This window comes from Spermophilus citellus (assembly GCF_964194105.1).
Source record: "Spermophilus citellus genome assembly, chromosome: X".
Lineage (NCBI taxonomy): Eukaryota > Metazoa > Chordata > Mammalia > Rodentia > Sciuridae > Spermophilus > Spermophilus citellus.
Window position 1 is genome coordinate 85,711,789 of NC_138190.1, and position 144,179 is coordinate 85,855,967.

At 37.8% G+C, this 144,179-nt stretch overlaps 6 protein-coding genes and 1 pseudogene across 9 annotated transcripts; 3 read left to right on the plus strand and 4 right to left on the minus strand.

Annotated features, from left to right (window-relative positions):
- Window positions 1-32,933: 32,933 nt before the first annotated feature.
- TCEAL7 (transcription elongation factor A like 7) lies at window positions 32,934-67,055 on the minus strand. Of its 2 annotated transcripts, none has more exons than XM_081278137.1 (3): window positions 67,034-67,055; window positions 33,950-34,023; window positions 32,934-33,597 (listed from the first exon to the last, which is right to left on the minus strand). In XM_081278137.1, exon 3 carries the CDS (start codon window positions 33,581-33,583, stop codon window positions 33,281-33,283), a length of 303 nt encoding a protein of 100 aa, XP_081134263.1. In that variant the 5' UTR covers window positions 33,584-33,597; window positions 33,950-34,023; window positions 67,034-67,055; the 3' UTR covers window positions 32,934-33,280. The 2 variants fall into 2 exon arrangements, with proteins under 2 accessions (XP_081134263.1, XP_081134262.1); XM_081278136.1 differs by lacking the exon at window positions 67,034-67,055 and adding an exon at window positions 34,653-34,778.
- Window positions 67,056-67,926: 871 nt separating this feature from the next.
- On the plus strand, window positions 67,927-69,513 carry LOC308639114 (protein BEX1). Its single transcript, XM_081277127.1, has 3 exons — window positions 67,927-68,079; window positions 68,416-68,505; window positions 68,877-69,513. The coding sequence occupies exon 3, from the start codon at window positions 68,882-68,884 to the stop codon at window positions 69,266-69,268; it is 387 nt and encodes a 128-aa protein (XP_081133253.1). The 5' UTR covers window positions 67,927-68,079; window positions 68,416-68,505; window positions 68,877-68,881; the 3' UTR covers window positions 69,269-69,513.
- Window positions 69,514-83,645: 14,132 nt separating this feature from the next.
- On the plus strand, window positions 83,646-85,025 carry TCEAL5 (transcription elongation factor A like 5; the record flags this gene model as incomplete). Its single annotated transcript, XM_081277122.1, has 2 exons — window positions 83,646-83,706; window positions 84,398-85,025. The coding sequence occupies exon 2, from the start codon at window positions 84,420-84,422 to the stop codon at window positions 85,023-85,025; it is 606 nt and encodes a 201-aa protein (XP_081133248.1). The 5' UTR covers window positions 83,646-83,706; window positions 84,398-84,419.
- A 10,861-nt stretch (window positions 85,026-95,886) lies between these two features.
- LOC308639108 (adiponectin receptor protein 1) lies at window positions 95,887-97,801 on the minus strand. The gene has a single exon (XM_081277121.1). It carries the CDS (start codon window positions 97,528-97,530, stop codon window positions 96,631-96,633), a length of 900 nt encoding a protein of 299 aa, XP_081133247.1. The 5' UTR covers window positions 97,531-97,801; the 3' UTR covers window positions 95,887-96,630.
- A 3,844-nt stretch (window positions 97,802-101,645) lies between these two features.
- Window positions 101,646-103,241, plus strand: TCEAL8 (transcription elongation factor A like 8). Of its 2 annotated transcripts, none has more exons than XM_081277130.1 (3): window positions 101,646-101,741; window positions 102,151-102,223; window positions 102,804-103,241. In XM_081277130.1, exon 3 carries the CDS (start codon window positions 102,847-102,849, stop codon window positions 103,195-103,197), a length of 351 nt encoding a protein of 116 aa, XP_081133256.1. In that variant the 5' UTR covers window positions 101,646-101,741; window positions 102,151-102,223; window positions 102,804-102,846; the 3' UTR covers window positions 103,198-103,241. The 2 variants fall into 2 exon arrangements, with proteins under 2 accessions (XP_081133256.1, XP_081133257.1); XM_081277131.1 differs by having other exon boundaries at window positions 101,673-101,752.
- Window positions 103,242-128,799: 25,558 nt separating this feature from the next.
- On the minus strand, window positions 128,800-130,713 carry BEX4 (brain expressed X-linked 4). Its single transcript, XM_081277129.1, has 3 exons — window positions 130,576-130,713; window positions 130,159-130,245; window positions 128,800-129,787 (listed from the first exon to the last, which is right to left on the minus strand). The coding sequence occupies exon 3, from the start codon at window positions 129,780-129,782 to the stop codon at window positions 129,420-129,422; it is 363 nt and encodes a 120-aa protein (XP_081133255.1). The 5' UTR covers window positions 129,783-129,787; window positions 130,159-130,245; window positions 130,576-130,713; the 3' UTR covers window positions 128,800-129,419.
- Window positions 130,714-140,884: 10,171 nt separating this feature from the next.
- On the minus strand, window positions 140,885-141,744 carry LOC308639109 (large ribosomal subunit protein eL8-like; annotated as a pseudogene). Its single transcript has one exon. The product of its transcript is annotated as a large ribosomal subunit protein eL8-like (transcript).
- Between the last annotated feature and the right edge of the window lie 2,435 nt (window positions 141,745-144,179).

The window sequence follows — 144,179 nt, forward strand, 5'->3', positions numbered from 1 at the left end:
GGGGATGCACTGTTCCATCCTCCTGTTCCCTCATTGTTGGGGTAGGTGGACAAATAATCCTTCCCCTTAAAACCCTTATGCTTTCTTGTAGGTTTTACCACCATCCTTTCTCCCACCAGTTTTTTTGGTAATGCCCCAATGCCCCATTCCCCTATTGGGAAGGGACATCTTAGCCAAATTCCATGCCTCCATCACATTCCATCCCATCCTTTCTTTTATCCTCACCCATGGAGAAGCAACCCACATGTCCACAGGCTCCCCTCCTTCTCTCCCTCCAGAAGTAAACCCTCAAGTTTGGGACACTTGCACCCCTTCTCTGGCTTACTGTGTCCCTGTCAGAATTCATCTTAAGGACACTCAGAATTTCCCTTGTCAACCTCAATACCCTCTTCCAACTAGCAGTCTTACACAAACTCCTAAGGGAACCAGTGTCTTCCTGCGCCATCTGTTACCTCTGGCCCAACACAACCAGGAACTGACGCAGTCTTACTTACTCGAAGTTTCTCGCCAACCCTCTCCTCCTTTTATTAATCATTAATCTCTCTCAAGCTTCTATCCCAACCTACAGATGGTGCTTCTACATCCGAGCAACATGGCAGAAGGATGGCACCACCCGCTCTCAGTTTATGGGTCAAGGCATTTGCCCTTCCACTGGCAGCAATCAGGCAGTCACCCTTAACATTACTGGATTGCTACCTCATCCCACCTGTATGCAGCAAAGCAATGCTTCATAACAGACCCAACTGAGGAATCCTGTAAGCACTGGCCTGACACCTATAGCGTGTTCCCTTATAATTCATGCAAGAAACGCTATGAGAATCAAGCATACACTAAATTACAACCTCAAAAGCCTCTTCTTGACACCAGACATCAATATACAAGTGGTCCCTCAAGTTCACATAACCATCCAGGAGCAAGAGAAGGAACTCCAATACCAACTGGATGCAGTTGCCCATCCTAAAGCTGACCCTTTCTCATGGATGGCCCTAATACATCAGGGCCTTCAGCTTCTCAATTTACCCAAAGTTAATAACATTTCAGACTGTTTCCTCTGCACAAGTTTGGATCCTACTCTGTTAACTACAATTCCCATTGAGGAAGTACTTCTTTTTTGTAACTCATCAGGAAATTTCCCTTGCTGCTACACTGCCTCTGGTTCAGCACCCTGTGACCAGATCATTCAAATTTCTTCCCCAACCTTTGCTCCGCCAGGGTTCTTTTTCTGGTGCAATGGTACCTAACAAAAATCTAACTTTCAACATGCCCTTTGCTTTTTGTGTTCCTTCCACTTTGCTTCCTCAATTAACTCTGTACAGTGAGGCTGAATTAATATGGCTTGTTACTACCTCCCTTTCCAGGACAAGAAGGGCTGTCTTTCTATCCTTTAAAGCTCCACATCTCATGCCTAAGGGTTCCTTCCCCCTTCCCAAGGAGGACCTTCCTCAACCCAAGAAACCCTCACAACAACATGCCTCACTCTAGTTCCACCCTTCTCTTTGCCACCCTCCTGGTATCCACTTCCCTCACACCTACTTCGTCTGTTTCATCAGACATCCCAGATTGCCCCAATAATGGGGATTTTCTTGTTTTGTGCCTTTCTACCATAAATTCCTGCAGAATCAAACAGGCAAAATATCTAATCAGACCTTTAACAAGCGTCTCCTCAGGGATTTCCAGCTACTTGCTACCTTGGAGGACACCTGTCCCTTATGTGAAGGCCTTACCAACAGCTGACAGAACTTCGCCATCATGGATATGGAGCTACAAAATGGAAACATGACTGCGGGGACTTCACTAGCCTGTCACCTAGAGTTTCTAGGCCCATTCGCTTTCGTGCCTCCTCCTGACCGCTGGTCTTTTCTCAGCCAGTCCCTCTCACTGGGCCTCCAGCCAGAAGCTAATGTGGTGTCTTTTCTTCCCTCTTCTTCTCCTTGCCTTCAGTATCTTTGGTGTTCTTAGGCTCATCATGTGGCGCACCTGGATCATGGAGTTTGTGGAGGCCCTCTGACAGGACAGCTGGCTGACTCCCCCCATTTGCAGAGACAAGGATTGGATGGAGACTGTCCATGACCTATGGCCTCAAGGAACATTCATCGATTTTGGCCCAAGGAAATTCACATCTTCAGCACCCCAGCCTTTACAGCTTACAAGCCAAGAGCACCAAATTCACCAAATTCACCACCACCATGATGAGTTTTGCCTTATATTTTGAAAACTGAAGTTTTCTCTGAAATTAATACTTTCCCACCTTGCTTTCTGTTTCTTTGCCTTCACTGGATGTAATTTTATTTCTCCAATTGTTTCACAACAGTATTGACAGTTTCTAATATATTGCATTCTGACCAAATCAATAAATTTTTATCAGCAGATATGTATCATTCATTTGGTTCAGAAAAATGGCAATTATGTATTTTAAGGTGAAAAAGCAATTTATAAAAAGTGTGCTCATTTTTCAGTTTGATTTTAAATCATGTATATTTATGTGTTATATGTATATATTCACAGAATCTTATAGTGTGTATACCAAAGTGCATCTGTTTGTATGGCAAAATAATAAATTTAAATTTTCTCTTTGGTACCTATATTTCCCAAATCAATTAGTTAAAATTAAATAAAAATAAATAAAAAAGTTATTTGTTAAAATTACTTACTTAACTAAAAATAAAATTAAAATCATAAAACAAAATAAAATAAAAAATTGTTAAAATTATTTCCCCACCTGGGCTGGGGATGTGGCTCAAGAGGTATCGCGCTCACCTGGCCCCGGTTCGATCCTCAGCACCACATACAAACAAAGATGTTGTGTCTGCTGATAACTAAAAAATAAATATTAAAAAATTCCCTCTCTCTCTCTCTCTCAAAAAAAAAATTATTTCCCCACCTGGTTAAAATAAATAAACACTTGATTCAAAGAAAAGGAATTTCAATTTAATTTTTAAATTTTCTTATTAAATAATTTAATCCTAGTATGTATTACCATGATATTACTTGAATGAGTCAAGTTGCTCTTGCCACCTGTGAAACGACAATACTATTATTCTCTATGCTGCTGAATGGATCAGATGAGGCACTGAATGTGTGAACTGTATTGGTTTTATTGGTTTAGATCGTATGTCAACTCCTCTGCACTTCAGAAATCCAGACTTCAGAAAACATGCCAGGAGGGTTGACTGATCTTTGACCTCTGCTCAGAAACAAGTTCAGGCAGCTGAGAAGTAGGTGTCACCCTCCCCTGGATACTATTGTCACTTTTCCTTTGTCTTTTTCCTTCTGCTGTTGATTTTTGCAGTCCTTAAGGTGACAAAGTTCTAATGATTTCTCTCAGATTACTGTTATGCTTATGAAGGTGAATGCCACACAATTGTGTAATTAATAATTTTAAAAAATATTTTTAGTTGTAGATGGACAAAATATCTTTATTTTATTTATTTATTTTTATGTGGTACTGAGGATCAACCAGTGCCTCACGCATGCTAGGCAAGTGTTCTACCACTGAGCCACAATCCCAGCCCCATATAATTGATATTTTTTAAAAATATTTTTATTAGTTATTGATGGACCTTTGCTTATTCATTTATATGTGGTGCTGAGAATCGAATTCCAGTACCTCACACATGCTAGGCAAGTACTCTACCACTGAGCCACTACCCCAGCCCATGTAACCGATATTTTATCAAAGGTGTTTATAAAACAAGTTTTTCTTATTTACATTTTAGATTCTCTGCTTTACAGAAGACCCAAACATAATTCTGTGTGAGTAGATGGTGCTGAGTCAAGATATGCATATGATACTTCATTAATAATGTAAATGATGAATAAAATAGTTACAAACTGAGAGCTAAAATTTGCCACCTTCTACATTAATCATAATAAACAGTATGTTCTGTGTGTGTGCACATGTGCATGTGTATTTATGTATATCTTCCAAGAAGAGATGCCAGATGGTGAAAACATTGGCTTTTCTCTATCTTGGAATACTACACAGTCCCTCATACAAAAAATAATGGGCATACCCACCAATTAGGGCAACATACATATCACAGAGTATATAAATTAAAAAAGATATTCACATTCTTAGATAAAAACTGATTAACACCCAAAACTTATCTTACCCTTACATGAAAGAGTTTAAAGTATTTTTTAAAATTAAAAATGTCCTTTAAAGTGTCCTTTAGATTCCAGTTAGAATGGCAATCATCAAAAATACAAATAATAATAAATTCTGTGGAGGATGTGGGGGAAAAGGTACACTGGTGGAACCAAAAATTGGGACAACCTCTTTGGAGAGACTAGGAAAGGAAACACCACATGACCCAGCTATCTCACTCCTTGGTATTTATCCCAAAGAACTAAAATCAGTATATTATAGTGATTCAGGCACTCCAATGTTTATAGTAGTACAGTTCACAATAGCCAATTATGGAACCAGCCCAGGTGCCTGTCAATAGATTGACAATGGATTGAGAAGATGTGGTTATATACACAATGGAGTTTCACTCAGCCATAAAGAATAAAATTGTGTCATTTTCAGGTAAATGGATAGAAATGGAGAACATCATGCTAAGTGAAATAACTCAGAAAGTCAAGGGTAAAATATTTTCTCTCATATGTGGAAGTTAGAGAAAAATAAGGGTGAAAGAAAGGTGGGGAATCCCATGAAAACAGAAGGAGGCTGGGATTGTGGCTCAGCGGTAGAGCACTCGCCTTGCCCGTGTGAGACCCTGGGTTCCATCCTCAGCACCACAAAAAGATAAATAAGTGAAATAAAGGTATTGTGTCCAACTACAACTAAAAAAAAAAATAAGTATTTAAGAAAAACAGAAGGGATATCAGTAAAGTAGAGGAAGGGGACAGAGTGGAAGGGAGGAGGGACAGGAAAAGGGAAGAACTGTGCAATGAAATTGACCAAATTATGCTACAAACATATATGCATATACCACAGTGAAGTTCTCCTTTATGTATATTTATAAAGCACCAATTTAAATAAGTAAATAAAATGAAGACCAGTAGAGCAGATGAAGGGGGGAAAAAGAGGCGGGAGGAGATAGGGGAATGAAGTACTGGAGACTGAAATGGAGTAAATTACATTCCATGTCTGTATGAATATATCAAAATGAACCCAATGTTATGTGCAACTATAATGCGCTAATGGGGAAAAAAAGAACAGAATGCAAATCTCTTCACTTCTTCAGGTGCAAAAGCATGCATTTCTAAGAAGCCTAATAGTGGCAGAATAACATGGAAATTAAAACATGAGTAAAATATATCATTGTCTTTCATACTTTATTTATTACACAGACTGTCTGCTTCAGAATCTTGTCTCTTTACTAACAATTCACACTTTGTCATCACTCCAAGATTCCATGGGTTATACATACTTCCAACTGAGCTCTATAACATACATTATTATGCTTCCCTGAGAGATTCTAATGCACACTAGAGAACCATTGGTAGTGCAGTGGAAACACCATTATATTGAGTACAAATATACCTTGAAAATGTCTGAAAGGAAATAGGACAAAAATGCCAGACAGCCTAGCAATGCTCATATCTCAGGATCTAAAATATCTTATTATATGTTAGGATTTATTTTTTAAAATCAGTATTGCTCACATTGGGATTCATCATACAATAGATGTGAGGGTTTTATGTGATTTATTTTTCTCAAAAAAGTGTTTGAGTACTCATGGAGTATGTAACAAAAGCTATAATCAAAAGAAAAGTAAGGTATAGCCAGGTGTGGTGATGCACTCCTGTTACTCCCAGCAACTTGGGAGTCTAAGGCAGGAGGATCATGAGTTTGAGGTCAGCCTTGACAATTTAGTGAAATCTCATCTCAAAATAAACATAAAAACCGCTGGAGGTGTAGCTCAGTAGTAGAGCACTCCTGGGTTCAATCCCTAGTGCCAAGGAAGGAAGGAAGGAAGGAAGGAAGGAAGGAGGAAGGAAGATGTATATATTTATATGAGTATGTGCATATGCAAACTGAAAAATAAGTAAAATAATTCACCACAGATAATATTTGGAAATAGATGTCATATTAAAGGTGGATTTTCTGTTCTTTTAATCTTCAATGCCAATGTAAAATATATTAGGGAATATTTTTCATCACACAAAAACATATTCATTTTTAAATAACTTGAAATAACTAAAATTTATTTTTATTTTTATTGCAACTATTTTTTATTACAAAATACATTCACTCTAGAAAAAAATTAAAATAAAGACAAGCAAAAATTAAAAATCACCTCTAATCCTGTTGCTTAGAGATAATCACTGGTTAGAAAAAAATCTATTCATTTTTGAAAATATGTATGTGTCAATTTGTTTTAAAGTTTTGTACAGTTTCAATCTGAATGCCTTTCTTAAATTCTGCATATATATCCCATCATACTAATTTGGAATATGCAGTATAATTGTAACAATAACCAACATACTTTCAGTGTGAACCATGTTCCAGAGTGTTCTGAGTGTGTTACAAGCATTAATGAAATTATTTCTCAAAAGAAACCTATGAAGGTGATACAATCAGTGACTCCATTTTACAAAGGAGGGAACTGAAGCACATAGAATTTACTAAAGTTACCTGATGTTGTACAACTAATAGCTTCAAAAGTGAATGTAAGCAAAATTTCTGTTTTCTAGAATCCATTCTCTCTGCCTCCCAATAAAGTAGATGATACATATATTAAATGATGATTGAGATAGCTAGAAACAAACATCTGTTTTCTTAAGCAAAATTTTAAAATTACATTTTTTCTGATATTTAATAATGTTAAATACCAATTCCACTCTTTCTTCTAAGGGTAACCATGTTTTCCCTCCCATTGAAAAAAATCTAGATAGAATGGAAATAATCAGTCAATTGTTAATGGGAACTGGGAACTAAATTAAAAAGCAAAGGAAAATTTCCTGATATGAAGGACTTGATTAGTCATCACAGTAATTCCAAGTTATGAGAATATGAACTTAAGAGGGATAAGAAACTATGAAAAAGCAGAAGATAGGGCACAGAGAAACAACATCCATTACAAAATTAAGAAGATAGATATTAATTGTACGAATGCATACAATAATGTTCTATGTCACTTCTTTCAGTGTTTTGACCCATACACATTTTCAAAAATGAATATATTTGTGTGTGTGTGGTGAAGAACATTCCCTAACTTGTTTCACAGTGTAATGATGGATTTATTTTTCTCCTCAAACAAAACTTTGATATTTATTAGAGAAACTTAAAAAGTAGAGTCAAGGGCCACCTTGTGACCAAAGCCAGCACTGCAGTTTGAACTGGAATAGAGAAACAGTTAATCGTGATTAATGGTGGAATTAATTTTGGATGTGTTGAGATGGGGCATCCAGGAGGAGAGTTCCAGTAAAGAACTAGATAAAATCAATAGGGCAAGAGAGAGATCTGGGATAGAGATGTGGAATTGGATGTACTCACCCAGGACTGTAGTAATAATTGTAGAATTAGATGAGATCAACCTAGGAGAACATAAAAACTGAGAAGAGAAGGGACTTTCAATATTTAAAGAAACAATATATCTCAATTTTTACAAATCCAGGCATTGCAACCAAATCCACACTCTTTTTCTAGATGTGTGACATTTCACCTATTTTTAAACATCATAAATCCCTTTTATAAACTAATGAAAAGTACAGACTTTCCTCAAACCATGCACACACCTTAAACGAATGGGTACATTCACTGACGCACTTATGGAAACACAATTTGGAACACAAATTTAGGCGGTCCAAAAGTTTCCTCTAATAAAAACTTGTGATCTAATTTAATCAGTAGGAATGTAGAATAGCTGAATCATATAAAAACAACTAGTAAAAGGCATAAATACAAATCTATTAATAATTAGAGTGAACATAAAAGGGATGTATACTACAAATCAGACTGGATAAAAATAATAAATCATATGCTGCTTACAAGAAGAGAGATGCTTAAGCATAAAGATTTAAAACTTTTGAAAGTCAAAATGTTCAATCAATGCCTGCCATAACTATAGGAAAACTGGTGTAGCTATGAAACAATCCAATAAGATAATCAAAAAGTTAGAAATAGGGCTGGGGTTGTGGCTCAAGCGGTAGCGCGCTCGCCTGGCATGCGTGTGGCCCAGGTTCGATCCTCAGCACCACATACAAACAAAGATGTTGTGTCTGCCGAAAACTAAAAAATCAATATTAAAAAAATTCTCTCTCTCTCTCTCTCTCTCTCTCTCTCTCTCTCTCTCTCTCTTTAAAAAAAAGTTAGAAATAGTATTAAAAACAGAGATATATTTTAATGTAAAATGGTCAATCTAAGGATTGAGGATCTAACCCAGTGGTAGAGTGTCTAGCATAAGTGAAATCCTGGGTTCAATTCACAACCTCCTCTAAAGGTAAGACTGGGAAGTATAGCTCAGTGATACAAAGCATTTGTGTAACTTGCTTGAGGTCCTGTGAACCCAAGCCCCCTCAAAAACCAAAAAAGAGTCACTCTAAGAGGAAAACATAAAAATAATTCTCTATGCTTTTTTAACATTGTGTATTAACCCATTTTCCATTGCTAAAACAAACTCCCAAGTCTGGGTACTTCATAAAGAAAAGAGGTTTATTTAGCCCACAGTTTTGGAGACTGAAAGTCCAAGAATGAGCGGCTCTATCTATTTCTCCTCTGGTGAGATTTTCATGGCAGTTGGTAACACAATAATGGATAGAGAAGAGATCACATGGTGAAAGAGGAAGCCAGAAAATTAAGGACAAAATTTGCCTTTTTATAAAAATCCACTCTCCTAGGAACTAACTGGAGTCCCATAATTATACTAATCCCTTTGAAGAACAGTGCACCCAATGACCTAACCACTTTCCTCAAGGGCCTATCTCTTCAAGATTCCATCACCTCTCATATAACCAAAATTGGAGAATAAGCCCTCATTATATAAAACCTTTAGAGACAAGCCATATACAAACCACATCACATTGTTTCACCAGATACAAAATTAAAAGTATCAGAAATAAAGGAAAACTAGAAAATTTAAAGTCATTGTGGAACCTATAAATATATTACCTTAAATAACTGAGAGAAGAATCAGAAAAACTTGGTAGAAATATTGAACATACAAGCAAAGACACTAACAAATTTGACCTAATTCAAACAATAGAACATTATAGCCCACAGACGAAGATCATAAATACTTTTCATGAGCAGATGGAACTTTAATGAAATTAATCTAATACCAGACATAAGTGAAATAATTTGGAATATGTTCTCTGATGACAAATGAAGACCAGAGTTAATAATAGATAATAAGCAAATCTCAAAGTGTTCACAAATTAAAAAATACATTTCTCAATAATCTGCAAAGAAGATATGGCAATATAATGTGTCATTATCTTTAAATGAATGACTATTAGAACATAACTCATGAAAACCTGTGGAAATGCAGCCATATCTCTGCTCAGTAAAAAATTGTATACCCTTAAATCCAAATATTAGAAAAGAAGAAAGCTATAGCCAGATGAAGTGGTACATGCCTGTAATCCCAGCAGATTGAAAGGCTGAGGCAGGAGGATTACAAGTTCAAAGGCAGCCTTAGAAACTTAGTGAGCTCAGTCCTAAGTAGTGAGACCCTATCTCAAAATTAAAAATTATATAAAAAAGGAACGGAGATGTGGTTTAGTGATTGGGTTCAATCCCTAGTACCAAAAGGAGGAGGAGGAGGAGAAGGAGGAGATGGAGACCAGACAACTATTAATATTTTAAGATTTCTTGAAAAGTTTGAAAAGTTTATATATATATATGATTCATTGTAGTGTATATATACTTAGACAAAGCATAATTTCATAGATAAAATAGATGTTTAAAAGTATTTATCTCCTAAGTATAATGGCTAGGCTTCCATAAGGACACTTATCAGTTTATTTTGTTATGTATATTGTTGAGAGCCACAGCCCAGTTAGAATGATGCCTGGCATTTGCCAGAGGGAATGGTGGTAAGGTGAAGCCAGCGAACCATTGAGATGATGATTTGCGTTAAGCTATATATAATTGCTGTGATGCTGGATTGATTGTATTGTATATTTGATCTTTACTGTGGGGCTATAGGGCGGCTCTTGCTGCCTCGCCTGCTACTTTGGAGTTCCCAGGAGTTCTTGCAGGGGTCCAGGGAGATTGGTGGTGGAGGGAGTGTGTTCCCGTGTGGTGTGTGAGAGTTGGGGAATAAAGAGTTGCTGTTTGAATCTACAAGGCTTTGTGGCGGCTCAGTTATTTGTGCCCAGCTAGACTGTGGCAGTATATGTATGAATATAGTTTAACTAATCTCACTAATATATGTAATTATAATGCACCAGTAAAAACAACTATTTTAAATATACTCAAAATGCTAAATATGGTCAAAGATCTACAGAAAATCAGAAAAACAATATGTAACCAATAAGAGAAAAATAAATTATAAAAAAGAAAACAAACAAAAATTCTGCAGTTGAAAATTACAGTAAATGAAATGAAAAATTCAGTAGAGCCAAGAGATGTTAATCTATATATCTAAGGAGCTCAATATACTCTAAGTAAGATAAATTAAAATAGATCTATATCATGCCATATTATATTCAAACTGTTGAAAGCCAAAGACAGAGACAATATTTTTTTCCAATTCTTTCTAAATATCAGAGACAATCTTGAAGGTAACAAATATCATGTTAAGTACAAAAGATCCTCAAAAAGATTATCAACCAATTTCTCATAAGAAACCATGGAGCCAAGAAGGCAATGCAATGACATACTTAAAGTAGTGAAGGAATAAAATCTGTAAACCAGTGTTCAGTGTCCAGTAAAGGAATCTTTTAAAAATAAGAGAGGGGCTGTGGGTATAGCTCAGTGGTAGAGCACCTGCCTCACACATGTGAGGCACTGGGTTTGATCCTCAGTACCACATTAGAAAAATGAATAAAATAAATAAAGATATTGTGTTCATCTTTAAAAAAAATGAGACATTAATCCATTCCCATATAAACAAAAAGTGAAAGTATTTGTTTTGGAGAGACCTCCTGGTAGAGGAGGTCTAATGCTAATTCTAATGGTAGCCATCAGGTTGAAATGAAAGGGTAAAGTTTCTAAGCTGCAAAGCCTGAGTTAAAATGTAAAGGACCAGGCATTGTAAAGCTGCTTCTAAGCTGCAAAGCCTGAGTTGAAATGTAAAGGACTAGGTATTGTAAAGTTTCTGAACTGCACACAGAACCTGAAATTCCTGAGGCAGTTAAGACAATGCCCCACTGACCATTTAGTTGATTAATAGCCTAGGACCCTGTGCAGCTTGGCACGTAGGCATTCAGGGCCCGAACCAATCAGTTTGAATGTAACCCCCTCCTTAGGAATGACCTATCACTCCAGCCCGACCTGTTCCAGCCAATGAATGTACTAATCAAGTCTAAGAATTGTTGTTTGATTTTCCCGCGGTGTATGGTGATTTGTTAAAGGAGACTGTGATATATGTAAAGTCCCCGCCCTCCCCAAAAAGTGTACTTAAGCACTGCTCAACCCCTGCTCTGGGCTCTGGGCTGCTCTCCCTTCTTGAGTGAGCACGGAGCCTCAGCGTGCTGGATCAATAAACCCCCCTTCTGCGGATTGAATGAGTCAGTCTCTTGGTGGTCTCTTCCTCCGACGTTCGCCGGACCCTTACAGAAATGAATGGACACCAGATAGTAACTCAAAGCCATATTAAGAAATGAAGATGTCTGATAAAATTAATTATATTGGCAAACATGAAATCCAATCTTACTATATTTTTGATTTGTAACTTCACTTTTCATTGCCTGCTTGATTTAAAAAAATGTGTAAAATAATTGTAAATCTATATCATTAGGCACAATTATAAAGGTATAATACATGCCAACAACAAAATAAAAGGCATAGACAGAGTTGTGTAGGAGCATAGATTCTGCATGATACTCAACTTATGTTGCAATCAATTCAAGCTAGATTGCTATAAATTTATGATGTTAATTATAATCTCCATGGTAACCAGTAAGGATATATCTAAACTTATACATGCTGTACGCGTGCACACACACACACACACACACACACACACAAAAGGAAATGAGTGGAGAATCAAAACATTTTACAACAAAAACAAAAATGAAGGAAGCAGAAAGAATGGCAATAATGTGGGAAATGAGGGTCAAGAAAGGTAGAAGACATACAGTAAATAAATGGTAGAACAAAGTCCATCCTTTTCAGTAACTAATTGAATGTAAACAGAGTAAACTCTGCAATCAAAAAGTAGGATGCATAAAAACCATGATCTGTGGGGCGGGGGTTATAGCTCTGGGGCAGAGCGCTTGCCTTGTACTTGTGAGGTACTGGGTTCAATCCTCAGCCCCACATAAAAAATAAATAAAACAAATAAAGATATTGTGTCCATCTTTAAAAAATCATGATCTGAGTACATGTTGTTGACAAGAAATTCACTTTAGATTCAAAGGCACTAAGAGGTTGAAAATGAAAGGCTGTAAAAGGTACTCTATTAGTAACTCAAACAGAACTATAGTGTCTATATTATTGTCAGTAAAATAGAGTTTAAGTTTAAAATGTTACAAGAGGCAAAGAAGGATATTTTATATTGATAAATGTCAATTCATCATTAATATATAACAATTACAAACATAGAACAATTATAAACATATGGAACAAACAACAGAGCCCCAACATCCAGGGAACAAAGAAGATAGATTTGAAGGAAGAATAATAGATGAACACTTTTTTAACATCCCACTTTGTATAAAGGACAGACCATCTAGACAGAAGATCAACAGCAATAAAGGACTTGAGCAGCACTGTAAATCAAATGTAGAAGACATATGCAGAATCCATCACATAACAACAGCAGTATACATATTTTTCTCAAGTGCACATGGAAATTTCTCATAGATCATAATTCAGCCCACAGAACAAATCTCAATAAATTTCAGAAGACTGAAGTCATACAATGTATCTTCTCTAACCACAATCAAATGTTTTAATATAAAGAAAAATATAAAGAATTTCTAGAAGTTGGGCAAGTGGCATAGAGAGAATTGTAAGTTTGAGACCAACTTGGGCAACCTAGTAAAACCCTGTATCAAAACAAAAAATGAAAAGTATTGGGGTTATATAGATCATACATGTTTTAGGAGTTTGTAGGATTAAACATGATTATAATGAGATAAACTTTTCCCAATTAAAATGTTATAATGAGGGGCTGGGTTGTAGCCCAGTGGTAGAATATTTGCCTAGTATGTGTGAGGTACTGCATTCAATTCTCACACTGCATATAAATAAATAAAACAAAAGTCCATCAAGAACAAAAAAATAAAAATAAAAAATGGTATAATGACTTGAGTCTCCTAAGGAGACACACACTAATGGCAAATAATAGAATGTCCAGGTATTCAACATTATAAATTATTTGCAAAATACAAATAAAAAGCACAGTGAGATACCAGTTCATATCCACTATTAAACTTAAAAACTTAGAAAATAACAAGTTTTGGTGAGGATGTAGAGAATTGAAATTTTGTACATTCCTAATGGGAAAGAAAAACATTGAAGTTGCTGTTGAAAAGCAACTTTTTAATCAACTGTCATGATTAAAAAATGAAAACAGGATTACCATATGATCCAACATTTTTACTCCTAGGCATATATGCAAAAGTATTGAAAACAGGAATTCAAACATATACTTGTGGGATTTTCTTTCTTCCCTTCCTCCCTCCAACTCACTCCTTCCCTCCCTCCCTTCCTTTCTTCCTTTCTTGTACCCGGGATGCTTAACTGCTGAGCAACATCCCCAGCCCTTTTTATTTTTGATTTTGAGACAGGTTCTCACTAAGTTTCTTAGGGCCTCAATAAGTTGCTATGCTTGGCCTCGAACTTGCAATCTTCTTGCCTCAGTTCCCTGAGTCACTGGTATTACAAGCGTGTGCCACCACGCCTGGCCAAACATATACTTGTACGTGAATGTTTCTTGCAGCATTATTCACAATAGTCAAAAGTGGAAATGACCCAAAAAGAAAATCATCATCCATAAAAAATAATGAGGTTCTGAAACATGGGACAACAACTGTGGACCTTCAAAAGATTATGGGTGCAGACACAAAAGGATAATATGGTATCATTTCACTTACATGAAATATCTAGAAGGGGCAAATTAATACAGACAGACAATGGATTGAATGCTATGAGAAAGTAGAGATGTATTGCTAATAGGAACATAATTTCCATTTGGGTTGATGAATCATTTTTGGAAGTAGTGGTGATTATTGCACAAAACAATGAAGGTAATTAATGACATTGATTTTTATACTTGAAAATGGCTTACATGAATTGCTTTATGTTCTATGTATTTGTTTTATCAAAAATTTAAAAATACAGGGTTGACAGAACTGAAAATCTGTTATTTCTATGTTGTTTCTCTCAATATTCAATCTGGTGATCAAAGCCTTCTTTATTTTCCTTTTGGGTCATTAGCTCACTGTTGGTTGCTCTATTTTATTTGTGCTCATTTTTAGTGAAAATTTGAGTAAGCAGTAGCTATCTATTTGAAATGAAGATAGTTAAATTGAGGAAAGAAAAATCAACAGTATTTATAAACAGTATCAATGAATGAACTAAATTTAAAATGAAGGGAAATCCATTTTAAATAACATCAAAAATAATTAAAATCTTTGAAATAAGTTGGGTGAATAAATTAAAACTTACTCTGAAAGTTATAAATTGTTTTAAAGAAATTTCAATATGTTGTATATCAAAATTCACCTGTTGCCAGATGTGATGGTACATGTCTGTCATCCCAGCAACTTGAGAACTTCAGGTAGGAGGACAATGTCTTTTACGTATGACAGCTAAAGCACAGCAGAAAATTCAAAAAATAGGTAAAGAGGACATCATCACAATTAAAAATGTTTATACTTCAAAAGATACAATCACAATATGAACAGACAATCCACAGAATGGGAGATACCTTTTATGAAAGCCAACCTCAACAACTTTGTGAGATCCTAAGCAACTTAATGAGATACTGTCTCAAAAAATAAAAAGGGTTGGGATGTAGCTTAGTGCTAGAACTCTTCTGGGTTTAATCCTCAGTACCACAAAAAATTCAGCTGCCATTTTGCATTAATTCATAACTTGATCCTAAAATTCATATAGAAATTCAAGAGACCCAAAATTACCAAAATAATCTTGAAAAAGAAGAACAAAGAAAGAGGATGCTCAGCTTTTTTATTTAAAAGCATACAACAAAGATGTAGTAATTAAGACAGTGTAATACTGGTATAAGGATGGACATAAAGATCAATGTAATATAATTGAAGGTCCAGAAATAAACTCATATGTATATGGCCAATTGATTTTTTTAGAGATTTTTGAGAGAGAGAGAGAGAGAGAGAGAGAGAGAGAGAGAGAGAGAGAGAGAGAGAGAAGAGAGAGAATTTTTTAATATTTATTTTTCATTTTTCAGTGGACACAACATCTTTATTTTATTTATGTGGTGCTGAGGATCGAACCCAGCGCCCTGCACATGCCAGGTGAGCTCGTTACCACTTGAGCCACATCCCAGCCCCCCAATTGATTTTTGATAAAGATGTCAAGACCACTTAGTGGGGAAAATAGCCTTTTCAACAAATTGTTCTTGGAAGGATATTCAAAATCATTCAGTTGACCCTTGCCTCGCAGTATATGAAAATTAGCTCAGAATACATCAAAGACCTAACTGTAAGCACTGAAACAATAAAACTGCATCTATAACACCTAGTTGAAAATATTGCTGTAACTCTTTGTGACATTGGAATAGGTAATGATTTGTTGTTCTTTTTTTCCCCCTGCAGTGCTGGGGATTGAGCCTAGGGCCTTGTGCATTCTAGGCAAGTGATATACCACATCCTCAGCCTGTCTTTTACGTATGACAGCTAAAGCACAGCAGAAAATTCAATAAATAGGTAAAGAGGACATCATCACAATTAAAAATGTTTATACTTCAAAAGATACAATCACAATATGAGCAGACAATCCACAGAATGGGAGATACCTTTTATGAAACATAGTTGATGGGGATTGGTATTTGGAATAGATAAAGAACCATTACAGCCTGGTGCGTTGGCACATGCCTGTAATCCCAGCTGCTCAAGAGGCTGAAGCAGGAGGATGGCAAGTTCAAAGCCAATCTCAGCAATTTAGCAAGGCCTTAAGCAACTCAGTGAGACCCTGTCTCTAAATAAAATACAAAGAATGACTAAGGATGTGAGTCAATGGTTAAGTGCCCCTGAGTTCAAACCTCATTACCAAAATATCGCAGACCAAACCAGATCAAAACAAACAAAAATTACTACATTACTACTCAATAATAAGAAGTGAAAAATCCCAATACTAAATTGGTAATTGATTTAAGTAGAAATTTCTCCAAAGAAGATATTCAAATGATCAACAAGTACATGAAAAATATTCAACAACATTCAATTTTAAAAAATGGTTAGCAATGATGGTGAAATGTGGTGGACATCATTATCCAAAATACATGTATGAAGACATGAATTGGTGTGAACATATTTTATATACAGAGATATGAAAAATTGTGTTATATGTGTAATAAGAATTGTGTTGCACTCTGCTGTCATGTATTTAAAAAGGAAAAGCAATTAAAAAAATATTCAACAACAGGGGCTGGGGATGTGGCTCAAGCGGTAGCGCGATCGCCTGGCACGCGTGCGGCCCGGGTTCGATCCTCGCACCACATACAAAGATGTTGTGTCCGCTGAAAACTGAAAAATAAATATTAAAAAAATTCTCTCTCTCTCTCTCTCTCTCTCTCTCTCTCTCTCTCTCTCTCTGTTTAAAAAAAAATTAAAAAAAAAATATTCAACAACATAGCCATCAGGGAAATGCAATTCAAAATCACATTAAAGCAACAACCTGTAGAATCAGAGAAAGTATTTGCAAATTACACATCAAACAGAGATTAATATCCATAATATATAAAGAACTCCACAAATTACAGTAGAAAAATAAGCAAATTAAAAATAGGCAATAGACCTAAATAGACATTTCTCAAAAGAAGACACACAAATAGCCAACAGATATATGAAAAAATGCTCAACATCACTAATCATCAGGGAAATGCAAATAAAAGCCACCATGTGGTATCACCACATATCTGTTAGCATGACTATTATAAAAAGATACTGTTAGAAAATGTTGGTAAGAATGTAGACAAAGGAAATTCTCATACATGGTGGGAATGTAAATTAATATGGTTATTATGGAAAATAGTATGGAGGTTCCTCAAAAAATTTAAAATAGAGCTAACATATGATCCAGCAATACCACTATACACACACACACACACACACACACACACACACACAAGAAATTAAATCTGTATGTTTGTATTGATGGGACTGAAGATTAGATTTAAAAAATCTAAAAATCAGTATAGAGATTCCTCAAAAGATTAGCAATGGAAGCACCACATGATCTAGCTATGTCACTCCCTAATATTTATCCAAAAGAACTAAAATCAGCATAGTATAGCAGTATGTTCATACCAGAGTTTATAGAATCACAATTCACAATAGTCAAGTTATGGAACAATCCTGGGTGCCTATCAACAGATGAAAATTGATAAAGAAAATTATATATATATATATATATATATATATATATATATATATATATATAATATATTATATATTATATTATATATATTATATATATTCTCCTCAGCCACAAATAAGAATGAAATTATGTCATTTGCTGGTAAATGAATGAAATTGGAGAACAGCATGCTAAGTGAGATAAATCAGACTCAGAAAGTCACTGACTGAATGTTTTCTCTCATGCAGAAGCTAGAGAAAAAAAAGTAATTAGGAAAGGGGATCTTTGGCCCACTTATTGATTGGGTTATTTGTTTTATTGTGTGTGTTAAGCTTTTTGAGTTCTTTCTTTATATATCCCAGAGATTAGTGTTGTATCTGATGTGCATGTGGTAAAAATTTGCTCCCATTCTGTAGGATCTCTATTCACCTCACTGATTGTTTCTTTTGCCGAGAAGAAGCTTTTCAGTTTGAATCCATCCCATTTATTGATTCTTGATTTTAATTTTTGTACTTTAGGAGTCTTATTAAGGAAGTAGGGGCCTAATCTGACATGATGAAGATTTGGGCCTACTTTTTCTTCTAATAGGCGCAGTGCCTCTGGTTTAATTCCTAGGTCCTTGATCCACTTTGATTTGAGTTTTGTGCATGGTGAGAGATAGGAGTTTAATTTCAGTTTGTTGCATATAGATTTCCAGTTTTCCCAGCACCATTTGTTGAAGAGGCTATCTTTTCTCTGATGTATGTTATTGGTGGCTTTGTCTAATGTAAGATAAATGTAATTATATGGGTTAGTCTCTGTGTCCTCTATTCTGTACCATTGGTCTCTAAGTCTATTTTGGTGCCAATACCATGACCCAGTTATCCCACTCCTTGGTCTGTACCCAAAGGACTTAAAAACAGCATATTACAGGGGCACAGCCACAGCACAATTCACAATAGCTAAACTGTGGAGCCAACCTAGATGCCTTTTAGTAGATGAATGGATAAAGAAAATGTGGTATATATACACAATGGAATATTGTTCATCATTAAAAGAGAATAAAATCATGGCATTTGCAGGTAAATGGATAGAGTTGGATAATACAATGCTAAGTGAAGTTAGCAAATTCCAAAAAACAAAATGCTGAATGTTTTCTCTGATTTAAGGATACTGATTCATAATGTGGTGGTGGGGGCGTGAGAGGATTAGATGAACTCTAGATAGGACAAAGGGGAGGGAGGGGAAAGGAGGGGGCAGGGGGTAGGAAAGATGGTGGAATGAGACGGACTTCATTACCTTAAGTACATGTATGAAGAAACGAATGATATGACTCTACTTTGTGTATAACCAGAGATATGAAAAATTGTGCTCTATATGTGTAATATGAATTATAATGCATTCTGTTGTCATATATAACAAGTTTTTAAATTTTATTATTATTTTTAAAATACATGACAATAGTGGAATGCATTATAATTCTTATTACACATATAGAGCACAATTTTTCATATCTCTGTATGTATATGTGTTGACACCCAATTCAAGTCTTCATACATGTACTTTGTATAATGATGACCATCACATTCCACCATCCTTGCTAATCCCCTGCCCCCTCCCTTTCCCTCCCACCCCTCTTTCCTATCTAGAATTAATCTAATCCTCCCATGCTCTCCCTCCCTACCCCACTATGAGTCACCACCCTTATATCAGAGAAAACATTCAGCATTTTTTTTTTCGGGATTGGCTAACTTCACTTAGCATTATCTTCTCCAACACCATTCATTTACCTGCAAATGCCATGATTTTCTTCTTTTTTATGTAACAAATTTTTTAAAAATTACTATATTTGAGGAAGTAAATGGTATAACAAAATGCAGAGAGAGAGAGAGAGAGAGAGAGAATCTTGCTGTGCATGATGGTGCACACCTCTAATCCCAGTGTTTTGGGAGTCTGAGGCAGGAGAATCATGAGTTCAAAGCCAGCCTCAGCAACTTAGTGAGGCCCTGAGCAACTTAGTGAGAACCTGTCTCCAAAAGATAGTTAAAAATGAGCTGAGGATGTGGCTCAGTGGTTAAAAGCCCCTGAGTTCAATCCCTAGTACCAAAAGAAAAAAAAGGTGTGTGTGGGGGTAGCGTATCTCAGAAAAATGGAAGAACAGTAGAGGAAGGAAGGAAATGGTGGGGAAGGAAAAGGGAAGGCATTGGGATTGAAATCAACCAAATTATGCTTTGTGCATGTACAAATATATCACAATGAATCCCACTTTTATGCATAATTATAATGGACCAATTATAAAAAACTCAATATACCAAAAGAGATATCTGCACTCCCATGGTTATTACAGTACTATTCATAATAGCCAAATATGGATTCAATGTAAATGACCATCCAATGAGTGGATAAAGAAAGTGGGTTCTTATACATGATGGAATCATATTGAAACATCAAAAATAATGAAGTTCTGTCATTTGCAACAACATGAATAGAACTGCAGGTCATTATCTTAAGTGAAATAAGCCAGGCACAGAAAGACAAGTACGACATAATCTCACTCATATTGGAATCTAAACAAGTTTGTTTCATAGAATTTAAGAGTAGAATAATGTTTACCAGAGGCTGGAGAGTGTAGGAGATTGGGGAGGGATGAGGATAAGATTGATCAATGGGTACTGATTTATAGTTAGTACAGATCAAAAAGTTGTAGTGTGCTATTGCACAGTAGCGTGGATGTAGATAATAATAATAATGTTGTATACAGTTCAAAAGAACGGTTTTATAAGTTTTCTCCACTAAGAAATGAGAGATGTTTGAGAATACAACTAAGTTTAACTTGATTCAAACATCATACAGCTATTGAAGCATTATATGGCACACCGTTAATAATGTATACATTTTTCTTGTTACACATCATTTAAAAATAACTTTAAAATAATGAATACAATAAAGTGTTATTGCTAAAGGCAATGTAGAAAGGTTCAGTCACTTTGGAAAACAGAATAGCAAATGTTTAAACAGAATTACTATATGATCCAGCAATTTTACTCCTCAGAATCTACCTAGGAGAACTGAAAACATATATCCATGCAAAATTTGTACACAAATGTCCATACAACATTACAACAGACAACAGGTGCAAATAATCCAAATGTACATCAACCAAAGAATGGATAAATAAAATGTGGATTAGCCATAAAATTGAATAATGACAATAAGGGGTTCAATATAGATATATGCAACATCATGGATGAACCTTGAAAATATTTTTCTAAGTGAAAGAAGTCAATTACAAAAGACCATATACATTCATGTGAAATTCCCAGAATAGGCAAATCTCTAAGAACAAACGTTTTTTTTTTAAAAAAAGTATATTCTTTTTTTTTGTAGATTCCATTTATTTATTTATTTTTATGTGGTGCTAAGGATTGAACCCAGGGCCTCGCACATGCAAGGCGAGAGCTCTACTGCTAAGCCACAACCCCAGCTCCAGAACAAACAGTTTTGTATGATATTTAATGGGTTTCTTCTTAGGATAATGAAAATGTTTCAAAATTGAGATGATGATACACAACTCTGTAATATACTAACGTGCTGAGAGCCACAGCCGAGTCGGAATGGTCCCTGGCATTTTGCCAGAAGTAATGGTTGAGAGGTGAGCCATTAAGATGATACTGGATTGATTCAATTGTATATTAGACCTTTACTGTCGGTAATAAGGTGGCTCTTGCTGCCTCGGGTGCCCGCTACTTTGGAGTTCCCGTAGAGTTTTTGTGGGGTTCCGAGAGTGAGTGTGCACGCAGCTCGGTGGAGGGAGTTCCGGTTGGTGTGGGGTGCCGGAGAGGAGCCGCGTGGGTGGCGTTCAGGAGAGTTCCCGAGGAGTGTGTGTGGAGTGCTGTTGGAGTTCAGGCAATAAAAGTTTCCTGTTTGAAGATACAAGTGCTTTGTGGCGGCTCGGTGATTTGTGCCCAGCCAGACTGCGGCCCTAAAGTCCATTGAATGTTATATCATTGGTGAATGAATTGTTTGTTGTTTGAATTATATCTCAATAAAACTGCTTAGTAGGAGTGAAAAAGTATTCTCTGGATCCAGATTGATTCCCTAGTGATTCTTTTAAATGTTTATAGACAAAATAATACTACATTCTCATGAACTTTTTCAGACACCAAAAACACTTCCAAACTTTTGTTAGGAAGTCCAAACTCCTGTCTTCTGGAGATAGGTGAGGGAGTGGATATTAAGTTAACTATCTATCATGCCTATAAGAGGAAGATTTCATTAAAACAACAACAACAACAACAACAACAACAATGCTGCATCATAACTCCATGGGACAAAGGCTCCTATACTCAGGACCTTCTAGACATCACCTTATGTGTCTCCTTCTCTGGATGCTTATTTGTATCCTTTATAATAAACTGGAAACATAAGTTGAGTGGTTTTCTGAGTTGTATAAGCCATTCCAGCAAATTATCAAAAATGGAAGAGGAGGATTTGTAGCCAAGTCAGAGAGAAGGATGTAATCTTGGGTCTGTGTGTTTGTGCATGGCATCTGAAGTGAGGGCAGTCTTGTAGTACTGAACCCTAAAACCTCTGGAATTGGATGCCAATTCTGGGTGGATAGTTTCAGAATTGGACTGAATGGAATTGTGGGATACTTAGTTGTTGTTGGACATTGTTGGCATCAGGAGGAATAACTCCTCTAGGTCTATTTTACAGGACTAAAAACATTTCATATTTCCTCAAATAATAAATGTCCTCAAAGCCTACACAGTGACATATGCCTATAATCCCATTAGCTTGGGAGACTGAGGCAGGAGGATCGCAAGTTCAAAGCCAGCCTCAGCAACTTAGACCCTAAGCAACTTAGTGAGACCCTATCTCAAAATAAAACATAAAAAGGGATGGGGATGTAGCTTAATGGTTAGGTGTCCCTTTGGTACCAGGGATGATACCAAAAACAAATTCCTCAATTATAAGATGCATTATTTAGTTTTAATAGTATTTTTCTACAATATAAGTCTAAACACCCATTGTAAAATATGTTCCAATTTCAGAAATACTAGGATATAGAAAATTGTCTTAGAACTCCTAAATATGGTTGATTATGTTCGTACTCTGAGTATAATGTTCAAATTACAACCATATCATGATTTATTTATCTGTAGTCTTTCTGTTTACTATGAAATTAATATTTTTGGCATACAATATCAGCAGGATAGACACACACATGCAATACAGTGTGTACTCCTTAATGGCTTTGATTTAATAATATTTGTTTGGATTTTTGCATAGACTTTCAGAAGAGAGATTTATCTATGATTTTCCTTTCTTATAATGCCCTTGTCAAAGGAAAGATAGTAGAATGAATCAGACGTTACTTTCCTATGTGTATATATGAACACACGACCAATATAACTCTACACCATGTACAACCAGAAGAATGGGAAGTTATACTCCATACATGTATGTTAAAATACATTCTAATGTCATGTATAACTAATAAGAACAATTAAAAAATAAAGTTAAAAAATGATGCCCTTGTCACATTTTGTTATTAAGGTTATGTAGGCAGAACACTTATCTACTCTTTCCATTCCTTCTCTTGTCTCCAGAACAAGAAAACTAATATATGAAATTTTGCATAGGACTACAAGTACTTCAACAGAGTTCAATTGTTCATTGTGGGAGAGCTATGTCACCAGTGTTTGCCAGTTACCAATTTCTCCTCATACCATCTCTGTCCAACACCCCAACACTCATTTTTGATTTTTGCAAATTGAAGATATACAAAATTGCACCTTCTCCCCCATGACATTTCCTTTCTTCATTTACAATATAGGAGACATAGTTTTTCTCAGGGCTAGTGGCCAGTGATACATCTTCTCTGACAATTTTCTTTTTTTATCATTTGCTCTTAAGGCACCTACCTTGTATGTCCACTTTTCTCAACAGTCATGGATACTTATTTTGCCTTTTTTGACATGTATTAAATTGATACTAAGCAGGATGTCAAGATAAGATGAGTGGAATTAAAAAGTAAGGATTTTCTTTTTAATATTTTTCTTTTTGGGTGGGGATGTGGCTCAGTGGTAGAATGTTTGCCTAATATGTGTGAGGCCTTGGGTTCAATTCCCAGCACTGCAAAAAAGAAAGAAAAAACTATTTTTCTTTTTATTTCATTTCTATTTTCCCTGTCATCTTTTCTTATTCTAATAATCAAAAGGGTGTTTTAGATGTTGATGGACCTTTATTTTATTCATTTATTTATATGCGGTGCTGAGAATCAAACCCAGTGCCTCATACACGCTAGGCAAGTGCTCCACCTTTGAGCCACAACCCCAGCCCCATCTAATAATCAAAAGTTTAATATATCTTTTTATCATTTGATGAATGAAAATATTCAAGTTAAGAAAAAATACATGTTTTCAAAAGAAAACTATTTGCTTAATTAGAATGACATTAAGACATTGCCTTGATTGTATTAACATGTACCAAATACAAAGTATGTTTGATTGACTACATATATAATAAGTTTTTCAGGTTGAAAAATAAATGCTTCTGATCTATAACATGTAGTTTACTCTCTTCCTCACCTATACCTCCAGTCCAATGGGCCACAGGTGACATCACTGGCTTGTGAGTGAAATTTGCCTTCCTAGGGTTAGGGGAAGTTCTGTACACTCTTTTCCTCAATCCCAGGCAAGCTTGTTTGCTATTCTTATTCCCAGTGCTCAAGTAGAAGCTTCTCTGACCCCAACTACTGTATTCTCTGGCTTACAGCACCTCTCAGCCAGGCATAGGTCAATGTTAAGGTAATTCTAACCTGCTGACCAGATTGATTAACCTAGATTATGTGTTCTCAGATGGAGAAATCTGTGGGTCACCTGAATTGCATCAAGTGCCCTGGGAGGGGGAAGGACATGTCTATTGAATAAAGTCCTTTGCTAATGTAAAATTTTGTATAATTTACATATTTGTTATTAAGTTGTAAGAGTTTTTAATATTCCGGAAACTAGATCCTTATCAGATTTATGATTTGTAATGTTCTCTCCTGTTCTGTAGGGTTGCCTTTTGACTTCCTAAATGATTTCTTTTGGTGTACAAAAGTTTTAAATTTGGATAAAGTCCAACTTATCTATTTTTTCATGTTATTTGTGGTTTTGGTGTCATTCCTAAGATTCTTTGCTAAATATAAGGTCATGAAGATTGACCCCTGTTTTATCCTAAAACTTTTATTGTTTTGACTCACTATGTTGGTGGATAGCACTGGGCAAAGTAGCTGTCTTTCTTATTCTTCACAGACGAGCTATATGCAGGAGAAGACCACCCCCCACAATTTGCCTAACTAGAGATTAAAGGGAACTCTATCAAATTTTTCCCTCCCCAGGGTAAAACAGATAGCTGTAGTTTTGCCTTGTTTCACTCTGTACTGAGCTGTGGAGTTGGGGGAAAATCAATGGTGTCTCCTAGCCCAAGTCACCATCTCCATTTGCCTCTACTCTAGGAAGCTAGATCAGACCTGTCAGATCTCTAGGCCTTGTAATATAATGCCATTTCTTTGGGCAAGCACACAGAGTTTTTCTTAAAAAATAAAAAAAAAAAAAAAATCCAAGACAATAAACTAACTTTAGGGGCTGGAGTTGTGGCTCAATGGTGGAGCACTTGCCTTGCCCTGGGTTTGATCCTGAGCACCACATACAAATAAATAAACAAAATAAAAGTATTGTGTCAAGTCTTTTCCTTCCTAAATGGAAGCTGAGAACTAGAATATTTCATCATCTAACTCTGTGCTGAGTGAAAGGATAAAAGAAACTAAAGTTAAAATGTAAAGGACCAGGTATTGTTAAGTTTCTAAGCTACACTAAAAGCCTGAAATTCCTGTAGCTGTTAAGACAATTCCCGGGACTGCCCATTAGATATGTGTAGGAATCCCCCCTGACCACTTAGTTGCTTAACAACTTGGACCCAGTGCAGCTCAGCACGTAGGCACCTCAGGGCCTAAACCAATCAGTTTGAATGTCCACCCCGCTTTAGGACTGACCTATCACCCCCACCTGACCTGTTCCCGCCAATGAATGTACTAATCATGTTTGAGAGTTGTTGTTCGATTTTCCAGCGCCTCATGATGATTTGCTCTGATGTATGCAAAGCCCCCGCCCTCCCCAAAAAGTGTACTTAAGCACTGCTTAACCCCTGCTCGGGGCTTTTGGCCGCTCTCCCTTCTTGAGTGAGCACGGAGCCCCAGCGCGCTGGATCTGCAATAAACCCCCTTTTGCTGTTGCATGAGTCGGTCTCTTGGTGGTCTCTTCGTGGTCTCTTCCTCCGTCGTTCGCCGGTCCCTTACACTGAGCAGGGGGAAAGATAAATGGTGACCCTAGTCAAAGCTATCACCTTTCTTCTCCTATAGGTAGCTAGACTGTGCTGAGCCAGTCAGAGATCGGAGGTAGACAAGACAGAAGCCAGGATCCCCTGGAAAAGTCAGTGTGATAGATGTATAAACCAGCTGCTTCCATCCCCTGAGAGGAGTTGGAAGCTAGGAAGTTTCCTCCTGATTATATGGCACTGTGCCAGGGGCAGGGCATCTGGGGAGAAGGTTTTCCAAATCTCCTGACCATCTTATGTGAGTCTGCTTTTGCATTTTCTTGGGGTGAAAGACAATTTCAATTAGTTTCTGATTTCTCACAAAGGAAATTTGTCTGTGAATTTTTGCTGTAGATGTGTTTGTGGGAGGAATGGAGGAGGTGGTGGTTCAGAGCTTCCTACTCTTCAATCTTGATAAAGTCTCTCTCTCTGTATTATTTATCTTTGCCCTGATTTCTATTATTTCCTTCCTTCTATTAGCTTTAGGTATAGCTCCCTCTTCTTTTTCTAGTTCCTTTAGGCATAAAGTTAGTTTATTTAAAAAAAAATTAGTTGTAATCAGACACAATACCTTTATTTTTTTTATTTATTTGTATGCGGTGCTGAGGATCAAACCCAGTGCAAGGCAAGTGCTCCACCATTGAGCCACAACTCCAGCCCGTAAAATTAGTTTATTGTCTTGGAAATTTTCTTATTTTTTAATATAAGTATTTAAACCTATAAATTTAAATATGTAAATTTATATATATATTACATATATAAACTACTTTTGATGCTTCCCATGAGTTTTGATGTTGTATTTTCATTTTCAGTCATATTAAAGTATTTTCTAAGTTCAATTGTAATTTCTTCTTTGACCCCTTGGTTTTTAAAGACTGTGGTGTTTAAGTCAGGAGTGATGGTGTATGCCTGCAATTCCAGAAACTTGGGAGGCTGAGCCAGGAGGATCACAAGTTTGAGGCCAGCCTCAACAACTTAGTGAGACCCTCAGCAACTTATCAAACCTGTCTCAAAATTAGAAAAAAAAAGGACTGGGGATGCAGATCAATAGTAAAGATTTCCTGAGTTCAATCACCAGTTCTCTCCTCCCCAAAATTGTGTTTGAATATTTACATATGTGAAATTTCCAGTTTTCAGTTTGTTGTTGGTTTCAAGATTCTTTCCATTGTGGTTGGAGAAAATACTTTGTATGATTTTATTTTTTTTAAATTTATTGAGGTTTGTTTTGAGAACTCAGCATGGTCTGTCCTAGATAATGCTCCATGTACACTTGAGAAGAATGTGTACTTTTCTATTGTTTGGTGGGATATTTTGTGAGTGTCTATTAGGACTAGCTGGCTTATATGATTGTTCAAGTCCTCCCTTTCCATATTGATTTTCTGTCTAGTTGTTACTTCCATTATTGAGTGTAGGCTATTGAAATTCCAAGTATTGTTATAGAACTGTCTATTTCCCCTTTCAATTTATCAGCTTTTGCTTCACATACTTTGGGTGTGTGTGTGTGTGTGTGTGTGTGTGTGTGTGTGTTTGCAATTATTATATCATTTTTTTAGTACTAGGAATTAAACTCAGGGACACTCAACCACCGAGCCACATCCCCAACCCATTTTCATTTTTTATTTTGACATAGGATCTCATTGGGTTTCTTCCAGCCTCGCTAAGTTTCTGAGGCTGGCTTCAAACCTGCATTCTTCCTGCCTCAGTTTTTTGACCTGCTGGAATCACAGACATGCACACCATGCCCAGCAACAATTGTAATATCATTTTGATAACTTGTAGTTTATAAGTGTATTGTAAAGGTAAAATTTCTAAGCTGATTCTAAGCTGCAAAAGTCTGAGTTAAAGTGTAAAAGACTAGGACATTGTAAAGCTTCTAGATTACAAGGCCTGGGCTAAAAGGTAAAAGTCTATTGTTACAATTCCTCTGCCATCCCCGGAACCTGTAATCTCTGTAAAGTTGTTAGGACAATGCGGGAACTGCCCAGTAAATATCTCCATTGATTCCCTGGTTGTTTAATACCTAAGGGCTCCAGGTAGCATGGCACGTAAGCATATAGGCCCCAGAACCAATCAGTTTAAATGTGTACCCCATTTAGAAGTGACCAATCACCCCTGCCCAAACTGTTCCCGCCAATGAATGGACTAATCATGTATCAGAATTGTTGTTCAATTTTCCCGCGCCTCATGATGATTTGTTCTGATGCATGCAAAGCCCACCGCCCTCTCCAAAAAGTGTACTTAAGCTCTGCTTGACCTCTGCTCTGGGCTCTGGGCTGCTCTCCCTTCTTGAGTGAGCACAGAGCCCCAGCACGCTGGAACGGATCCCTAATAAATCCCCCTTGCCATTGCATGGAGCTAGTCTCGTGTGGTCTCTTTCTCCGACGCTTCGCCGGACCCTTACAGTATAAATGTTCTTCTTTATCTCTAAAGAAGTTTTCAAGTAAAGTCCATCATAATTTTAATTTACTTGCATCTTTGTATTGTTATAGCTAAAGCTTTGTCCCAGGGTTTCATAAACTGACTTCCAGACCACTCACGTATAATCGAATCAAGTCTTTATTGAAGCACACTGGTGGCGGTGGCAGCTAACCAGAATATAAAGCTGTTCCCCTGATCAGCCCCGAACAATTGCAAGGGCACTCCTTATAAGCCTGAAAACCCGCAAAAGGGATGTTGGGCGGGGGTGGGGGTGGGGTCTAGCCAATGCAAGCAAGCCAGTTTACAGAAGCGGGACAGTACAGTCAAGCGGAGGGAAGCCTAACCAATCACAGTTAGCCCAAACACCCCAGTTACCCCAGTTACAGAAACAGAGCCCCTTTACCCTAGTTACAGAAACAATGCCCCATTAGGTAGTTCCGTGTTCTTAAAGGTTTCTTTAGCAAAAGGAAAAGAACATCTTGCCCCAGTCATGACTCTTCTATTTGGCATGGTTGTTTTACAGGATGAAGTCATAAAACAAAATGGAGTCACATTTGCTCCTACTATCACAGTATCTAAAGTCTGCCTTCTCTTCAAAGAAAATGGAAAATGAATCTGCTTTAGAGAGTGTAGAGGTGGTTCATGCCTTTTAAAAAATCTGTGCTGCCTATCTGCCTTTTATTTTGTTTTATTTTTTAAATATTGTTTTAGTTGTTGATAGACCTTTATTTTATTCATTTACTTATTTATACGTGGTGCTGAGAATCGAACCCAGTGCCTCATACATATCAGGCAAGTGCTCTACCACTGAGCCACAATCCCAGCCCCCTATCTGCCTTTTAATTGCTAAATTTAATTTAATTTTTTCTAGTTTAAGTATTTTATACTTTGGCATCTGGAGTCTTGTTGACCCCAGAGTGTCTGTTTCTCTCAGGGTTAGCTAAATTCCTAGAGATAGCAAACAACTCAGCTGTGAGTACCCCTTTCATTTGCAAACCAGTGTCACCAACCACCTCATTTTTCAGACTTTCATACTCAATCAGTCCTAGATAAGACAACTTCTACTCTTGAGCTATTAAAATTATTTGAAGTAGCCAGGCCTAAATCTGTTTACTCTGTCACAACTGTTCCTTCCAAGAAAAACCACAATAAACATTTTTACCCTTAGTTTCCTCTTTGTCCTTCTGCTTTACGATTGACCCTTGTGTTCCTCCATGTTGCCCCATATGGTATACTGTATATTCTATTCTTGTAATCTGTGATTAAAAGACCTTCTTGTTTCATGATAGTCATTTCTGTGTCTGTGTATCTTACTATACCTAATTAAAATAAACTCAGGGTATTTTTAAAACACTGATGAATTACATTTAATTAATCACTGATAGGGAAGAACTTACTTCTGCCATTTTGCTATTTGTTTTCTACATATTTATACCTTTTTGTTTCTCAATTCCCCCATTGCTGCCTTTATTGTGGTAATTTACTTACTATCCTGTGTAGTCTTTCAGTTCTGTCCTTTCTTCCCCCTTCCTTTCTTCCTTCCTTTCTTTCTTTGTATCAAGGATTGAACCCAGGGGTGTTTAACCACTGAGCCACATCTCCAGCCCTTTTTCATATTTTATTTAGAGACCAGGCCTCACTGAGTTGCTTAGGTCTCACTAAATTACTGAAGCTGACCTTGAACTCAAGATCTTCCTTCCACAGCCTCCCCAGCTGCTGGGATTACAGGCATGCATCACTATGCTTGGCCTGTTCTCATTTCTTTTTCCACATTGTTTTAGTTTATTTTTATTGGTTCCCATAAGGAATACAACTCATGTCTTCATTTTGTAACAATATTTTATTTCATTATAACAGTTTATTTTCAGTATAAGAACTCTATTATAGTTGGATTCCCCTTATGCTGTTATTTTCATAGTTAATATGTTAATACCAAGTGTGTATAAATAACAGCTTTATAATTATCATTTTTATGTATTTGTCTTTTAAGTCATGTAGGGGAAATAAAGAGGAGTTATAATCATATATGCAATATCACTTGCTTTTATAGTTACTTGTGAGACTATATTTTTGTTCTTTATTTCTTCACATGACTTTAAATAATATAATGTCTATCCCTTTATTTCAACTTAGAATTCTTCAAAGTCTTGTCAGAGTTCAGTAAGTACAGCTGGAAATTAATATTTCTATAGTACGAGTATGCCCTTATGTTATTCAACAAATCCCCTATTAACTTACATAAAGTAATTTCTTCATTTTTTTTCTTAAGAGCAATGCTACCTGCAATGAATATGCATGTACACATTCTTTCATTTCTATAGATTAGATTCCTGAAAGTAAGATCTCTTGGTCAAAAAGTATGTGCTCTGCTACATTTCTCAGTCTCCCTTGAATATATTTTGGGACCATAAAATGCAATATAAGACTTCTAAGACTTGCAAACAACTCTGAGTGATCCTTTTGCTCTCCTTGAAATAACCATGGAAACCATGTGTGCCATCTGGAGTATAAGACAAGGAGAGGAATACAGGCTTAGATACCTGGATAATCAGTGGTGCAGATCAATGCAAGAGAGCCAATAACCCTCCCTAGATAGGCAGATAATGCCTTACCACTTATAATTTATTTTTCTATTTACCTCCTAGTAAGCCTGATTTGGTAGATACTTTATTTCTTTTCCAGAATTTTCAAGTTATGATAACCACTTTTTTGGCTGGTAGGTGTCCCTAATTATGAATTTTAAGCCAGTAGTGACTTTGATAATCAGGAGATTCTCTCTCTGCTGAGCTCAGCTGAAACAGAGTCTATATTGAGGGTTTATAAGGCATGAGTGGATACATTAATTTCATCAGAACACCACAATGAAAATTCTGGCACCAAAGGCAAAGATTCTGAATCAGTCTATTTGTTAAGAGTGTCTGTTTCTGTAATTAGAAGTACAAGTTGCCTGGGCATGGTGGCATAGGCCTGTAATCCCAGTGGCTTGAGAGGCTAAGGCAGGAGGATCGTGAATTCAAAGCCAGCCTCAGCAATTTAGCAAGACCCTAAGCAACTTAGCAAGACCCTGTCTCAAAAACAATATATATAAAAAAAGGATGGGGATGTGGCTCAGTGGTTACGTGCTCCTGGGTTCAATACCTAGTATAAATAATAATATTAATAATAATGATGATGGTATAAAGACAAATAAAAAGTGGGCAGTAAAATTCTAACTAAATAAACATTTATTACATACCAACTACATGACCCTGGGTTTGATCCCCAGTACCAAAATGAAAACAAAACAAGACCAAAAAATCCTATATGTTAATGACAGCATTAATCAATGAAAAAATATGAACATGACATAGTCTTTAATTTGAAATGCAAAATGCAAAATGTTCAGTTGGGAAATAATGCTTAAATGCATAATTATATGCATATATATGTACTTTGTAAGGCTAAATATATATATTATTTTTAATATATATCAGTATATGTATTAGTCTTACAAAGAATTTTTACATGTTTCAAGAGGTGTTGAGGTAGAAAGCAGGGAACTATTACCTTAGATATGTTCCCTGCATCTCTTTATACAGTTTATACATTTCCCAAAATTGTCCTGAACTGGTAAGGCAGGCCTGCCAGCAGCCCTCAGGGGGAGATCATCTCACAAGATGAAAAAACCTTACTCCTTGGAAGTAAAAGCTGCAACTCAGATGACAGAATGACACCTTTCTCTCAAACTTATACCCCAAATGGATGCATCACATCAGACTCCTATGGATGTGAAGGATCCTGTGATTGACAACGGAAGTAGCTGTTTGGCTGAGGATTGTGCAAGCATTGACTGCAGCCCCAGCAACCCTAGAGCAGTCCCACTTAATGTAAGCATCACTATATAGCAGAGGTAGGCTTAAGACGACAGAGTTCAACACAGAGGACTCCTGGAAACTTAAGTGAGGTTTTGTCACTCAAGGCCTCAGTGCACCAGCAGTGGAGAGGGCCAGCAGAGAGCAAAGGACCCAGCAGGAGCAGCAGCCATGGACAATAGGCATAGTGGGACCCAGGAGAGTAGACAGGGGTGGGGCTCAGTCACTGAGGACTAGCATGAAGCCCCTGCGTTTGCCTACTGGACTTGTTTCTGAGCATAGGTTTAGTAAGGCCACCCTTCCTCAAATAATTGGGGTTCTGTATGCATAGGTGAAACAAGGTATCATCAAGCACAGCTCAGAGTTACCGGATCATTGCTTCCCCACAGCCCCCCTGTGAGGCAAATATTTTCCCCATGAAAAGACTGAGTCTTAAGCAACTGCATCTGTAATGATTGCCAGTTATGTTCCTCTGGCTGAGAAATCCAGAGGTAATTTGAAATTTACATTTATTAAATACTTCTGTTAAGAATTTTTTTTAGTGTTTCACTGCCCTCCAAAAGTTATTTTCTTTCATCTTTCTTTTTTGTGTATAGCACAAGTAACACACACACACACACACACACACACACACACACACTAATTTTTTTTTTTTTTTTAGAAAATGAGAAAATGTAGATAAGAAAAAAAGAAAATACAAATCACACAGATTCACTGTTTACCTTTGGTGTATAATAATTCAGACATTTTGCTTTGCATTTTGTCATATATAAATGTACATATAAGGTATATATATATATACATACATATATATTGCTCTGTAGTGTGTTTACAATATATGATGAGCATCTTCCCATTTAAATGAGTGAGCCCCCTTATTAAAGAGTGTGATGGGGTCAAAAGATGAGATGTTGATAAGAATCATGTAAATAAATCAACATCTGAGGGATTGGAGTAAAAATAAAAGCAAATGTTAAGCAAGAAAATGCAGATACAAGAAACCATTGGCAAAATTAATAACAGAAAGTAAATGATTTCAGGAGTAAGTGCTTTAAATGGGATATGGGCGGTCCCGAGAATGCCTGTGGTTAGAGTGCAGAGCCCTAAATTTTTTTCTCAGACCCCTTATCTCCTCCAAGCACCTTTCCATCTCATCTCCCTCTCTTGTCATTTCTTCATCCTTAAAATGCCTATAGTCTATGTCCTCTTTAAATTCTTCGAGAGACTGAAGCAGCCTCTGTCTAAAATTCCCTTCCGTTTGCTGGCGTTCAAATTCTCCGTAGGGACGTTCCTCCTCCCTCTTTGGCACGCTGCCCTGGGGCTTTCCTTCATTTTCTTTGCAGGGTTTTTGCATGATGTTGTTTCCAGCTTAAATACAGAGAGAAAAATGCAGAGACGATTGTTTCGTTACTTTTGCATCAGGATGATCAGTTTCCCTTTGGGCCAAGACACTAGCCTAATCTCCCACAACCGCCCCACAGGTCCAGTTTCCATAAGTTGTAAATGTCTCCGCTCTCTCCCCTCTCTCATCTCCTCCTCTTTCCCCTCCCTTCCCGGAACCCACCATTTCGCCAGCAGAAAAAGCTAATGGCCTCTCCCGTGGGCGGGAGAAAGGGAGCAGACCTGGAGGTGGGCTGTGAAGAGCACATTTTACCCAGCTTTTGCCATTTCCAATTTCTACCCACAGAAACGTCAGTCTAAGTGACTTCCTCACACTGACCTGTGCCGCAGATGCGGGGTAGTTTGCTGCTCTTTTTCTTGCCTGGAGGTGTCTGTGAACACAGACTTTTGGATCTGCAAACAAAAGGAAGGAGGGCGGGGAAGAGGGAATTATCTGCGATCAACCAGTCCCAGAGACTAGAGACACGCTAGCTTGATTCAGAATTCTCATCACCATCCTCGTTCCAAATTTTCTATCCTCTGGTTCCCTTCCAGTCCCCATCCCTCCCTCCAGGAATTCTGTGCTACCTCCGCCCCTCACTCTCAGGCCCAAGGCTCACCATCGCCCATCCCCCGCCCTGCCTCTCCACCGCAGGCCAGCCGTGAGTGAGGCAAAATGTTTTCAAATTTCCTCTAAATTTCTCTTGTCCCCAAATCAGAATTGCAATCTCTCTCCACCCACACTCTAGGCCTACCATTTTCTCCATTGGAGAAAGGGAGAAAGATAGAGAAAGCTTTCCAGGATAAGATAAATTGAGTTCCCCTCCTCCCCCACTAAACTATCACTAAATCTCTGCGTGTCTCTCAAGAGACTTCACCTATCCCCCGGTTCCCACTTCAAAATATGCAGTTATCTCCCATCCATTTGCAAGGATTTGGGAAAGGCAAGCCCGGGCATATTAATGTCGATAGATTCAGCTACTACCGTCCCAGGGGTCCCAGCGGTTGCTTCCCACCAATCTGCTGGGATGTAAGGAATTTACCTCTTTCTTCACTTGGCCACAAACACGCAAGTCTGCAGGCAGTAAGGAGCTGGTACCCAGAGGAGAAAGAAGCCCGGGAATATAAGGACTTGGGTTCATGTCAGCTTCTGATCACGTGAGGATTATGTCATCCTCCAACTCTGGCTCCCACCTCCCCCTCCCACCAACAGTGCTGCAGAAGTGAACTGGTCTTTCAACCTCCCACCCCCACCACACCAGGCCCTGTCACTCAATTTTGTCTTTGCTAATTTCAGAGGTCAAAAGTGGCCCCTTCTCCCGTGGTTGGAATTTGCCTTTCTCTGGTTACCAGGGAGGGGCTGCATCTTCCCATAGTTATTAACCATTGTTACTCTTTAGTGCTCCGTGTTGGGACAGAGAATTACTTATTTTTTCGAGGTCACAAGAAAAGTAGCAGTCTTTTCTTTACTCACCCTGTCCTCAGCCACTAATAACCACCACTTCCCTTGCAGTTCAATCATTGAAACCAAAGAGGAAGGATGGGGTGAGTTAGGATAAAAGATAATGATTAGGGTTGTGGAGTTTTTAAAACTATTGTTCTGATAATTTTCTATTATTTTTCAATTTTTCCATAAACAATACTATTTTCATAATCATAAATATGATAAAGATATGTATATTTGGAAAAAATTCAAGATAGGAAGATGAAAAGACCCAGGCACCTGTTTCTGCTACTGAAGTCATAATATAAATATAGACCCTTCAGGCAGAAACATCTTTGGAAGTTTAAAATGTACAGGGCAGCTGGAGTGGGCATGTGAAGTCCTTCTATTAAGTGAGTCATTGAGGCCACAATCCCAAAGTACCTTGTCTATAGATTTTAAGATCTCAAAAGCCAGTCATAAATATCTGTTAGTTTGATATCAATATTATGACCTCTATCTCCCAGTTGTACCATGCCCTTCTGTTTAGTAGTTAGAAAGAGATCCTATAGGAGCATTGTTTTCCAAATTATTAAGGAATGATTAGTTGTGATAGAAGCAAGATTCACTGATAATGTGGAAAATTTCAGAGTCCTCTGTGAACATCTTTTGTGCAGATAATTAGATCCAGTTACAAATGGCTGGAAGTATCCAGAAGCTGAAAATTTTCCTTTTGAATAAAAAGCATGGCAATGGACAGATCCTAGTTTGAATTAATTGTTTTACTTACATATTGTATGTAAAACTTGGATACTGATACTTCTTGCATTATCTCTAAAATACGGCTAATAATTTTAACTATTTCACAGAGCTGTCAGGACTAAATGACGTACTTCATATAAGACATTTAGTACAAGATTTATAAGTACCAACTACTTCAATAAATGACCAATGCCCATTAATTACCTCCTAGGGATCTGGGGAATGCTTCCATTTCCTACTCTGGCTTCAGTGTTTCTATTTAATGAAGGTGGCCATCAACTTATGGACTACTACAACAACATTTACTGGTCTCCTTGCCTTATGTCTTACCACCTTTCAACAAAATTATTCTAACACTTATGATCATATTACCATCCTTTGTTATTTTACTTCATTTTCCAACTGTCTTATAAGATAGGAGAATCTTTAGTTGATCTAGACATTTCACAAGTACCTTTCAGTTTATAAATAAAAGTATAGATATGAAAATACATGGGGATTGGGCTGAGGTTGTGGGTTGTAGCTCAGTGATAGAGCACTTGCCTAGCAGCGTGAGGCACTAGGTTTTATCCCAAGCACCACATAAAAAATACTAAATAAACAAAGTAAAAGTATTGTGTTCATCTACAACTAAAAAAAATTAAAAATACATGGGTACATAAGCAAAATGAGATACCAAGCAGGGTACAGTGGCACACATCTATAATCCCAGTGGTTTAGGAGGCTAAGTAAGGAAGATCGCGAATTCAAAGCCAGTTCAGCAACTTAGTGAGACCCTAAGCAACTTAGTGAGACCGTGTCTCAAAATAAGAAATAAAAAGAGCTGGGGATCTGGCTTAGTGTTTAAGCGACCCTGGGTCAATCCCTGGTTCCAAAAAACAAACAAGCAAAAACAAACAAAAAAAAAATGTGATACTGAGTTACATTTGATTTGTTTCCCTAGTATTGTTTGATGTGACTCAGGTAAGGACAAGAGGCATTACATATCCCCCAAATCCTCCAGTAATTGGGGCTAGATAACCTCATAAGAATGTAACAAAAGGCATCTAAGCCAGTTGTAATTCACAGAACAATTATCCTGGCCTTCTCTTCCCAAGTCCATGAAAGGAAATATGTTGAAGTAAGAGATAAAGAATTGTAGGAGCTATTGACATTGTAGAGAGTTCATTGTTGTCATTATAAAATAACAAGAAGAATATCAATAATGTCTAGCACTTTTATACTTCTTATATTGCAGGAACTCTCTTTAAAGAATTTACTTATGCTGGGTGTGATGGCGCACACACTCCTGTAATCCCAGTGGCTCAGAAGGCTGAGGCAGGAGGATTGTAAACTCAAAGCCAGCCTCAGCAATATAGTGAGGACCTAAGCAACTTAGCAAGACCCTGTCTCAAATAAAATTTAAAAAGGGCTTGGGATGTGTGGCTCAGTTTTTATGCACCTCCGGGTTCAATTCCTGGTACCAAAAAATATATAAATTAAAATAAATAAAGTACTTAACATATATTAATTTAATTAATACTCATTGATATTCATAATGTTATTATTAGGAAACTAAGGAGTACAGAAGTATTTTGCCTATAGTCACAGAATAAATGGAAACATAATTTTCTTTTAAATTAATTATTTCAATTGACAATGTTAGAAATACTGGGGGTACCCCCAAGGAATCCAACACATGCTTGGAAGTAGCTCAGCAAGGCAAACTTTACTTCTGCAGAAGGGTGTGCTTCCAAAGAAAATCCAGCAAGCCATTACACTTGGGTAGGCAGTCCACCTGTTTTTATCCCTAAAACAGTATTGCCTCTGGCTCTAATAGGAGCAGCTTGGGGTTACAATCTATGCAATTGGCTAATTTTAAAATTGGGGAGGGCAAATAGGAGGGCTAAAGTTAAAATGTCTACAATTGGATATCAAAATAGCTATGATTCAATCTTCCATCCCATATAAGGCCAAATACTATATTTTGAAAATGGACCCCTGGACTTTCTGTTTCTCACAACAAATAAAAACTTATTTATAATGGAAAACATGATATTTTGAAATATTTGTACATTGTATAAAGGCTAAATCAAGTTAATGAACGTATGTATTAACTCATTATTATTATTTTTTTTTGTGGTGCTGGGGATTGAACCCAGGGCCTTGTGCAGGCAAGGCAAGTGCTCTACCTACTGAGCTATATCCCCAGCCCTCATACTTATTTATTGAAATAAGAATACTAATATATACTCAGCAATTTTTGAGAATATTTTAAAATATCATTGCCGTGTTGTACAATAGATCACTTGAACTTATTCCTTGTGTCTAACTGAAATGTTGTTATCTTTGGACCTATAGTCCCCCACCCTTCATCCCCAGGAAATAACCACCATTCTCCTCTCTGATTCTATGAGTTCAACTTTTGTAGATTTCATATATAAGTAAGACCATGTAATTGTCTTTCTGTGCCTGATTTATTTAACTTAACATTATTTCTTCCAGGTAACTCCACGTTGTCAAAAATGACGGAATTTTCTTTGTTTCATATACTGCTGGGCAATTTCTGTGTCTTTTTTTGAGAAATGTATCTTCAGGTCCTCTATCTCTATTTAATTGGATTATTTGCTTTCTTAATGGTGGTTCATATTTTGAATATTAACTCCATATCAGATTTTAGTTTGCAAACATTTTCTCTCTTTCTTTAGGATGTCTCTTCACTCAGCTGATTGTTTCCTTTGGGAAAAGCAGGAGCTTTTTAATTATATGCAATCCTGTTTGTCCATTTTCATTTTTATTTCTTGTACTTTGGGGTTCAAATCTAAAAAAAAAAAAATTCCCAGACCATGCATGGAGCTTTTCCACTATGTTTTATTCTAGAAGATGTATACATTCAGGTCTTATGTTTAAGTCTTTAATCCATTTTGAATTCATAGTTCTATATTATATAAGGGTCTGATGTCATTCTTCTGCATATGCATATCCAGTTTTCCCAACTCCATTTATTGAAATGACTGTCCTTTCCCCAGTGTGTATCCTTGGCTCGTTTCTCGAAAATCAATTGATCTTAAATGCATAGATTCATTTCTGGGCTCTCAATTCTGGAATTGGTGGGTAAGGGTGATGCAGGTAATGTAAAATTGTCCTTTATATAATTTTCAATATGTTTTTTCCTTATTTCTGTGCTACACATGCTTTCTGTAATCTCACCTGGTTTTCATAGCTCTTGTGAAGGTATTTTTGTATATTGATGGATGCTCAAGTTGATGTTTCTTGGGGATGGGGAGAGCACTGGAAAATCCTTTTCTTCCATCTTGCTGAAACCCAGCTTCTCATATTTTAATTATTTTGAAAAACAGGGTAAAGGGTAAAAATGAACAGTGGAAAGATGGAATATATAAAAGAAAATATCAAGATATTAAGTTTAAATTCAATTATATTAATAATTATGTAAGTATATAAAGTAAAAAAGGGTGTGTGATGGTTGATTTGGGGTGCCAACTTGATTGAATTAAGGCATACTAAGGCAGTTGACAAAATATTATTTATTCTCAATGCTTCAGTAAGCACTCAGCCCATTTCTCATGTGCCAAAACCCAGGTGTTTTTGCTTTTGATTAAACTGTTCCTATTCTCCCAGGTGGGTCCATGAAGGTATTTCTACTGGATATTTGTATGTGAGATAGTGGACTGAGTGGTGAAGATCCACTGTCAATGTGAGGGGGCACTATTCAATCAGCTGAAGTTCCAGATGGAAAAATAAAAAGGCATATTCTCACCACCTCTTTTTTGCAGCCTGTATGACCTTCTCTTGCCCTTGCACATCAGAACTCGACATTCTCTGGTCTTTGAATTGTATGACTCAAATCAGTGGACCCCTGGGCTCTTGCATAATTATTTGCCTATAATCCCAGTGGCTCTGGAGGCTGAGGCAGGAGGATCGCAAATTCAAAGCCAGCCTCAGCAGCTTAGCAAGGCCCTAAGCAGGTCACCAAGACCCTGTCTCTAAATAAAATATAAAAAAGGGCTGGGGATGCATCTTGGTAGTTAAGTGCCTCTGGGTTCAATACCTGGTACCACACACACACACACACACACACACACACACACACACAAAAGAACAACAACGACAACAAAAAAAACCTACAGGTAGCATAATAATCAGTAACATAGTTTACATTTTCCTCCAAGATTAGAAATAGGGAGAGATGCTCATGCTCATTAATCTTTATTCAATATTGTACTTCATTTATAAATAAATGTCAGGATTTTTTCAATAAATAAAATTCTAGAATCTACAGAAATGGCTACTAGAACTACTAAGTAAGGCTAACAAACTTGTGCGATGCAAGATCACTGTTAAAAAGTCAATCATATTTCTATATACTAGAAGTGAATAATTGAAATTACAACTGTTGGGGGCTAGGGTTGTGGCTCAGTGGTAGAGCGCTCGGCTAGCACATGTGAGGCCCTGGGTTTGATCTACAGCATCACATAAAAATAAAACCAAGATATTGTGTCCAACTACAACTAAAAAATAAATATTAAAAAATGTTTAAAAAGAAATTACAATGAAATTGTGATTGAAATAAAATCAGTACCATAACAATAGTTTGATGGCCTGTGGGATAAGGCTAACAAAATATGTATCAAGCATGTACACAGTAAGCTACAAAACACTGTAAGGAGAAAGAAAAAAATCTATATAAATATAGAAATACATCATTATATATGGATATTTGTGAGGATACTCAATATTGTTAGTATATTATATATATATAAAGATATCATTCAAAAAATCAAAGATTAAATGTTCTCTATGATATGTGGATGCTAACACACAACAAGGGGGAGGAGAAGATCAGTAGATTAGACAAAGGGGAATGAAGGAAAGGGAGGGGGGATTGGAATAGGAAAGATAGTGGGAGAATCTGATATAACTTTCTTATGTACATGCGTGAATACAACACAGTGAATCTCAACATTGTGTACATCCACAAGACTGGGATCCTAACTAGAATAAGTTATATTCCATGTTCACATAAATATATCAAAATATACTCTACTGTATGTATATCTAAAAAGAACAAATAAAAAATTAAAAAGAAAAAAGATATTATAAATATTAGGATTACTTTCCCAAATGATCTTCGATTCAATGCAATCGCAATAAAAACCAAGCAGTCATCTTTGTAGAAATTAGCATGATGGCTCCAATATTTATATGTTCTTAGAATCACTGAAATCAATTGTAAATATGGAGAACAAGCCTGGAGACTTACACATTCATTTTTTTTGGAATTAGGGATTTAATCCAGAGGTGCTTAAACCACTGAGCCATATACCCAGTCCTTTTTATTTTTTATTTTAATGTTTTAATTTTGTGACAGAGTTACTAAGTTGCTTAAGTCCTCTCTAACTTGCTGAGGCTGGTCTTTTGTTTTGTTTTTAATTTTTGTTGTTATTGTTGTCAATGGACCTTTATTTTTATTTAGTTGTATCTAGTGCTAAAAATTGAACCCAGTGCCTCACACATGCTAGGCAAGCGCCTTACTACTGAGCCACTGAGGCTGGTCTTGAACTTGCAATCTTCCTGTTTCAGCTTCTTGAGTCACTGGGATTACAGGTCTGTGCCACCATGCTTGGTTTAGATAATCTTATAATAAGAATTGACTTCAGTGACTAAGGCAGTGTGTGTTAGGGTGCAGAATTAATGTACACATCCAGGGAATAGAATAGTCCCAATGTAGCAGTTGACTAATTTTTAAAAAGTGCCAATATAACTCACAGGGTATCTTTGAGCCTTCCTTCATATTTTACACAAAAATTAATTTGAAATGAATCATTGACACAAGTGTAAAATTCAAAAACATGAAACTTCTAAAATAAAACACAAGTGAAAGTATTCGTAGCATTGGGATAGGCAAAGATTTCTTAAACCAAAAAGAGCATGGGTCAAAAACAAAATTAATTGCAAATTTGGACTTCAACAAAATTTAAAACTTCTACTCTTTGCAGGATTCCATTAAGAAATAAAATAGGGGCTGGGGATATGGCTCAAGCAGTAGCACTCTCACTTGGCATGCATGGGGCGCTGGGTTTGATCCTCAGCACCACATAAAAATAAAAAAAATAAAGATATTGTGTCCACCGAAAACTAAAACATAAATATTAAAAAATTCTCTCTCTCTCTCTCTCTCTCTCTCTCTCTCTCTCTCTCTCTCTCTCTCTCTAAAACAAGAAATAAAATAGCAAGTTAATGACTGGGATAAAATATTCACAATGCTTACATACAACAACCAGGTCATATATGAGAACTCTTCAAACTCAAACTAAAGACAAATAAATAAAAGTGGGCTAAGTATTTGGTTACAAATTTCACAACAGTAGAAATGCAGAACACATTTCACATACTTCAGTAAGTGAAATGGTTCTCAACACCTTTACTCTTCATGGAAATGTAAATTAAAAGCATTTTAAATAATCACTATGCATTGAGTACAAGAAATGCAATTATGAAGACAAATAACAAAATATTATTGAAGATGTGGAGCAAATGGAAATTTCATATTTTGCTAACAGGAAGTTTTTTACACTTATTGGAATTTCAAAAATTCAAACATTTGGGGAAATTTTTGTGAGTTTCTTGAAATTTCAAACATACACTAATGGTGGTCTAGTGGTTGGGATTTGGTGCTAACATACACTTATTATAAGACTCAGCAATTCTACTCTTAGGAATTTACTCAAAATTAATGAAAATGTACTTCTACAAAAATGTACACTAATTTTTTTATACATTTGTTTTGTTTATTTATTTTTATGTGGTGCTGAGGATTTAACCCAGTGCCTCACACATATGAGGCAAGTGCTCTACCACTGAGCCACAACCCAAGATCCTATATATGAATTTTTATAGCAGTTTAATTTTAAAATCTTTTATTAGAAACAGGCCATCTAGTGAATAGCCAGAGAAGAAATGAGGCCCTCAGTCCAAAAGCCCTCTATTATCTAAGTCCCACCAACAACTTTATGAGTGAGGAAGTGGATCATCCCACAACTAAACCTTAATTGTAGCCCTGTGATCATCTTGGTTTTAGCTTATGAGATACCTTGAGGTAGAGCCATTCAAATAAGCTGTGCCTAGTTGTTGTTTTTTTTTAATTCCAGGGATTGAACCCAGGGTTCTTAACCACTGAGCCATATCCCCAGCAATTTTTTAATTATTTTATTTAGATACAGGATCTCATTTGCTTAGGGCCTTGCTAAGTTGCTAATTTAGCTTTGAACTCTTGATCCTCCTACTTCAGCCTTCTGAGCCTCTGGGATTACATGTTTGTGCCACCACTCCCATTTGTGCCTAGTTCCTTGACCCACATAAACTGAAATGACAATTGTTTTGTGTTTTCAAGTCACTAAGTATAGGGGTAATTTGTTATACAGCAATGAAGTACTAAACAATGAAGTAATTTGTTATTCAGCAATAAAGTACAATGGAAAAATAAACTGAAAGAAACTATTGATGCAGATGATAACATGGATGAAACAAGCACAAAAAAGCACACACAATATAATTCCACCTATACAACATTCTTGAACAGATAAAACTAGTCTATAGTGATAGGAATCAGATTATTAGTTTCCTGTAGTCAAGTGTTTTGGGGATAGGAACTGCAAAGGGGTATGACTATTTGGAGTAGTGAAAATATTGCATATCTTAAATGCAGTGATCACATGGGTGTATACTTGTTACTACTCATCACTCACTTGAAATGTATTCTTCATATGTGTACAATTTATTATATGTAAATTATGATATTTTTTTAGCACCTAGGATTGAATCCAGGGGCACTTTACCACTAAACTACATTCCCAGTCCTTTTTATTTATTTTTATTTTGAGACAGGTTCTTGCTAAATTGTTGAGGCTGGCTTCAACCTTATGATCCTTCTGCCTCAGTCTCCTGAGTAGCTGGGATTACAGGTATGTGCCATTGCCAGTGTAAATTACATTTCCAAAAGTTAAGAAAAGTGATCAAAACAAAATCACTGCTACAAGATGAGCTCAATGCCTCTACAAGACTATGAAACCACGTTAGACAGTGGAAAGCAAGGAAGAAATCCCTTGATTGCTATAGCTCTGTAGCAGCTTTATCCTAGATGTATATCCCCTGATGAGTGTAAACCCAACTGAATCCCTGAATGATTGCATGGAACTGAAGTATAAAGAACTGAAAGCCTGCTAATTATTTACTTTTGTCCTAGCATGGTCCCTGCCCTATGTAAGCTTGTCCTGTAACTTGCCAACTGTCACCATGGACTTCTGGACTGTCGTGATGCTAGATACCCTTAACTGTTCATGCCCCACTTAATGGAGAACAAGGGCACTGGGCCACTTCCCCCAACTTTGTTCTCTCTCAGCAGGAAGCATCTTGGAGATGTCATTGCCCATTTTTCCATATAAATTGAATGTAGAAATTAACAGTGGGGAAATGTAACAGTGGTCCACTTTACAAGATCACAAGGGATTTGAATATAGCCCTTGCTGCTCTGCTGCTCAATTTTTTCACTTTATTATTTTACTTGTTCTTTTTAGATATACATGACAGTAGAGTGTATTCTTTTTAAATTCTTATTGGTTCTTTTAAGTTATGCATGACCATAGAGTATATTTTGATATACATATATGGAATATTACTTATTCTAATTAGGATCCCATTCTTGTGATTGTACATGATGTGGGGTTTCATTGGTTGTGTATTCATATATGAACTGAGAAAAGTTAAGTCCAGTTTATTCTATTGTCTTTCCTATTCTTATCCCCTCTTTTCCCTCCATTCCCCTTTGTCTAATCCACTAAACTTGTATTCTTCCCCTCTCCCCCTTGTAGTGTTAGCATCCACATATCAAAGAGAACATTAGACCTTTGGTTTTTGGGGATTGGCTCATTCTTTTGTCATGATAATCTCTGGAACCATCCACTTATTGGCAAAAGTCATAAAGTCATTCTTTTTTTGGGGGGAGGGGTATCCAGGATTGAACTCAGGGGCACCCCACCACTGAGGCATATCCCCAGCCTTATTTTGTATTTTATTTAGAGACAGGGTCTCACTGAGTTGCTCAGTGCCTCACCTTTGCTGAGGCTAGCTTCGAACTCATGATCCTCCTGACTCAGTCTCACAAACTGCTGAGATTACAGGTGTGTACCACCTCGCCCAGTAAAGTTGTTCTTTTTTATGGCTGAGAATATTGCATTCTGTGTGGACATGTTTCTTTCTCTTCCTCTCTCTCCCTCATCCTAATCCCTCCTCTCCCTAATCTTTCCCTCCCTAATCTTGGAGGAAATAGGATTACTTTTCTTGTCCATCCTAGGTAGAGTTATATCTTTGAGCACACACCCACCACAGGAACAAGCAGTTTAGATTTGTGGGTGGCAGCATAAGCTCCTAGAAGGGACTATTTCCCAAATTAACAAGTGAATTGCAATTTGGGGCAGAGAACAAGTGGAATGTAGCCTTTGAATCACCTCTTTAAAAACCCCCTTTTACCCTAGTTGGGGAGACTCAGCCTTTGGGATTGGAGTCCTCTGCGTTTCTCCTTTGCTAGTGAAGAAAAAAAAACTTATTTTTTTCCTTTTTCTCAAAAAAGCATCCTTTTTATTATATGGTTTGTTCAAAAAATGGTATGTTGATGAGTATGGTGGTACATGTCTGTATTCTCAGTGATTTGGAAGGCTGAAGCAGAATTGCCAGCCTCCACAATTTAGCAAGGCCCTAAGCATCCTAGAAAGACCCTGTCTCAAAATAAAAAGGACTGGGGATATGCCTCAGTGGTTAAGCACCCTGGGTTCAACCCCTGGTACCAAAAACAAAATAAAATGAGAATAATCCTGAAAGACTGTGTATGCCAATTTGAAAAGCACTGAGATAATCCAAATGATTTTTAAAACAATCTTGCCTATATCATAAGATCACGAGAGGTAATGAAGCCTCTCCATCACTACCCTTGCCAACAGGTTATGAGTCTTGAAAAGGTGTCTTAGATCATACTTATATTAAATAAATGTGTAAGTTTTAAAGCATTCTTACCATAACCAGAAGCATTAAAAATGTATAGGTTAGTGAAATAGTAAAAGATGAACACTCTTGTAACCAATAGCCAGATAAAAAAATAGAAAATTTTCAGCCATCCTAGAAGCTCGTACCCTGTCCTAATTGAAGGCTCCTCTTTTCCTCCAAACTAACAATTATTTCAACTTTTATAGTAACCACTTTCATTTCTTAGTGGTTTTATCTCCCAAGTATATATTCTCAGACACTATGGTTATAAGGTTCTTGCTTAGCATCTGGATGGCCATCTTAAGTGACAGCTGCCATTTTAAGGAAAAAGTTTCTCTTTCCCATCCAAGGGCATTCCTGAGAAAGGCTCACCACTCCTCATACCAACTCAACCCCTAATGGGCCTGCATTAGGACCCCCATTAGGATCCCCAGCTCTGATTCCTGAGCCTGCCCATAAAAGTTCCAGACCCCAAGCCTGTTTTGCCTCTCTCCACTATAGAGAGATGGTCTTTATTTGTCAACATTGACAAATAAACTTTCATGTGTATCTCTGCCTGGTCTCCATCTTTCATTTCTCGCTTATCAGCCTCTCGTTTCTCGCTTTCCCTTCAATGGTCTTGCCCATTTTCAAATTTTTGTATTTATTTAAAGTCTCTCAATCTACAGAGTTTTCCTCCACTTTTCTCCTTATAAATTATTTGTGAAAGATCTTGGGATGATGTCTTGTAGATTTTCCCACAGACTGAATTTTGCTGACTGCCTACTTTTGGTGTAGTTAAGTACAACATCCTTGATGTGTATCCCATGCTGATTCTCTTTTCTATATTTCCTGAAAATTTGCAATTATACCCAGGGATTTTATTATACTTGGGTTTGATCCCTTTGGATCAATAGATAGCATTGTTTTCTTTCACAAAGAGACACATAATGGCTGTTTTTTGCTCTCTTTGGATGTTATCAGCCTAATATTTAATGCTATTGAGAGGCAACCCTGTAATTTTCATGAGCTTAAGGAACACATGTGGTGTTGGCTTTCAGTGACCAGCTAGTGAGTTCCCTTCTTGATACTTCTTTCAATTCCGTTTTTGTAAGTCCAAAGACTTAACTTAAAAACTCTTTTCTCTTTTTTTTTCTTTTTCTCTATACACACACACACACACACACACATATATACACATGTGTGCATATTGTTATATATGCATGTATATATTGATATATTTATGTATACATATATATCTTTTAAATTAACACATGGATATTAAAGCATAGAACTTTAAATACTGACTGTTAACAGAGTTTGCTCCTGTGCAGTTTGTATTATTTGGTGACTAAAGGTCTATGGAGGTGAACTTTATTTTTTAGTCCTCTGTTGATATTTTCAGTCATCTTGTAGTGAGGTCCTGTGCTTTTAACATCAATTAACCCAACCTATCTTATTATTTTTTCTAGTTATCCTGTCTTGAAATCTCAGAGCCTTGTATGATTCTCATGACTTCCATAAACAGCAAACCCTGTCTTTCTTCACTGTGACAGCTGAAACTGTCACTCTCCTAGTTTAGGCCCTTATCATCTTACATATGAACTATTAGGACAAGTGATTATCTGGTGTTCCTCCCTACATCTCCCTCCTCTTCAGAGAAGTTTAAAATAGATTTCTAAGGTCACATATATGGTTATTGCTGAGTTTAGGAACCAACAACATTCTGGGATGAGGACTGTCTCAATATGTCCCTATGTTCTCTTCCATCTTCTTCAGTCAACTTTCTTCCTTTTATTCACTTATGAGTCAATCGTTGTTTGGGGGTTCTCTGGATGCCCAAGGTTACCCTCTCAGAGGAAAGCTCTACACTGCTCAAAAATAAATTCTCCGTTTGGGACAAATATGACTTTACATGAGCCATTTAGAGGAAGACCTAAAAGCATAGGTGTGAGAAGCCCAGGTCAATAAGTTCTAGGAGAATGCAACGTCCAGGTTGGCTTTAAATAGAAAAAGCCTCAAGGAGGAAAAATACTTTGACCTGGATCTCAAAAGATGGTCAGGACCTAGACTTAAGATGGGCAGGAGAGAGCAGACTTGTTTAAAGAACCCAAGCCCTGTGATCTTACAATAAATCACCCTGGCTACCTTGTGGGTAAAAATCCACTTGCTCCTTCTTTAGAGGTGTTTATCAATGATGTCTCTTGTCTGAAAGAGGTTCATAAAGTATATTCACTTTATGTCATGAAGTCTAGAAATCTGCTCCGCATTCTCCTAAGGATTTTAAAATTTATTTCTAAGTCTTGGAATCTGAATTTATCAACATTTCTATATAGAACTTAGACAAGTTCATTAATATATGTATCCCCCTTGAGCCCACAAATCCATTCTTTGACATCCATCTTAAGGAAAAATCAATGGCAAGATTTAATTATGACAGAGTTATCATTAAATATAAATTTATACCACATTTGTATTCACTGGACTGATATTTTTTAGTCATAGAGAAAACCTTATGTTTTGCCCTATACTGAATTATGTGTGGATGTATTTCAGATGATTAACTTTGCCAAAGCTTGGCTACTGATTGTAACTTTATGACATCACTCATTTTAGTCAAGACTACTAATTGTCCCCAGTGACAATTTCCCCAATCTTCCTCTAATAGGACTCCCCTCCCTAAGTTTTTGAAGAGCTCTTAATCACTAGCTAGAAGTTAATATTCCCCAATTTCCCGTGCAGCCAGGTGTATCCATGTCCAAATTTGTTGCAATAGACGTGAGCAGCTGTGGACTTTGTAAAAGTTCTGTATAATATCTTTGAATGGGAATTATTTACCTTTTAATTACTCTTTCCTCTTTACTGTATTCTCAAACTTAGATGAAGTGTAAGAAAAATAATTTAGAACAACATAGAACACACCTGATTTCATCAGACAAGTCTGCTTACTCATAATTTTCTTTCTACTTCTGGATTATTTTGTGTGAAAAAAAATGCACTATGGTTTGTGAAAATAAATTTTCTCTGGTTTTAACCATTGTATTTTTAAATTTTTTTAAAGATTTTTTTTTAGTTGTAGATGGACACAATACCTTTATTTATTTTTTTATGTAGTTCTAAGGATCAAACCCAGTGCCTCACACATTCTAAGCAAGCACTCTACCATTGAGCCACAATCCCAGTCCCAACCATTGAACTTTTGATATCTCTATGTTATAGGGGCTTATTTTGTGTCCTAGGCATAGTTGTCAAGGAAGTAATAGAAAGCTATGATCATTTTTTTCTGACATGGAAAAATGGGGTTAATCCTGGTTTGTATTCACTTACATTTTTATTTCTGGTGCTTTTGTGTATAAAAATACTTTGTTTTAATATTTAATTGCCTTGGGCTGGGGCTGTGACTCAACAATAGAGTGCCTGAGTAGCATGTACAAAGCTCTGGGACTGATTCCCAGCACTGCAAAAAAAAAAAAAAAAAAAAATCACAGGTATGTTCAGAAATAAGCATTTATTATATTTTGTCTGTTACTGTCCATGTAATATACATATTAGAATCCAACTGAGCATGCTGTTTTAATCTAATTTTATATTACTCCAAGTACAAATCAGGAAAAGTTTCCTGCATTTAATACCTCTTTACAGTATATTTCCATTGTTTTGTAGAATTAAATTAAATAGAGAGCCAGGGCAGATTGAGGGCTTTAAGTTTCTTTTTTTAAATATTTTTTTCAGATGTTGACAGACCTTTATTTTATTCACTTATTTACATGTGGTGCTGAGAATCAAACCCAGTGCCTCATGCATGCTAGTCAAGTGCTCTACCACTGAGCCACAACTCTAGCCCCTAAATTTCTTCTTTTAAAAGTATTTTGGGGCTGGGGATGTGGCTCAAGCAGTAATGTGCTCACCTGGCATGCATGGGGAGCTGGGTTTGATCCTCAGCACCATATAAAAATAAAATAAAGATGTGTCCACCAAAAACTAAAAAATATTAAAAAATAAAAAATTCTCTCTCTCTTTAAAAAAAAGTATTTTGTAGATGCTACAGAACTTGTTAATGTCATAAATATCAACTGACATTGGCTTTACACAATGGGACCTATTTTTTTTTTATTTTTCAGTATTGGGGATCAAATCCAGGACCTCACACATGCTAGAGAAGCACTCTACTACTGAGCTACATTCCCAGCCCTTGAACTAAATTATATGATAGGTAGTAGTTTATTTAAGATGAATAATCTGTATTTGTACGTTTTGTATTCTCATTGTTTTTCTCTTATAATTGATTTACTATATATGTATATAACTAATATATATGAATAAATATTTCCACACATTTAGATTTTTTTCCTGTAAAATATAATGCAAAATGTGAAATAACTATATTGAATAGAAGAAACTTTTCTTAAAAAAAAATATTTTACTATCAAATTGTCCTCTGAAAAGAATGTACTGACATATATACCTCTAATAATGTGTTAAAGTTTTAGCTTCAACTCTGAGAAAAATCATATCAGTTTGCTTTGCATTTAGTGAAATTTTTAATAAAGAATAAAATACAATGATGTAAAAATGCCCCAAATCTTAAGTACATAGCTCAATGAAGTATCAAAACATAAAACAACTTAACCAGCACTTAATGAAAAAGAAAAAAAGAAAAATGACATTATTAACACTGTAGAATACCAATGCCAGTCATTAGTCCAGGCTGCCGCTACCCTGAATTGTAACATCTCATATTAATGAAACACTGTTTAAATCCATACAAATGGAATTATACATGAAATACTTCCCCTCTTTGGCCTCTTTCTCTAAACATGATCTTTATGAAATCCAATCATATCGTGGTTAGGTATAATTTGTACATTGTCTTTGCTGAATAATATTCCACTATTTAAATATGTAACTTACCTGATGAACAACACTTAGATTGTCTAATGTTTTTTAAAAGTGATATTATGAGACTTTTGGCAAAATAGCAGCTGAAAAAGAGCCTGCAGAAGTTATCTTGTGAATCCCTGTGTTATCCCCACAGAAACACAAATGGGAACTAGTCACACTCCAAATTATCTTTACAAGAGATAAGGAAATCAATGAGACCAGAGTGCCTGCTTTTAGTACAACAAAATGAAAGGACATATTGAAGAATGCAAGAAAAGGAAGAAACTGCCTGTGTCACCCCTCCCACAAATCCAAGTGGCCCAGTTTGAACATACACCTACTTCAGTAATCTTGGCTTGTAAAGTTTCTGAAGGTGAGATAATCATGTCCAGGCCTTAGACTTGAAATCCAGTACCAGGTCTGTAAGGGTGAAACCCAGTGCTCAGTAAAGCCCCATAACCTCAACCACCCACAGACTGAGCCAATGGAACTGCATTTGGCTAGGCAGATGACTGCCTCCACTACCTTTCCTCCAAACTCAGGCTGCAGGTATAGGGCAAGACTTCACCTACCTGGGAATGGGCATAAAAGGATAGGTGCTTTGTTTTGGAGCTCAGTGTCAGATCCATTGCAGTGAAACCCAGCACTCAGTAGAAACTGAAAGCCCCCTATGCAGATCAGAACTCACATATGGAGTCTCTAGACTGCTGCCAGCATCAAGGATTGGCCTGTATACAGATGGAACAAACTAAAGTTTCAGCCTGCATCATTTTCTGCCTTGGAGTGGGGCTAGGGCACACCCATCTTTCTCCAGAGACTGTTTAGGTCCCCAAGTCTGTGAGATTCCTGTGCAAGCCAGCTTAGCATTAGCCTTGGTGGCCAAGGTACTGTCTCTACCACTTATTTTCCTACTTCAGGCAGCAAAGCTAACACCAGGCCAGTGTTCACAGAGGGGGAGCAAGGACTGCTGTAGCATCAGGCAGAGAAATATGTGATATGGACTCAAGATTCTACTTGTATCACTATCAACTGTGGCATAGGCCTCAGTGCACAACTGAAACTACATGGGTATTTTTACTATGAGACTGAGATGTGACCCAGCTTAACATCAACCTGAATGGCCAATGGCCTGCCTTCACCAATACTACCTCAACCTCAGGCAGCACAGCATGGTATAAGACACCATTTGTTGGAAGTAGGACAGGGTACTAATCAGAAGGCATTGCCTAGGTTAGTAATCATAAGATATTGTGTGCTGGACTGGTAAAACTTAACATTGGGCAGATCTTAATGGCCTCCATCCTCAGGCCTGCCTGCAGATAGATCCTGTGGAACAGCTCAAGTGCCAGGAAAAGACATATGACACTGATCTATTCGACTTCTATTCCAGTCAACATCACTTGTGACTGGTTGTAGTGGACTTGGACTGGTATTATGCTGGTCTTGGCAGGTTGTAGTCTCAAGGTGTGATACAGCTTGGCAGCATTGGTGGTCATAGGCATGACACAGGAACCTAAGTTTGATCTATACACAATAATTCTGCCCAGAGTTAAGCAAAATCAATTGTGCCTGAGCACATGCCAGTAAGTACGGATGAGGCATCTGATCCTACCCCAAACTAAGGGAGAGACTTGTAGAGACAGTCTACTCTTTCTAGGTACTCTCCTGTTTCATTCAGAACAGCATATTTAGAATAAACTCAGGCTTAAATTTCCCTCTAGTACTGAAACAGTGATAACATACCACCAAAGGACTCCCAGCAAACCTGACCTGGGTGTCATTCAGTGGAAGTGACCACAGCTGCAGAGAAATTTCAAAACTGCATACAATTTCCATTAAGACCTATAAACAAAGCCAGATTAGGAAGGTATAAATAATTAACCCTTCGATATCCAAATGACACTACATGCCAACAAGCATCAAGAGCTTTTAGGAAAATACGACCTCACATGGTACTCAAACTAAGGTGCCAGAAACTGATCAGGCAGTAACCAGTAGAAGAGAACTCTCAGAGAATTTCAAACAGTGGTGGTTAATGAAACTCAGTGAGCTAGAAGAAAAAGGAGAAGTGTTCCAATACAGAGAAAATTAACAAAGAGATAGAAGCAACTTAAAAACATCAAACAGAAATCATTGAGCTTAAAAAATATACTCAGTGAAATTTAAAATGCAATAAGAGGCATCAATATCAGAATAGAGCAAGCAAAAGAACCAATTAATGAGCTTGAAGACAAGCTACTTGAAAATACACAGAGAATAAAAAAGAATAACAAGGAAAAAAGTCTACAGAACTTTGGGACAGTGTTAAAAGAGGAATATTTGGATTACTGTGGTTCAAGAGGGGCTTGAGAAGCCTAACAGGTTAAAAACGTATCCAAAGAAATAATAAGAGAAAACTTTACAAACCCAAAGAAGGATACAAATATCCAGAGATAAAAAGATTACAGGTCACCAGTCCAATTTAACTCAGCCAAGTCTATCCAAGACATCTTATACTGAAGTTCTCAAAGACAAAAGAGAAAGAGAAGATTCTCATGGCAGCAAGAGAAAAGAAACAGCACATGATTATACTTAATTCACCTGACAGAGGACTTCTCAACAGAAACTTTACAGGCCAAGCATACTGAAGGCAAAAGCTGTCAACAAAAATACTGTATCCGGTAAAGCTACTCCTTAGAAATGAAAAGAGAGACACAGACATTCCCAGACAAATGAAAGCTGATAAAATATATAACCACTAGACCAAGACATAAGAAATGATAAAGAGAGTTCTTCAAACTGAAAGAAAGAGATATTAATGAGTAAGAAGAAAACAAAAGAATTACAAAACTTACTGATAAGAGTAATTATATAAAAATTCAGAATACTCTAATATCATAAGCATGATACATAAACTTCACATCTTTAGTATGAAGACAAAAAAATAAAACAATTAAAAATAATAACCACATTAATATGTTAAGAGATGGGGTATATAGAATGGTATAAAATGGGACATGAAAAATTAAAAATGTGGAGCTGGGCATGGTGGCACATGCTTGTAATCCTAGTAACTTGGGAGGCTGAGGCAGGAGGATCCAGAGTTCTAAGACAGTCTCGGCAACTTAGCGAGGCCCTAAGCAACTTAGTAAGACTCTGACTTAAAATTAAAAGGGGCTGGGGATGTAGCTCAGTGGTTAAGCACCTGGGTTCAATCCCCAGCATCCCTCACCAAAAATTGGAAATATGGGGAGGAATAGAGTGTAAGTGTTGTGTTTTTTATTAGTGTATTTTATCTACTTCCTTTGTATATTTGTTACTGTTCTTATTTATCTCTCATCCAGTCGCTATCATTTCAAAATAGTGTGTTATAATCAAAGGGTATCTTTGTAAGCCTCCTGATAATCACAAAGCATAAATCTCTAATAGACAAACCAAAAATAATAATCATGGAATCAAAGTACACAAGTATAATAAATCATTTGACTACAACAGAAGACTATAGAGAGTAAAACTCCAATACAATAAAAAGTTTAGGATGTTAACACCCCACTTTGAGCAATGGACAGATCTTCTAGAGAGAAAATCAACAAAGAAATGTCAGCTAAATTGTACCCTACAGCAAATGGATCTAACAAACATCTAGAGAACATTCCATCCAACAGCTGCTGAATGCATAGTTTTCTCATCAGCTCATGGAACATTCTCCAAGATAGATCATATGATAGGCTACAAAACAAGTCTCAACAAATTTTGAAAATTGGAATCATATCCAGTCTCTTTTCTGGCCACAATGCAATCAAACAAAAAATGAATGACGAGAAAAACTTTGGAAATTATAGAAATACATGGAAATTTTAAAACTTGCTTTTTGACACCAGGAAGGATATCAACAAGAAAATTAGAATATTTTTTCAACAAATGAAATGGAGATACAGTACACAAAAATCAATGGGGATACAGCAAAACCAATACAAAAAGGGAAGGATATACAATAAATATCCACATCAAAGAAGCAGAAAGCAAGGTCAGGCATGTAGCAAAGTGGTAGAGTATTTTCTTAGCATGTGTGAGTTGTGGGTTTGATCCACAGCTCTAACAAAAGCAAACAACAAAAAAGCAGAAAGATCTCAAATAAACGACAAATTGCTGCATCTCAAGGATCTTGAAAAACAAGGACAAAGCAAACCCTGAAATAGTAAAAAGAAGGAAATAACAAAGATTAAGCCAAAATAAACAAAGTAGAGACTTAAAAAACAGTAAAAAAAAAAAAACAAAATACAGAGATGGCTTTTGGAAAAGATAATGAACAGACTTTTAACTAGAACAATTGAGAAAAAATATAGAAGATCCAAATAAATATAACTATGTGGGGAGCCATTCTGACACGTGATTGGGTGACTCCCGTTAAGGGCCTGAGGCGCTTTGGCTCTGTCGAAGCTTTCCGACCCTTTTCTGATGAGAGAGCCCATCCGTGTGGGGGTGTGCCTGACCACTGACCCCGGGGACCCAATCACTGACCCTGACCTTGGTGTGCAGCCCCCCCTCAACCTTCATTGGATGGAATTCTCCCCTGAATCTCTTGTTCCCCAAATAAAAGGCTACTCCCCGGCGTGTTCACTCTCTCTCTCTCCTGCTAGCCCTGAGTAATCCTTGCTGCCCTGCTGGGCGGCTAGAGGTGGGAACCAGAGAGGTGAGCCGTCTCGGACCTAGCAATATAAATAAGGTACTGTCTGTGTGTTTTATTTCGATCTCTTCTAACTAACTTTATGCCTAGAACCTCATTAATGAAACCACTGCGCAGGCCACGTGGTAGAATTGGCGCCCACGAGGGGGGCATTCTAGATTAGTTAGATTGAGTGGGAGCGCGCGCTAAAAAGATAAGGAAAAAATAAAGATAAAGGAAGATAAGGAATAAAAATAAAGATAAAGGAAGATAAGGAATAAAAATAAAGATAAAGGAAGAGGTGACAATTGGGTCACAAAAGTACCTAGAGATATTGAAGGAAAGAGACGTTAAATTACTTAAAATGGGAAATTCTACTTCTACGGATAAGGAAATGTATCTAACTATTTTAGACAGTATAATTAATCAGAAAGGAAAACAGATAAAGAAAACTCAGTTATTACAATTCTTAAAGATTGTAGGTGAATATTGTCCTTGGTTTTGTGACCAAGAGTCTCCAAATTTACTTACTTGGGAGAAATTAGGAAGGAAATTATAGAGAGTCTGTCTTTCTAATGAAATACCTGGAAGCATAGAAAATATACAGAAAACTTGGACAGCCCTAGAAGTTTGTCTTTTTGAATATATGGGCCAAAGTTCGTGGCCCCCTAAAGACCTTTTAAAGGGCATTCAAAGAGCTGTTAAGTCTATTCAAATGGAAAATCAGCCCGAGGCTAAGTTAATTCCCTTTCCCTTGAGCCGTTTAAAAACAAAGGCACTAGGGGCCAAGCCAAAGGTTAAAAATGCTAGCCCGCAGGCAGATTGTACAGAACAGCATAATACAGGAGAAACATTCCTAATCTTAGAGAGCCCTCCGGAAGAGGTAAACGATCTTCCTAGAGAGGAAAATACGGAAGAGACTCCTAGAGGGGCTCAAGGTTCTTCTCAACCACGTGGTTTAGAAACCCAAATTCCAAATGGCAATAGTGCAGAATCTGACCGTGGCTCACAGTCTGAGAAAGAAGAATCAAACGTTGAAACTCAGGACTTAGAGAGAAATTTTAATAGACTGCGTTTAATACCGCCTGCCCAAGCTATTCGAATTCAGCCAATACCTGCTAGAAGGACCAAATTTAACAGGTATGCTGAATTAAAGATGACTTTTCTTACCCCAGTCCAACAAGGTATTAAGAAGGCTCAAGAAATGGGAGAGGATACTACTGGTTTTCACCTCTTTCCAGTTTTTGAGCAAACTAATGAACAAGATCAGAGAGTTAGAATTCATGCTGTAATCCCATTTAAAACTATTAAAGAATTAAAAAGTGCATATGAGACGTATGGTCCAAATTCGCCTTTTGTACAGAGTCTGATAGAAAATATTTGCTCACAACCCCTTCCTCCTAGCGATTGGATTTTTTTAGCCAGATCTTGTCTGAGTGGGGGAGATTACTTGCTTTGGAAGACTTATTGGACTGATTTTTGTAATGAACAGGCAGAAAGAAACAGAAGACAGGGCATAGAAACGCCAGTAATGATGTTTTTAGGGACTGAAGATTTCGCTGATTTAGAAAGACAATTAAATTATGATTTTGTAGTATACAATCAAATAACTGATTGTGCAAAACGCGCTTGGAGACAAATCGTCCCCAAGGACCAGTCCAATTTAGTTCTTACCAAAATCAGACAAGGTGCCAATGAGACTTATTCAGATTTCGTAGCCCGACTGTATCAGGCTGCGAACAGGTCCATCGGGGACCCAGGAGCTAGCGAATTTATCGTTAGGCAATTGGCTTTTGAGAACGCAAATAAAATTTGTCAGGATGTTCTCCGACCGCATCGTAAAAAAGGAACAGTTTCTGAATATATTCGCCTGTGTTCTGACTTAGATTCCACTCAATTGCAAACGGTGGCCTTAGCGACAGCATTAAAAGAAACTTTGGGGCCACAAAAATTAGGTCAAAAGTCCCGCAGTAGATGTTACGTTTGTGGAAAAAACAATCATTTTGCCCGCGAGTGTCGCATGCACAATTTTAAGTTTAGGGCTCCATCTACTGGCGATAATAGATATTACAGGACTCAGCGCCACGCGGTGGATTCAGATGGCGCAAATGAGCCCGCCTTCTTGTCATCATTTCCGCCTAGCTGGAACACAAACTTCCGGTCGGCCCGCCCCCGGGACGAAAATGAGGAAGTAGGTGGTCACGCAATGTGACGTCATCGCGCCGACCATGGGGGCCACCATCTTTAATTTTACCGGAGCGGAACAACAGTTTCCGTACAAACCCCTAATGATTTTCAAGGCTTTTAAGAGAGATTAACTGGCTAAGACCATCCTTAAAACTAACTACTTCTGAGTTAAATCCTTTATTTCAGATATTACAAGGAAATCCTTCTCCAACCTCTCCACGTCAACTAACTTTAGAAGCTAAGGCAGCCTTAAGGAAAGTTGAAATTGCAATTAAAAATGCACAGCTTACTAGAATAGATTCTAAAGAAGTAATGTATTTATTAATGTTCCCAACTGAGCATACCCCAACAGGAGCCATATGGCAAAGATTAGGAGTTATTGAGTGGATTTATTTATCCCACTCCCCTCGAAAAACATTAATTCTTTTTCATGATTCTATAGCTCAATTAGTAATTAAAGGTAGAACTAGGATTTTACAATTAATTGGATCTGAGCCTGATATCATAATTATTCCATTTTCTGTTCAACAGACTAATTGGCTTTTTCAAACTTCTAGCTCATGGCAGATAGCCTTTGCAGATTTTCCGGGACAGATAGATAGCCATTATCCTCGTGATAAGATTGTACAATTTGCATCATTAACGTCACTTATTTTTCCAAAGATTGTACGTTCTTATCCAATAGAGGAAGCTTTATCAGTGTTCACGGATGGTTCCAACTCTGGTAAGGCAGGTTTCTTCAGCCGTGTTCACACAGAGGTAATACAAACTTCTTATACTTCTGCCCAAAGAGCAGAGCTTCAAGCTCTGATTTGTGCCTTAGATTACTTTTCAATTGAGCCTATTAATATCTATTCTGACAGCTTATATGCAGTTGGAGTTACCAAAAATATTGAAACCTCAGTTATTGAGTTTACTTCATCACAGGAGTTATTTGAATTATTTCATAATTTACAAAAGACAGTGCTAATGCGAAAGTACCCATGTTTCATAGGACACATCCGTGCCCATACTAATCTTCCTGGACCTCTAGTTTCAGGTAATGACAAAATTGATAAGTTAGTAGCTTTTTGTCAACAGATGTCTTCATATGACTGTGCACTAGCTTCCCATTCCTTACATCATCAAAATGTTTCTAGCTTACGTAAAAAATTTAATATTACTAGAGAACAAGCTCGTCAGATTGTAAGCCAATGCCCTAAGTGTGTTATTCACACTCCATCTCTGCCATCAGGGGTAAATCCCCATGGATTAAAACCAAATCAAATATGGCAAATGGATGTAACTCATATTCCTCAATTTGGTAAGCAATGTTATGTGCATGTCATAGTGGACACTTATTCTAGATTTATTTTTGCCACAGCACATACTAAGGAAAATGCTCAACATGTAATTTCTCATTGCTTAGCAGCTTTTTCCATTTTAGGGTGCCCTATGCAGATTAAAACAGATAATGCTCCAGCTTATGTAAGCTCTTCTTTTCAACAGTTTTGCCAAGAGTTTAAAATTAATCATAAAACAGGAATTCCTTATAACCCCCAAGGTCAAGCCATTGTGGAACGAGCTCATTTATCTATTAAGCTTCAATTACAAAAATTTAAAGGGGGGAATAGGATAGTGACTCCCCAAAATAGCCTTAATCATGCCTTATTTGTTTTAATTTTTTTAAACTGTGACGCAGAAGGTCACACTGCTGCTGAGAGGCAAATGTCTCCCTCAGTAACAGGCCCCTTAGGCAGAGTTCTGTGGAAAGATTTACAGACTGGTCAGTGGAAGGGCCCAGACCCGGTAATAATGTGGGGAAAGGGTCATGCTTGTATCTTCCCAGAAGGTGCTTTCCGTCCTATTTGGGTGCCTGAACGTGCTATCAGACATGGAGGAGATAGAACCCAGACTCAAGCGACTGAGGATCGACCCGGAGGAGCCACTACCCAGAAGGAGGAGATATCGGAAAAAGATGAAGAAAGACCAGATTGAACCAGCCAAAAAGCTGATTTCATGGAAAGATGTGAAGAAGCTAACAACCCAGGCTTCCCAAATACTTCGACGCCTAGGAAAGAACAGGACCCCAGTCATGATGGTAGCAACAGTAATTACCCTACTGGGCTGTCAGGTAAAAGGGAATCAAGTAGACACTTATTGGACATATTTCCCAGATCCACCCCTGGTACACCCAGCTGTGTGGACTGGAGAATCTATTCCAGTATTTACTAATGACTCATTCATGATGGGAGGATTTACAGATACTCATATTACTCCCAATCATGTGACTAGATTTAATTATTCTGGCTACAGTGCCCAATTACCTTTGTGTTGGTCACATGATAAACATGCTGGCTGTCTGAAAGTATCATTTGAAGAAAAGACAGCGATCGGTAAACCTAGACTGAAAAATAATTCTATTTATGGGGACTTAAAACCTAATACTAGATCAGTAATTAAGATGGGACTTTCCCATAACAAGCCAGTCATTTCTGCAAAAACTCCACAGATATCCCACTGTCCAAATAGTTCTACAATTGAAATTGGCACCTTTCCTAAATGGATGGATTGTGTAAATACCTTTCCTGTACAACATAAGGTGTTTAAAGATAGTGGGTATATTTTAGACTGGTCTCCAAAAATTGATAAGAGACAATTACGAAGAAATTCTGCTATGACATCTGCAGGATTTGTTAGTAATATTTTGACTTATAGTGAAGGAGGTGTTCAAAAAGATATTTGGCGTTTAATTGCTGTCTCAGAATATTTACATTTTACAGATAAACCTTTACCAAAATTTGTGGGCAAGAACTGTAAAGAGGGATCTTGCTATGGCTTAAGAGCCTGTGTCCAATCTCCTTATGTTTTGATTATTGGAAATGTAAAAGTTAGATGGATAGATGACAGATATGCTGTTACTTGTAATAAGTGCAACCTAACCAATTGTATTACTAGGTATAATAGAGGAAAAGGAGTGCTGATACTTCATCAGCCCTCTTTTGTTTTATTACCTGCTAATATTTCAGAGCCATGGTATGCTGATGCTGGTTTACAAGTCTTGCAGCAAATTCATGCCCAGTTAACAAGACCTAAGCGTGCTATTGGAGTCATAATTGTTGGTGTTTTAGCACTGGTCTCTTTTATTGCCTCAACTGTCTCTGCATCTCTGACATTGTCTCAGAATATTCAGCATGCAAAATTTCTTAATAATTTAGCTCAAAATACTTCCAAGGCTCTGCGTAATCAAGTAAATATTGATGAAAGGATTGAGACTAAATTAAACGCCTTAGAGGCGCCTGTTATAAACATAGGTAATGAACTTTCAGCCTAAAAATTTAAGGAAAGGCTTAAATGCCATGCAAATTATAAGTATGTTTGTGTTACAGCTGCCAAGTACAATGCTTCTCTCTGGGATTGGGAGAAGGTTAAAAACCATTTATTAGGTATTTGGCAAAATAGTAATAATAGCTTGGATATTCTGGAACTTCATCACCATATCCAAGACATTCAAAATAATAGAGCTGATTTTTCAGATCCTTCTTCTTTGGCTAACCAAATATTAAAGGAGTTAAATGGATTTAACCCTGGAAATATTCTTAAACACTCCGCTTGGTACATTATTGGATTATTCTCTTTGCTGTTAATTCTCTTTTGTATTGTAACCATAGGATGGCGATTCTTCCAATCAAGAATCCAGGAATTCCAGAGAGTGAACCGCCGCCTCATTGTTAAGAAAAGAAAGGGGGAATATGTGGGGAGCCATTCTGACACGTGATTGGGTGACTCCCGTTAAGGGCCTGAGGTGCTTTGGCTCTGTCGAAGCTTTCCGACCCTTTCCTGATGAGAGAGCCCATCCGTGTGGGGGTGTGCCTGACCACTGACCCCGGGGACCCAATCACTGACCCTGACCTTGGAGTGCAGCCCCCCTCAACCTTCATTGGATGGAATTCTCCCCTGAATCTCTTGTTCCCCAAATAAAAGGCTACTCCCCGGCGTGTTCACTCTCTCTCTCTCCTGCTAGCCCTGAGTAATCCTCGCTGCCCTGCTGGGCGGCTAAAGGTGGGAACCAGAGAGGTGAGCCATCTCGGACCTAGCAATATAAATAAGGTACTGTCTGTGTGTTTTATTTCGATCTCTTCTAACTAACTTTATGCCTAGAACCTCATTAATGAAACCACTGTGCAGGCCGCGTGGTAGAATAACTAGAGATGAGAAAGGAGGCATTAAAATTGATATAACAGAAATGAAAAGAATCATTGTGGACTATTATGAATAATTATATCCCCACAAACTGGAAATCTTAGAAGAAACAGATGAGTTTCTGGACACATCTCACCTACCAAAACTGAACCATGAGGAAATATAAAACCTAAATAGAACAGTAACAAGTAACGAGCAGAAATCAGTAATAAAAAGTCTTCAACAAACGTTGTGGACCAAATGTCATCCCTGCTGATTTTCAAAGACGTAAAGTAGCCTGCACCATGGTACATGTCTGTAATCCCAGTTACTATGGAGGCTGAGTCAGGAGGATTGCAAATTTGAGGCCAGGCTCAGCAACTTAGTGATGTTCTGCTCACAATAAAATAAGAAAAGGTCTGCTCTACCTCTAGTTCAGTGGCAGAGAACCCTTGAGTTTAATCCCTAGTACCAGACATGCAAAAAGAAGAAGAATCAGAAGGAAGAGGAGGTGGAAAATAATCCATTCACCTTAAATCACTCCAAAAAATAGAAGAGGAAGAAATTCCCACAAACATATTATATGAGATCAACATGATCTTTTTTTTTTTTTTTTGCTGTTTATTCTTTTTTTCTTTTTTTATTGGTTGTTCACAACATTACAAAGCTCTTGACATATCATATTTCATACATTAGATTGAAGTGGGTTATGAACCCCCAATTTTACCCCAAATGCAGATTGCAGAATCACGTCGGTTACACATCCACAATTTTACATAATTCCCTATTAGTTAATTGTTGTATTCTGCTACCTTTCCTATCCCCTACTATCCCCCTCCCTTCCCCTCCCATCTTCTCTCTCTACCCCATCTACTGTAATTCATTTCTCTCCTTGTTTATTTTCCCATTCCCCTCACAACCTCTTATATGTAATTTTGTATAGCAATGAGGGTCTCCCTTCATTTCCATGCAATTTCCCTTTTCTCTCCCTTTCCCTCCCATCTCATGTCTCTGTTTAATGTTAATCTTTTCTTCCTGCTCTTCCTCCCTGCTCTGTTCATAGTTGCTCTCATTATATCAAAGAAGACATTTGGTATTTGTTTTTTAGGGATTGGCTAGCTTCACTAAGCATAATCTGCTCTAGTGCCATCCATTTCCCTGCAAATTCTTCAACATGATCTTGATACCAAAACCAGATAGGGACACAACAACCAAGGAGGAGGAGGAGGAGGAGGAGTAGGGGGAGGAGGGGGAGGAAGGGGAGGAGGGGGAGGAGGAGGAGGGGGAGGAGGAGGAACAAGAAGATGGAGAAAACTACACAGATGCAAAATCTCAACATGATAAACCACATCAAAATAATGAAAGATAAGACAGCACAGTGGTGTATGCCTCTAATCCCTGCGGCTTGGGAGGCTGAGGTAGGAGGATTGCAAGTTCAAAGCTAGACTCAGCAACTTAGCAAAACCCTGTCTCAAAGTGAAAAAATAAAAGGGGGTAGGGATATGTCTCAGTGGTTAAACACCCCTGGGTTTACTCTCTGGTACAAAACAAACAAACAAAAAAAACCAACAAGAATGAAGAATAGAATGAAGAATAAAAGTCATATGATCATCTTGATAGATGCAAAAAAGATATTTGATTTTATGATTAAAATGTTGAAAAAGTAAGGCAAAAAAAAGGAATATATCTCAACAAAATAAAGATTGGGCATTAGGGAGAAAGCTTTCAGTTTATCCCCATTCAGCATAATGCTAGTTATTGCAATCCCTATCTAAATAATAACTACACTCTTCAGAGAACTAGAAAAATACATAAATTTATCTAGAACCACAAAAATCCTGAATAGTCAAAGCCATCTTAAGCAAAAAGAACAAAGCAGAAGACATCATACTACTTGACTTCAAAACTTAATACAAAGACCTAGTAGTCAAAACACTATGGTATTGGGATAAAAACAAACACATAGACCAATGGAACAGAACATAGAGTCTATACTATATACATTCACCTACAGCCAACTGATTTTCAATAAGGGTGCTAATAATATGCACTGGAATAACAATATTTTCAATAAATGGTGCTGGAAAAATTGGATTTCCACTTGTAGAAGAACAAAACTAGATCTCTACCTTCTTCTAGTTATAAAAATCAACTTGAGGACTGGGTCATGGCTCAGTGGTACAGTGCTTGCCTCACTTGTTTGAGGCACTGGGTTTGATTCTCTGCACTACATATAAATAAGTGAATTAAATTAAATAGATGTCCATTAACAATTTGAAAATATTTTTAAAAATCAACTTGAAATGCATTAAAGACTTAAATGTAAAAGATAAAAATATGAAACTACTTGTTATGATTTGGATGTGAGGTATCCCTCAAAAGCTCACGTGTGAGAAAATGCAAGAAATTTCAGAGAAGAAATGATTGAGTTGTGAGAGCCTTAACCCAATCAGTGAACTAATCCTCTGCTGGAATTAACTGAGTGGTAACTGGAGGAGGTGGGGCATTGGAGGAGTGGCTTTGGGGTATATACTTGTATCTGGAGAGTGGAGTCTCTGTCTCTCTGCTTCCTGATCATCATGTGAGCTGCTTCCCTTTGCCACACTCTTCTACTATGAGTCCTACCTCACCTTGAGTCCTGAGGAATGGAGCTTGCTGTCTACAGATTGATACCTCTGAAACTATGAGCCCCTAAACAAACATTTCCTCCTCTACAGTTGTGCTGGTCAGATCTTTTAGTTACAGCAGTGAGAAAGCTGACTAAAACACTAAAACAAACAAACAAAAAAAAACATTTACAGAAACATTTCAAAACATTGGAATGGGTAAGATGCTGAAAAGACAGGAAACAGAAGCATACATAGGCAAATAGGATTGCATAGGATTGCATTAAATTAAAAGCTCCTATTCAGCAAAGGAACAACATAATGAAGAGACAACATCCAAAATAAAAGAAATTCTTTATGAACCAGACATCTGAGAAGAGGTTGATATCCAGAATATATAAGGTACTCCAAAATCTAAACAGCATAAAACAAAATAACTTGGTTAAAAAATTATCAATAGCCGTAAATAGACATTACTCAAAAGAAGACATACAAATGTCCAACAAGTATATGAAAAAAAATACTAGCAATGTTAATCATCAGAGAATGCATATCAAAACCACAATGTGTTATCCTCTTACCCCATTAATAATTACTATTATCAAAAAGACTAAAGATAACAACAAGTGCTATTGAGGGATGAGGGAAAAAGGCAACACTTCACACTATTGGTGGGACTATAAACTAGTACGGCCATTATGGAAAATAGTATGGAGTTTCCTCAAAAAATTAAAAAATAGAACTACCTCATGATGCAGCAATCCCACTACTGGATATATACCTAAAGGGAATTAAATCAATATGTAGAAGAGAGTTCTGCACTTCCATGTTCATTGCAGCACTATTTAAATTACTCGTGAAATGGAAACAACCTAAGTATCCATCACCTGATGAATGGATAAAGAAAATGTGATACATATACACAATGAAATACTGTTGTGCGAAACAAAAGCATAAAACACAGCCAATGAAAATTGTGATATGGATGGTGTTTTAGTCAGCTTTTTCACTGCTGTGAATAAAGAACCTAACAACAACAATTTTAAGGAGGAAAAGTTTATTTAGGGGCTCACCGTTTCAGAGGTCTCCGTCCATAGACAGCTAGCTCCATTCCTCAGGGCTGGAGGTGAAGCCGAACAGCATGGTGGAATAGTGTGGTGCAGGGAAGCAGGTAACATGATGACCAGAAAACAAAGAGAGAGACTCAACATCCCAGATATAAATATATACCCCAAAGGCATGCCCCCAATGACCCACCTCCTTCAGCCACACCCCACCTGCCCCTAGTTACTCCTCAGTTAATCCCATCAGGGGATTAATTTACTGATTGGGTTAAGGCTCTCACAACCTAATCATTACTCCTCTGAACCCTCTTGAATTGTCTCACATGTAAGCTTTCGTGGGACACTTCACATCCAAACCATAACAGATGTAACTAGAGATTATTATGTTAAATTAAATAAATCAGACACAGTAAGACAAGTACTACATGATCTCACTCACATGGGAAATCTACAAAAGTTTGTCTCATAGAAGTTGAGAATAGAATTGGGTTACTAGAGTTTGGGAAGCATGGGGGTGGTAGAGGACTGGGGAAAGACTGATCAATGGGTACTAAGTGACAGATAGGAGCAAGAATTTCTGGTTTGTTATTACAGTGTAGGGAGAATATAGATAAGAATAACCTATTTCAAATCAATGATTTGGAACGTTTTCACCATTTCAATGTCTTGACTATGGTTTTAAAAGGGCAGAGTTTTAAATTTTGATAAGTCCAAATTATCATTTTTTTTCTTTTGTGATCTGTTCTTTTTGTATCCTACCTGAAGATCTTCCTGAAGAGATAGAATCTTTATGTTTTATTCCTAAAGTTTAATAATTTGAGCTTTTAAATTTAGGCCAATGCCAATTTTTGATTATTCTGTGCAGTAGAAGTAAAAGACAAGGTTTCTTTTATTCTTATAAGGATTTCCAATTGTTTCAGCATAATTTGTTTAAAAAGACCATTATGTTCCCTATTGAATTACCTTGACAGCTTTGTCAAAAACAAAATTAGCCATATACATACATATGAGTCTATTGCTAGACTCCATTTTATTCCACTGATTTATAAGTGTATAATACTACATTATCTTTATTTCAGCATCTTAAGTCTTGAAGTCATATAACATAATCCTCTGGATTCTTGGAGTTTTTTTTTCAAAATAATTTTGTCTATTCTAAAATCTCTTAATTTCCATATAAACTTGAGGGAAAGTTTCATAATTTTCATAAAGCTATCTACTGGGATTTTGATTACACAAAATTTATAGATTAATTCAGAATGTTGAATACCAGAAAGATTAACACTGTTAGGGTTACATTTGTTTTGATCCATAGTTTCTTTCAGCAGTGTTTTGCAGTTTTTAGTCAACAGCGTTCTTATATTTTAAAATTTTCTTTCTAAATATGTCATATTCTTTTGAAACTACCATAAATGATATTTTTATATTTTGAATTATTTATTGCTAACATATAAGAATGCAATGTATTTTGCATATTTATCATGTAATTGTAACCTTCCTAAATTCCATTCATAGTCCTGTAATAGGTTTATTGTAAAATTCTTAGGATTTTCTAAATAATTATAATTTAATGTCCAAAACCAGATATAACCATTTAATACAGAAACTTATTAAGGGTATCTTTTTAAAAAAAAAATTCCGAAGCTCTATTACAATCTTCTGTTGCATTGCACTCTCTTACCTCTTAAGTGTCTAGAGGCCCCTCACAAGAGGAACCATCAGCTGCCCTGTCCTTTTCCAAGTTCTAAAAGAGCAGCTGCCTGTAGTCTATATTTATATAATGACTTAGCAGAAGAGACAGATGGTTGGGACTTTTCCCCAACTTTAATCCTGTTTTTCAAATAAAAATAACTATTATTTGCTTTAAAAAATATTTTTAGTTATAGATGGACACAATACATGTATTTCATTTTTTTTAATGTGGTGTTTAGGATCGAACCTAGTACCTCACACGTCTGAGGCAAGCATTCTACCACTGAGCTACAATCCAGCCTTATTTCCTTTTTTTAAAAGATTTTTTTACGTTATTGATAGACCTTTATTTTATTTATTTATACGCGGTGTTAAGAATCCAACCCAGGGCCTCACACATGCCAGGGAAGTCCTCTACCACTCAGCCCCAGCCCCAGCCCCAGCCCCCTTATTTCCTTTTTATGTAAGTATTTTTGTTGTTTACTCTCAAAGGAACAATACAGAAAGGCATTAAAATTGATTAAAAAATCACTCTCTCAGGCTCTTTTTCTGACATAACTCTTGCACACATCTTAGTAGAGGGAAAATGGCGAGAGCATTGGTATTGCCAAGAAAAAAGCAAGAGGAAAAAAGTGTATCCCCGAAATAGAGGAGAGGGCCGGACAATTCCCCAGTTCTAGAAGGAGGAATGGCCAACATTCTGGTGAAAAGACACTGCTCTTCTCCGATAGGCAGAGAAAGGCCTAGGAATACACAAAAGCCACAGCATCAGGGCCCAGGATGCTGATGTCCAAAGGCCCTTGAGAGAAGCTGGGGCCTTGACGCCAAGCCACGCCCACTCTGGATGGCGGGAGGGGGCGCGGGACGCGGGTGGAGCCGTTGGCTGTGACGTAGCCTCACGTGATCCGTTGCGCACCTCACTACAGCGGCAGTTCCAGCGTTCGCTCGCTCCCTCTAGGCGGTAGCTGCGCAGGTGGCCCTTTTGGCGAGCGGGCCAGGGGTGGCCCAGAAAAGTAGGAGGCGCCGGAGGAGCGGGTAAGGACCCGGAGGGGGCCCCTGAGGTTGGAGTGGGAGAGCGGACCCCTTCCTGGGGGTCCAATGAGACACGCAGCTCCCAGTCCAGCAGAGGCTCCGCAGCGGCGGGGGGATGGGGGGACGGTCCCGATCCCTGGAAACACCTGTCTGCGCCAGAACCCAGCATTTTCCACACCCCTGCCCCGCCCCCGTCGTCTGGTGCAGAAAATGGTGGTCAGCTTGGGGGCGGGGCTGGACCGAGCACGGCGAGGAAGGGGCCTGGGCCTGGGCCGGGGCCGGGGCCGGGGCCGAGCACTGGGCTATAGCAGCCCCCTGTGCCCCCACCTCGGTCTGCAGGTCTGCGGATTAAGAGTCGCGGCGGCGGCGGCGGCGCGGCCGGCGGCGAGAATCCAGAGGAGCAGGAGGAGACGGCAAGGATAGGCCCAGGTGGGTGCGAGGGGCAGTGCTGGGAGGCGGGGAGGGGGGCAGAGGGAGGTGTGCAAAGCCCAGTCTGAGACCCCCAACACCCCTCCGCATCCCCTCCCCCGCCCCGCCTCGCCCTTCATCTCTGTCCTCCATTTTGGTGCCTGCGGAGGCCAGGAGATGCATCTGCAGGGAAAATGGTGGGCTTTGAGGGAGGGAGGGGTTGGACCCGGCCCCCTAGAGGGCGCACGGTGCCTCTCAGGTGGGAAAATGCAATTCACAAAAGGCCTTTCAAATCTAGGCCTCTGCGTTTTGAAAAGTGCTTAGTAGGGCCTCTGTCCTCGGTGCTGATCTGTCCACTAAGGATTCAGTCCCTTCTGTCTCTTGTCTTCTAGGAGTAATGGAGTCCAAAGAGAAACAAGTGTTAAAAAATCTCAGCGAGGAAAACAACCATCAGGAAAATGAAGAAAAGGGTGAAAAGGAGCAAGATGCTAATAAAAGGGAGCCCTTGGCCCTCCCTTTGGAAGCTGGTGAATACTTTGTGCCTAGAGGAAATCGTAGGCGGTTCCGTGTTAGGCAGCCCATCCTGCACTATAGATGGGACCTGATGCACAGGCTTGGAGAGCCACAGGCAAGGATGAGAGAAGAGAATATGGAAAGGTTTGGGGAGGAGGTGAGACAGCTCATGGAAAAGCTGAGGGAAAGGCAGTTGAGTCATAGCCTGCGTGCAGTTAGCACTGACCCCCCTCACCATGACCATCATGACGAGTTTTGCCTTATGCCCTGAATCCTGATGTTTTCCTTGAGGTTAACAGAGGAACCCCTGCTTCCTAAACTTATGTATTTGTGATGAATTTGTGGTGAACCTTTTGATGTTATTTGTATCTTGTGGGTCTCCTGGTACCAGCTTCTAGTTGAATGTTGTGTGTTTGACCCAGTTTGTAAGTTTCTGTCAGCAGGGGACTTTTACATATTGCATGGAAAGATGCTCATTATTATATTGTGAAGTTAATAAAGCAATTTAAAAAAGCATCATTTTTTACTTAATATCTTACATGTGAATAGATATAGTTATATAAAGTAAATAGTGTTGTTTTTTGTGTTGGAACTCTAAGGGATTTTTATTTTTATCCATATTTTCACATTTTTGCAAACATTACATTATTTATTGAGTTTAATCACCCTATAAAAGTAATATGAGCACTTACTAAACACTTGTTACAGAATCTTAATTTTAGCTCACTTTTGGGATCTGTTATTTAGAAATAAAAGACACATCTCTTTAGAGGTAATTTATCAGTAATATGAAGATAATAATCATCTCCATGGTTGCTGTATGGACCAGATGAAGTAATAAGTTTCTGAGCTTTCTCCAAATTTTCACTTAAAAAATTTTAGAAAATAAATGTAATGGTTACTATGTGACAAAAGAAAGAACTGCAGTTTGAGCAAGGAGGGGACACAGATGGCATAGAAAGTGCACTGTGATTAGAAGTGATTATGAGTAAACATTTAAAATATGAAGCCACATTTATGCTTCCAATGAAAATGGAGTAAGAGGAAGTGTATTTACTTCCTAACTGAAGCATCTAGAACCTGAACAAAATATATGAAACAATAGTTTGCAGGTATTAAACATCAGTGAAGAGCAAATCTGAAAGGGGGAGTAAATAACATACACCTTATAATTGTTCACAACTTACTGCATATTATAGGATTCATAATGTGGAAATAAATGTAAGTCAATAACCAAAGGCCAGAAGAAGAGAAATGTAAGTATGTGATTGTAAGTGTGTAGTCTATACATTTAATACAATTCAGAGATCCTGATACATTAAATACTTATGATATACCCCCTAAAACAACCATTAAAATGTTAAAGCTAATAAGACACTGTATGAGATTAAAATAGAGTCCTCAAAATGTTAGGTAGCAGCAATGAGAACCAATAACATAGCAGGGTCACACGGTTTCTTTGAAATTGCCTTTAATGAACAATCAAGTAACTTGTAGAACACTAACAGGTGTACTAGTCCTGAGAATAAACAAGTGGAAACAAAGGGAGTCCATTAAGAAATACTTAAAGAAATCAAGAACCATGGGGCTAACTCCTGTCAGGGTCTACTGAGGTCATTGTATAGTTGGGATTTATGGCCTTAGGTTTCTCAATGTATTTCAGGAAGGAAATTTCATTAATGGCACAGGTGCATTAGGATGAAGTCTGTCCAGTTATTGACCCCAGCACCTGTAGCAACATAAAATTGATTTGTAGATGAAGCCCCACCCCCATAGAATGGCCACAATCACAGTTCTGTAGAGGACCAACTAGGATCAAGAACTCCCCCACTGCATATAAAGAAGGAGATGAATATCTGATTGGTAAAGACTGCAGAAGGTGGAACCCAGTTCTGGTGTAAGCATCAAACGGTAATAAATTTGGAAACAGCATTGTTTTCTTTGATGTTCTCTGCTCGGAAATGGTCCAGGGCCGTTGCTTGAGCCTTATTTCACTTTCACTTATAGTAAAATGCTCTTCCATGGCTTTTGGTGTCTTGACTCCAAATTTGTTTATTGGAACACAAGAACTGAGGTTTGGAGCTTCAGCTCCCCACTCTCCTGTGACAAAAATACTCAGTCAAAAATATTACAGGATGGGCTGGGGATGTGGCTCAAGCGGCAGCGCGCTCGCCTGGCATGTGTGCGGCCCGGGTTCGATCCTCAGCACCACATACCAACAAAGATGTTGTGTCCGCCGAGAACTAAAAAATATTAAAAATTCTCTCTCTCCTCTCTCACTCTCTCTTAAAAAAAATATTACAGGAAAAAGAGAACACAGAGTAGATGGGACAAATGGAAACAAATCACAAGTTGGTTGAATTAAGTCCAAACATACCAATAATTATGTTAATGTAAATGGTCTATAAATACCTCAATTATAAAGCAGAGATTGTCAAATTCAATATAAAAGAGTAACACAATTATATGTTGTCTGTAAGAATCCTATTTTAAATTTAAAGATACAAATTGGTTACAAGTAAAAGGATTGAAAAGATGAATAATTTAATCAAAACTTAAATATTTGTCTATACTGATATAAGACAATAAATTATAGAGCAAAGAATATCAGGAATAAATGGGGTCAATACATAATTTTAAGTGGCAAATTTGTCAAGAAGACAGTAATCCTAAACATTCACATAGTACAATGCTTCAAAATAAATGAAGCAAAAATTACCAGGCACAGTGGCACATGCCTGTAATCCCAGCGGTTTGGGAGGCTAAGGCAGGAGGATTGAGAGTTCAAAGCCAGCCTCAGCAACAGTGAGGTGCTAAGCAACCTAGTGAGACCCTGTCTCTAAATAAAATACAAAATAGGGCTTGAGATGTGGCTCAGTGATTGAGTGCCCAGCCAAAATCCCCAGTAACCCCCCCCCAAAAAAATACATGAAGCAAAAATTCATAGAATTGCAAGGAAAAATAAACAATCTAAATAAAGTCAGATATTTCAAGTGTCTCTAAAAAACTGATAGAATGAGTATTTAGAAAATCAACATAATTCAATAATAACACCAACCTGTCTGACCTAGTTGACAATTGTAAAACTTGCAACCAAAAATAGTAGTATATATATTTGTTTCACATGCACATGGGATATTTACCAAGGTAGCCCGTATTCATAGCCATAAAATAAGTTTCAACAATGTTAACAGGATTGAAATTATAAAACCTGTGTTCTCTGAGCACAATGGAATTAAATAAGGAATCAGTAAGAAAAAGATCTCTGGAAAAGTCCCAGTTTTAAAATTAGGAACAAACGACACATATAAATATCCCATGGCTCAAAGAAGAAATGAAAAAAAGAAATTAGTTGGGGATACAGCCCAGTGGTAGATCACTTGTGTAGCATGTGTAAGCCCTGGATTCAAAAGCCAGAGGGCGGGGGGAGGAGAAATAGAAATTATAAGGTACTTTTACTTTTAATTGCATGGAAATGAAAACACAACATATGATAATTTATAGGATATGGTAAAAGAAGCACATAGAAATTTGTAGAACTTTATATATACATAAGAAAAGAAGAAAGCTGCCAGGTGCAGGGGCACTCTCCTGTAATCAGTCACAGAGACTCGGGAGGCTGAGGCAGGAGGATTATAATTTCAAGGCCAGCATGGAAAAGTTAGTGAGATCATGTCTAAAAAAAATAGATCTGGGAATGTAGTTCAGTGGTGTGATGCTTCTGGGTTCAATCAATCCCCAGTACCACAAAGAGAGAGAGAGAGAGAGCGCGCGCACGCGCGCGAGCTCTACAACTGTTAAATAAATGAAATTTTTATTTAAAATACTTCTTGCAAAGACACTATATTGAGATGGCTTTACTGGTAATTCTGCCAAACATTTAATGATGACATACACTAATTAGCTATGTAAAAATCTTCCAGGAAGTTGAAGAGGAGGGAATATTTTCCAACTTCATTTATGAGGCTAGAATTACTCAGATAATTAAGCCAGACAATTGCATTACAGGGAAAGATAATTACAAATCAATCTTCTTCGGGATCATATATGCAAAGATCATCTTTTTTTCCTTCTTTCCTTTCTCCAGCGACAGGATTGAAAACAGGGCTTTATGCATATTAATCAAGTGTTCTGCAAAAGAGTACACTCCCAGTCTTGTGCAAAAATTTTTAAAACGTTAATAAATGCATTTATGACTACTCAAAGTTATCCCCACTATTATGTATGACTATAATGCATTTACAAAATATTTTTAAAAGGCCCCCCAAACAAAAAAAATAGTAAAATCAAATTCAATAATATATTAAAAAAAACAATACATCATGAACAAATAAGTTCTATCACAGGAAGCCAAAGTAGGGTTAATATTTGAAAAAAATGTAATTCACTACATTACATACTGAAAAATAAAAATCATGTGATCATTCTCGACCAAGAGTACAAAACAACATTTGCTAAAATTCCAAATCCTTTAGTGATTAAGATACTTAGCCACCATGAATAGGTAAAATACATCCCCTGACAAAAAAAATGTATATATAGAAATATACATAATGTGTGTATAAAGACTAAATATTTTTCCCCTCTTGCAATGAGGCATAATAAAGAATCAGTGAACTTGAAGACAGGTCAGTTGACACTATCTAGTCTCAGCAGAATAAAAAAAAAAAAAAAGAATGTAAAGAGGCACAGAGTCTTCTATAATGCCATCAAGCATCTCAGCATAATATGAGTTCCAGAAGAAGAGAATGGAACAAAGGAATACTTAAAGAAATAAGAGCTGAAAACTTTCCAAAATTTTTTAATTAATTAATTTATTTTAGAGCAGAATGCATTTTGTTATATAGTACACAAATGGAGCACAACTTCTCAGTTTTTTGTTTATTTGTTTTGTGGTGCTGTGGATTCAACCCAGGGCCTTCTGCATGTGAGGCAGGCACTCTACCAACCGAGCTATATTCTTAGCCTCTTGAGCAAACTTCTCATTCCTCTGACTGTACGTGGTTCAGAGTCACTCCACTACTGTAATCATACATGCATATGGGGTAATAATATCTGTGTCTTTTTACCATTCTTCACATCCCCTCAACCCTACCCCTCTCCACACTCCCCTCTCCAAATTTGTTAAAACACATGAATCTACACACCCAAGAAACTCCATGAACTCCAAGTAGGATAAATGTAGAGATACACACTTGGATATAATAATCAAACTTTTAAAAGACAAGGAAAGATAAACTTCAAGACAGAGGCCACACGATACGTATAAGGGATAAGGGCTCCTCAATAAGATTAGCAGCCAATTACTTTTTTATGTTTTTTTAGTTGTAGATGGACATAATACCTTTATTTTCTTTATTAAATTTGTTCATGTGGTGCTGTGGATAGTACCCAGTGCCTCATGCATGTTAGGCAAGCGCTCTACCACTGAGCCACAACCCTAGCCCCCAGATTAGTAGCCAATTTCTCAATACAAACTTTGGAAATCAGAAGGCAGAAGGATGATACATTTGAAATGCTGAAACAAAGAAAACCAGTAAACTAAGAATTTTACATCTAGCAACCATGTATAGAACTGTCATTTTAAAATTAGGGAGAAATCAAGATATTTCATATAATCAAAATCAGAGTTCACTAACAGTGAACCAAAAATATGATAAACTGCTAATGGAAGTATTTCAGGTTGAAATGAAAAGACATAGGCATCCATAAAAACCAGTGTTTTTACGATTCTGGTTTGAAACTCCTTTTTTTCCCTCTATATGAAAGGATAAATGTATAAAACAGCAATGAGAAAAATATTCAAGATATGAACATACTTGCAACAAGAGAATGAATCAGTAATTAAGAATTCAGTAAAATTATATAATACAATATAACCAAAAGTTATGTTTCTATAAACCAACAATGAAAAAAAAGAGAATTAGAAATCACATTTACTTACAAAAGCATTGAAAAGAATAAAACACTTAGAAATCAGCTTAGTCGAGGTCTATGACTTAGCTAAAACTATGAAAGATTCCTGTGAAAAAAAAATTAAAATAATGCTATGAATTTGGTGTGGCTTGTTTCCCAGGTTTTCAGGTGTTGGAAGCTGAAAACCATGGTGTGGTGTTGTGGCAAAATGATGTGGAACCTTTAAGGCATGCGACCAAATAAGATGTTCTTAGGTTGTGGGGGGAGCTGTCCTCAGAAGAAGCTCCCATGGGACACATGAGCTCTTGCAAGATCAAGTTATTATAAAAGGAAGCACAGCTCCTGAATTGCTTGTTGGCTTCCTGTCTGGCAATGTGATTTCTTATTCCTGTACATGCTCCTGCCACTGTGATACCATTGGTCATGAGGGTTTAACCAGAACAGAGCTGATGCCATACTTCTGAACTTCCACAACAGTGAAATAAATGATATCTTTCCTTCATAAATCTTTTTCTTCATAAAGTTGCCTCAGATATACAGATTAATATAGACTTTAAATGAATTAAATATATTACACATTTGTGAATCAAAAGGCTTAATAACATTAAGATTACAAAATCATCCAAATTGTTCTACAAATTCAATGTGATTATTATCAAAACCCAAATGACTTTTTTTTGCATATATAGTAAATAAATAGAAAACATAAATAAAAATAGAAAGGAAAACATAGAAATACAGAAGAAACAAAATCAAAATAGAAATGTCAATACTAAAATTCATATGGAACTACAAGGATTTGTGTTTGTGTGTGTGTTTGCACCTGCAACATATATTCTTAATCTTTAATGATTGGTAAAATGCATCAATTGACAAAGTTTTGTGGACCTAATCAGTACTGGGGTTCAAAGGACAGTTATTTCTGGAGATCTTCCTAAACTTAAACATGGTATTCTCTATAATCTTATGGAAGTATCTAAATATAAGATAGTGAAAAAATTAACTACATAGCCTTGTCTAAATCTTTCATAGTAATAGAATCCATTGCTCTAAACTATCCCATAGTGGGCATAGATACTCTGACACAACAAATAATTAAATTAAATCTTTGACACTTACAAATTGGTTTGATAAAATGGTACCCATGGACTGCCAGTTAAAATAGCTAAGATGGTTCAATGTAAATTAAAACAGGGACTTTAAGGATTAAAACCTATAAGACCTAATTAATGGATGGATAATTATCTCCACTGCTTCTCCATTTGCACCCCAGTTTTGTCTCTTCTTAAACCTAAAGAAAAATAAATGAGAACTTGGTATAGATTACCACAACCTTGATGCTGTGGTCCCATCCTTTAATGCTCCTATATCCAATATCCAATATTATTAAAACTACTAACTTTTAACTGTCAACAACTGGTAAGTATTTTACCATTATAACTTGCACTAGTATTATCTATTCAGCAACTACTTTAACAGCCTCTCAGCTGCAGTTTGCCTTCAATTTCAAGGAATGCAGTATACATTTTACTAGGTTTCCCATGAGGTAATTCACAACCTTATCATCACAATCTTTATAGTTAAGATATTAAATGCAACCACGTTTCTTTAGTTATACATAAGTATGGTATTACGTCAATAACATCTTTCTCCAAGGAAGTTCATTTGACACATACATTAACACCAAAAACATTTTATCTTTTCATCCTTTTGGATTCTGGAAGCAAGATATTCCTCATTTAAAAGTTTCACTTAATCTCACTAATGCTTCTTTTACAAACAAGCTCATTTTATTTTTTATTTAAAGTTTTATATATATATATATGTGTGTGTGTGTGTGTATATATATATATATATATATGGTTGTAGTTGGACACAATACCTTTATTTTAGTTATTTGTTTTCTTTACGTGGTGCTGAGGATCGAACCCAGTGCCTAGCACATGCTAGGCAAGCACTCTACCTCTGAGCCACAACCCCAGCCCAAACCAGCTGATTTTAAATTGGAGTTTAAAGGGAGTTGTTCAAGGAAACCATTATGTCTTTCAGCTACCTGGGACCCATTGGAGCATTAAGAGTTCTATAAGACACTTTTTCCAAGAGTCCAGCATTATACATTTTGTGAAGTGAAATATGTATCTTGGTTACTATTAGTAATGTCCAGAACTCCAAAGAGAATGAGGAATGTCCCAATGAGACCTGGTATTATGACCTTAGTGTATGTAGACATGTGATCATATTTATGAAACCAGACAACTCCTCTGTATTTAGTCAGGTTTCCATCAGTATAAAAAATAACTGATGCAGGCCACATATGGAATAATGACAGTTTATTTTGACTCATTGTTCTGGACATTTAAATTCAATATCAGGGGGCCCCCCAATTGGTTTGGCCTCTGATGAGGATGGCATAGACATTGGCAGAAGTACATGTCAGAGTAAATGGTCACATTACAAGGCAGGAAGTAGGTGTGGGGGGAGGAGAGACAACCAGGAATCTCATGATCATTTTGGAGAGCACACCTTCAATAACCATAGGAACTTGCCTCTAAAAGGTCCACATCTCCTCCCAACAGTGCCATCTTGAGGGCCAAGCATCTTTGTATGGATTTTTGGGAGACACTTAACATCAAAACCATAGCACCCTTCTTGAAAATAATACAGGCTGGGGGGAAATCAACCTCAAGAAACAAAAGCCTATCAAGTGTAACTACACACAATTCTTTTGGATATTGATTTTGTTACTATTGGCCTGAGTGTTTTCATTGACTTTCAATGTGGAGGGCAAACTCTTAAAATAAGTCATTGTTTCAACCAAATATGGCAGGGGCTGGCATTGTGGCTCAGTGGTAGAGCACTCACCTAGCACATGCGAGGCCCTGGGTTCGATCCCCAGTACCACATAAAAATAAAGATATTGTGTTCAACTACAACTAAAAAATAAATATTCAAAAAAATGTGGCAAAGCTGCAGATTAGCCACCAAAATTGGCCAATACATACACTATAGCCACAACACATTATTTGTTTGTCAAAGCTAATCAAACTGACATCTGAGGCAAGAGGTCCATAGTAACTGGCTAAATTGTAAGGGCTGACTAGAGGTTAATATTAAAGTTCCAACCATGCCCATGGATATTTTATTTAATTTTTTATACTGGGGATTGAACCCAGGGGCACTTTAACTACTGTGTCACATCCCCAGACCTTTTAATATATATTTTTTTCAGACAGGGTCTTGCTACATTGCTGAGGCTGGACTCAAACTTTGCCATCCTCCTGCCTCAGCCTCCTGAGTCACTGGGGTTACAGGCATGTGCCACCATGCCCGACCCCATGGCTATTTTAAGTAGTAAAAAACATGAAACCACATTAACAACATACCTCTAAATATATAAATATGTTATTTAAAACCTATTTACAGCAGAATTTCTCTCTCAATCCTTCTGGGGAAAAAAAAACCTTAGACTTTTGGGAACTTTTAGAATTCACCCCCCAATTAATGGGCTGAGATCACCACCCCATTAGTGCCCATATCTTGCCTTTCCTAAAACACTGACAAAATAAACATGAGAAATTTATTGCTTTTCTTTTTGATATTAGACATTCTATTGTTTCCTGAGTTCATTGCTTACTTAGCCCATGATGTTTGTATTTATTCACTCCTATACTCTTTTGCCTAAAGGGAAATCCAGTAGAGGTTAATACTGTTGGCATTACTATGAAAATTAATAGAGAACATTGCTTCTTTTTCCCTCAGGAGACAACTGACTCTTCACTTCTTGATTGCCAGGTGAGAGACTTTCTATTCCAGTACTTTTCCCCAGTCCTTACCCTTCAGCTTTCTACCAGTTAGCTCCTGCCTTACCTATACAACCATGACCACCACAACTATTACCTTTTGTTAGCTTACAAACAAATACCATAAAATTTTGCATCTATTTAACTGAACCATCAGTTCATTCCTTCCAGCAATATAATGTTTGGACCTGTCACCTTGACCTAATAAATCCACAAAGAAATGATTATCACAAAATATATACAATTCATATTGATAACACATTTTATAACTCCACCAAAGATACTGTTAGAAATGCTGAAAATTTCAACTATATTTTCTGCCTAATGTTATATAAGTAGGAAACTTGTTTACAGCTGGCTTCCAAAGACTCCTCATACTTTAACATGTTTTCTTTCTTTTTATTTTCATAATAACATATTTTCAGGGCTACTTAATACCCCAAATAATTGGACTTAAAATGGATGTAAAGGTATCCAGGGGATAATTGTAATATATTTCTATATTAATTGTGTCTAATTGCAATTTTGAGGCCTTGGCTAGAGGCCTGTCAGTTCTTCTTGGGAAGCTGATTAACTCTATACTCCAAACTTCTTCCCTTATCCAGATCTCACCCTCTGGGCCATTATGCGCCAGCCCTATTTGCTCAGGGCCCAGATACCAGACAGCTAGGGATAGACTCTATACCCTGGAGCCTGATAAATTATTAAAATTAGCCAATCCATAAAGAGGTAGTAAAACCTAGTTGAAGACCCACCACATGCCATACATAAGTAATTCTTTATAACTCCAGCTGTTATTCAGATGTAACTCCAGTGGCAGTCCTAACTGGCAGCCTTCTCTAGTTTGAAGCTGTAAGTAACAAAAAGTCCTGAATTTTATTTTTCCACATGACAGTATGGTGTTTCCTGCCATCAAGAATCTTAAAATCTTAAAAAAAAATCACTCCTTGGATTCTAGGGTTGTAGCTCAGTGTGAGGCATTGGGTTTGATCCTTGGCACCACATAAAATAATAAATAAAAAAATAAAGATATTGTGTCCATCTACAACTAAAATATATATTAAAAATACTCCTTGCTCACATTGTATATAAAAACAAACTCAAAATGTGCCAAAGACCTAAATATAACAACTTAAACCATAAAACTCTTAGAAGAAAACAGAGGAGAAAATCTTCAAGACGTTGGATTTGGTGATAGACTTTTAGAAATGACATCCAAAGCATTGACAAAAGAAAATAGATACATTAGTTTTCTCAAAAATTAAAAATAAACTTTTGTGTATTGAAAGACATTATCAAGAAAGTGGAAAAAAAGTCTACAGAATAGGAAGAAATATTTGCAAATAATATATCTGATAAGGGTTGCATACCCCAAATGTATAAAGAACTCTTACAATTCAACAACGAAAAGGCAAACAACCAATTTTAAAAATGGGCAAATGACTTGAATATATATTTTTTTCAAGGAAAATATACAACTATCAAATAAGAACATGAAAAATATTCTCAAAATCATTATTGGTTAGGAAAATGCAAATCAAAACCACTTTTCACCCAGTAGAATGATAAACATTAAAAACTGGAAATTAAAATCGTAAAGATATGGTAAAATTGAAATCAAATATACATTGCTGGTAGGAATGCAAATTATTGAAGCTGCTATGGAACACAGTTTGGTGGTTCCTCAAGAATGTAAGCACTCATAGTTTTATACCCAAGAGAAATAAAATCATACACCCACACAAAATCTTTTACATGAATATTTATGGCAGCATTATTCATGACAGTCAAAAGTTAGGAACAACCCAAATATCCATTAATATGTGAATAGATTAAATATAATGTGATATATATATATATATATATATATATATATATATATCATATATATAATGAAATATTATTCATGCATAAAAAGGAATGAAGAATTGTATAGTCTACCATGTGGATGAACCTTGAAAATATTATGTAGAATAAAAGAAGCCAGACAATATTTCAATTTATATGAAATATCCAGAATACGTAAATCCATGGAGATAGAAAGCAGATTAGTTTTTGCTAGGGACCAAGAGGATCAGGAATTAGAAATGACTGTCTAATGGATATGGGGTCTGTTTGGGGGGTAGATGAGACTGTTTTGGAAATAAGTAGAAGTAATGGTTTCATACCATGTTCACTGCTCTACATGCCAGTGAATTGAACATTTTAAAATGGTTGATTTTCTGTCACAGGAATTTCCCATAAAAAGAAGAATAAATATAGCCCTGTTTTTGAAATAATATGTATATGAAAGTATATTCTCTAGGCTAGAGGCCTTCATCTTTTATATAATATGTACCTCTTTGAACATCTAATGAAAGCAATGAGCCCTATTTTTAGCAAATGTAGACATCAAATAAAATTTACATATACTCTCTGTCCTCTACCATCACTGCATACATTATTTGAAGATAATTTTGGGGGATTCATAGGCTAATAATGCCTGAACTCAAGGAGTAAGTAAGCTCCTTTTTAACAAGTTTCAGCTACTGTTTGTCTCTTTCCCTTCCCATCCCATTCCCAAGCACGGACAAAAGTAGCAACTTCTCCATTCTGTCTTCTCTCTTTCTCATTGCTTGTATTTCTTCATTATGTCAACTCTCTCATGTGTCAGCTTTCTTAGGTTCCTAGGGTACAGATCTTCTTCCCACAAACGTGCATATACTCAACTATTTTCTGAACAGCAAACATTTCATACCATTTTGAGCCAGTCACAGACTTCCTCAGTTGAGAACACCTGGTCTAGGGGAATCAGTATGGTCATCATGTTAGATTTTTTTTTCTTGGAAATCAAACCTTTTATTAAATGATTTTTACACAAAAGGGAAAATGCCCAACTAGGAAAAAAAACTGAAAAATTTATGCTCCAGAGAGTAAATATGAATAAAACAAAATTTTAAAAATTTTTAAAAGAAAATCAAACCTCTATCTCAACTACTTGCTTCCCTACTTGATGATCCATCCCGTGCCCATTATGTGAAAGTCTGAATCACAGGCAGAATGAACATCAGCGACTGGGTGTGAGAAGTATATCTAAGGAGTAGGTGCCTTGGGATAAAAGAATGGCAAGAAATTCCTCAGAGAGGCATTAATGGCCAGTAGTCCTAAAAGAACATGCAGCCCCTCTCTGATAACCAGAGAAGAATAAATACACAACACAGAGGGAAGGGGACCACATTTGACCTCTGTAATTAGCAAAAAACAAAATGAATGACGGGACCTCACGCGGTGGAGTTGGGAGAGAGGGGGCGAGGGCGGGGGTGGTAGCGAAGGGAAGAAAGGGCTGGCTCCTGACGCACTTTCTGCGGGTGGGAGGGAAACTAGGGACCCGAGCCCACTGATGACGTTTTTGTCACGTGACCAGGAGCCGACGTGTGCAGAAGTCCCTCTCCTCCAGGTACCAGCTCCCTATTGCCGTGGAAGAAGGCAGACTTCAGACTGAGGGACAGAAGCGGGCAACTGCCCTATAGACCTGCAGGTCGGTACAAGCCGGGGGGTCGCTGAGGTGGGAATGGTAACGGACAGAGGCTATAAAGGATCTCTTCTGCTTCTATACACTACTCATTTTCCACCCCCATTCATTTTGGCGCAGAGAATTGTGTGAGTGTTGGGGAATAGATCTGGGTAGCATCTTTTATTTCTCTGGAGAAATCTGGGCTTCTGACAGAAGGAAATGTGAGAAGGAGTCATCTTCCCGGGATAACTACAAATCCATCGCTGTCTGTGGACCCCTGGGTAGGGATGACAGAAGGCAAAAACCTGGCGGATCCAGGATTGGATTTTCTCTCTACTCCTTTCCAGATGCCCACCCATTTGGTGCAAGAAATGGAGGGTTTGGTGATGGTGAGCTCCAGAGGGGTCAGTGGTAGAGAATGGATCCCAGTTGGGATCTCCTAGAAAGTGGGTGATTGGTCTATATCTGATGGAGGGCCATGGAGAAGACGTGAGGAAATGGCCTAATCCCTGCAGGGCAGTGGGAGGAGGGCACAGGCTGTCACCCCAGGATGTGGAGGGTAGACCCTGAAACCCATCCAGTCCTAAGTTCTTCCTGTGTCTTCTCCACCCTCCATCCATTTTGGAGCCAGAAATGCTGGGCCACAAGGGCCAGGGTCAGGGAGGTTTGTCAGTGGTGGGGGAGAGGAGGTGCTGCAGTGGGGAGGATCCAACCCTCTATTGAAGAGGAGTGGCTTCTGAACTAGGGAGGGTTGCCAGGAGGTAGTATGGAACAAAAATTCTACTGAGTTTGGAAGTGATTTGTCTCTTGCATTGCAGGAAAATGTGGTGTTAATGTGTATGTGGGGAGGAAGGGGGTTACTGGATTGCTCTGGTCATTTCTGCCATGCCCTCTGCTCTGTCATGTCCATTTTCAGGGAAGTGATGGGCTTCGTGATGTCTGGGTGCACAGACGGGGAAATGGGATGTTTATAATGCAGACACCTGAGTGGAAAGTAAGGATGGAAAGTAAGGGTGGGAGTGCACTGGAAGGTGGGATAGGTTCAGAGACCCCTACCTCAAGAAAGGCAAGTGCTATCAGGACTGTGTTCCATTCCCTAGGCCCTCACTATTCAGTGTCTCCTTTTTATCTGAACATCACATCCTGAACCCATTCATTTTAGTATAAGAATAGGTGACATAGGATTTTTTTTTGGGGGGGTGGAATTCAGTGACATTGAAATACTTCAGAAATAATTGTTATCACTGCCAAGTAATAGATCAAGAAAGAGTCTTAGGGGAATACTGTAGAAGGGGAATATGAGAAAGCAAGGGAAAAGGTAGAGGGTGATAGGAGTTGGATAAGTGTTGACAAATAGTTTGAAAAGAATCTGTGTCCCAGTTGCCATTCATTCTCTCAATCCCTCGTTCACCATATGTCTCCTGTCTCTCTATAGGTCTTCAGGTCTGTGGTTGTGGGCATCAACCCAGAAAAGAGGAGAAAAGACCTGAAGAAGTGCAGGTCGGTGGGACCTGCCCCAGGATCCCTGGGAACAGGACTTACTTAAGCCAGAGCAAAAGTTGTGGAGGCCACTGCCTGTAACCCCTCCTCCAATCCTCTCTAGTGCAGTTTCAGAATACATGACCTTTGTCAAGACCCTAAAGGAATATTATACTTCATGGCTAGTGAGGATAGAGGGGAAGAATAAGGAATTGAGAGAAAGGAGGTTGTGGCCTTTGTAATGTCCTGGGATATCAGAGTAGTCCTGAAATCTGATAACTGGCCATTGTTCTGTTCTGTCTACAGTTTTCAGAATCTTACAATTGCAGGTTAGAGGGGGGTTGAAGTGGTGGGGAAGAAAACTTCCTGGGATTCCTTCAGGTCTATGTATGTTGGGAGTCCCCAGTTAAAACTGGCATGGGTATTGCAAAGGCCAGAGCAAAGATTACTGTCCAATTTCCCCTACACGTTTCTCAGTATACTTCTTCCCGCCTTATCTGCAGGGAGACCCACCTGTAGAAATTTTTTGCAAGGTTGATTCATGTGAACATGTGTGAAGTGGGAAGGAAAGGATGGAAAGTAAGGGAGGGAGTGCACCTGGAAGGTGGGATAGGTTCAAGAGACCCCTACTTCAAGAAAGGCAAGTGCTATCAGGACTGTGTTCATTCCCTAGGCCCTCAATATTCAGTGTCTCCTTTTTATCACAGGACAGAAAAAGGAGAAAATATCTCAACATGGAAAAATTCTACAAAGAAAATGAAGGAAAGCCAGAAAATGAGGGAAAGATGGAAGATGAAGGGAGTACAGAAGATGAAGGAAAATCAGATGAAGAAGAAAAGCCAGACGAGGAGGGGAAGCCAGCAAGGGAGGGAAAGCTAGAGGATGAAGGAGGGCCAGAGGAGAAGGGACAATCGAAAGATGGGGGCAAGGCAGAAAAGCAGGGCAAGTCAGAAGGTCAGAGCAAGCCACCAGGGGAGGGCAAGCCAGAATCCCAGGCAAAGCCAGCCAGCGAGCTGCGGGCCGCCGAAAAGCGCCCCGCTGAAGATTATGTGCCCCGGAAAGCCAAAAGAAAAACGGACAGGGGCACCGATGATTCCCCCAAGGACTCTCAGGAGGACTTACAGGACAGGCATTTGAGCAGTGAGGAGATGATGAGAGAATGTGCAGATATGTCAAGGGCTCAGGAAGAGCTAAGGAAAAAACAACAGAAAATGGGTAGTTTTCACTGGATGCAAAGAGATGCTCAGGATGCCTTCAACCCAAGGGGCCAGCGGGGTGTCAGGGGAGTGAGGGGCGGAGGTAGGGGCCAGAAGGACTTAGAAGATGTTCCATATGTCTAATTCTTTGGCCTTTAATTATGATTTCTCTGATGAGAATATTGCCAGCCCTGCTTTCCCTGGCAGGCATTTGCCGGGCTATGTGCTTTAACCTTATGCTGATACTTACCTTTAGGTGTCACTCTTGTTACCAGCAGACTTTTGACCTAACTATAGTGCTGTCTTTTAGTAGAGGATTTTCACCCATGTGCATGGAAGAAATGTTCATGGTACATTGTAAAACAATAATAAAAAACAGTTTTTCAGAACCATATGTGCAGTATCAGCTAATTTTTGAAAGAATATATATTGTTACATAATATATCCATGCACAGGGAAAACTATACAACTGAATAGACTACTACTACTACTACTAATAATAATAATAATAATTTTCTCTGTGTGGTGGGACTAAAGCAGATGATTCTTTTTCCTCATCTATATTTTTTCCATGATAAAACACACGTTGCTTTTGTCATAAAGGAAATAATAAAAAATAAACAGTAGGAAACCAATGTATACTAGACAATTAAAATAATTATTTGTTGAGTTTATGAAGGCAGGAAGACACTCAGATTGTTTTCAGAACACAAAATGATAGGAAAAACTCACATTATCTTTATGACTTGATGTTAGAATAATAAACCTGGTGGTTCCTAAAGATATATTGTTAAAAGGGACATCCAACCATCTGTGAAATGGGGAGAAATTTTCTAGGGTTGTGGAGTAGATCATATGCAGTCCTGAGTGCAGGAGTTATGTTGGGTTAGCTCCTACTTTCTACCATGCACTAGCAACACTGGATTAAACAACTGAGGGAGGGCTGAGGGAGGTATCACCTGTACCCAGCAATAGATCCTGGAAGCTGAAAGGTAAGTGCATCCTTCCTTGGGTAATATCCTATGTGCTAGGCTTTGTGCCCCTTCTCCAGGACCCTGTTCCCTCCTAAGACTCCCACTACTGGTGGTGGACTGGAGTCCTCAAGGTAACAAAGCCCCTTTCCTTTCCCTAGAGTCCCTGGTGACTTGAAATATACTATATTACCTTCTAAACTTGGAATAACATCCCTCTTTTAACTTTATAGTTAATCTTGACAAAGTGTGGAGAAATGCTTTGTAAAACATTGAATAATATTTGTCAGGCATTATAATAATTACCCCACTAGACTTGCCCTATTCAAAGCAAAGTATTAATATTACTTATTTTGTACTCTTCATAATGGAAATTTAAATTAATACAAAGGGCTTGGGGTTTAGCTCACTGGTAGTATGCCAAAGCCCTTAGTTTGATCCCTAGCACAGCAAAACAAGCAAATAAACAAACACATTAACAACTGAATCAGAAGATCTCAGTTCTTGACCCAGTTCTGCCTTTTATTGAATATATAACCTTGAGTGTGTAATTTCATTCTTTTAAAATATTTTTATTTGTGGATGGACAGAATACTTTTATTTATTTATTTTTGTGGTGCTGAGGATTGAACCCAGTGCCTCATATGTGCCAGGCAAGTGCTGTACCACTGAGCCATAACCCCAGCCCTGTAATTTCACTATTTAGCAATTGAAACTCACCAATTAAAAAGGAACACAGTAGGAAAGGAAGCATACTACAACTCATTGCTAAATGATTTAACATTGGATATAGTAATGTTTTTCAAAATTTGCTAGCTATTAGCTGACTACCTGTATCAGAATTCTAGCTATTTTGTTGAAAATGCAGAATCCTGGATTTCACATTAGACTTGATGCATCAGAATATCTTCTGATTTGTCTCCACAATGTGTGTGTATGTGTCTTCCACTATTAGTTCATTTTTATTCTTATTAAGTGGTTACATGCACAGAATTTTAAAATCTAATAATATAAAATAACATTAAAATTGCCATCTGCCTTACCATTTCTCATTCCAATCCCTAGGATCAACTACCATAAATATTTCAGTTTTTTTCTTTTGATCTTTATCTCCATATTTCTGAATAATATGAGCATGCTGCTATCTTTTGTCTTACCTTTATTTTATTTATTTATCTTTATGTGGTGCTGAGGATTGAACCCAGTTCCTCACACAAGTGCTCTACTATTGAGCCACAACAAGAGCCCACATGCTGCTATTTTTTAAAAAAAAATTATTGAAGTGCAATGCACATGCCATAAAATTTACCCCTTTAAAGTACACAAGTTGATGGTTTTTAGTATGTTAACAGAGTTCTGAAACCATCACATCGCCTAGTTCCAAGAGAGATATTTTCATCACCATAAAAAGAAACCCTGAACCCACTAGCACATAATAGTGTGCCCATTACACCATGCCCTTAGCACCTGGCAAGCACAAATCTCTTTTATGTTTCTCTGCATTTACGCATTCTGGAAATTTCATATAAACAGAATCATGATATGTGGTCTGTTATGTCTGGCCTCTTGCCATTTTTTCTAGGTTCATCTCTGTTGCACTTATATCATTACTAAACACTTGTGTACAATATTTGTGTAATATATATATATATATATATATATATATATACATACACATACATACATATACATACATACATATATGGAATTGTTGAATTGTGTGATCATTTGTTGATACTTGGATTCATCTAAGCTTACACTAAGGTAGCTAACATCTCCAAAGACTCAGTGGCCTAATATGACAAAGGTTTATTCTTCAAACTTTATGAAATTTAGGGATAGAAAAACTCTGGAGCACCTCAGAGATCCAGACTAATTATGATGCCACTGCAGCAGAGCAAAAGAATCCCTAGAGATCTCACACTCATATTTTACACTGTGGTCTAAGAATGACATAAATCACTACTGTTCACATCCCACTTCTGCATATTTTTAGCTCCTTGAGTTCTGACAAGCAATTTCAAGAGAGGTATTATTATGCCCTCTATATAGGTGACTGAATTGAGGCTCAAAGAGATAACTGATTTATACATATTGGTAAAGGGAAGAGCCCAGATTGAAATCCAGGTTTATTTGGCTCTAGATAACCTTTAACCGGTTTTCTTTCATAAGCCCAAGAATTTAAATTGTATCTGCAGTCACATTGGTTACACTAAAAATGATGAGTTTGAAAAAAAAATAATTTTTTCTGTACTTTATTGTCCAATCAGTCCTTTAGGATGTCAGAAAATGGTAGTTAGCTCAGATGACAAATAACAATGGCACAATGACACTGCTTCCTCCACCATCAATGCCTAAAAAGGGGATTTTCACACCAATTCACAGCTCAGCTGCACTGACCCTCAAATTATGAGCTGTGTCTGCAGTGAGTGTGGGTGTTCAGAAAGGTGGTGACACCTCTTTTCTCTTGAGCTGTAAGACTGCATGTTCCTGCAGAGAGGCTTCCCTTTGCCTAAGGTCTCATACTTTTGGGCCTGGGGTGACTTGAACATCAGAAACATTCCTTGAAGCAGACAAAAAACTGAAGTCACCATGAAAACTCCAAAACATACCCATGTGATGATACCCAGGTCCTTTTGGGAGTCTAAGCAAGGAAGGTTAGGTTTATTTTCTCAACTGCATCTCTACACTAACTGTTCTGGTGGCTGGTTCCCTTGACCCTGAGAGAACAGTTCAATTCTCCAACCTTAACCACACATTGTCTGGTCAAAGCCAGATTGCAAATGGATTTTGTCAAAAATCCTGTCAGGACAAGTACTTTAAATTTTTATATGATGGAGTTTTATTTCCATCTTGACAAAAACCTTCTACCTACCCCAAATGTATGTCCAGTCCTCTTTAGGGCAGGAGAAATGTACAGTTTTATGACTAATAATGACGAGAGTTACTGTCCTTGAAGACTATTGAACCAATTACCCATTCATGTTGAGCCAATAGATGATGGCCAATGTTGCTAAGAAAGACCATATAAACAGGAGATATCAAGTTTACTTCTCCCTCATTCCCCTCCCAAACCTAAGAAATGCTTTTTTAATAAGGAGAGATATGTTCCAGAGAAGAGGCCCCAACTCCTTATATACTACAATCCACTATAGCAAGAGTCTGTGCTGCTATATCACCAAAACTCATGTTCCCGGTGCTTGCTTAAACTGGACACCAGAACAGAACATAAGAGAATGTTCTTCCTGTTCTCCAACACCATGCTAACAAATATTGAGTAAAAATGCCTGCAGAGGACAGCAAGAGATAAACTTTCCCCCCCACCCCTGGGAAATAGCACAAGGGGAAAACAAAGCCAAGTGGGAAAAACTAAAGGTAAAGGGAACAGAACATCAAATGCTTCACAAATTCTGACTAAATTAAAGCAAATATCCATAATTAAAAGTTTATCCGAAGGAAAGATGGGAACATACCCAGGAATACAATCCATTTACCTCAGTAATTACTGCCTTATACCCATCCAAATTTCAAGTAAAAATTATGAGATATACAAAAAGGCAAGAAAATAAAAAACATTATGAAGAGACAAAGCAATCATCAGAAGCAGAATCAGATATGGCAGAGATCTTGGAGCTATCAAACAGAGAGTTGAAACTCATGATCATTGCTCCAATCTGGCAAAGCAAATCCACTGGGGAGTGGATTCCCAGATATCCTCATGTATTTTAAATACAACCATTTAAAGTCTTTGGCAGTTGTCCTAAGGGCACACAGCAAATGAGGAAACATTTCTTCAAGAAAATCTACTAAAACTTAATAGGAACAATGAGAATATGTGGCATTATAAATAAGACTCTCTATTTCCCTTTCCCCTCCTGTCTCAGCATGATGAAAACACTCCAGCAAGGTGCCACCAAAAAGAGTGTTCTCCCCCCCCCCACAATCTCACTACTGAAAGGTCAATCATAGTATATTTCCGGAAGACAGAACTTCTCATCCTACCTTGAATTATCTGTTACAGAGGCCAGGTTTTGAGTAAGTTTGTCTGAGTGGTAAGGACTCCCTTCTGCCAAGTCCCTACTCATTAGAAAGATGCTTTACCATTAGCACAGAGTGCTGAGAATATAGGGGCCTCCAGTTGCCTGGAAGGCACAAGCTGGGAAGATCATCCCCACATCAAGTACCCTGTTTCTAAAGCAGGAGTATCACTCAGAGAAAATTGTGCCACTGTCCCTATCCTTAGATACAGAGCTTTTTTGGATCAAACATTTTGCTGAGGGAGAAATAGGCTTTTAACCAGAGAGCTCAAAATTTCTTTTCAAAAGAACTGACTTCATTTGCCATACATTGTGGAGAAGTCAAAGGGTAAAACTGCTATTAAAAATGAAATTAGGGAAATGCAAATCAAAATTGCACTGAGATTTCATCTCACACCAGTCCAAATGGCAGTCATGAGGAATAGAAACAATAATAAATGCTGGAGAAATGTGGAGAAAAAGGAAAACTTCTACACTGTTGGCGAGATTGTAAATTAGTACAATCACCATGAAAATCAGTATGGGGGTTCCTTAAAAGGGTAAGTATGGAACTACCATATGACCCAGCTAAACCACTCCTTGGTATTTATTCTAAATAATTAAAGTCATCATATTATAATGATACAAGCACAGCCACATTTATAGCAGCACAATTCACAAACTACAGAACCAGGTGAAGTGTCCATCAATAGAAGAATGGGAATGGATAAAGAAAATGTGGTATATATACACAATGGAGTTTTATTAAGCCATAAATAAAAAATGAAATTGTGTCCTATGCAGGAAAATGGATGGATCGAAAGAACATAATGTTAAGCAAATTAAGCCAAACTCAGAAGGTCAAAGGGTGTATGTTTTCTCTCACATGTGGAAGCTAGAGAGGAAAAAGGAAAAGAAAGTTGTGAGGGGGTGCTGGGATTTAATGAAAATCAAAGGCAGATCAGAAGAGGAAAGAGATCAGGAGGAGGGAGAAGGGGAAGAAGGGGGTAAGTGTTGGGAAGTGATATTGATCAAATTATCTTGTTATATTGTGTATATGTATGAATATCTAACAACAAACCCAACATTATATAAAATTATAATGCACCAATAAAATGTGAAAAAATGGAGGTTGTGGTAAAAAGCAATTAAGAGATCTGTAGATTTACTAGAAAAATTCACTAAAAGTTAGGCTGGGTAATTTACCAGAGAGAACCAGGGAAAGACAGAGCTACATAGACTTCTCCTGGGGCCAAAACAAATGTCAAACACTGATTTAAAAAACTGTCTCTGAAAAGGAGTCCAGATTTAATTCCATAAATCTGCACATCTGCATAGCATTTGTGGAGCATTCTGTGCCTGAGTGCACTGTTGAAAATAATAAAGCAATCAACTGGCAATTAGTGAAGCTTAACAGCCAGGTGTTTCTAAAGAGACATGGTCAAAGACAGGATTGCAAAACCACAAATTGACTGTGATCATACCCAAGACTGTGCCCTATGAAGAACAACATAAGAGGCTTCACACAGCAAAGAGGTAGAGAAAGCAGACATCACTAAAATAACTGGAAGAATAAGTGAGTTTACCAAGGTCAATAAGTGAGTTTACCACGGTCAATTTGTCTACTGAATTGCTAATATAACAAAAAAGGAACAATTCAAATTTGAAATTTTCAAAATACCATTTACAGTAGCATCAAAAATTGATCACTTAGGTGTAAAACTAACAAAATATGCACAGGATCTATTTGCTTAAAACAAACACTGAAGAAATCAAATAAGACATTTTAAAAGGGCAACATTTCAGGTCCATAAATTGGAAGAGTCAGCATTTTTAAGATGTCAGTTTGGTGTACATCCCAGTGAAAATAAAAATAAGTTTTCTTATAGATACCAATCAGCTAGTTGTAAAATTGAAATAAAAAGTCAAAGAAACTAGAACAACCAAACATTCTGAATAAAAGAACAAAGTTGGAGGACATTCACTACCCAATTTCAAGACCTTCTATAATGCCACATTAACCAATACAGTGTAGTAACAGAGAAATAGTAGATACATAGATCAATGAAACAGATTAGAAATCTCAGAAATAAACACACACAACTAAGAAATGAATTCAGCAAATTGGCAGGATATAAAATCAACACGCATAAATCAAAGGCATTTCTGTATATCAGCGACAAAACTTCTGAAACGGAAATGAGGAAAAACACTCCATTCACAATATCCTCAAAAAAAAAAAAAATACTTGGGAATCAACCTAACAAAAGAGGTGAAAGATCTATACAATGAAAACTACAAAACCCTAAAAAGAGAAGTAGAAGAAGATCTTAGAAGATGGAAAAATATACCCTGTTCATGCATAGGCAGAACTAACATCATCAAAATGGCGATATTACCAAAAGTTATCTATAGGTTTAATGCAATGCCTATCAAAATCCCAACGGCATTTCTTGTAGAAATAGATAAAGAAATCATGAAATTCATATGGAAAAATAAAAGACCCAGAATAGCAAAAGCAATTCTAAGCAGGAAGTGTGAATCAGGCGGTATAGCGATACCAGATTTCAAACTATATTACAGAGCAATAGTAACAAAAACAGCATGGTACTGGTACCAAAACAGGCGGGTGGACCAATGGTACAGAATAGAGGACACAGAGACTAATCCACAAAGCTACAACTATCTTATATTTGATAAAGGAGCTAAAAGCATGCAATGGAGGAAGGATAGCATCTTCAACAAATGGTGTTGGGAAAACTGGAAATCCATATGCAACAAAATGAAACTGAATCCCCTCCTCTCGCCATGCACAAAAGTTAACTCAAAGTGGATCAAGGAGCTAGATATCAAATCAGAGACTCTGTGTCTGATAGAAGAAAAAGTTGGCTCCGATCTACATATTGTGGGGTCGGGCTCCAAATTCCTTAATAGGACACCCATAGCACAAAAGTTAATAACAAGAATCAACAAATGGGACTTACTTAAACTGAAAAGTTTTTTCTCAGCAAGAGAAACATTAAGAGAGGTAAATAGGGAGCCTACATCCTGGGAACAAATTTTTACTCCTCACACTTCAGATAGAGCCCTAATATCCAGAGTATACAAAGAACTCAAAAAATTAAACAACAAGAAAACAAATAACCCAATCAACAAATGGGCCAAAGACCTGAACAGACACTTCTCAGAGGAGGACATACAGTCAATCAACAAGTACATGAAAAAATGCTCACCATCTCTAGCAGTCAGAGAAATGCAAATCAAAACCACCCTAAGATAACATCTCACTCCAGTAAGATTGGCAGCCATTATGAAGTCAAACAACAACAAGTGCTGGCGAGGATGTGGGGGAAAGGGTACTCTTGTACATTGCTGGTGGGACTGCAAATTGGCGCGGTCAATTTGGAAAGCAGTATGGAGATTCCTGGGAAAGCTGGGAATGGAACCACCATTTGACCCAGCTATTGCCCTTCTCGGACTATTCCCTGAAGACCTTAAAAGAGCATACTACAGGGATACTGCTACATCGATGCTCATAGCAGCACAATTCACAATTGCTAGACTGTGGAACCAACCCAGATGCCCTTCAATAGATGAATGGATAAAAAAATGTGGCATTTATACACCATGGAGTATTACGCAGCACTAAAAAATGACAAAATCGTGGAATTTTCAGGGAAATGGATGGCACTAGAGCAGATCATGCTTAGTGAAGCTAGCCAATCCCTAAAAAACAAATACCAAATGTCTTCTTTTATATAATGAGAGCAACTAAGAACAGAGCAGGGAGGAAGAGCAGGAAGAAAAGATCAACATTTAAAAGATACATGAGGTGGGAGGGAAAGGGAGAGAAAAGGGAAATTGCATGGTAATGGAGGGAGACCCTCATTGTTATACAAAATTACATATAAGAGGTTGTGAGGGGTGGGAAAATAAAAAAAGGAGAGAAATGAATTACAGTAGATGGGGTAGAGAGAGAAGATGGGAGGGGAGGGGAGGGGGGATAGTAGAGGATAGGAAAGGTAGCAGAATACAACAGTTACTAATGTGGCATCATGTAAAAATGTGGATGTATAACCGATGTGATTCTGCAATCTGTATTTGGGGTAAAATTGGGAGTTCATAACCAACTTGAATCTAATGTATGAAATATGATATGTCAAGAGCTTTGTAATGTTGTGAACAACCAATAAAAAATTAAAAAAATAATAAAAAATAAAAAAGAAATAAATACACACAAATATAGTCTACTGATATTTGACAAGTGCACAAAGAATTCAATGGAGAAAGAATTATCTGGTGAAACAAGCACTGACACAACAATACATCCATCTGTAAAAACAATGACAACAAAAAACCCTTAAATCATATCAAATATCTTGCATAAAAGTAACCAAATATATCATAGAACTAAATGTAAAATCATAACATTTCTAAAAGTTAGGAGAAAATCTGTATGACCTTAGGAATGCTGATGGTTTTAGATACAATATCAAAAGCTATAAACTTCAAAAATTGAGTATCATAAAGTAAGAGCTTTCACTGTATGAGAGACATTGTTATGAGAATGAAAATACAAGTAACAGGCTGGAAGAAAATATTTGCAAATTACATACATGATAAAGGACTTTAATTCAGGAGACATAAATAACACTTAACATCCCAAAATAGAAAAACAATTCCCAAAACTGAATGGGGGAACATAAAACATGAACAGAAATTTCATCAGAGAATATATGCAGACAACAAATAAGCACCTGAAAAGATACACATCATCATTAGTAATGAGAGAAATACATATTACAACCACAATTGGATGCTACTCCACACTAAGTAGAATGGCATAAAATGAACAAACAAAAACCCCAAATGAAGCAACAATAAATGCTGGTGAGATTGTGGAGCAAAAGGAATTCTAATTCATGGTTTGTGGAAATGCAAAATATCACAGTCAGCTTTGTGGATATTTTGGCAATTTCTTATAAAGTTAAATATACAATTAACATGCAACCCAGCTATCTTATTTATTTACCCAAGTGAATGTAAAACTTAAGTTTACACAAAACCTATACAGAAGTGTTTACAGCATTTTTTTTTTCATAATTGTCCCAAAATGGAAACATATCAGATGTTCTATAAACAAACTCTGGTCCATGTTTAAGAGTGGAACACTACTCAGTAACTAAATGAACAAACACTGCATCTTGTATGCATCTCAAATGTAATTTTCTAAGTGAAAGAAACCAGACTCAAAAGGACAAGTATTTTATGATTACTTTTATATGATATTATGAAAAGGCTGATATATAGAAATTTAAAAAAGACTATTGGGAGTAGGAGTGGGGAAGAGTGCCAAGTGGTTTCTCACAGGAATAAACTACTTATTAAACTATTAGAAGTAAGTAAATAAATTAGATATTGAGAACCAAGTTTCTTATTATCAGAGGTAGAAGCTAAAATGAGCAAGAGGTAAGAAACTAAATGAATACCTGTGGTGATGGATTTGAGTTAATGTGTCAGTAAGAACTCATGCATATGTGTATATAAAATCAATTCAGGTATGTGTGTATATACAGTTTAGTATACATACAGGCAGGCATCTCCTTGCTGCAGCTTTTGAGAACTGCTAGAATCAATGACACACAGTAGCAACCAACACACTCAGCGCCCAGATATTAATTACTAAATATAATTATTTGATAAAAATAATCAGGACTGTCTGGAGAAATGGCTAGTTACAACATTGGGAAAAGGAAAATATGAGGACAAGATGAAACATTTTGTAGTGCCAGAAAACAAGGAAACAGAAAAGGGATGGGAATCTGAAAGAGCTCTGAATGCTAAAGCTGTAACAATTTGATGAATAACAACAAATAATGCTAGTGTTAGGTTATAACCCAAATAATTAAAGATACATGAATCATACTGATAGAAACAAATAGTCATATCAATATATAAATGAGGTACTTAAGAACTTTCATAAGGAAAAACCTTCTTTTTTTTTCCAAATGCCAAGTGTCTGCTGTACTTTCTTTTATTATCATCATAATCTTTGCATCAAGATACATAGCAATGATAGCAGGTTTCTTTTTAAAGCTTAGTATTAAATATTAAATATCTTTCCCCAGTTTAATTTTACATTACTCTGCCAAGAAAAAAAAAATTAAAACTCAAGTTATTTGAAGCCTGGACACACTTCCATGATTAGCAGGGCTATGTAAAAGTTGGTGTCTTATTCTTCCTGCTATGTAAGCACATCTAGGCCCTAGAAAGATGGGACCAGGTTATAATTGTTTTTGAAAAGTGTGCTACAAAAATGGATGGCCTGTTATAAGCCAGGTTACAAAGTAAGGACAGGGAGAAAGAGAGGGACATTTTCTTTCAGGAAAAAAGAAGAAAACAATTTCTGAAGAGTCCCAGTCCATAATTTTTTCCCAAAATGGTTGAAGGAGGGCGTAAGATCTCAAAATGAGCTTCAAAGTACTGTCTCTGTGAGGGAATGGTACTTGTCTTGCCGAGGAGGGTGACTGCCGAGGAAGGGGATGACGATGTTGACCATCCCCACCCTCCCCAGCTAGGGGAAAGGGAATGGAAAGTTTATTGCCCAGTGGCTGTGAAAGTGAGCTGAAGCTTAACTGGTATTGAATTCACTAAAAGGTTTCTTCTAGAAACAGACAACTCAGACTCTTCCTCTCACTTCAGCAAAGAAGTTATTTTTAAAAGCACTCGGGAAGTTCCTCCTCCACCTCAAGGTGGGAAGGCTCAGAGAAGGGAGTCATCAGTACAGCCACCTTCCAGGCCATAACGGAATTCCTGAAGGTTGGAGACCCCATAGAAGTGGACAAAGGCTGCGGCCACCACCAGGACGTGGAAAATCTGATGGGACTGGAACCATATGTCAAACTTTCCCGGAAAGAAGCGCTCAGGAATCCGAGCAGCATAAAGGCCAGCTCCGGTGATGTACATCACAGCCATGAGGAAGAACCAGCCCATCTGGCCCACTGTGGTGGCCTTGACAAAGCCCTCAGCGATAGTAAAGTGCATGGTGGGCACAACACCACTCAAGCCAAGTCCCAGGAACACTCCTGCTCTTGTTTGCCGGTGTTTAGGAGTGGCAAACCAGTCCCACTGTGCCACAATGATGGCAGAGATGCCCAGGACACAGACGATGGAGAGGTAGATGAGCCGAGGCTGTGGGGAACAGTAGAAGGAGTAATAGAGCCACGGGACAAAGCTCCCCATAATCAGTAGAGCAATCCCTGAATAGTCCAGTTTGGAAAAAGTCCGGGAAACTTTCTCTGAATGACAATAGACGGTGTGGAAGAGCCAGGAGAAGCTGAGGCAGAGCACTGTACCCAAAAAGAACATGCCAAAAACCACTTTCTCCTGAAGAGGGGCCATGAAGTACATATTTGGTCTAAGCATGGTCAAGATTCCCAAAAAGAGAAATAGTACGAAACCAAGCAGATGGGTCCAGATGTTGCCAGTTTCAGTGTGGATGCGGAAGATGCTCTTGAAGCAAGCACGAAAGGAGGGCATGGGTGGTCTGTGGCCATGTAGCAGATAGTCATTGTCCTTCAGCCAGTCAGGAAGTACATCATATGGGATGACCCTCCAACGCTCCTCCCAGACCTTATATACGAACTCCTCCATCTTCTCCATGGCATGGTGGGCCTGCAGGGGAAGTGTCAGTACCCGTACCTCCTCCTCTTCTTCCTGGGGCACTGGGCATGTTTGTTCTTCTTCAGCCTTGTTTGGGTTGGCAATTACCCGCTTGCCCTTCTCTTCTAGCAGGGGTCCCAGTTCAGCCAGTTCCACTGAGTCAGTTTCCCTGTTACTGGCAGGAGCCCCGTTTCCCTGTGCCACCACAGATCCTTTGTGGGAAGATATCTGGCTGGTACCTCAGTACCCTGCAGCTTCAGCTTGGGAAAAGGCCGGGTGGGCAGGCTCTGCTGGGGGCCGCGGTCCCCCAGCTACATCCCGCGGCACTGGAGGCGGCCTGCGGCCGAGCGGCCCGGGATTTTCAGCGCCCTCAAGGAAAAACCTTCTTTATAGAAATAATTTGAATATTAAATGTAGAAGGACAGGGAATATTAAAAAGCACTATCAAGACACTACAGAAGTAACTGCTGCAGGAAAATCCTGAGGATATTTGCATAGTCTCAAATTACCTGCTCCCAAATATATTTTTTGTAATTATTGTGGTTGTGGTTGTTTCAAACATATCCATAAATTATTTGCTACTCCTCCTTCTAGGAGTCAGATTTTAATTTTCCTCTGCTCCAGTATGGGTAGAAACTTGCTTCTAACAAATAGAGTATGAACAGGGGAACTTGAAAAGTAACTTGAAAAGTGGAGAAATCCAACAGATAACATTAACTAAGTGATCAAAGTTAACATCACCACTGCTAAGTTGTGTAATATATCATAGAACTCTGACCTTATTATAAAAAGGACATTCTGGTGTTCTCCTAATCTAATCATGAGAAAACATCAGAAAACCTAAATTGACGGACAACGTATAAAATACTTCACTCTTAAAATGTATCAAGGGAATAGAAAACAAGAAAAGCCTGGAAGTAGAGAAAACTAAAAAAAAAATGCTAAATAAATGCAACATTGTATGCTAGATTGAATCCTAGAACAGAATAAGATATTTAGTTAATGGCATTGCACAAATATCAATTTCTTAGTTTTTATAAATGTATCATAATTATTAGGAAAAGCTAGGTATGCGGTATAATGGAAACTGCTGTTCCTTAAAACTAAAATTATTTCAAAATAAAAAGTTTAAAAAATAGACAAGCCTGGGTTTTAAGAACCCCAAATAAAACTCTCTTAATGAATGAAAATGACTAACTAGTTGAGGTAACAAACTGAAATGTCACTAAATGAATCCGTTATTCAGTGAGAAAGGGGAGACTTGTCAGAACACAGTTGACAGTCATTATTAGAAAATATAAAATTAATCTATGTTTATACCAGAAAAATTGAAACTACTTAAACTAGTTGTGTGTGTGTGTGTGTGTGTGTCTGATTGTGTGTTATATGTGTGTTGGAACCATTCTCTAAGCAATGTTTTCGCTCAAAAATATTGCTTTAATATAATTCCATTTCACTATATGCACACTATTTCATTTTATTTTATAATCTGAAAATTTTTCACAGTATGGATAATTTATTTAACTATTCCCATATTAATGGAAATTTTAATTATCTCCACCATCTTGACATTCAATTATCACAAAGTTGAACCACACGTGGTTTTTGTACTTATGGCACTTCCAGTCTAGTGAGGGATGCAAAGTAGGAAGCCAATAAAATAAAGTGAAGGTGTTAGGATTTGTAAACATAGGGTCTAAAAGATCATGGGGTCATGGGGAGCTAAAGCAGAATCAAGCAGCTTTCTTTCTGATATAAATATAACTCTTTAAAAGCACTCAATCCACAGCAACCATGTTCTTTCTCCCTCATATATGCTTCTGTCGCAGGAAAAAGTTGCCTGGCCCAAGTATGGCACAGCTGAGGCATGCTTCCTATTAACTCAGCAAGACTCTGTATGTAGATTAGGATCTCAAACTTTAAGCAAAGCAATCTCAAGACTTTTAAAAATAAATATATAGAATGTGGCTGAGGTGGATCTTGAGCATAAGATTACATATTAAAAATCTAAGCAGATCAATTCATGGACATTTGAAACTGCAGTGGTTATGATATAGCACTTCGGGTTCACAGTAATTCTTAAGCATACCCTGAATGACTAGAAAGTCCTTGCCACAATCATCCACAATGTGTGAATCATTCAGCTGGGAGTTTAGACAGTGGGAAGAATTATATGGAAGAGATAATAAGTATTACAGAAGTGATTTTTTAAGATCATTCACCTGGATATGGCCAATGGCTATTCTAAATAGTCCAAACCTACAGTTATTGTTTATATATTAGGTGTACTCCAAATGCTTAAGATTATGTGCAAGACAATGCAAGAAAGTTTAAAGTTGAAATGATTGGGTGGTAAGAACCTCAACCTAAGAAATGCATTAATTCACTGATAGGGATTAACTTTAGATAGGTAGGGTAAAGCTGGAGGAGGTGGGTCATTGGGGATGTGCTTATATTAAAAACTCTCCATCAAATAATAGAAATTTTATCTTTCAATTGTGCAATAAATTCTTCATGCTTAAATGTAAATTATAAAACATTAGTCCAGCAAAATATTTATTTTTCTAACCTTTTAGTTCTCCTTGGTGGGTTGTATTTTTGGCTGAGGTACCCTGCTCTGATCACCCAAGACAAGAGACCACTCTGCCCTCCTCTTGGGTCTCCAGCTGGCTCTATGATCAGATTGTCATTTGAGGCACCACCACATCTCCAGGTACCAATGAATTCTGGATTGCAGGGAAATTGATTTCTTCTTTGAACAAAAACTATTTTTTACAGCAATGATGTTATCTCTGCTTTCTTATCATAACAATTATGCATGTTGATAGTTCTTTTTTAAAACAGAGCACAGTGAATAATATCAGAGTATCTCAAGAGATCAATGAATGAATGAATAAAATTTCCAGTGGTTTAACAGCCTCAGAATCAATGTTGAGATATAGGGAACTCTCTCCTTTCTCAGTGTTTCACTATGAGAGTTATTTGCCTACAAACATTTCTTTTTCAACAACAGCATTTTCTCCAACAAACATTTGAATTCCAAAAAAAAAAAAAGTTCATTCAGTAGAAAGGAGGCTAAGATGAGCAGTGGCCTTATCTAATTATCAAAGGCATTGGATCCTACAGAGGACAGGAGAAGAGGTCTGTCTGAAGCTTTCATATGAAACACAAGTGGAAGCTCCCAGAAGTCATCAATGGAAAGTTCAGACACTTAACAGTTGAGAACTTGATTTCAGCCAGAAATAGAAAATAGTGGATTACCTATATTAAGTTGCTAACAAGATAAAACAAGGTCTCCTTCCACAGATTAATTTGGGAGTCAATTTTTAAAAGATGCTCTTTTAGTAGGATTTTTAAGAGTTATAACACCTCACTATGTTGTAAATGCTATCATTTAATTTGTAGCCATTAGAAAACTCTTTTTGTAGTTTTAAAGATTGATTGAAGTGGGGCTGGGTTGTGGCTCAGCGGAAGAGCAATCGCCTAGTGTGTGGGAGGCCCTGGGTTCAATCCTCAGCACCACATATAAATAAATAAAAACAGAGGTATAAAAAGACTTATTGGATTAAATTCTCCATATTGTGTTAGATATTGCGTATGAGGTATTGTTTTTAAATACAATTTTTAAAATATGCAGATTGCTTAAAACAGAACACACCATAAAAATATTAAAAGGGGCTAGTAAAATCTCACACTCTCACCCCTAGATTCTTTTCCAGCCTCTGTACCCCTTATCTACCACCTTCACTCATTTTAATGCTGGCTGAGATTCCAGGGAATACAGACTATAGGGCCTTGGGGGAGAGAAGGTGGGCGTTTAGGGAGCTGGAGAGAGAAAGACATAATTCCCTGGAGCCGGAGAGAAAGAGAGATGGATTCCCTAAAGCAGGAGAAATGGTCAATTAACTGTAAAAGGCGGATCTTCCCTGGTAATCCGAAAAAGGCGAATAGATACTCCAGGGTGAAGATACCAGTTTTATTGTCTCTGATTGGCAAATAGGGAGAAAGACTGACATTATCAAGTAGACGGAATGTAGGGGGCGGGCTTCAGTGTCAATGGGAGGGGTAACTGAGGACCCGAGCTTATTGATGACGTGGCACTCACGTGACAGAGAGTCGACGTGTGCAGAAGTCCTTACAGTCCAGGCCCCGTTTCTCCGAAGCAGCTCGCTTCTGCTGGAGAAGGAGAAAAGTGCCCCGGATCCTTTCAGGTAGTATAAAGGTGGGCGCTGACTTGAGATCGTGGGGTAGAGGAGGTAGAGAGCCGAATGCAAGCGGAGCCTTCACTGCTTACCCTACTCTAGTGTTCCTACAAAACTCCCATTTTGTGCAGGAAATTTTGGGTGAGGGGTGGTAGCTGAGGGGTGGAAAGAGAGAAGTGTAGCTAATTGAGGGTCCCGAGAGAGGGGGGCGGGCATAGAAACAATGTAGAAAAACTTGCTTCTTTCACTCCCAGCTGGCTTGCAGGGAAAGGTGGGCACGGTGGAGGGCGGGTTTGTCATAAAAGGAGGGAGCTGATGAGGGCATGGGAAACTTCAGACAAGCAAAACCTATAATCATAAAAGGGACCCTTTGATCCATGTACTGGTTTCTTCACCAAGTACTCCCGTTTGTCTACAGGATTCTTGGTCTTTGGAGCGCGACAGAAATCGAGGTGACGGAAGAGGAAGGAAAATCTCCTGGATCCCTGCAGGTCAGTGGAAGGGTGTAATTGCTTCAGGTCCCTTTGGGTGGGGGTGGAAGTGTGGATGACACCAAAGCACATCCCGGGGGCGCCACAGCCTCTCCCCATCCGGATTGAGCTCTGGAGGCCTGAGCAGAGCCTGCAGCGGAAATGGGGCGGGGGGGGGAGTGGGGGAGACTAAAGAGGCATGCAAGTGGGGAGGGGAGGCCAGACACTGGACTACCTCAGGTGAGACGCTGCAGATTGGGATGATTTGGGAAAGCCTGAAAGGGCGGGAGTGTGGGAGACCAGAGGTGAGGGAAGGGTTAATTGCTTCGGCGCTGCTCCCTTTTCGGTGCTGGGTGAGGCTTGTAGCAGGGCCTGCTGGGAAAATGGTGGGCTGGAGCTCCTGGAGCTTAGATGGAGCCAGAGCCAGAGCGGAGGGAAGGGAGGTGGAGTCATGGGAGTTGGGCCCGAAGATCTTGCCCTGTCTAGTTGGAAAACTTTTTTGAAAATTAGGGACCTGAATGAGAAAAGCCAGTCACTATGGGAACACATACTCTGTCTGTTTGCTTGGCACCTAGTCGCTTTGTATCCTTTTTTTCCCTAGGATTAATTTATTCCAAAAGGAAATAATAAAAAAAAAAATCAACATGCAAAAGTCTTGTGAAGAAAATGAAGGAAAACAGAACATGCCAAAGGCAGAAGAAGACCATCCTTCCGAAGATGTACCACAGGAACCAGAAGGAAACCCTCAACCTTCCCAAGAAGGTGTAAGCCAGGAAGCAGAAGGAAACCTTAGAGGAGGGCCTGCACAACCTGGCCAAGGATTTAAAGAGGACACACCTGTTAGGCATTTGGACCCTGAAGAAATGATTAGAGGAGTAGATGAGTTGGAAAGGCTTAGGGAAGAGATCAGAAGAGTAAGAAATAAGTTCGTGATGATGCATTGGAAGCAAAGACATTCACGCAGCCGCCCTTATCCTGTGTGTTTCAGGCCTTGAATTCCTTTTTGTCTGATACTAAAATCGAGCCCCTGCTTTCTTTATGTTAGCATTTTATGATGTATCTTTGACTTTCATTTTACTTTTAATTACATGGTGGTATTGTTTTAGGTAGTTTCTTTGTTATCAGCATTTCATTGGATTTTGGATTTTGACCTACTTTCCAGGTTTATTTTTCAATTGGAAAGTTTCACACATATGCATGGAAATATGTTCATTCTGTATGTACAGTAAAAACGTAACAGGTTACAAAGCAGCATATTTAGTATCAGCTCACATATGTAGGATACAATTCCAAATTGTGTGTGTGTATACATACATACATATCTCAAACTTAACTGTGCTTATTTCTGTGTGGTGTGAAGTTTTGTTTTTGTTTTGCTTTTTGATTATATGTATTTTTTAATGAATACCTTTCACACACACAAAGAATTGAAGATTTTTTTAATAAGTAATAGTTGATCAAAAATAGTTTGCAACTAGCTTGTAAGGGCAATGGGGGCACCTAAACTCTTGATGAAATAACTATAAAAAGGAAATGTAAACCTCAAGTTACCTCTGGATTTCTTTGCCAGAGGAATAAAACTGGCAATCATTACAGATACAGTTGCTTAAGACTCAGTCTTTTCATGGGGAAAATATTTGCCTTACAGGGAGGCTGTGGGGAAGCAATGATCCAGTAACTCTGAACTCAGCATGATGGGACCTTGTTCCACCTATGCATACAGAACCCCAATTATTTGAGGGAGGGCCTGACCTGACTCAACCTCTACTCAGAAACAAGTCCAGGAAGCAGATGCGGGGGCTTCAAGCTAGTCCTCTGCCACTGAGCCTTACCCCTGTCTTCTCCCCTGGGTCCCACTATGTTTACTGGCCATGGCTGCTCCTTCTGCTGGGTCCTTTGCTCTCTGCTGCCCCCCTCCACTGCTGGTGCACTGAGGCCTTGGGCGACAAAACCTCACTTAAGTTTCCTGGAATCCTCTGTGTTGAACTCCCACTGACTTCTTAAGCCCATATCTGCTATATAGTAATGCTTAAGATAAGTGGGACTGCTCTAGGCTTGCTGGGGCTGTAGTCAATGTCTTGCATAATCCTCAGCCAAACAACCATTTTTGTTGTCAATCACAGGATCCTTTGTGTCCATAGGAGTCTCATGTGATGTGTTCATTTGGAAGTTGGACTGGTGTACAAGTTTGAGTGAAAGACATGCTGTAGTCAGAGTTGCTTTTAAGTCCAAGGAATAAGGTTTTGTCCTCTTGTGAGATGATCTCTCCCTGAGGGCTCTGGACAGGCCTGCCTTACTAGTTCAGGAGATTTGGGGGACATGATATTGGGAACAGATCTAAAGGAATAATCCCCTACTCTCCATCCTATTCCCCTGAAATGGAAAAATATTTTTAAGAAGAAGGTGTGTGTGTCTGATGGATAGCTCCCCTCCATTCCATCTTTTGTTGAAATTAGGGGAAAAACACAAAAAATTTCAAAGGCACTAAGAATATGAAAAATATACTAGAAATAGGATGGCTACTCTATAAATGTTAGTGATTATATTGCCATTAGAACAGACTGTGGGCTTTCCTCCTGATAGCCCTCATATACTTGTGGGTGTTTAACTGATATATTTTAATATTTAATTGATTTCAAATCGTTATTACTAAGGAGCCAGATTATTATTTAAGAGTCAGTATTTTTGTCCAAATTCTGTTGCTGAAGTATTTTTACAAGGCTTTTGATTTCATTTAGAGTTATGAAAAGCAATTTCAGAAAAAAAGGGCAGAAATTAGAATGCACTCCTAATGTTTTACCAAAATATCTTGCATTGTCTCCTGCATCAGAGACAGCTATGGAGCATCTTGAAAATGCTGATTTCTGGGTCCCATAGAAGTCCCACTGATTTATACTCTGGAGAAAGGCTTTTAAAATAACATAGCTAACAAACTCCTCCACATTATTATGATACACAATGAAGTATGAGGATATATATATATATATATATATATATATATATATATATATATAGTTGGTATATATAGTTGCTTATATTGTAAATATGGACCCTAAAATACAAAAAAAAAATTGCAAATAATCACTGAATTTTAGGAAATAGAAATCCTGTACAAACATTTATTTTTTTAAGTAAGGATTTTTTTTAAGAGAGAGTGAGAGAGAGAGAGAGATAATCTTTTTAATCTTTATTTTTTAGTTTTCGGCGGGCACAACATCTTTGTTTGTATGTGGTGCTGAGGATCGAACCCGGGCCGCATGCATGCCAGGCGAGCGCGATACCACTTGAGCCACATCCCCAGCCCTTAAGTAAGGATTTTTAAAGAAAAATATCAACAGATAAATACATAAAATTTAACTGATTTCTGTTAACAAAGAAAGACAAGAAACCAGGGGAGGAAATGTAATGTAAAATGAATTTTTCTTTACTGAACTCCTTGTTTAGCCTTGAATTCCTTTCTCCCATATGAGCAAAATGTATCAGAAACAAATTCCAACTTCTCTTATTGGGATCATTTCACAAAATTGAGCCAACCCTATACCCTTGGTAGTTATTTTAATTTTTCACCATATGATACCATTTATGGAGCTCTTCATGTCTCCAGATCATTCTTCAAGGTCATGGCAGCCTGATGGAATTCTGGCTGGAATGATGTAATATTGCAGGGGCTTACCGTGACAGTTTTATAAGGCAGAAGACATCCAACCCTGGAACTCATGGGGAGAGGGGTGCAGGCAGGCTGTGGAAGGGCTCCCCCAAGCCACACTCCTCTCCTGGCTGGGTCTGCCTTTGATTTCTCTGCTCCAGACTGAGGCAGCAATTAGGCCCTCCAGGATCAATGGCTGGGCTTTAAGGAACAGACTTACCTGGAGAAGGAGGATGGCCCACACTGCAGGTCAGAGCATGCTGCCTTTTCCTCCTTTGCCATTTCTCCTTGGGGGATCTTTTTGTAAGGGAGGAGGCCCCAAAGCTTCCTAGTTAGAAATATGCTTAGGATAGTCTTTGAGCAGGCAGGTGTCTGCACCAGGTAAGAGCAGGTAAATTGGGGTTGAAGCAGAGGGGGCTGACTCCTCCCTCAGTGTCCAGTGAAGTCGCCTCCAAAACAATTGGGCAAAATGAGGTTAGCCAGCAGGCAAGACCTCACCCATCTCCCACCCGCCTTGCCCAAACTCCCAGGAGGGCCTAGGATATGCCCTGGCCTGTTATCTTGGTTCTGTGATGACTTAGCTCTGTGTCTGCTTTGCACAGAGCATCTGATGTCTGAGTCAGCCCAGGCTCAGAAGTACAGGAGACCCCAGGTAAAGGGAGCTCACAAAGGCATGTGGTCCTGTAACTTGGGAGAAGAGAGGTGTCACCTCCTGTCTGAAAACATATGTGCACTGTAAACCCAGCCCTTAACTTGGAGATGAAGGCAGTCAGACTGTGAGCTGGTGTAAAGATACTTCTTAAGGCATCGATGGTGAAGGAAGCAATGTAATAAAGCTTTGCTCCTTAAGTCGGTTATCTGAGGAAACATTAGCATATTTCTGACATCCTAAAATATTGAATGGGCAATGAGGTGAAGACAATATTCAAATCCTTGGGTTTAGGAGGGCAAATTGATAAAGTATATGACTTTAGAGCCACATAAACCTAGTTTGTTGTTTGGGTTCTTCTCTCTAATGGTATGTGATCTTCTATATAAATCATGTCGGTGATTTTGTGCCTAGCCAGACTGCGGCAAATCAATCATCCTTTTTCTTTGGGTGGACACCTCCTTTCTTGGAGACCAGGCCCTTTGAATTGTCCCAAGATATAAGATTAAACACGAAATTTCTTCTCTGCCACCATCATTGCTATTGTCATCATTATCATCATGGCCAAGGGTGGCTGTTGAATGAACACTCAAAGGCTTTGTTTGGGCACAGGTTACATACATACTGTGAAATTTTGAAATAACCATTTGCCAAGACTTAAAAATAATCCATTACTTAAAAGGGTAGACCCAGTATAATGGGAAAGCACCAGCCAGAATTGGATTTTCTGCCAATAAGAAGTGTACCGTGAGATTGGTTCATTTATCTATAAAATTAGTTATATTCATATATGAAATGAGACTGGGTTGTGGAAACTAAATGCAGTAAACTATATGAAATGTCAGGCATATAATAGACCACAAAGAATGTTATATTGTCAATAATCATTAGTGTCACTATCATCACCATCATTATCATCATCATCAAGTGGTGATGTTGAGATAATACTCCTATAGGAACTCAAAAAGTAAGTGCTTCTTGACCCTTTTAAAGCAAAAATCAAAGCTTGTTCCTTTTGTTCAACCTTCTTCCTTTTATAAAAGAAGCAGTTTTTATACCAGTTAAATACAATAAATTACTCATTTGGAATTTTAAAAGTCATAACTGAATTTTGTACCCATTTACATTTTTAAAAATATTTATTTTTTATTTTATTTTGTTTAAAATATTTATATAGTTGAACAAAATACCTTTATTTTATATATTTATTTTTATGTGGTGCTGAGGCTCAAACCCAGGGCCTCATAGATGCTAGGCAAGTTCTCTACCACTGAGCCATAACCCCAGCCCCCAATTACATTTTTTATGCACTCTGGTGTTGTTTCTGTATTGAAGGACAAAAATAAAAAACCTCCACATTTCACTTTATTTAGTTACCTGCCAGAAAATTTGATATCGTGAGTATAATCTTGTTGTCATAAATTATGTGATGTATAGATACATAATTGACACAGAAAGCTCTTCTTTTTTAAATTCAAATATTTAATGACTTCTTGATAGTGTATGTTTTAAAAATACATAAATTCATAAACAAAAATAATGGTTATAACTTACAAATCTGATACTATTTTATGATTACACTCTTTTTTATTCTAATTTGTTGTGTATGACAGCAGAATGCATTACAATTCATATTACACACATTGAGCACAGTTTTTCATATCTCTGGTTGTACACAAAGTAGAGTCACATTATTCGTGTCTTTATACATGTACTTAGGTAATGATGTCCATCTCATTCCACCATCTTCCCTACTCCCCTGCCCCCTCCCTTCCCCTCACTCCCCTCTGCCCTATCTAGAGTTTGTCTATTCCTCCCATGCCCCCCCCCCCTGCAACTCCATTATGAATCAGCCTCCTTATATCAGAGAAACCATTAGGCATTTGTTTTTTTGGGATTGGCTAACTTCACTTAGCATTATCTCCTCCAACTCGATTCAGTTACCTGCAAATGCCATGATTTTATTCTCTTTTCTGAGTAATATTCCATTGTGTAAAATGCCACGTTTCTTATCCATTCATCTGTTGAAGGACATCTAGGTTGGCTCCACAATTTAGCTATTGTGAATTGTGCTGCTATAAACATTGATGTGGCTGTGTCCCTGTAGTATGCTGTTTTTAAGTCCTTTGGGTATAGACCGAGGAGTGGGATAGCTGGGTCAAATGGTGGTTCCATTCCCAGTTTTCCAAGGAATCTCCATACTGCTTTCCATATTGGCTGCACCCAGTTTGCAGTCCCACCAGCAGTGTATGAGTGTGCCTTTTTCCCCACATCCTCGCCAACACTAATTGTTGTTTGCATTCTTAATAGTTGCCATTCAGACTAGAGTGACATGAAATCTTAGAGTAGTTTTGATAGAAAGCTGTTCTTGGCATACTGTTTCATGAAAATGTTAGCTATCACTCACACACACACACACACACACTCATACACAAGTTAAGGATAATTGGCAAATTATGTAAAGTGAATACTTTAGATTATTTTTATTAGAAATTTATAGCTTCATCTTTATTCTTCTATGTATTTCAGTTTTAATTTTTTTCAGTGAGTATGTGTTTTAATCAGCTTTCTATCACTGTGACTAAATAGTTGGGGAAATAAACATAGAGTAAGAAAGATTTATTTTGGCTCATGGTTTCAGTCCATGGTCACTTGGCTCCGTTGCTTTTGACCAGATGCAAGACAGAACATAATGGAGGAAGAGCATGGGGAAGGTAAGCTATTCTCCTCATGACAGCCAGGAGAGAGAAAGAAAGAGCGGGGGGGGGGGGGGATGAGAGAAAATGGAAGAAAGAAAGGGGTCTAGGGACAAGATATAGTCCCCAAGGGCATGCCTTCAAAGAACCACTCCCTTCACACAGTTCCCACCTCCTACAGTTCTCATCACCTCCTAATACTCCATTCACCAAAATCGTTTATACATCCCAGACTTTTCTCTCAAGACGTCATATTCAACAACCTACTGGAAATGACCACTTGGATCCAAATAAATATGAATCCATTGATGAATCAATCCATTGATAAAAGTTCTCATGATCAAATCACTTTCCAAAATGTCCCACCTCTGAACATTGCTGCATTGGAGATCAAACTTTCAACACATGAGCCTTTAGGGAACATTTCAGATAAAAAGCATAACATAGATCTTTAGAAAATATCTTTCTGGGTATGGTGGCACATGCTTGTAACCCTAGTGGCTCAGGAGGCTGAGGCAGGAGGATGGTGAGTTCAAAGTCAGCCTCAGCAAAAGGGAGGTGCCAAGACAAGACTTTGTCTCTAAATAAAATACAAAGTAGGGCTGGGATGTGGCTCAGTGGTCGAGTGTCCCAGAGTTCAATCCCTAGTACCCACCCCCCTCAAATACCTTAAAGTTGAAAATTGCATAATTCCTTTTTCCTTTTTCTTTAGTTGACATAGGGGCTGTTGCCTTTTTCAATGCCTCATTTGTGGGGCTGGGGCATGCAGGAGGCCCTAGATTCTATCCCCCACACCAAAAAAAGATAAAGGTATTAATTCCTCATTTGTTTCTTTTATATCTTACTTCTGAGAAGAATCTAGTATAAGTGTTGGACCTCCATGAATCCTGAATAAAAATCTTCCCTTCTCTATGGAAGGCCTTCTTTGCTACACTCTCCCTTGTTAACTTAATTTATGCTGTAGTTCTGTCTTTGGTCACATGATGGCATTTCATTGCTGCTTTATAAATATTCTCCCATAAAGTAACATTACTTTCTCAAAATAAAGTAGAAATAAATGTGACTTTCAAGAACATTATTTTATTGATATATGTGAACAGAAGAACACTGAAAGGAAATGCTATCAATTGTATTTGCTAGACTCCAAAATTCACAATTCATTTGCTTACTCATCCAACAAATATTTATTGGAAGCCAACTATATGTCAAAACTGTGCTAGCCAAAATCATTTATACATCCCAGACTTTTCTCTCAAGACTCCATATTCAACTACCTGTTGGAAATGACCACTTGGATTCAAATAAATATATTATTGCTAAAAGCATATCAACATAACTCTGCATGGACACAATACCTCACTTTCAGCCAATCTATTCTGTAATCCTAGAGGCTCATTTACATAAAGTGGAGACAGTATGCAAAAGCAGGGAAAGTGGCAGTTTTAGATTCAGAAAAGTCTGTATTGAAATGGCCATTTTTAAACTTCAGAACTCTTATGATTGATATATAGGATTCTTAGAAACAGAAGAAGAGGATAAATAAGGTTTCAAATATATGCTATACCCATAGTACATAGGGTTGAGTTAAAATCTCCAATATGCATTTGGCAATCATTGATAAAGATGATTTCAAGGCCTGCTTCTTTTTTGTTTCAACATTTATTGAACTCCTGTTGACTACCCTGGGCTTTGGCTAGGTGCTAAGACAAAGCAGTGTACAAAACAAAGTTCTTGTCTTCATGTTGTTCATAGTCTAATTTCCACTCTTTAAAAATTGAAGTAAAATTTACATACAGGGATATGTGGATGTTAATTGTACAATTAAAGTACAAATGTAAAAATAAGACATTTTAATTGCTCCAGAAAGCTTTCTGTCCCTCTTTCTAGCCATTTCCCTACTAGTAATCACAAATTATTTCTATGAATTTATATTACCTTTTTCATCTATAGAACTTCAGATAAATGGAATAGTATGGTAGATACTCTCTTCTGATTAGTATCACTCATCATTATAATGCTTTTAACATTTCATCTTTATAGCTGAGTACATTGGCAATTTATTCTTTTAAAATTATTGCTGTGTAGTATTCCAAGTATAAATGCAAACAACATTTTTATCCATTTGGATGTTATTGGATATATGTATTGTGTCTATTTTTTACTATTATAAATATAACCCTTATGCACATTTCATATTTTTTGTGTACACGTTTTCATTTCTCTTGGAAAATACTTAGAAGTGTAATGACTGGGTCATAGAAAAGGAAAATATTAATTTTGTATAAAATTGTCAAACAGTTTTCCAAAGTGCCCATACCATTTTACATTCATACCAGCATTTGTTTGAGAATTTCAGTTGTTCCACATTCTCATCAAAATATTAATGCTATGAAAGAGAGAAAGCTGGGGAACTATTCTAGGTTAAGAGATATTAGAATACATCCTAATTAAAAGTAGTGTTTGAGTAAGGACTGTAGGTCAGGTATTATATCAGTGCTAAATTTTCTGAATGTCATCACAGCCACTGTATTGTGGTGTGTGTGTGTGTGTGTGTGTGTGTGTGTGTGTGTGTATATACAGCCACTGTATTGTGATATATATATGTATATGTATGTATATATATATATATATATATATATATATATATATATATATAGAGAGAGAGAGAGAGAGAGAGAGAGAGAGCGCGCGCAATTGGCAAAATATTAATTGGTGAATATAATCTAGATACAGAAATGTATTCTCTATATTATCCTTGAAAGTTTTTGTGTATTTGAATTTTTTTTTTCAAAATAAAACATTGATCAGGGAGTGAGGCAGAGATATCTAACAGCCCTCCAGCAAAAGGTAGCTGAATCAGAGTAAGCAACAAGATATAAAAACTTTGGCTATATATGTAAACATGAGATGATAGATTACACAAATCCCTTTATAGAGGAACAAAAAAAAAAAAAGAGGGACAGCAAACTGAGCTCTGCTTCTGGAAATAAACTAAGAAATTAATTCATAAGACCAGCTTGTTGGGAAAGACCACCACATATCTCCAAGACTTGTTCTTTTGAGAGTTAAGATAGCAATAGCTATACATCATGCATATGAACAGATTGCAAAGGGAGGAAGAGAGCTGGGGAGACTGAGAACATCTAAGCATCCCTTAATTAAGGTGGACTGGAAGCAACCTTAGAGAAAGGAAACAAAAGGAGAATATAGTTTAATAAGAAAAAAAAACAAATTTGTTGTGTTAAATCAAAACCTCTGATACTAAGAAGACTTTGAAAATAAAGAATTTATTGAGCAGTACAGATGCTAGCTAAAAGGTGGAAGGACTAGTCATAGGACAAATTCCCTAAGCCATCAGCAGCATGACCAGATAGCAATTGGAAAAAAATGCCCACCAGAACTAACCAGGGTATTTTAGTGAAATTCTGGGGGTAAGAAACATAAATTGTTTACATTGAAACAAAATTGGCTATAGTAAGGAAGCACTGAGCATTGTGAAGTGGGCAAAGTCCTGGGATAGGAGTTAAGTGCCTATAGAAAAGTTTTGCTACTTTCTTGTTGCTTCCAAAATCAGAATTCTATGTGGCCTTGATGGTAATCTCTGGCGTGTTGAAAAGGAATGTGTAGCAGGTTTTTGTTTGTTTGTTTGTTTGTTTTTCTGTGATGATTTAGCTTGAAGCTATGAGTTCAGATGACCTTCTCTTATCTCTTTTCTCCCTACATTCTCTGGCCTGTAACCTAATTTTAAGATATCTGGAAATTCTTCTCTTATCAGCTCTGTCAAATCTGAATGCGGAAAGACAATGTGTGAATTGCTTTCTCAGTATCAAAAAAGGAAAGACACAAAAACCAAGGTTGGCTCTGTTACATTCAGCCCTCATTTAGTGAGGGATAAAAACAGTGATCAGGAGCCCCAGGAAAGTAATCAGAGAGTGGATGAAAGGAATTAACAATGGTAGAAATAGATTATCAGATGGCATGAAGATGTGAGAAGGATGGAAAGGAGTTAAAAAAAAATCCAAAGTAAGAGTACCGTATTCTGGGGCTGTGGTTGTAGCTCACTGGTAGAGCACTTGCCTAGCACATATGAGTCATTGGGTTGGATCCTCAGCACTGCGTAACAATACATAAATAAAATAAAGTTGTAGATGTCCATCTGCAACTAAAAAAAGTTTTTTAAGAAGGAGTACCATATTCTGTATTTACAGAAGGGCCAAAGGTGAAACTAAATTCTGATTAGAATTGTATCTAATAGAGTATTCTCTTGGAATTTGCCCCATTCCAAAGAGCCACAATTTCCTCCACAGGTGGAGTTCATCTCTAACATCATCTTAAAACTGATAGGAGCAAGGCACAGTGACATGGCACACACCTGTTATCCCAGCAACACAGGAGGCTGAGGCAGGAGGATCACAAGTTTGAGGCCAGCCTCAGCAGTTTAGCAAAGCCCTAGGTAACTTAGACTCTGTCTTTAAATAAAAAAATAAAACAGGCTGGTTAAGCTGTTAATTAACTCAATGGTTAAGCTCCTTTGGGTTCAATCCCTGGTATTGAAACAAAACAAAACAAACTGATATGAAAATGTTCTCAACAAGTCAAGTTTACTTTTGTCTTGGAGAATTGTGCTCTTGCAGACTAAAGATTTCCCAAAGATATGCCAACTTCACAGGGCTATTTAATGATTGTTGAATGTGACATCCGTTCTATATGGTATTCTGGAATTATCTTTTTAAGGGATAGGAGCAATTCTTTAGATAGGGAGACCAGAAAGGAGGCAGTTGCTCCTAGGTTCAATCCCTAGTACTAAAACAATAACAAAAACATTATTGGCACTCAGAGAGAGTCTGGCTTGGGGCATTACTTGAATCCCCGTTATCATCAACTTAGAGAGAATCTCCAGAGAGAGATTTTTGGGTATGATGAGAGAAGAACTAAGAAAGATGCTATCTATATTTCAAAGTGAGACATTTAGGTGGAAAACTCAAAGATAATTAAGATAAAATAGTAGAGCACTTGGGAGGGGAATGTAGCTCAATGATTGAGCTTATGTTAGCATGTGTGAGACCCTAGATTTAATCCCCATCATACACACAAAATAGTGTGGAACTCAAGAGAGGAGAGAGAGAGAGAGAGAGAGAGAGAGAGAGAGAGAGAGAGAGAGAGCGAGAGCGCGCGCGCGCTAGAGATATATGCTGGAGGGATACATTTGAGAGTCAGTGCTTACATGGTAGTGAAAATCACAAGATCATCTGAACATTGCAATAGACTGAATAACCCCCTCACTCAAATATCTAGGTCCTAATGCCTAGAACATGTAAATTTTACCTTATGTGCTGAAAGGGACTTTGCAGATGTGATGTTAGGGATCTTGAGATGGGGAGATTATCTGGGTGGACCCTAAATATAATGACAAGCATCCTTGAAAGGAAGGCAGAGAAAAAATTCACATCAGAGGAATAAAAACTACAAAAATGTGATAATGGAAGCAGAAATTGTAGTGATGGAACTATATGCCAAGAAATGTTACCAGTCAAACAAAGCTGAAAGAATAAAGGAACACATTCTCACCTGGAGCCTTTAGAAGGAACCAGCCCTGTCTACATCTTCAGTTTAGCCTTATAATACTCAATTCAGAATTCAGTCTTCCAGAACATAATAAATTTCTATTGCTCAAACCCACAAAATGTATGATTAGTTGTTACAGCAACAATAGAAAACTAATACAAACACTTAAAGAAGAAAAGTTCTAAACAAAAACCCTAAAGGATACCAACATTTCGGGGGAACTACAAAATAGCATTGACTCTAATTACAAGGTGGGAAGTTATTAAACATATTTGGATTCAAATTCAGCTTTACAATTACTAGCTGTGAGATTCCGGGCAAGTTATTTAAACTACATATCTATTTTTTTTTCTGTCTGTAAAGTTGGGACAATAACAATATGTACCTCAAAAGACTTTTCTGTGGATTAAAGAATAACATCCAATTTAAACCTGGTACATAACAAGTGCTTCAGAAATGATAGTGTTTGAGTTACGCATGTGCTAAGATGATTTACACCTGCTATTATCATGTAGTCAATAAATGTTATAATGAGTATAAACCAACACTGAATGATTTCTTTTAAAGGAGTTGGATTGTCCAGTTCAGTTCAGCAATGTAAAACTCCTGTAAGTATATCTTGGGGCTCAAAATATGATATTCTAAAGTAAAGGCTTCAGAAACAGCTTCAGAAGTAAGTTTTCTCTCTGCTCTCCTACCTTCCTGCATTTGTTCTCTTTTTCCTTCTCTCTCTCTCTCTCTCTCTCTCTCTCTCTCTCTCTCTCTCTCTCTCTCACACCTTCCTTTTATTTTTGGCAGTAGTGGGGATTGATCCTAAGTGTTCTACCACTAAGCTACATCCCCAGACCTTCCTGCATTGATTTCTGCCCTCAAGGCAAACCATGAAAATTAGAATTTCTCTTCTAAGATCTTAGAAACTACCCAGAGCAAGGCATAAAACTTAAAAGAATATTATTCTAATCTTCTCTTGCCTTTTGTCTTAGAGATGACCAGAAAGAAATTCTCCAACTTACCTTGTCTCATAGTACATCATAACACTCCCATTCCAAAAACGGTCCTGGCCCATGCCTCATAGGAAGGAATACTACACAGAGGGGAAATAAAGAATCTGGACAGGCCCTGTTAGGTTTCCCCACTATTTCCATTAGATATTCATTCTCATTCTCTCTCTCTCTCTCTCTCTCTCTCTCTCTCACACACACATACACACACAGAATGCATCTGAATTGGTGTGTGTATGTGTGTGTGTGTGTGTGTGTGTACATGTGTGTATGTGTTTGCATATATACTTTTGGGACCACACAGGCCAAAATGCAGCTTGTTGAGGATTTGAGACAGAAAAAAATTTTTTTTCCACTTTAATAGTTACTTAATGAATGTGGCAACAATGCCACATTCCCTAGAAAGATCTTTCTCCTTTCTAATCTCTCTAAAATTTTCAGGTAGCATTTATATTGAAATAGTTAAATGGTCACAATAATAATGGGAAACAACCTCTTTCTAGGAGCATAAACTTGAATTGGTGTTTCAAATCCTTTGCTTCTTCTAAAGTTTCTGGCATAACAATTTAAAGCAATAACCAAGAAATACAAAAGGAGTAATACTTAAGTTGAATCTGGAGCTAGAAGAATGTTAAATAAAGGCCTTAAAAACTTTTCTCCTTGCAGAGTTGGTGGCACACAATGGTAATCCCAGGTACTTGAGAAGCTGAAGTAGGCAAGTTCAATGATTGCCTGAGAAATTTAATGAGGCTCTTTCTCAAAATAAAATTTTAAAAAGTGCTGGAGATATAGCTTAGTGGTAGAGTGCCTGCCTAGAATGCTTGAAGCCCTGGGTTCATGCCTGGAATCATGAAACAAAACAACAGCAGCAAAACCTCTTTCTCCTCACAAATGAAAACATTCTAATTATTTATAATTTTTAAAGAAACTATGGAAGGAAGCATTGAGAATTAATAAAAACTACAATATAGATCCCCTCCACCTTGTATGACAACAAAAGCAAGGTACTAGGTAGGCACTGGGGGCTAGGGTTTGGGTCCGGAGGAAGGATTGTGTCAGGAGAGACAGGTAAAAGAAATCAAAGCCTGTTGGGAGTGATGAGGAAGGTAGGTGTATTAGGGAGATGGGAGTGGTGCAGACCTCCCTTACTTACCACAGGTAAACTCCAAACATATGGAGGAGATGCCACTTGTAGCGCCTCAGAATTAATGGGTGTGCTGGCTGGAGTTAGATGCAAAGAGGGGGATGGAGATGATTCTCTGTGTGTGTGGTAGGGGCTCCTACTGCACTGCTTGCCAGCAAGAGTTGAAGGTGGGGATACAGATGTGGGCAGTGAAGTTTGGGTTGAGATGAAGCCCTCATGTGACCAGTTGCTCAGGCATTCATAAGCCTCCTTTTCTAGTTCTTTTTCCCTTTGCAACCCTTCTCTTTTCTATTAAGGCAGTCTAGGACTAGTTGGGGCACCGGTGGTTGGCCCAAAGGGCAAGGTAAAAGAAACCACTGCCCTAGAATGGAGCAACTCAGTGTGAGCAACTAGACCTCTTCCAAGGTGGTGTGGTATAAACAAGAGGAAGTGGCTAGTCCTGATCTGTTTGATGGACATCTCTTTGTGATGGAGGGAAGGGCTGAAGAAAGAAGGTCATAAGGGAACACATATACCTGGGGGTTGTAAATAATCTGCTTCCTTTCTACCCTGCATGCAGGGAAATGGTCAATAAGCACAGGGATGAGGAGCCTTGAGATGAAGAGGGGAGGAGGCAAAAGAAATGATGCTTATTTACTCAGAGAAGTGGATAAATGGAGATTAATTCTCTAATTCAATATGGTGGGTATTTTGCAACTGGAGATGGGGGTGAGACAGGAGAAGATGAGGGTGGGACAGGGATGGAAAGGGGAATCCTTGAGACTTGAGGAGATTGGATGGCTAATTGGGTGAAAAAGATCCTTGTCTATTTTGTGGGTAAGTCCATTGAGCATTCTGTGACTGTCTATCAGGCATGTCTCAAGAACAAAAAAAGGAAGAAGAAACTGCTTGGGGATATGCACAGGTTGTTTTGTGTAGTGCTCTGGACTGCAACCCTGAGGGCAGAGGGTAAAATGGTAGATATGGCCCAGGCCAGAACAAAGCTGGTAGGAAACACTGCCCCTATTTACCCCTCATTCAGTCAAGGAAGAGGCTGGTAAAATAGCCTAAAGAAGAGAGAACAAAGGAATCTACACATGTCCTTTGGGTTTGTGATAAAGGCAAGAATCTGGAGGAATACAGGAGTGGAATAGAAAAAAAAGATGAAACCTTTGCACTAATTTCCCTGGCCCAGGGAAGCAGATGGGTGCTGGAATAAATAGCACACAACATTCCCTCTCTTTTTTCCCCCTAATGAGTAATTGCATTCAAAGAAGAAAAAGGGAAAATAAATCTCAATGTGAAAAACACACAAAGGGAAATGAAGAAAAGGTTCAGAATGTAGAGGCAGAGCTACTTTTGGAAGGCGTTGAAGGAAAGGAAGCCATAGGAAATAATAACTAACAAGTACCATCTATCCAGGAAAATAGGAAGTGACCTTATCCCATTTAGTTCTTTTTTTTTTTTTTTGATGTGGGGGGGGGGATTGAACCCAGGGGCATTATATCCCAAGCCCTTTTTATTTTGAGATAGGAACTTGCTAAATTGCTGAGGCTATCCTTGAACTTGCAATACTCTTGCCTTGGTCCCCCAAATTTCTGGGATTATAGACATGCACACCTGGCTTGCCTTAAATTATTTTTTCTGATATTATTAGAAGGTCATTTTCATTGTTGGTTGTATTTTCTAGTCATACATTTGCTCATCTTTTTATTTTAACCATTTGATAGTACTGGTTTTAGAAGTTCCTGTTGTTGCCAGGTGTGGTGGTGCGCACCTATAATCCCAGCGATTTGGGAGGCTGAGGCAGGAGGATCACGAATTCAAAGCCAGCATCAGCAATCTAGTGAGGCTCTAAGTAACTTAGTGAGACCCTGTCTCAAAATAAAATATAAAAAAGGGCTGGGGATGTGGCTCAGTGGTTAAGTACCCCTGGGTTTAATCCTTGGTACCAAAAAAAGAAAGAAAGAAAAGGAATTCACTCATTCCTATTGTCACTGGTATCTCATTGCTCATTGGATTTTGTCGTTACTCCATATGTAAATCTATACTTTAATTAGGAATTTTTACAAATTGCACAGAAAATGTCATATATAGATCAAATCATACACACATATACATACAATGCACATATATACAATATCTCAATCAAAAATATGTACACTTGTATATCACTTATATGCATAGCAGATGTACACAAAACACTAAAAATGCTGGTTTCTAAGAGGCAGATTCATGGGAAAGTATGTTTTCTTTTGTAGTTTTTGTAAATCTCTATTTTCTCCTTTTTCCAAAAGAATGTGTCTGTGTCATAAAAAATTAATAAAGAATTTAAAAAGAAGAAAATGAGAGTAATGTGTTAGTTGGCTTATAAAATGGTAAACACTTGATGATAAATACTTGCAAAAACTCAAAAAGATGGTAAATTTTAAGTGATAATTAAAAATCTGGGCTAGAAGTATAAACAGGAAATTATTGTATGTACATTAATGTCACACTCTTTTATGTGCAATATGGAGAAAATATCACACATGACTGCTGAGTAGATCAGATGAAGTAATGAGTATAAAATAAATGTGAGCTGCTTGATTGCCTCTTCTTCTCTACCCCTAACATATGCAGAGCCTCAGTTTCCTTTTCATTTCCTTCTGTTACTGGTAGAGGTAGTATCTAAGGTATATGCTTTAGAACAGGTTTAGACAGCAGAGATGAGTGCCCACTCTTTTGTTTCTGCTACTACAGCCTCTTCCTTGGCCTTACCTGAGGAACAGCTATGTATTGTGGCACTGCTGCAATTGTATTGGTTTCTTCAGTTGACACAAATGTTATTTATTTATCTGGAGTCTCTGGTGAGCCATGGTCCCTCTATGTTCCTCCATAAGTGTAGGTAATGTTCTCCTTTCCACTTCAATATTATACCTACTCAGATAGGTACCACTCCGTGTTGGGTGGGACCTGATGCATTATTAAAGAGAAACAAAACAACCGCCACCACAACAAAGCACGAAAATAGTTTCAACTCAAAGGCTCTTCCTTTCCATGATGAGTGCATTGAAATATATTTGAATTACATTTTACAGAAAAGGGCAACTGAGGAACAAAGAAGTTAATTGTACAAAGTAAGAATTGGACCCAATTTATCTAAATCTAAAGTTGCAGTTTTTAATAACTATGTCTTGTTGCATCCTCAGTGCCACAACATGAGTTATTGGAATATAGACCTCGTTGTATAGAATGAAGTGAATGTTCTTTATCTTCTGCACTGTGTTTAGGGAAGATGTCAATAAAATATTTATAAATTGGAAAAAAGAAAAGGAAAAGATGCCACCACACTGCAGTTTTTAAACATTTTTCACTATTTGTGTGCTTATAATTTCTTTTTCTTTCTTTTATTCTTTTTGCTATAACCATGTGTTATTTTTGCAATCAGAAAATTCCTTATGGAATATTACAAATGCTTTAAGTGAAACAATATCTTAATGACATTAAAACATATAAAATACAATATTTATAACATATATTACAGATTTGGGTTAATATTCCTAACATTTGAATAACTCACAATTTAAAAAAAAAATAATAAAATGGATAAAGATTATGAATAGCAAATTCATAGCAAGGGAAACACCAAGGAATAATAAAAAAAATGGAAACTAGCAATGGAAGAAATATAAAAAACAAAAGAATAGAGAGAGAGAAAAAAAGAAATCCTTCCTTAACCGATTAGAAAAGGTTAAAATGACTGAGAAGATTCTGTGCTTATTTGTGTGTCAGTAAACAGAAATATCATATGCCACTGGTGGGAGATTTTCATTCTTAAATTCAAAACATTTCTGGTCCCAAACATCATGGATAAAGCATACTCAATCTGTACACATACAGAGTCTTAAATCCTGCTCCAGTGTGCCATGTACTACCTCCAGGTGAACGCCCTCTTCAATCACTTGACTATTCCCTACCTGGAAAGCCCTCATTACAATTCTTAGGCTTTGACTCCCTACAATAAGCCATTTTCCCAGCATGAATGCATTTCTCACCCTGTGAGGTAAACATCTTTCTCCCCTTTTTTCTTTTTCTTTTTAGAGTGAGAGAGGAGAGAGAGAGAGAGAGAGAGAGAGAGAGAGAATTTTTAATATTTATTTTTTAGTTCTCGGCGGACACAACATCTTTGTTGGTATGTGGTGCTGAGGATCGAACCCGGGCCGCACGCATGCCAGGCGAGCGCGCTACCGCCTGAGCCACATCCCCAGCCCCTCCCCTCTTTTGATAATGACATCCATCTTCCTTCCTAAAATCTGCTGATTTTAGGACTGAATTGTTCAGGAAGGTTAAGGAAGGGAAGGAAAGGGAAGGATGAAGACAAGATGAACAATAGATATTTCATTCCATTTTATGACTGAACTATTTGACTACATTACCAATCTAAAAAGTACAAAATATGTTGTGTTTAAGTATAATTCAAAGGTAAATATAGCTTATGTGCTATGAAACTGCTCAGAAAAGATAGGTGTTGATCACAAATAGATCACCAACTTTTTATCCAGTTGAGAATGCCCTCTGTCAAACAGCTCCCTTAAAATGGAATTAATGTTGCTTCTGACTACATGTAAACTGAGTAAGCAGCAGAGGACAGGATAAAACCTCTGCTCCTAATATTATGTTGGAAGAGAAAAAGTATGTCTGTGAGCCAATCAGCAAGACTCTGAGATTTTTGCATACATACCAGTTAAACACTGTAGAAGCCAATAAGGCAGAATGAGACTTGCCACCTGCCTGCTACCCTAGCACCCAACTTTCTGATAAGATAGCCACCACTTTCTCTCCCCCAACTCCATCTCTCTCTTTCTCTCTCTTTCTCTCTCTCTCTCTCTCTCTCTCTCTCTCTCTCTCTCTCACACACACACACACACACACACACTGGCAAAGGGAAAGGGAAATTTAGCCTCTGTTAAATTCCACAAAAGGGGTTGAGACTGCTGGCATCAATGACTAGAACAGGAGAGATCCCTTCTAGCTGGCATGGTCTCATATGCTGTGTGATCAGGACTAGAAATTTAGGGCCCGGTCTTTAGGAATGATCAGTATGAAGGACCTAGGAGAAAGAGGAAGCCATGAAAAGGAAAGAGGGAATGGAACTCTTATTCATAGCAACCCTACTTTCAACCTTTACTGGGTCTTCCTTATCAACAAAGCAGCTCTTCTTCCACTAGATGAATAAAGGTATTCCTGCTTTGTTTGATCATCCTCAACAACCTGCCTTGAAAGCACCTTGCAAATGAGACTAATTATTCTCAGCCCTTCCCAACTGCCCTGCAGACACATTTTTACAAATTTATAACTAGAATAAATCAAAGCATGAGCATGAACAATAGAGAGGGTGGGAAGACTGAAATCAGAAAATAAAATATACAGCAGTTATGGTTTGAATATTGGAGGTATCCCCTGAAAAGCTCATGTGTTAGGCAATGCAACAATGTTCAGAGGTGAACATTGGATTAGTAGAGCTGTAACCATATCAGTGGATTAATCTATTTGCTGGATTGATAATTTGAATGGAGTACTAGGTAGTAATTATAGGTGGGTGGGTGGGCATGTCTGGAGGAACTATGTCACACTAGGGTGTGGCCTTGAACTATTTTCAGTCCTGGCTGGCTCGCTCTCTCTCTCTCCTCCTCCTCTTCCCTGATGTTATGAACTAAACAGTTTTCCTCTGTCATGCCCTTCGACCATGATGTTCTTCCTTCTTAGGCCCAGAACAATGGAAATGGCTGACCATGGACAGAACCTCTGAAACACTGAGCCTAGTATAAATTTTCCCTCCTCTAAGTTGGCTGTTGTCAGGTATTTTGGTCACAATGAAAAGGGGACTAACACAACTCCTTACAAACAGATGAAATGCAAATAATAATATCTATATTATTATAATGGGAAATAAAACCTTATCTATTTCAGTCCCATTTTTGGCTAGATCCCAAAACAGTTGGTATCAATTATATTGCTACCAAATTCCAAAGTGGGGAACAAGATGATGAAAGGAACTCTTACCAAGGACATGAATTGACACTGATTTTGTTACCTTTTGATAAGCATCCACTTAGAGCTTACAAAAGATGTTTGAGAGGCCAAGAAGATTGTTGGTAATAAGAAGTGTTAAGGTCTGTAAACAAGTCAAGATGGCACCTGGCATTTTGCCAGAGGGAGTGGTTTGTGAAGTAACGCCAGCGAGCCATTAAGTGTGGAGATTCCTTATTGGTTGACTGCTGTTATCTAGTTTGTTAATTAAGATAAGCTGTGTGTAATGTATATATACCCCTCCTGTCCTACAATAAACGGCTTCCACTCCTGCTGTATCAATGCACACAAGTTGCTCATCACCCCCCGGTTGTTTTGCTGCAGCCGGACTGCGGCACAGAAGAAGATTTCTAATGAGCTGCTGGTATTCCCTTAATGCCCCAAAAGAAGATGGAGGAATAGGAGCTCTTGTTGTCACCTCAAACCTAGGGCAATAAACTTCAATAGGATCTTTTGGAGGTCCTGGAAATGGGTACCACAGTAGGTATTTGAGTCATCCCTGAGAAATCTAAAAGATATAAGACTGGCTGGTCAACTACTTCACTGTGACACCAAACTGAAGACACTTTGAATTTGGGAATCATATTGGGCAAAGGATGTGTGAATCACTCCCATATATATGACAGGGCCAAAAAGGAGATTAGAACTATTTTGGGATGTCATAAATCTAGATCATGATGGTCTTCTGGAGGATCAAGGAAACATTAATAAAAACAATCTGGAGTTATGCTGCTGGAAACTTAAAGGCTAACAGAGTCAAAAGTGACTTGTCCAAATATGTGTATTAATACAATTCAAGAGAAGAGCATATGAGAGATCCTCAACAATGAGGACTTCCTAAGAACCTTTAAAGATGTCACATACAAGGTCAACTTTAAATACCACCCCAGCCTGAAAAATGTCAATACTAGATGAACGTAACAGTAGTATCCCGTTATATAAGACTTTAATTTCTTCCCATTTTCTCTCTGCCCTTTGAGTGGAAACCGTTTCATGACTAGGGTTGACAGGAGGACTACTTTACAAGCAATTTTTTTTTTACAAGCAAAAATGTCATGGGACATATCCTAGATTTCACCCAAGTGAAAGGAGAACTAGTTCCAAAATTCAAGTGTGGATAGGAAGCAGAAATAAAAAACATTCTTATATATTGCATCCTACAAATCCTGCTACTTCAATGTATTTGCTACCCTGGAAATAATCTCAAGAATATGTGTGAGACTAGTTTCTGAGGTTATTAGATTAAGTGGGAAAGAGCATGATTTTAGTTACATTTGTCAGGTATTATTTCAATTCTGAACCATTGCATTTGTTATCCCCTCTGCCTGGAAAACTCTACCCTCGGATATTTCCTTTGTTTACTCCCTCAAATTCTTTAGATATTTTTGCTTGACCTTCACTTGTCTTTCCAATAAGAATTCAAGTTCCTTGAAGACAAGTTTGTTTTATTTTGTTCTGTGCAGTTATTTCCAATACCTAAGACATCGTCAGAAAAATGGAAAATGGTTAATAAATTGTTAAATTAATAGATAATTTATGAATATTTGTGCATACAAGAGAGATTCTAAATTCACTGCATTATATCATGCAGCTGGATTCTAATGTTTTGCTTAGCTGGTTGATTGAATATGGTGTCCTTATGGATCACACTAAGCAAAGTTTCTATGAGATTACTTAATGTGATACAGAGGCAGAATCTAAAGAGGCATGGAAAAGAGAATGTTGGAGTGTACTTGTTGTACATTGTGTACTCATCTGTTCCTATCTATGTCTGATGTTAGGGCCAGAAGATGCTACTTTCAATAAGAAATTGAGCAAAGCAGGAAAGCATTATTTAAAAATATTTTAGTGGCTTTTCTCTTTAGGCTGAGAATGACTGTTACACTTGATGTGACCCCTTGATTTCACTAGCAATGTCAACATTTCAAGTAGGATCAAATAAAAAAGGAATTCCATAGTAGACAGAATAGTCTGAGTTAGAAGAATTTCTGTCAGTAGTTAAATGATGCTGTGATACTCTGGCAGATAGTATGTGTGTTAATCAAATTCCACTTAATTTTTCAGTTTAAAACTTATGGTCTGCTTTTCCCAGACTGCATTACAGTTAGGTGATTGATGTCTGACCACTGGACTCAGAGTAGAAATGACACTTACCGATTTCAGGCCTCATGTACATGAAAATTCTCTCTTCCTGTTGGATATAAACACCAAATGCAATCTTGAATGTTGCTCATTGCCACCTTGATCCCTGAATGATAGTATGGAACATCAGAGTTTATCTCATAGCATACACAAAAACAAATTTGAGACAGGCATGGTGGCACATGCCTGTAATCCCAGCAGATCAGGAGGCTGAGAAAGGAAAATCACAAGTTCAAAGCCAGCCTCAGGAACGGTGAGGCAGTAAGCAACTCAGTCAGATCCTATCTCTAAATAAAATACAAAATAGAGCTGGGGATGTGGCTCAGTGTTGAGTACCCCTAAGTTCAATCCCCAGTCCCCCACAAATTGAAATAATTTACAGACCAAAATGTAAAGCTTTAAGTGTGTAACTACTAGAAGAAAACAGGAGAAAATCTTCATAATTTTGGATCAGGCAGCACATTTCTTAAATAGAATACAATTATAAAAGAAAAAGTAGACAAAATAGACTTCATAAAAATGTGGAACTTTTGTTCTTTAAAATAAACTATTAGGTAGGGCTGGGATTGTGGCTCAGTGGTACAGCACTTGCCTAGCACATGTGAAGCACTGGGATTGATCCTCAGCACCAAATAAAATAAATAAATAAATAAGGTATTGTGTCCATCTACAACTAAAAAATTTAAAAAAGAAACTTAGGTACATAAAAAGGCAAGCTAGGACTGAGAAATATTAACATATATATCAGATAAAAACTTTAATATGAAATTCATAAAGAATTCTTGCAAAACTCAGTAATAATAGGATAAATTATCCAGTTAAAAGTGAGAAAAATGTGAGTATAGCTTGGTCATAGAGCATTTGGCTAAGCAGGTGCAAGTTCCCAAGTTCAATCTTCACAACAATAAAAAAATGAGAAAACTATTTGAACAGGTATTTAATTTAAAAAGATATGTAAATGGTTAATGAGTACATGAAAAGATGCTGAACATTATTAGTCATCAGAGAAATGGAGAATAAAACCAGAGGATGCCACTATACACACTTTGGAATAAAATTTAAAATAAAATGACAAAAATAACCTGACCACATAGAGTGATGGTGAGGATGTGGAGAAACTGAAATTTTCCTCCTCTACTTATTGGGCTGTACAATAGTAAAGTTGCCTGGGGAAACAGTTTGGAATTTTCTTAAAAATTAAATATATAACTTCTACATAATATAGTAATTTCATTCCTAAGTGTTTACCCAAGAAAAATGAAACATACATCCACACAAAACAATTATGTGCATGTTTGTTTTAGCTATATTTGTGATAGCCAAGAATTGGTAAGTACCTAAATGTTTAACGGCTGAATAGATACATATTCACTATATCATGAAATACCATTTGGTAATAGAAAAGAATGTTATTATTACATGCAAAATCATCATGTGTAATGAATAAAGCCAGAAAAGCAAAGCAGTTTACACTCTATGATTCAATTCATATAAAAATGCTATAAAACATACTTCCTATGTTATCACCTTGAGGGTTAGGATTTCAACGTATTAGTTTTAGGTGAGAAACAAACATTCAGTTCATGTGCTGGTTTTTAGACTCCCTCAGTGATATCCATTTTCTGTAATTTGAAGGCAGCAATACATGCTGCTTTGTGTTGGTGACTCTCTACTTTTTAGAGATCTCCTCACTCTTTCCCTCTATATTATCAGGATTGTATCCCAAGCCTTGCTTCAAAATTTTAAAAATGCACATCTTCTTCAAGAAACTAAAAATCTACAAACACTAATGTGTAAAGGATAGCTAGAATGAATGTGGTAATCCCTTTTGTTGTTCTTGGTTCATTCACTTTTATTGATTTTTATAAAGTATTTTCTTTTTTGTTGGCCTCTAGGGACACTCACTAACCCCTTTGTTATCACTTTAAAAAGACAGAATGTATTACTTACCAAGATCAGGCAAAATTGTCTCTTCTATAGGAATTATGAATTAATGGAAACACTTTAGCTCAGTTTTCTTTTAAACAATCACCTTCTGTACCAGCCTTCTTTCATTTCTTCCAGAAAATTATTTCCTCAATCCTCTACCCTTGCAGAAAACCCCAGAAAACAGAGCTTTCTTCAAACATGTTCTGATAATGATCCCTGGACATTACTTCTTCTAGAAAGTTCTGTACTCATCTTACATTATAAAAAAAATGCCAGTAGAGGAGTTTTAATTTGGCTTTAATCAATTATATTTTGACTCTATTCCCTGACCACTTCACTTCTGGAAATTTCTGTCCTTCTAATTCCATTCTCCCAGAAACACTAAGGGAATGGGGCTTATTTCAGTATTAAAGAAAATATTCTGAGCCCATTTACCCTTATTTCTCCCAGAATGTTTGCCCTGGTTATTTACCTTCCCTAAGAAGCTCTGGTGAGGGGGCATCAGTTTTCCTTCAACTTCAGTCAACACATTATGAAGTGCCTGAGTATAATGCTGTCCATTTTCTGATGAGACCATCATCCGCTTCCTCTACACAGGTAAGAGACCATTCCAGTTTCAAAATAGTATGAAAGGCATGGAGTTCTCCTTAAATGTGAACACATAAGGATTCTGATGACTAAATAAATAGTGAGCATTAAGAAGACATTGATTTTGTACTAATTGCATATATTCATTTTTTCATGCTGGCTGACAATCAGTACATGCTGCTAAAATTTCCAAATGCTTTATTGAGGCCACGGGGTGAGAAAACAAGCATCTTGAACTGGGCATTGGGATATCAGCGGTGTTGTCAGTGGTGCTCTTCTACTAACTGGCTGTGTGACTTTAGGCAAATCACTTTCCTAACCCAATTTCCTCATTTGTAAAGTCAAGTTTGGGCTGATTTTTCTGTGATCTAGTTAAAAAAACAACATTTTAAATGTGAAAATTCTTACATGTAAAACTAAAACAAATTTGTCAAAACAATTCTTAACATTACCAATGGGAGAGGGACTGACTTTGTGTGTACTGAGGATTGAACCCAGGGTCTTCTGCTTGCTAAGTATGGGCTCTACCACTGAGTTACAGAACCAGCCCCTGATCTCTTTGCTTATGTCCCACAAAACTGATTTCAAGAGCCATTATGGGAGACAATCCTTAGTTCAAACACTATACTAGAGGGTGTTTATCATTTTTGGCCCAGATATTCTAAAAATTAATATCTGTGTTGGAGACATAAACAATGTAAAGAAAAGTAGCCTCATTCTTGGTGATTTTTTTGACCTTCCTCAACATGTTGTCAGTTAAATATTCTATATCTCAAGATGAAAAGAACACGTCCTACACAGAACACATCCCAGGCCAGACACATCCCCAAGATACAAAGCAGGGAGGAACCCTAGTACTTATTTCTGAACTTTGGTAACCTCACCTATAAAGAAGTGGTCACAGTGTACTCTACAGGATGTGATTGAGTATTAGAAAGAGATCCTAGAAATTTAAGAGCTGAGAGGAATGATGATCTTTGGGTCTCTCAAGCTGAATGTGACCTTCAGCCATGCTTTGTCTTGCACAGCAAACACCTTCCAGTTTGCCAATGCCCCTAACAATCCTATAATCAGTCTATTTTAAGGTCTTGTACTTTTCATTGTTTTGCCAATCAAACTCACATAGTCATCCTCTTTTTATTGTTCATGCCCAACAGACATATGATATACACATATCAATGTATATAGATACATATACACTTACACAGTAGCAGTCAGACTTTGGAGTAAACAGGATTACCTAGGAATCTTGTTAAAATGGAGATTTTGTAACCCCACTATGTGGGTATGGAGGGCAGGGGCTAGCGGTTTTACAATCACAAAAGTTTTTTTCCACCAAAGTGTTTCTATAAAGATAGTAGACTCACACTCATTGGAAAACACTAGGACATAATTCTAAAAATGTTATCAGATGCTTAATTATAGGCATGATTTTCCATGATTGGTTGAAGACAAGGAAAATAACTGTCTAAGAAAATTAAGATTTTGAGTCTAAGTAGCTGAAAGAGAAAAAGTACCATTAACAAAAATAATGACTGGGATAGAAGAGGAAGATGATGATAGAATATAGGCTGCTTTTTAAGCTGCTTTATTAATTTCATATTATGAAAAGAATATTTTTTCAAAAATTGGTGAAATTGCCATGCTGACAGAAACTTTTAGACAGAGACAAAACAACATTCAATCAGAAACTGAAAAGTGGAAACACCAAAAGTTTTACAGGAAAAGTAAATCACAAAGATCAAGATTTTAAAGCTGTGGCCACATTATGAACCTCATTTTATAAGGTTTATAAAGCCTTAGGATTCAAGGTATAAGGCAAAAGTCATAATGATTGTCAGGTTCAGGGGTTTGGAAGCGCACATAATGCCTCATTTGTTGTTCCTTAGTCTTTCTCTTGATTTCCATCATCTGTCCTACAAACCTTTCTACGTCATCTCCCACTTCACTGTGATCAATATGCCTATTAGGTATGGCCCATCGAAAATTAGGGACAAGCCTCCTAACTCTCCCCCGCCTTACATTTCCTCCAGGCTTTTGGCTTTCACCCCCTCCCAAATGGCGGGATTCTTCTTCATTTTGCATTGGAGCCTGCTCCCCTCCTTCGTTTTCCTGATGGTTGTTTTCCTCGCTGAGATTTTTTAACACTTGTTTCTCTTTGGACTCCATTACTCCTAGAAGACAAGAGACAGAAGGGACTGAATCCTTAGTGGACAGATCAGCACCGAGGACAGAGGCCCTACTAAGCACTTTTCAAAACGCAGAGGCCTAGATTTGAAAGGCCTTTTGTGAATTGCATTTTCCCACCTGAGAGGCACCGTGCGCCCTCTAGGGGGCCGGGTCCAACCCCTCCCTCCCTCAAAGCCCACCATTTTCCCTGCAGATGCATCTCCTGGCCTCCGCAGGCACCAAAATGGAGGACAGAGATGAAGGGAGAGGCGGGGCGGGGGAGGGGATGCGGAGGGGTGTTGGGGGTCTCAGACTGGGCTTTGCACACCTCCCTCTGCCCCCCTCCCCGCCTCCCAGCACTGCCCCTCGCACCCACCTGGGCCTATCCTTGCCGTCTCCTCCTGCTCCTCTGGATTCTCGCCGCCGGCCGCGCCGCCGCCGCCGCGACTCTTAATCCGCAGACCTGCAGACCGAGGTGGGGGCACAGGGGGCTGCTATAGCCCAGTGCTCGGCCCCGGCCCAGGCCCAGGCCCAGGCCCCTTCCTCGCCGCGCTCGGTCCAGCCCCGCCCCCAAGCTGACCACCATTTTCTGCACCAGACGACGGGGGCGGGGCAGGGGTGTGGAAAATGCTGGGTTCTGGCGCAGACAGGTGTTTCCAGGGATCGGGACCGTCCCCCCATCCCCCCGCCGCTGCGGAGCCTCTGCTGGACTGGGAGCTGCGTGTCTCATTGGACCCCCAGGAAGGGGTCCGCTCTCCCACTCCAACCTCAGGGGCCCCCTCCGGGTCCTTACCCGCTCCTCCGGCGCCTCCTACTTTTCTGGGCCACCCCTGGCCCGCTCGCCAAAAGGGCCAGCTGCGCAGCTACCGCCTAGAGGGAGCGAGCGAACGCTGGAACTGCCGCTGTAGTGAGATGCGCAACGGATCACGTGAGGCTACGTCACAGCCAACGGCTCCACCCGCGTCCCAGGCCCCAGCCGGCTGCCCAGAGTGGGCGTGGCTTGGCGGCAAGGCCCCAGATTCTCTCAGGGGCCTTTGAACATGAGCATCCTGGGCCCTGTTGCTGCTGCTTTTGTGCATTCCTAGGCCTTTCTCTGCCTATCGGAGAAGAGCAGTGTCTTTTCACCAGAATGTTGGCCATTCCTCCTTCTAGAACTGGGGAATTGCCATGCCCTCTTAGGATTTTCCTTGCTCCCCAACCTTCTGGCACCAGTTCTTGTTTGTAGAATTTAACGGCATGCAAAAAAACCCTCAATTGTCAAAAAAATAACACTTTGTGCAATAATTTTTCAAAAAAGAAGTTCATGCAAGAATGTCTATGATGAGCAAGATGTCAAAATTTTATTTATTTATTTATTTATGGTGATGGGGATTGAACCCAGGGCCTTGTGCATGCAAGCAAACACTCTACCAACCGAGCCCCAAGATGTCAAAATTTTTCATAAGGAGTGATCTATGCCACCTGCCCAATTTTCAAGTTGTGTTCCTCTCTGATGCTAGTTCCTACTTTTTTCTCTATACCAGAATGCCTAAGGAAACTGGAAAAAGTTTTTCCTTCCTCCTCCTTTTCCTCCTCAACCAGGACCTTGCACATGGTAGGCAAGCAGTCTACTACTGAGGCACATCCCTAATCCCATCTAGTTCTTCTTAATAGGTTTTGATTTTGTTCTTTTTTGGATTGAGAATTGAATTCTCTTTATAGTTTATGTTAACATTATTTTAATTTTCTTATGGGAAAATTCAACTATATGGTAAAGTAGAATAATGCAAACCCATGTACTCATCCTCTAGCTCAGCTTCCACAAACTCTGCCCAATTTTATTTAATACTTATCTTTACCCACTTCTAATTTTGAAGGAAATTCTAGACATAATATCACTTTAGACATATATCACTTGCATATTTGCAAGATAAGGACTCTCTCTCTACACACACACACACACACACACACACAACCACAGTAGTTATCACACCTAACAATTCACAATTCCTTAATACCATTGTAAGTCTAATCCAGGTTTAAATTCCCAATTGTATCATAGTTAAACATTTTTTTTTGTTTGAATCAGGTTGCAAATAAGACCCACACATTTTATTTTGTTGCTATACCTCCTAAATCCCTTTTTAAAAATAGTTGGTCTTGCTTTTTTTTAGTTGTAGTTGGACATAATACCTTTCTTTTATTTATCTATTTTTATGTGGTGCTGAGGATTGAACCCAATGCCTTACACATGCTAGTTGAGCACTCTACCTCTGAGCCACAATCCCAGCCCCCTAAATTTCTTTTAATGTATAGTTTCTCACTTGTTAATTTCTCCTTCAATTTAATTGTTGTTGAAATGAAGTTGTTTGTCCTATATTTTCCCACAATATTGACCTTGGTGGTATCATTATTAACAGACTCTTTACTCTTTGTTTCCTATGAAATGGAGTTATTTCTAGGAACAGTTTGGATCCAGATTCAATTTCAGTTCAGTTTTTTCCCCCAAGAAATGGCTGTTGGCTCTTGATTTGTTATTTGTTAAAACATAAAACAAATTATGTGATTTTTACCTGGAATATTGCTATGGAGACAATTCAAATTTTTGGTCAGGCTTCCTACAAGCAGAACCTGAAACAGAAAACTTTATGAAAGAGATCTCTTGAGATGATGCTGTCAGGTTGAAGAAAGCCTCTTGAGTAGTTGGAATGAACTTGGGGGGTCCTTCTGCTTTAGCTTCCTGAGTAGCTGGAATTATGGGCACGTGCCAACATACCCAGCATGCAACAAAAATTTTTTTTGTTGATATTGTATCCTGAAACTTTGCTGGACTCATTTGTCATTTCTATCAATTTGTGTGTTCACATGAGTGTATTCTTTAGGATTTACTATATATACGATTTGTCATTTGCAGGTAAAGATAATTCCCTTTTTCCTTTCAAAAAGATGCCTTTCTGATTTGCTTTATACTGCCTCATTGATCCAGATAAATTTTATAGTAAAATGTTGAATGGATATGAAGAAAGTTGGATGTCTTTTTCTTGTTTCTGATACATGAGGAATGCTTTCAGGCTTTCACAACCCAGTATGGTCTTAGCTGTGTTTTTTTTTTAATTCAAAATAGCATATTTTTATTCACAAACATAAGTTTTCCCTGCAGGTTATAAATATGACCGAGAAAAGGAATTTGGGTATTTGAACAAACATTTCAGGTTGGCAGGGTTTAATTCTTTTTCCCAAGAAACTCTTCAAAATGTAAGTAAATTAGTAAATGTAAGTACTAATGGAAATACAGTACAAAGAAGGGAATAAAGGTCTTGCTTAATTCTATTTTCTTAGAATATCCATATCTGAGCTTTAGCTCACATAATGTAATAAAGGAACATACAATGAAGCGAGGCTAAGAAAATACAGAAGCACAATAATATTCACTCATGACAAAAAGGCATGGAGTCATCACTTCAGATCCTACTTAATGTAGATTCATAAATTTCTGCATGACCAGAAACAATCATAAAAGGTTCAGTGCTTCTTTTTTTCCTTCACTGTTCCTCTGTGAGTCTGACAGTGAAGACTGTTAAGGGAGTAGGCACTTGATTTTCAATGATCTGCCCCTTTCTGTTGTTGAGTGAATTTTTGCCGAACGTTGGGCCATAGGTGGGTAGTTAGGTTGGTATTGTTTTGATGGAGACCACAAGGCTCTCACAATGTATGGGGGTGCAGGGGTGTGCGTGTTCATACCTCCATGTTTGCACTAATGGAAATTTCCTTTTACAAACATCACATCGAAGGTGAATGTTTGGAATCCACCTTAATATATATTTAACAAAGCAAATACTTTATATTATAAAATAAATGTGATCAGGGAATTTTAAGATAGTTGGTGAATTTATTCTGTAGTTTGTGATTCTATTAGGTGACTTTCTGTTGATGTGGGGACTCAAAAGTCTTATCTGTGATAATAGCCCATAAATCAGCACAGTGTACTTTCTTAGGACCTGTGTGGTCAGGCCCCCATGCTTTGCCATTTTTCTTGTTCCTCTTGTTCATTTATCTCCATGGCCACGTGTATCTCAGTCTCACCTTGAGGTGATTTTGGGGTGACATGGCTTCTTCCTCAAGTTCTAATTAGATGGGTTGGCCTAGGATTATGCTTCTGAGAATAAAATAAGATGATGCACAGTTTGTAATTTTGTTTTGGAAACCAGTAGGGAGTAGTTCATAACTTGATCAAATAAAACCTGAACGTGAATTAGCCTGCTGAAGGATTTAGAACTGACTTTTCGAGATAAAGATGAACCCTGTGTGATGATAAAAAATGGACCAATACCATGTGCTGTTGAGAGCCACAGCCGAAGGGGCCCCAGCAAACTTCCAGCTGCCAGCTGATGATTGGCTCACAGCGGCCCCAGCAACTTCTAGCTGATTGGCTCCTCTGCGGTGATGCTCATTGGGCTGTTTGCTCACCCTTTCAGACTACTGAGCTGCTCATTGGGGGACTTTTTTTGGCTCCGCCCACGCGACCCAGCCAATCAGCCTCAAGAGCAGGAGGAGTGGGGGAGGTTGAGAGGTTTGTGGGAAGCCGGTGGTGGCAGTTGGGCTCTGAGGGTTTTTCCTGAGGAGCTGTGTGGTGTGGTGTGTGGTTCTAAAAATAAAGTTCGTTTCTTTTGACAAGTGGCTCCTGAATTGTGCCCAGCCAGACTGCGGCATTTGGTGGCCCGTACGGGAACGAAACTGTGACCGGCGTTATCAGCACCAACAATTCGCTTGCTCATAAGCCAGTTGTTTTATTAATGGCATTGCTTGTTCTGTATTCCCCAAAACTCTGGTAGCTGTTTGAATAAGCCTATCTACAAATTCAGCATAAGACTCATTAGCTCCTTGTATTACCTTAGATAATTGATCTTGTAAACCTCCATGCCCTTGTAAAGTCTTCCATGCCCTAACCGCATCTGCAGCAATTTGTGCGTATACACCAGGATCATATGCAATTTGTTGCTGCTGATCCTCATAAGGTCCCTTTCCTAACAACATATCTAGATTTCTCTGAGGATAACCAGCTGCTGCATTTCGCCTAGCCGTCTCCTTGCAAAATTCCTCATTGGCAACCTTCCATAACAGGTATTGTCCTCCATTTAGCACAGCTTTACACATATTAGCCCAATCTGCTGGTGTCATGTTCAAGTTGGTAATGGATTTGACCATGCTTACAGTGAAGGGTGCTTGGGGACCATAGGTTGTTACAGCCTCTTTTAGCTGCTTCACTTTTTTGAAATTTAAAGCATGGTGAATTCGCTGCCCTCCTGCCTCAAATACAGGGCATGTTAATATTTGAGATCCTGTCTCAGGATCCCAACTATCAGCTGTGGGGGTTGGGAGCCTCCCAGCATATCGAGGTGGCACTGTTGGTTGGACACTTACGCCCTCTGGTGATAGAAAGGTGTTAGTAGCAGTCTCCTGTAGAGGTGGTGCTGTTGGTTGGACACTTACACCCTCTGGTGATAGAAAGGTGTTAGTAGTAGTCTTCTGTTGTAACTTTTCCCGATTAAAGAAAGCTCTAGTTTCTCTACTTACAGTTTTTATGATTTTTATAAATATCCAATGTCTGTCTTCATCTCTTGTAACAATTTGTAAATTAAAAACTATTTTGCCTGAAAATTTGGCTTCACTTTTTCTGTAGTGTGTGTCTTATTTTCTACACTTAAAAAGTTATGAATACGGGATGTATTTACTAAAAAAGTTTGGTTAGGGTATGTTTGCTATATCTGCTTTTATGTTTTTCAGCTGAAATATCACACAAACTGTACCTATAGATCATTCTGCCCCAAATTCCTGGGAGAATCAGAGTGAAAAAGTAAATGTTTTATTGCAAAAATAATTGTCATTTTACTAGTCCTTAAAAAGCATGACCTAGAAATTAAAAATATATTTGTCAGAAATTAACATTTAATAAAGTGATTAAATACAGACAAAGCCATTATTTATCTTGGAGTAAATTACACTAAAATGCATTAGAGATGATGTTGTTTTGTTCTTCATACTGAATAAGTTAAACAGATCAGTAACAAGTAATGAGATTAAAATAGTAATAAAAAGTCTACACAAAGAAAAGTCCAGGACCAGATGGCTTCAGTGTTGAATTTTACCAGTATTTAAAGAACTATCACTAATGTTCTTCAAACTATTTCATAAAATAGTATAGAAGGAACCCTCCCAAACTTATTCTATAAAGCCAACATCATCTTACTAACAAAACCTGACTGTGAGACAATAGCAAAAAAAAAAAAAAAAAAAAAAAAAAAAGAATAAGGCAAAGGAAATAATAGAAAAATATCTTCATGCAAAAATACTCAACAAAATACTTAGCCAAGGGGCTGGGGTGGTGACTCAGTGGTAGAGTACTTGCTTAGCATGTGTGAGGCACTGGGTTCAATTCTCAGCACCACATATATATAAATAAAATAAAAATACATTGACAACTAAAAATAATTTTTAAAAAATACCTATTAAACTGTATTCAATAGCATATTATCAGCATCATAAAACATGGGGTCTACTGAACAAGAAGTTGATTCTTTGAAGAGATAAACAAGATGGATAAACCATTAGTCAAACTAACCAAAAGAATGAGAAGTTCAAAATTAACAAAACTAGAGATGAAAAAGGAGATATCACCACAGACATTGCAGAAATCATTAGGAACTATTTTGAAATTTCTATACACATATTACTTTCCCAAATTGAACCAAGAGGATATAGAAAACCTGAACAGACCAATATCAGGAACTGAGGTTGAAACAGTAATAAAAGCCTCCCACCAAAGAAAAGCCCAGGATCAGATGAATTCTCAGCTGACTTATATCAGACTTTTAGAGAATAATTAATGCCAGTCTTCAAATTATTCTGTGAAATATAAAGGAGGGAACACTCCCAATTTCATTTAACAAAGTCAGTATCAACCTGATACCAAAACCAGATAAAGACACATCAAAGAAAGAAAGCTACAGACCAATATCCCTGATGAACATAGACACAAAAACTCTTAATAAAATATTAGCAATCCATATACAAAAACACATTAAGGACCTGGGCATGCCTGTAATCCCAGCATCTCAGGATGCTGAGGCAGGAAGATTGTAAATTCAAAGCGAGCCTCAGCAAAAATGAGTCACTAAGCAACTCAGTGAGACCCTGTCTCTAAATAAAATACAAAATAGTGCTGGGGGATGCGGCTCAGTGGTTGAGTGTCTCTGATTTCTATCCCCAGTATCAAAAAACAAACAAACAAAACACATTAAAGAGATTGTACACTATTCAAGGGATGCAACATTGTTCAATATATACAAATCAGTGTAATTCATCACATAAATAGAATTAAGGACAAAATTACATGATAACTTCAATAGATGCAGAAAAACCCTCTCACAAAATCCAGTAGTCATTCATGTTGAAAATACTAGAGATACTAGGGAGAGGAGGAATTTACCTCTACATCATGAAGTCTATACGCGACAAAACCAAAACCAACATTATATTGAGCACAGAAAAATTGAAAGAATTTCCTCTAAAATCAGGAACCAGAAAAAGATATCTACTCTCACCATTTTTATTAAATATAATTCTTGAAATTATAGCTAGAGCAATTAGGTATGAGAAATAAATTAAAGGGATACCAATAGGAAAAGACAAAATCAAATTTTCTGTTTGTTGATAAGATGATCCTAGGGCTTCAAGAACCAGAATACTCCATCAGAAGACTTCTGGAGATGACAAATTCAGCAAAATAACAGGCTACAAAAACAACATAAAAATCAGTAGGTTTTCAATACTCCAATAATGAATCTGCTGAGAGAGAATTCAGGAAAACAATTTCATTCACAATAACCTTAAAAACACCTGGGGGAGGATGAAGATTCTTCTACAATGAATTTTAAAAACACTGAAGATAGAAATTGAAGAAGACACTAAAAAGGTTGAAAGACCTCCTGTGTCTGTGGATTAGGATAATTAATATTCTTAAAATGTCCATATTACCTGAAGCAATCTACAGATTGAATGTATTCTCTATCAAAATACCAATGACATTATTCACAGAATTAGAAAAAAATTCTAAAATATATATGGAAGCACAAAAGGCCCCAAATTGTCAAAACAACCTGAGCAAAAACAGTAAATGTGGAAACATCATAATACCTGATTTCAGGTCATACTACAAAGCCAAGAAAACAAAACACCATGGTATTGGCATAAAAATAGACTCATAGATGAAAGGGAACAGAATAGAGGATTAAGAAATAAAAACATGAATCTTCATGTTTAGATATTAGGTGTCCCCAAAAAGCTCATGTGTGAGTCAATGCAAGGAAATTTAGAGGTGAAATGATTGGGTTATGAGAACCTTAACTCAATCAGTGAATTAATCCATTGATTGGGATTAACTTTAGACAGGTAGGGTGTGGCTGGAGGAGGTGGGTCATTGGGGGCATACCTTTGGGGTTTATGTTTTGTCAGTGGTGAGGAGAGAGCCCTCCCCCCCACTGTGCCGTGTTCCCAGCTGCTTTTCTCTTCCACACACTTCTCCTGTGATGTTCTGCCTCACCTCATGTCCCTAGGAATGGAGTCGGCTATTTATGGACTAAGACTTCTGAAACTGTGTAAGCTCCCAAATAACCTTTTCCTTTTGAAATTGTTCTTACCAGATCTTTTGGTTACAACAGTGAAAAAGCTGACTAAACTAGCAGGAATATAAATTATTATAACCACTATGGAAAACAATATGGAAGTTCTTCAAAAAGCTAATAGAACTACCATATGTTCCAACTGTCTCACTCCTAGGTGTATATCTGAAATAAATGAAGTCAACATACAAAAGGGATGCTGAGACAGGGAACAGGAGGAGTAAGTGCAGATGGACAGTCTTACTTTATAGATAGTATGAGCTGGACTTACTTGACAGGAAACTGCTTAACTGCAGGGATCCTGCTGGCATTAAGCCTCCTGTTTAACTAAAGATATGTGGGATTAGGTGAGTGTTATACTAGCATCAGGCATGGATCCCAGTGACACCAGGCCTCCTGTTCAATCACAGATATCCTGCTGGCCTATGACTAGACAAGAAACATTCTATCTAACCACAGAGTGGCCATATGTTTGAGCCAGCCGTGAGTGGTTTCTTGTGCAGGCATATCAAGAAGCAACCTGACTTCTATTTTACCTTTTTGTGTATTAAGGCTGGTTACTGTAGGTACTCACACACCCCTTAGCTGAAAATTTAGATGCTAATGAAGCTGAGTTGGATTCTATGACGGACCTCCCAAATCCAGGGACCCTCAAACAATAGTCAAGTCCTGCTTACGAATATTAATTCTTCTAGCCAATATAAAACACAACCCATCTATAAGGCCACTCAGGCTTTGAATGTGTCTGCACTTAGCCCTTGAGTGTTGAATTTGGTTTGAAAATAAAGCACTTCCACTTGTGCTATAACATGAGATGTCCTAAATTATTTTCTGCCATGTGGTCAAGAACCTATAAAAGTTTGAGTAGAGGTCTCCTCCATTTCTGGAGACCTCCTTAACCCCCTGAATGGTGAAAATGCCTCCGTATCCATGTTTATGCAGCACTATTCATAGTATTCAAGATATATAATTAGTCTATGTGTTAATCAACAGATGGATGTATAAAGAAAATATGGCATATACACATTATAGAGTTTTATTCAGCCATAGAGAATGAAGTGATATCTTTTAAAAATTTTTTTAGTTGTTGATGTACATTTATTTATTTATTTATTTATGGTGTTGAGGATCAAACCCAGTGCCTCATACATGCCAGGCAAGAGCTCTCTGCCACTGAGCCACAACTCCAGCCCCTGAAACAATATCTTTTGTGGGAAAATGGATGAAACTGGAAGACGTCATGTGAAGTGAAATAAACCAGACGCAGTATGACAAGTAATCTATATTTTCTCTTATACGTGGAAACTAGAAAAAAAAAAGACTTAAAAGTGGAAGAGGAAGAGGGAAAGTACTGGGAAGAGGATTAGGAGAGGGGACAAAAAGGGCAGACAGTAGAGAGGGTAGAAGAAGGAAGGATAGCTACGATCAATGAATGATAGCTGTATGGATGGAAATATCACAGCAAATCCTATTAATTTGGACATTACTACTACTTCTTCTAATTCTACTATTACTAGTAGTGCTAAGAGAATCAGCAAGATGTACTCTGTCCCCAGACTGGAGCGGTCTGGTGTTGGCAGTGCTACAGGTCTTTTAGGACAAGTGGTGTCTCTGAAAATATCCTTTGGGTTCTGCTCAGGGCATCCAGATGCAGCTCACTGGTGGCAGGTGAAACGCATGACAACCTGATGACAGCCCTGGTGTCCTTGGTCATGGCATGCTTGCCGATCTCCCCAGGCAGCAGGAACTACACTGCTATCTAATTTTCTCTGGAGGTGATGGTCATGTGCTTATTCTTGTGGGCCAGGTGGCTGGAATGAATCCATGACACTCACAATTATCAAGGCAATGGTGAGGCTCACGTGGTCATGCTTCAGGACTAGAGGAAATTGGTAACGAAACTATACCTGTAAATAGTAGACTCAAGTTACTGAGATTAGAATAGCTTTCTCTCCCTCTGGTGGTTTATTACAGAATTAGTGTCATATTTAATTTCAATTAGGACTTCTTATAGGTGTTCACCAGTGCTAGTATATGTGGGGGGGTATTTTTTTTAAGGACTAAGTATTGTTAAAATTACAATTCGGACTTGGAAAATGCTGAAGGAACTTGTATCTATGTAAAAATAGCCTTCTTCTCTTTGTGTTCACCGTTTGAAAATTGAGGTTTTGTAATTTCTCCTTTTCTTAGTTCCCAGGGGGTTTTATGGGAACTAGAGGTATTAGAGGGATAGCCAGGAACACTCAGTGTACTTACTCCTTTTTTTCTTTTTGTCATTTGTTTTCTTTTTCTTTTTTCCTTTCATTTTTTTTCTTTGGTTTCTGAACATTTTACTGCTGTTTACAGCCTTTCCATGCAAGTTACACAATGAGTTTCTAAAGTTCTCACACTATGGGTCATGCCCTTGCTACTGCCTGAAACAAGTTTATTGCCTTCAGCCCAAGACACTGGATGAAGGACAATTTATTACTTTTATGTACAGAAATGCAACAGCATACATTTATCCCAGTTTAGTGGCAAGTGCTCTAGCTTTTGCCTTTTCCAGCTTGGCAATGCGAGCCACAGATTTTGGACCCAGGACGTTGCCTCCCCAGTGGTGACAGATCTCATCATATCTGTCATTGTAGTTGGTTCTGATAGCTTCCACCAACTTAGCCAGAGCTCCTTTGTCTTCCGAGTTAACCTGTGTGAAGGCAACAGCGGTGCAAGTCTTCCTGTGAACCAGATGTCCCAGCCTAACCTTCCCCTTGATGATGCAGTAAGGGACTCCCATCTTGTGACACAGGGCAGGCAGGAAGACAATCAGCTCGATGGAATCCACGTCAAGTGTGATCACCACCAGCTGAGCCTTCTTGTTCTCCACCAAGGTGGTGACAGTTTTGACCCCTGCTCCAAGGACAGGTCGTCTCTTTGTGGGGACATCCCCTTTGCCAGCAGCCTTCTTCTCAGCCTGGGCCAACAGCCTCTTCTTCTTTTCCTGCTTGGTCTCGGGTCTGTACTTGTGGGCAAGCTTAAGCAGCTGGGTGTCTGTTTGGCGGTCCAAGGCCTGGGTGAACTGGTTAATCACAGGAGGTACTTTCAGCTTATAGAGAATAACCCTTTGCTGCTGCAGCCGGATGTAGGATGTAGCGGGGCCATTTTACAAAGCGGGTAAGGTACCTTTTGGGCTGGATGTCCTGCCAGATGCTGAAGTTCTTCTGCCTCTTCTTGAAGAGCGGGTTCACTACCTTCTTAGCCTCCTGCTTCTTGACCATGGCGGGGGCCGGGGCCACCTTCTTCCCCTTGGCCTTCTTTCCCTTCAGCATCTTGGTCAGCTGGAGGAGAGAGCTGTTTTCTTTTTCATTTTCATTTTCATTTCCTTTCCTCTTTTTTCTTTCTCTCCTTCTCTTTCTCCTACTTCACTCTGTCTTTCCTATCTGGGACACAAACCCAGGGCCTAATTTAGGCTAGGCAGGTGCTCTACCACTGAGCTACATCCTCAGTTCCTTTATTTTCTTTCTTCATGTAGCTATTTCTCCACTGTGTTTGGTTCTTTGGTTATATATTTAAATGAATTTCATAATAGTGATAATGTTATAAAAGAAGAAATGAAGCAAGTTAGTTCCATTAATAATGTTTTCTCTGATTTGATAATTTTAATTATGTATGGCAGTAAATTATTTCATTATTTTGTTTAATGTTATATGATACCATATTTTATTGCTGGTATTTCAAGAAAGATTTTTGTATCCTTGCTTAAAAATGAACTGCTAGGGCTGGGATTGTGGCTCAGTGGTAGAGCTCTCGCCTAGCACAGGTGGGACCCGGGTTCAGTTCTCATCACCACATAAAAATAAAGGCATGTGTTGTGTCCATCTACAAAAAAGATATATTTACTCTCTCTCTCTCTCTCTCTCTCTCTCTCTCTCTCTCTCTCTCTCAAAAAAAAAAAAAAAAAAAAGGAACTGCTCATGGCTGGGGCTGTAGCTTAGTTGGTAGAGTGCTTGCCTAGCACATGTGAGGCACTGGGTTTGATCCTCAGCACCACATAACAATAAAATAAAGATATTGTGTTGATTTACTGTAAAAATTTGTTTAAAATGAACTGCTAAGATTTTCTTAGCATGCTCCTTTCAACAGGTTTTTTCATCGAATTCTATTTCTTGAGGAAAAATGTTTTTATCACTTCACATTCTAAAGTTATTGCTTGATTCTTACAGGTCTGTCAGGAAACACTATTGGAATCCTGGCCATTTGGTGTGATATTTCATGACTAATCTCTATTTTTAAAGTCTTTTCAATTCTTAAATCTTTCTTTGGTTCAATTTCTGTAATTTATGTTTTACTTTCTTATATTTAAGAAATGTTTTTGAATGTATTATCATAGTTTCTTGAAGGATATCCTTCAATTTAAAACCCGTTTCCACTCACTTTATTTCCTTTGTCTCTCTAAGGAGGGTTTTAGAGAGATTAGATTAACAGTAGTTGCCTGGAATAGTAGCATTTTTTTTCAGCAAAAATTCTGTACAACTTTATTTTAGCAAGAGAAAAAATTCAATTATAACACAATTTGAAATATCATATACTACAACAGTAGTTGATAATATTTTCATGTCTTATACCTTTGTAAACATTATTTTTTCTATCATTCCTTTATACTTGTTGAGAATCTTTCTGTATTAATCAATTATATAACATTGTTTCTATAATTAAAACTTTCAACTAACATAATTGATTGACATTTATTTAGGATTATTAGTTGTGATGAGAAATTTATGATTAGGCGCAACTGTATGATTGTTGCAGTATTGCTACAAAGGGCTTGCTCCAATCATAAGGATTCAGAGAAATTCAATTCTATATTTTTCCCTTAAAAATAGTGTCAGAATTACTTTATATACTATAGTATTGCACCTTTCAAATTAGTAAAACTTTAGTTTTTACATGTCTTCAGTGAGGACTTAATCCTTCCCTTTCATTAGGCACAGCCTAATGTGAGAAGCATTTCCTACAGGTCATATATAAATTATTGTTTCCCCTCAATAAAAAATATGGAATGCTTCATGAATTTGCATGTCATCCTTGCACAGGGGCCATGGTAATCTTCTCTGTATTGTTCCAATTTTAATATATGTGCTGCCAAATTGAGCACCCATAGTAGCATTTAGAATATTTTTAGAATCCAAATTTTGTTAAGACAACAATTTTACTCTTGGTAGAAGTTTAAGAAAAAATAAATTTATATATGTGTACCTATTTCATTTTGTGTTCTGTGTTCAGAGACTGTGGTTTGGCTGTTTCTACTTTTATGATTCTCCAAGGGTTTTGATCAAATCTGAAGACAGAATTATACAACCAAGACTCCATTTCCAGGAGCAGTGTGGGGGCCATGTCAGGGAATTGCAGCCCAAACCAGGTGGGTTGTTCTAGGAAAAAAATTCTGATTTGAAATAATAATGAACCAAACTGGCCTAACGTCACTTCACTGGGAAAATGAGCAAGGGAAACTAATGACAGATTCTCTCAAGGAGCCTGAGCTATAATTTCCATAATGTCTTTTCAAAATGCTCATGTTGTGCCATGAATCACCTAATGTGGTTCAATGACTCTTTGCTCTCTTTGGCATCTTCCTCACTTGCTGGTGGAGGCAACAGGAAGATTCTAAAATGACAGACGTTCTCTGTAATTGGTTAAGCAGGAGGACTATCTCATTGTATTGAGTACCCATTCTGGTTGGGGAAGAATGCCAAGCAAGAGGACT

Bases quoted from the DNA above. Each gene is read 5' to 3' on its own strand.
- LOC308639114 (XM_081277127.1), top strand. From the start codon at position 68,882: ATGGAGTCCAAAGAGAAACAAGTGTTAAAAAATCTCAGCGAGGAAAAC.
- TCEAL7 (XM_081278137.1), bottom strand. From the start codon at position 33,583: ATGCAAAAACCCTGCAAAGAAAATGAAGGAAAGCCCCAGGGCAGCGTG.
- BEX4 (XM_081277129.1), bottom strand. From the start codon at position 129,782: ATGGAGTCCAAAGAGAAACAAGTGTTAAAAAATCTCAGCGAGGAAAAC.
- LOC308639108 (XM_081277121.1), bottom strand. From the start codon at position 97,530: ATGGAGAAGATGGAGGAGTTCGTATATAAGGTCTGGGAGGAGCGTTGG.
- TCEAL8 (XM_081277130.1), top strand. From the start codon at position 102,847: ATGCAAAAGTCTTGTGAAGAAAATGAAGGAAAACAGAACATGCCAAAG.